The 144179-nt window shown below is 44.3% G+C and overlaps 1 long non-coding RNA gene across 1 annotated transcript; it reads left to right on the top strand.

Moving 5' to 3' along the window:
* The first annotated feature begins 38775 nt into the window (after positions 1-38775).
* On the top strand, positions 38776-134707 carry LOC132534590 (uncharacterized). The gene is made up of 5 exons (XR_009546295.1): positions 38776-38936; positions 46777-46998; positions 103175-103295; positions 121585-121738; positions 134592-134707. It is a non-coding gene; the product is annotated as an uncharacterized LOC132534590 (long non-coding RNA).
* Positions 134708-144179: the final 9472 nt, after the last annotated feature.

Here is a 144179-nt window from a genome sequence, read left to right as displayed (position 1 = left end):
CCTACAGACAGCCATGTCTCTGGATTCAGTGGCAGTTGGGTCACTTGTTCAAGAGACTTCCAGCCACACCCACTTGTGTTAGAGAAATCGGAAGAGAACTGACCCCTTCCGTGCACAAGGGGCGAAAGGAAAACAGCTGTCAGCAGTGTTTTTCAGCTGCTGTTCCACAGGGAGGAGTGTCCTGTGCACGGAGAGGCGCCTCCCAGGCCCTTTGCCCTGGACTGAACTCCTGCCCGCAGCCTGTCTGCCCTGCCTGTCCTGCTTCTCTTCTCAAGTGAGTGTGAATTTAGGTTTTCTGTCATTTGGTCTGATCTCAAGCTTCTTTCTCAGTGGAGGTCTGGAAATGTTCAAAAATGTCTCCATATAATGAACGGGCATTGCTTCTTCACATTAGTTCTAAGGTTTCATGAAATACTATACTTTCCAGGGAGTGTGGGAAACCTGTATTTATTTAGAACAAAATAGAGAAAGGACTTCCCCCAAGCCACACGCCCTTACCAGTATCTTCAGCTACAGAGCCCCCTCTCTAATGTGACTGAGCAGAGGCCTGTAGAAGTTCCTTGTGGGGGGGGGGGGCACTCCTGGTTAAGTGTGCACACACTACAGTGTGCAAGGCCCGAGGTTCAAAGCCCCTGATCCCCACCTGCAGGTAAAAAGCTTCATGAATGCTGAAGCAGGGCTGCAGTTTCTCTCTGTCTCCCTCCCTTCCCAGAGATAATTAGGGCTGGGGCTTGAGCTGGCTTCTGCTCCATCCACAGTCCTGCCTGTGGGCCCCTACCCCCAACCCCCTACACACACCCACATCTATTATCATTACTCAAAAGTTGTAGCTTGCTGAGATAAATGAAAGCCCACAAGATGTGTTTGGGATGACCTACTATGCCTACTAGCCGGTAATGATCTAGGTCAGCATGTGTCTTGATTTCCCTCATTTCCTGGGAGGGACTTGCATCCTGCGATATATCTAAGTAAGTTTCTTGGTCTGAACTGCAGACCAGTCAGAGCCTGACTGGGCCTGTCAATAGCATTTCCTCTCAGGGCAGTTTTGAGCCCAGCCAAGAAAACGTGAGCCTTTACTTCTCAGAAGAGCCTGAGGGGAGGAAGGTGGTGGCATCTTCATGTCGCCTCCCATGTACTGACTGTTGGTCCTGCCAAGAAACCTTCTGTTTGCATCTGCCCCATAACCATGTCTCCACTCACTGCATGTCACCCACTGTGGTCAAACTTATAGTTCAGTGTAGGGGTTTATCTGTCCACCCATGAGATGATGGGAAGACATGCAGGTGGAAGAAGAGAATGGTGAGGAGGGATGCTGACATTTGAAAACAGACGAAAAGCCCCAAATTAGAATGTCACGCTCTCTGGATCCAATATAGATAGGAAGCCGGAAGCTGGCAGCTTCCCAGCAAGGCCAGAGCATCATGGATGCAACTGTAACCCTCCTTCCTTCTGGAAACAATAAGAATGAGCAAGACATAGTCCCTGCTTGTGTTAAATCTGGTATTCGCTTAGCATTCCGAATACAATGTTTCCTTGACACTCCAGTTAAGTTTGCAGAGTTACAGATATAATAATATGCACTTGTTTTTGTGAAAGGAGAGGAGAGAAAATAATGTCTTGGGGTTGGAAATGGGGAGTTTTTGTTTTGTTTTGTTTGTGTTTGTGAGGGGGAGGAGTAGAGAACCCTGCATTTGGTAAGCAGCAATGAAAGTCTACTTTTTTGTTTTCTGGTAAATGTCTCTCTGACTTAAAAAAAAAAAAAAAACTGCCTTCCAGGTTCACAGCGGACAAGTACCAGGTCCTCATACACAACACAAGCGTGGGGTTTACGCTGAGCCCGGCAGCAAATGCGACCACCTTAGCCGGCGACCCCCCACCCCCAGGAGAGGAGCTGAGCTCAGCACCTGCTGTGTCCCTAACCACACCGCCATCCACAGGGCCTGGGCCAGACCAAGTGGGTACACCTCTCAGGTACACTTCCCCATCCACGGGTCAGGACCACCCTCAAGAGTGCAAAGGTGCGGGTGTGTTAAAACGCGGAAATGCTATTTAGAGGAATATACAACAGATGGGGACCATGGAGCAGGGTCAGTGGAGCTGCCAGGGCTGGAGGGGGGTGGTATGGGGTCCATTCCTATGGGAGTGTGAAGCTGAGCTCCTGAAATGTTATAAAGAGAGCGACTTTTGCCCACTTTACTGGGGAGCGGGGATAATGGTTTACAGTCGACAGTTGGTACATGTGTAACATTTCTCAATTAATTTTCCATATAGCACTCTAACCCCCCACCTAGAGTCCCAGGTGGACACAGCATATAAAGCCCAGATATACCACCACCAGACTCAACTCCCTAACATGGCGGGGGGGGACCCTGAGTCCATGCAGGACACAGGCACAAATGGTGCTCACTGAGGGATCAGATCCAGCCATGCCACAGTGAGAACACCACAGCTGGCAGGACAGATGTGGTCACTTGGTAGAGCAGCATTTAGCAGTCAAGCTGCAACTTTGTGGTGACTCATTCTCACAATCACACATACACACTAAGCCTACTTTGGACATGTCCATGCCATCAATCTTTTAAATGTTTTATTTATTTATTTCTTACTGGAAGAGAGATAACAGAGGCGGAAAGACCAAGGGTTGGGTGCTGACACATAGTACTAAGCGCAAGGACCTGGGTTCAAGCTCCCACCTGCAGCAGGAATGTTTCCCAAGCAATGAAGCAGGTCTGCAGCTGTCTCTATTTCTCTCTCCCTCTTTCTCTCTCTCTACATCCCTCTCCTCAATTTCTTTCTGTCCTATCGCATAAAATGAAAAAAAATTTAAAAAGAAAAAAAAAAAAAAAGGCTGTCAGGAGCCATGGATCTGTAGTGCCAGCACTAAGCCCCAGCAATAACCATGCTAAAAGAGGGAGAGAGAGTGAGAGAGAAGGAGAGAGAGATGGAGAGAGGGGGGAGAGAGAGAGGGAGAGGGGGTAGAAAGAGAGAGAGGGAGAGAGAGGAAGAGAGGAGATGCCTGCTCAGCTCTAGATTATGGTGGTTCTGAGAATTGAACCTGGGACCTCAGATCCTCAGCTGTGAAAGCCTTTTGCAGGACATCATGCTGTCTCCTCAGCCCTGCCATCATTCCTTGATGATCTGTGATCTGGTTCTAATGGGGCCAAGAGATGTGACAGTAGCTGGGAAGTCGCTCAGTGTGTAGAGTACAGGACTTGTAAGCATGAGGTCCTGAGTTCCATCCCCAGTACTGTGTAAAATGGTGGAGCAGTGGTCTAATAACTCTCATTAAAAAGTGTTTTAAAAAAAAATAGAAAACACAGGTGGAAACTTGGACTGAGGGTGGCGTACTACATCAAAGCAAAGGACACTGGGGAAGGGAGGGAATGGAAGAGAGGGTCTAGGTGGAAAGGGGGCTTGGGGACAAGAATATATAGCAAACACCTGTTAACCGACACAGAACTGGAAAACTTTACACATGCACAGACAGATGTGCTGTGATTCACTTACCCATTAATAGTATATGTATATTACATCATTATTTGATATTAATATATTTATTTTATATCTATTATGTATTTATTTACATTATATATTTTATTCATTATTGTTTATTAATAATATTCATATATTTATTTTATATGTTATGTGTTTGTTTATATTATATATTTTATTTATTAATAATATTCATATATTTATTTTATATATTATTTATTTACATTATATATTTTATTTATTATTTATTAATAATATTCATATATTTATTTTATATGTTATGTATTTATTTACATTATATATTTTTATTTATTATTACTTATTACCTATTACATGTCATATATATATATATATATTTCAGAAAGTTACCAAAAAAAAGACACACCCACTTTGGGAAGTCCTGAGCCAATTATCAGTGAAGAGTTACACTCCCAGAGGTGAAGCTCCACTACTATGTCCAACAAATATACACTGTGTCACATCTAGTCGAATGGCCTCTGTCTGGCAATAGGAGCCATGTGATTTTGGGCTCTGCCCAGGCCTGGGGAGAGTTTCCTATTTCACTGAGACCACCCGCGTGCCTGGCCTCAGCACGTGAGATCCCCTTTGTGAACTAGAATCCTGCTTGGTGGCATTAGCGGTCAATTCTAATCAGCACTGGTTCTGTTGATTTATGTAGTCACTAAATAACCCGGCTCCCCAAAGACTAGCACTTCAGGGTGTCTGTGAGGTTGCAGGTTGCTCTCATCTGTGTCACCTCTGTTGGAGTCTCTTGAACCGTTTAAAAGGAAGAAAATGAGTTAATTAATGCTAAAGATTCCTCTCTGAAACACCTCTAGGGAAAAGGGTGTGTGTGTGTGTGTGTGTGTGTGTGTGTGTGTGTGTGTGTGTGTGTCTTTGACCTGGAGATGAGTTTTCATGCATAATATATCTTCCACTCCTCTCTGTCTCTCTCTCTCTCTCCCTCTCTCCTTTTATTTTCTTTCTCTCTCCCTCCCTCTCTCCCCCCCTCCTTTCTCTCTCCCTCCCTCTCTCTCCCCCTCTCTCTCTCTCTCTCACCCTCACCATCTGAATCATAAAAACTTCCCCAGGAGGGCAGATCACACACACACACACACACACACACATACACACACACACACACACACACACACAAACACACTTTGAATACTTCTCTTCAGAGGCTGTGGAATTTTCACAATGCTGGGCCCTCTTGCTGTAATTGGGAGCCTGAAGTCTGCGTGCTTATAAAAACTGACAAACCTAATAGATGTGAAGCAGCTCGCTGAAGTTTCATTACCTTGGTAATCTGAACCTCTGACCTGCGGGATGTAGGTAATGCAATCTGCCGTTATTCCATTCACACCTTGGACATTTTTCAGATAACTGTTTGAGAGCGCAGAGGTTAACTCTCCGAAGAGGGTCAGCCCTGAAACAGTCGCACTGTCATTTTCTCCCTTCCTGCAGTCTGCTCTCCTGAGTGAATTCCCTCTCCACTCCGCTGGGAGAAGGGGTGCTGAAGGTCCGTGATGCTCATTTTCACATCTTTTCTTGATTTGTAGAATAGTCAGCACCTGGTCTGATAGGCCCAAGGACTCAAATTTGTAGCTGGAAAGTGAAAGGAAGGAAGAACTTTGTATAAATATTGGCACATTAAAATCTGCCTTTTGAGGCGCCAGGCAGAGTAGACATTTGGTAAAGTGCACACGTTACCCTGCTCGAGGACCCAGGTTCAAACCTCTGGGCCCCACCTATAGGTAAGATACTTCATCAGCACGGCAGCAATGATAAAGGTGCCTCTCCACCCCAACAACCTGGACTTTTTTTTTTTTTTTTTTGCCTCCAGGGTTATTGCTGGGGCTCAGTGCCTGCACCATGAATCCACTGCTCCTGGAGGCCATTTTCCCCCCTTTTTGTTGCCCTTGTTGTTGTAGCCTGGTTGTGGTTATTGTTGTTGTTGATGTTGTTCTTTGTTGGATAGGACAGAGAGAAATGGAGAGAGGAGGGGAAGACAGAGAGGGGGAGAGAAAGATAGACACTTGCTGACCTGCTTCACCGCCTGTGAAGTGACTCCCCTGCAGGTGGGGAGCCGGGGACTAGAACCGGGATCCTTAGGCCGGTCCTTGCACTTTGTGCCAAATGCGCTTAACCCACTGCGCTACCACCTGACCCCCAGAACCTGGGCTTTTGAATGACCCCATGGAATACCATCTGATTCCTCTCTTTGGGAGGTTGTTATATAAAATATAAATCAATTATCTATTTTATATATCTGTTTGGGAATTTCTTGGTGACAGGATCTAGGAAAGTCAGTCTTCGTCTTCCCCTATCAGTCCCCTCAAAGAGCAGAAAATAGCCCTCCTACTTTCAGAGCCAAATATAGAACACTGAATAATTCACACTCCTCAGACATCGGATCCTTTAAATACAGTTTTTCTGGCAGATTATCAACAGAGGGTGGAAAACAAGGAGAGAGGAAGGAGGGGGCAGGTGGTGGCACACCTGGTTGAATACACACATTAAAGTGCTCAAGAACCCGGGTTCAAGCTGCCACTCCCTACCTGCACGGGAGACGCTTCACAAGTGGTGAAGCAGGGCTACAGGTGTCTCTCTCTGTCTCTCTCCCTCTCTGTCTCCCCCTCCCCTCTTAATTTCTGTCTGTCTCTGTCTAATAATGAGTGTGTGTGTGTGTGTGTGTGTGTGTATCTAAGAAACACACAGGAGAGTGCCAGGTAGCTAGGGAGTTTCTAAAAACAGTGAACTCTGTCGCTTTCCTTCTCTAACCCCCCACCTTCCTTCTCCATTCCTCTCTGTCTCTAGCCAATAATAAATAAATAAATAATAAAGGAAACTTCAAAAAGGCAGTTAGTTGGTTCTGATGCATAAACCAGAGAGAAGACAGGAGCTACTTATTGGGAAAACTAGGAGCCCAGCTGGGGTCTGACCAAGCACCTCTGAGCAGAGTCACTGTCCAGCAGAATAATGAACTTTTTCCTTGGTTACTAATAAGTTCAAAGTTTGCAAGATGTAAAAGGACCACATGTAACTGCACCATAGAACTTGGAGAGCTAAACTTTAAATTCTTTGATCAAGATCAACACATTTTTAAAAAAATCATTTATTTATTTATTTATTCATTTATTTATTTTTGCCTTCAGGGTTATCACTGGGGCTCAGTGTCTGCACTACGCATCCACTGCTCCTGGTGGCCATTTTTTTCCCTTGTTGTTGTTGCTATTGGTGTTGTTGTTGTTGGATAGGACAGACAGAAATGGAGAGAGGAGGGGAAGACAGATAGGGGGAGAGAAAAAGAGACACCTGCAGACCTGCTCCACCACTTGTGAAGCGACTCCCCTGCAGGTGGGGAGCCGGGGGTTCAAACCAGGATCCTTGAGTAGGTCCTTGCACTTCCTAAAATCAATAATATTATCACACAGGAAACTTTCCTAAAAAGACGCATGATTTTAGTTTAACAGAGAGAGACCAGAGTGCTACTCATCTCTGGCCAGTGGCAGCTCCTGAACTTGAAGTTTCTAGAATCTCAGGTAGTCAAGTCCTGTGAGCCACCACTGTGATTTTGTCATTGTTGTTGTTGTTGGTGTCATTTTTAAGAACACCACTCATGTACTGCATAAGCTCTCTATGCCACTCTCATAAGAGCAAGATATAAAAAGAAATTCTGTTCTTGGAGGTTCTGGCCAGCGGTTCCCTTATCATACACTGTGAAGAAGCCTTAGAGCTGCATTTTCTTCACTTTTAAAGAGAAACATGTAATCATTCCTAGTTTTTGTTTGTTTGTTTGGTTGTTTTTTTTTTTTTTTTTTTTTTTACCAAGGCTCACATAAAGCAGAGTGGGTTTGTCACACTGGTTGTTTCAAGTCCAGTGGCATTCCCTCTAAGAGCTCAGCAATTCTTCTCTTTGGGGTGAACTGTGGATCGGAGAGGGTGTCTTCTGTCATTGAGACGTGTCATCAAGTTAGGTAAGCCTGCTGAAGATTGGCATCCTTAACTGGGCAGGGGGCAAGGGCACACCCCCATTGAGTGCACACACAGCCACACAGAAGGACCCACGTTGGAGCCCCTGCTCCCCACCTGCTGAAGCAGGGCTGCAGGTCTCTGTCTTTCTCTCTCCATTTCTTTTTTTAAAATATTTATTTATTTATTTATTTATTTATTTTCCCTTTTGTTGTCCTTGTTGTTTTATTGTTATAGTTATTATTGTTCTCATTGTTGTTGGATAGGACAGAGAGAAATGGAGAGAGGAGGGGAAGACAGAGAGGGGGAGAGAAAGACAGACACCTGCAGACCTGCTTCACCACCTGTGAAGGGACTCCCCAGCAGGTGGGGAGCCGGGGGCTCGAACCTGGATCCTTATGCCAGTCCTTGTGCTTCCTGCCATGTGCAATTAACCTGCTACGCTACCACCCGACTCCCTCTCTCTCCATTTCTAGCTCCCTCTCCTGTCTCTGACCTGTCAAATAAAACAGAAAGGTGTGGGGGGAAATAGCCACCAGGAGTGTTAGATTCACAGTTCTGGCAGCAAACCCCAGCAATAACCACCTCTCCCCCAAAAGACAATCCTTCACTGTAGGGCAGGCAAGATGTGCACAGGACTTGCATGCTAGAAGTGCCAGGCTTTATTCCTGGCATGGTTTAATGTCAGGGCTTTACAGTACTCTGGACTCTTTCTACTTTCTCTCATAAAACCAAATGACAGTCAAGTCCTAAGAACCATACTTGAAGGAACTTCTCTCTCTTTTTGAAACTTCATTGCCTTTTTTATTTATTCACTTCTTTATTTGGATGGAGACAGAGAAAAATCAGAGAGATAGCTGCAGCATTGATTCACCACTTATGAAGCTTTCCCCATGCAGGTGGGTGCCCGGGGCTTGAACCCAGGTCCTTGTGCTCTCAACCAGGTGCACTACCACCCGGCCCCTTGCAGGAGCTTCTCTGAGAATTGCACTGAAGATGACAAGGAATGTGATCATGTGAGGTGCTTCTACTGCTATCTGTGTTTGGGACTCTGTCCTGCAGTGTTCACATGAAGAAATAGAGAAATTCAGGCAGGGCAAAGAACTCAGATGTGTGAGGTCTAGAGTTCAACTCCTGACACTCAGCAAACAAGAGAAATGTTGAAGGGAGATGCTGTTTTCTCCTTTCCTTTCCTTTCCTTTCCTTTCCTTTCCTTTCCTTTCCTTTCCTTTCCTTTCCTTTCCTGGGTTATAGCAGAGCTGTAAAGATTAGTTGAATAATTTTAAGGAACATAATTAAAATACTTTAAAAAATATTCTTATTGGGACTTCAATATTCCAAGTCAACTTTTTTTCCAGATAGAAAAAAAAAAAGAGAGAGAGATGGGTTAGGTGGTAGCACCCCAGGTTAAGTGGACATAGTACCATGTACAATGGTCCAGGTTCGAGCCCCTCCTCCCCATCTGCAAGGGGGAAGCTTCACAAGCATAATAGAAGAAACCAAAAAAAAAAAAAAAAAGAAAGAAATGACCACCAGGAACAGTGGATTCATAATGTCAGCATGAAGCAGCTCCAGCGATAACCCTGATGGAGGGGGGGGAGGGGGGGAAAGAGAGGGAGAGAGAGGTGGAGGAAGATATCACAGCACAGGAGCATGCTCCAGCATAGTTTGGGCTGGCTTCAGACCTCAGTTTTTCTTGGACATGACTGAACAGACACACTCTCCAGGGAAACCATCTCACCAACCCTTTAACAGGAAGGTGAAAGGCTATTTTCCTATCCAGAAAGAGTCTACATGATTAATTGTGGGATGGTGAGGTCAACCATTTAAAATGTAAAGCCCCAGCACCACTCCTGGGGAAGCCTCCCCAAACCTGCCTTCTTCCCCTTCATGTTCATTTTTCTTCTTGGGCCCCCATGCTGGTTGTTCACAGTTTATTAAGACCTGCAAGGGGATGTGGACCACTACACACTTTTCCGGACTTCTGCCGTCTCCAGGGACTCTCTCATGTCACTGAGCACTTACACCCCACACCGAGTACAAGATCTTCCTCTGTGCCTTCACTGGGGTTCACAGCATCTCCAGTGAAGTGCTGGGAGCCACCATGCTCAAGGGGGGTGAGTCTCAGGGTTCCAGGCTGCCCCCTTACAGATGAGCCAACCTGCTCCTGCCCCTGACTGAGCTCAGCCCTCCCTCGGTGGTGAGATTTTCAGTGGTAGCTGGGGAGGAGGGGAGAGTCTCAGATGCTCAAGTTCCTACTGACTGCTCTCAAGGGGTCTTCAGAGCCCCTGGCCAGGAATAAAGGCATCTCAGCCAGTCAGTCTCTCCCTGTAAGTCCATATCCCTGAGTGGGGGGTACTGTTTTTCTTCATTCCTGCAGCCTCACCCCAAACCAGGCAACACTGCCCAGTGAGTCCCAAATAGTAGGTGCAATTCAGCCAGCAAGAAGCATGGCCCGTGAGTTCTTTCTAAGCCAGTTAATAAAAGGAGAGAGAAAGAGAGAGAGCGGAGCCAAAGAGAGCAAGGCAAGCAACTTGTGAATCAGAAATGTGCTTGGAATGGTCTTTCTAATCTTTGTGGCTTTATAAAGTCTCATTATAAACATTATAATATCATTACCTCCGGAGCAAGAGTTCCAGGTCATTAACGGGACACTTTCTACCGGGAGCCTGTCTCCCTCCATCCTGCCAGAGGTCGACACCTTTTGTTTAGAAAATAGAATGGATCCCAAGGATGATTTTTCAACTAGTTAAGATGGGCTCTTATGATAAAAATAGGTCTGTGCATAGTTATTTCTGACATCCCTGAATAATTGTGTAATTTAACGCCAAGCAAGGGTTTTTTTTTTTTTCCCTATCGTTAGATTTCATCATTACCTATGGTAATCAAGATTCCAAATCATCTACATAATGACAATATTGCACTATTGCTTCATATCACTGGAGTTACAAGCTAGGAGCATTGAGTGATTTTTCACGTTCCACCAGATTTCCTTATTATTTTATTTTATTTTATTTATTTTATTTTTTCCTATGAGGAGGCAGCATGGAATAAAGGGGCAGAAAAAGAGAAAAATAACAGATAGGTGTCAGGGGTGGCCATGACAGTAATCCATCAGCTACCCCACTGGTCACGTAGTATTGGGGATTAGCACTACGCTGGTGGTCGAAAACTGTTTACCACTGCAGCCTCTGGCTTCTAACTGAGAATATAATAAAGCAATTTGCAGAGGGCTGCAGACTGTGAGGACTTCATCAGAGAAGAGCTCATCACAAAGTACCCTTGCTAGACCCAAACACTGATCTGCCTTGGGTTTAACAAGAGCTTTTGCACAGACAGCTGGAGTTGATTCTGTTTCTTCCTTTAATTCCAGAGCCTCGGGCCATGCTTCCTCCAGAGGTTGCCGTCATCAGCAGTACGGCTGTCATGTCATCTGGTCATCTCCTTCAAACCCAAATGGTGTTGTCATGGAATATTCCGTCCGTATAAACGATGGGCTCTACAAGACTGGAATGAATGTGCCTGGCTCTTTTCATTGAGAGACCTGTCTCCGCTCACGGTCTATGCTATTCAGGTTAGAACATGACTTTCTGGTGCTAAGCTTGTGGGTGTGTTCAGTATAATTTGCCAGGCTCTGTTTCTAAGCGGAACCTTATTGTCATGGGTGCTGAATATTTATTTGAGTCAAGGAAGTGTGTATGTGGGGGGGGGGGAGGTGGGGGGGGAATTGATCTGGGAGAAATCTGTTGCTGTGGGAAAACACAAGAGTCGAGGGAGAGAGAGAGAGAGAGAAGGCTGTGGTAAATCAGAGAAGAATGATGATGGAGATGGTCATGATGTCCTCACTGGTCGAATGGCCTCTTGGCAGGAAACCCTTGCCCAGCAGTTGGCCTTTAGTCCTGACTCTTTTCTTGACATCGAAATCAGAATGAGCCAATGAATGGGAACCATTCTCTCTGCTAATTTCTAGTGTGATCACATCAGGGATGTTACATGTCTTCACTTGGGGCAATCAGTGGCCTCTTTTGTAAGAGCAACAGCCTAGGTGACAAAACATTTCTCCACCTCCAGCCCTCTGTGTTTCTGAATGTGTGCAGAAAACATACATGGATAGATGGCATGGGGAAACACTCCAGGCTTTTATCTGGGAGTGTGAGAAACGTATCTGTGAGGGTCGGGTGGTGGCACACCAGGTTAAGTGCACACAGTGAATCACAAGGACCCACACAAGGAAGGATCCTGGTTCGAGCCCCCGGCTCCCCACCTGCGCGGAGATGGGGGTCACTTCACTAGTGGTGAAGCAGCTCTGCAGGTGTCTGTCTGTCTCTCTCTCCATCTCCCGTCCTCTCTCAATTTCTCTCTGTCCTATCCAACAAAATGAGAAGGAAAAGAGAAATGTATCTTATTTATTATTCATCAAATAGTCAATTGCCCTCACTTGGGTGTGAACTGCTGCATCAAAACTTTCCTCAGCTTTGGAATCTCTTTAGGCATCTGGAAAATTCAGTGGACACAGTCATCCTTAAAAGGCATGTATTATTATTATCTTTTTTATTGCCACCAAGGTTGTTGTTAGGGCTCAGTGTCAGCATTTTGAATCTACCACTTCCAGTGGGCATTGTTCCCTTTTTTTTCTCCTTTCTAATTTTTTTGTATGTAAGACAAAGATAAACTTAGAAAGGAAGGGGAGATAGAGATAGGGAGAGAAAAAAACCTGAAGACCTGCTTCACCACTTGCAAAGCAGACCCCCTACAGATGGGAAGCAGCAGCTTGATCTGGGTCCTTGAGCTTGGTAGTATGTGCACTCAACCAGGTTGTACGCCTTCACACTTATGGCATGTTCACATTATGTAACACAGCTATAACTCCACAGATAGGGCTCAAAGACAGAGACTTGCAATGCCACATCAGTAAGCATCATCCAAATGCTGACACATTTCTCTAACATCAAAATCAAAGCTTTCTGGAGAAGCATTTTGATGCATTCAAGTCACTCAGAAGGTAAAGATGTGATTAACGTTTAGGTGTTAAGGCAACACAGAAAATCCTAGATGAACATGGGGGGTAGATAGCCTAATGGTTGTGGAAAGAAACTCTCATGCCTCAGGCTCCAAGTCCCAGGTTCAATACCCTGTACCACCATAATCAGAGCTGAGCAGTGCTCTGGTTAAAAGTAATAAATAGAATAAGTAAGTAAGTAAATAAATAAGAAATCGATAGATAGATAGCACCATGGGAACCATGTTAAAACAGGTGTTGTGCACATGGAAAATGCTAGATTGGGGGGGGGGCAGGAGATAATACATAGGGTTAAGCACATATTGTGCGAAGAGCAAGGACCGGCACAAGGATCTCGGTTTGAGCCCCCCACCCCTTGGCTCCCCACGTGCAGGTGGTTGATTCACAAGCAGTGAAGCAGGTCTGTGGGTGTCTCATCTTCCTCTCCCCCTCTCTGTCTTCCCCTCCTCTCTCACTTTTGTCTACCCTATCCAGTAAATGGAAAAATGGCTGTCTGTAAGGAGCAGTGGATTCATAGTGCAGGCACCGAGCCCCAGAAATAACTCTGGAAGCAAAAAAGAAAAAAAGAAAAAAGAAAGAGAGAGAGAAAGGAAAGGAAAGGAAAAGAAAAAGGAAAGAAGAGAAAATAAAATCCTAGATGAAATCTCTCCACTTTTACCCAGCTGATGTTCCTGTCCCCCAGTTGCAAACTTGTGCATCTGTGAGGACTCAGTGAAGTCATCCCTGTAAACTCCCCTTGTAGGATTTCAAATGCACTGTTTACATAACAAACTCCGCTGAGCTGATTTCAAGTCAGCTCATTATACATCACGTACTCAAATATTGCCCAATATGCAGGAAGCTCTACTGGCATTAATTCCATTATAGCAAATATGGCTTAAGTTCATCTGCCTCGACATTATTTGGCCCTTAATTGGACATGCTCGGGAAGGAGGTCTGCCTGGTATTTAAATACAAAGCGTCACCTCCAATACTCTGAGGTATAAATAAATAACACAACTTAAACAGCATTATCAAAATACATCTGACTCCTATTTTGGTGAAAACTGGCCCCCAGGAATGAAATAGCTTATCTGGGAGACAGCCTGGGGACTACATTTGTTCATTCTCTAATGGCGGAGGAAATTCTGGGCCCAGCTTCATGAAGAAGAGCTCAGGACACATGTTTAAGATCCATCAGCCTCTGGTTTCCCCACTTCCCTTTATGTGTTAGAGGCCAAGAGTGTGTCAGCCTTGGGAAGCCCAGCCACTCCCCAGTCTGCTGTTTAATTGAGAGCAGCGTGATGGTACCTGCTGGATGCTTCCCGAGACATCTTTTGTCCATCCATTTGTCTGCCCTCTCTCTTGCTGGAGACAGTCCTTTCATGTCACTGATGCTTGATGAACCCCACGTCTAATCTTCAGTTATTCAACCCTCCTCCGTTTTTATTCAGATTAGGTGGCAGAATTAAAGGGGTGAATGATGGCCTCTGCTGTGATGAAAGTAAAAAATACAATTGCAGCCAGAACAAATAGATAGAAAACGGCCCGGCCATATTGGACGGTTTCGGGGGTGGGGGGTGGGGAGGTGTCTCATTTTTCTTCCAGGAGACATTAACATTTAGGCTATTTGTTGTAAAGTGTCAAGGCTTCCAGAAGATATCATCATTACACTACCTGGTTATAGATCTAGGGAGCAGAATGTAGCGATCGCCTATTATGCTTGCAAACTGTCACAAAGGCATCTCCTGGTCCCTAACAGGGCTCAGAGATGAATCTGGCTGCCTCCTCTTGCAGCCTGCTGGGAACCTGAGGCTACGCATCACCATCCACATCTCTCCATCACTGATCTGGAGCCCAGATCGGCTCTCCACTCTCTGCTGGTCTCACCGGAATCCACTGGCATCAGAAATGAGTGTGTCTCAAACCCTAGGAATTGCAACAGCTTAGAAGGGATTTGTGTGAAGTGAGGGTGAGTGGGAGTCCCTCCAGTGAGAGTCTACATTTTGAATGAGTATGGATTTTGTCTTCACCAAAACTCACATACGGGGGGGGGGGGGGGAGGTCTTCAAGCAGTGTCTGCAGGAGAAGCAATGGGGCCCGAGTCTCCACCATGGAAGACACTCCAGGGGACTTAGTGACACTCGCCATTCACAACATCACTTCAAGATACAAACTGGCTGTTTGTCTAAATCTCTTTGATGACAGGGACAGGACGGCAAGACAGCTCACCTGGTGACCTAAGTCATCGTCTGGGGGGATGGTGTCATAGTTGGCAAAAGAACCAGAAAGCTGGATCAGGGAAGAGGGTAGCTCCCAAATATGGGGAAAGTAAATAAATATTGTTAATTGTAGACCCCATCAATCTGATCTAGGGCCCGTAGTCAGCACAGGAGCCTGTGTCACCTCTGCATCCCTGTGGGTCTGAGCTCGCACTCCGTGGTCACAGCTAGGAACATTCCAGGCTGCACCAATTTCAACGTTCTCTCCGCTTCTCTGTCTTCCCCTCCTCTCCCCAGTTCTCTCTGTCCTATCCAACAACAATGACATCAGTAACCACAAGAATAACCACAAGAATAACTACAAGAATAAAACAATGGCAACGAAAGGGAATAAATAAATACATGTTAAAAAAAACAAATAAAAGGCAAAAGCAACATCAAATAATTTGAGTCTCCCAGCACACACAACCAGGGTCCAGTAGAATCACAAGAGGAAAAGTAATACAATGCGATATAGCGCGTGGTCCTAAGTTTTCAAAGGGGAACACCACCTTAAATAAATGTCCAGCAAAGCAGTGTCAAGAACAGCACCACAAAGGTGTGGAAAGAGAAAGGAGCCACAGTCCTCCCTGGATTATCAGTGAGGGCTTTGTAGGAGAGATGCCCCTAGACGTCAATCCTTTAAGATTCGTTATTAATGGCAGCACTCGCAAAAGAACAAGGCAGACAGACATCACTACAGAATCACTCTGGCTTATGCAAAGCCATGGATCTAACTCCAGACCTCATACTTGTAAGGCTGGTGTCCTCCCCCCCACACCCCCTTATGTCTCTTCTGGGACCCTAGAGATTGTTCTTAAAGATCTAGAGATGGGGGAGTCGGGTGTTAGCGCAGCGGGTTAAGCACATGTGGTACAAAGTGCTAGGACCGGCTCCCCACCTGCAGGGGAGTCGCTTCACAGGCGGTGAAGCAGGTCTGCAGCTGTCTATTTCTCTCTCCCCCCTCTGTCTTCCCCTCCTCTCTCCATTTCTCTCTGTCCTATCCAACTACAATGATATCAGTAACAACAACAATAATAATAACTACAATAATAAAAACAACAAGGGCAACAAAAGGGATAAATAAATAAATACAAAACAATTTTTTAAAAAGATCTTGAGATGGATAGCTGTAGGTGGCTTACTGGGACATGCCTTGCACTGTAAACTTCTGTGAAGCCAACAATTACTTTGTGAGCTGTGTGCGGAGGTGAACAGACAACATAATGTGTCTGTGTCCATTGAATCATTTCCCACCTTTTCTAGATGAAATTGCTATCTGGTGGTGGGGAGGGGGAAATGATTTACATGGCTCTTGTTATCACCTGTGTGCCGTTCCACCTTCCTCTTCTAAGTGTCAGCCCACCACAACGTCCACTAACTTGTCTTCTTCCTCCACCATAGGACACTGGCACCCTTCCTCCACCATAGGACACACTGGCACCCTTCCTCCACCATAGGACACTGGGACCCTTCCTACACCATAGGACACACTGGCACCCTTCCTCCACCATAGGACACACTGGGACCCTTCCTCCACCATAGGACACTGGGACCCGTCCTCCACCATAGGACACACTGGGACCCTTCCTCCACCATAGGACACTGGCACCCTTCCTCCACCATAGGACACTGGCACCCTTCCTCCACCATAGGACACTGGGACCCTTCCTCCACCATAGGACACACTGGGACCCTTCCTCCACCATAGGACACACTGGGACCCTTCCTCCACCATAGGACACTGGCACCCTTCCTCCACCATAGGACACTGGGACCCTTCCTCCACCATAGGACACACTGGGACCCTTCCTCCACCATAGGACACACTGGGACCCTTCCTCCACCATAGGACACTGGGACCCTTCCTCCACCATAGGACACTGGCACCCTTCCTCCACCATAGGACACTGGGACCCTTCCCCCACCATAGGACACTGGGACCCTTCCTCCACCATAGGACACTGGGACCCTTCCTCCACCATAGGACACAATGGCACCCTTCCTCCACCATAGGACACACTGGGACCCTTCCTCCACCATAGGACACTGGGACCCTTCCTCCACCATAGGACACAATGGCACCCTTCCTCCACCATAGGACACACTGGGACCCTTCCTCCACCATAGGACACTGGGACCCTTCCCCCACCATAGGACACACTGGCACCCTTCCTCCACCATAGGACACTGGGACCCTTCCCCCACCATAGGACACTGGGACCCTTCCTCCACCATAGGACACTGGGACCCTTCCTCCACCATAGGACACTGGGACCCTTCCTCCACCATAGGACACACTGGCACCCTTCCTCCACCATAGGACACACTGGCACCCTTCCTCCACCATAGGACACACTGGCACCCTTCCTCCACCATAGGACACTGGGACCCTTCCTCCACCATAGGACACTGGGACCCTTCCTCCACCATAGGACACACTGGCACCCTTCCTCCACCATAGGACACTGGCACCCTTCCTCCACCATAGGACACACTGGCACCCTTCCTCCACCATAGGACACACTGGGACCCTTCCTCCACCATAGGACACTGGGACCCTTCCTCCACCATAGGACACTGGGACCCTTCCTCCACCATAGGACACTGGCACCCTTCCTCCACCATAGGACACTGGGACCCTTCCTCCACCATAGGACACACTGGCACCCTTCCTCCACCATAAGACACACTGGCACCCTTCCTCCACCATAGGACACACTGGGACCCTTCCTCCACCATAGGACACTGGGACCCTTCCTCCACCATAGGACACTGGGACCCTTCCTCCACCATAGGACACACTGGGACCCTTCCTCCACCATAGGACACTGGGACCCTTCCTCCACCATAGGACACTGGGACCCTTCCTCCACCATAGGCACCCTGGGACCCTTCCTCCACCATAGGACACTGGCACCCTTCCTCCACCATAGGACACACTGGGACCCTTCCTCCACCATAGGACACTGGGACCCTTCCTCCACCATAGGACACACTGGCACCCTTCCTCCACCATAGGACACTGGGACCCTTCCTCCACCATAGGACACTGGGACCCTTCCTCCACCATAGGACACTGGCACCCTTCCTCCACCATAGGACACACTGGCACCCTTCCTCCACCATAGGACACACTGGGACCCTTCCTCCACCATAGGACACACTGGGACCCTTCCTCCACCATAGGACACACTGGGACCCTTCCTCCACCATAGGACATACTGGCACCCTTCCTCCACCATAGGACACTGGGACCCTTCCTCCACCATAGGACACACTGGCACCCTTCCTCCACCATAGGACACTGGGACCCTTCCTCCACCATAGGACACACTGGGAACCTTCCTCCACCATAGGACACACAGGCACCCTTCCTCCACCATAGGACACTGGGACCCTTCCTCCACCATAGGACACACTGGCACCCTTCCTCCACCATAGGACACTGGCACCCTTCCTCCACCATAGGCACCCTGGGACCCTTCCTCCACCATAGGACACTGGCACCCTTCCTCCACCATAGGACACTGGGACCCTTCCTCCACCATAGGACACTGGCACCCTTCCTCCACCATAGGACACACTGGCACCCTTCCTCCACCATAGGACACTGGCACCCTTCCTCCACCATAGGACACTGGGACCCTTCCTCCACCATAGGACACTGGCACCCTTCCTCCACCATAGGACACTGGCACCCTTCCTCCACCATAGGACACACTGGCACCCTTCCTCCACCATAGGACACTGGCACCCTTCCTCCACCATAGGACACACTGGCACCCTTCCTCCACCATAGGACACTGGGACCCTTCCTCCACCATAGGACACTGGGACCCTTCCTCCACCATAGGACACACTGGCACCCTTCCTCCACCATAGGACACTGGCACCCTTCCTCCACCATAGAACACACTGGCACCCTTCCTCCACCATAGGACACTGGGACCCTTCCTCCACCATAGGACACTGGCACCCTTCCTCCACCATAGGACACTGGCACCCTTCCTCCACCATAGGACACACTGGCACCCTTCCTCCACCATAGGACACTGGGACCCTTCCTCCACCATAGGACACTGGCACCCTTCCTCCACCATAGGACACTGGGACCCTTCCTCCACCATAGGACACTGGGACCCTTCCTCCACCATAGGACACACTGGCACCCTTCCTCCACCATAGGACACACTGGCACCCTTCCTCCACCATAGGACACACTGGGACCCTTCCTCCACCATAGGACACTGGCACCCTTCCTCCACCATAGGACACTGGGACCCTTCCTACACCATAGGACACACTGGGACCCTTACTCCACCATAGGACACTGGGACCCTTCCTCCACCATAGGACACTGGGACCCTTCCTCCACCATAGGACACACTGGCACCCTTCCTCCACCATAGGACACACTGGCACCCTTCCTCCACCATAGGACACTGGGACCCTTCCTCCACCATAGGACACTGGGACCCTTCCTCCACCATAGGACACACTGGGACCCTTCCTCCACCATAGGACACTGGGACCCTTCCTCCACCATAGGACACTGGGACCCTTCCTCCACCATAGGACACACTGGCACCCTTCCTCCACCATAGGACACACTGGCACCCTTCCTCCACCATAGGCACCCTGGGACCCTTCCTCCACCATAGGACACTGGGACCCTTCCTCCACCATAGGACACTGGCACCCTTCCTCCACCATAGGACACACTGGCACCCTTCCTCCACCATAGGACACTGGGACCCTTCCTCCACCATAGGACACACTGGGACCCTTCCTCCACCATAGGACACACTGGCACCCTTCCTCCACCATAGGACACAATGGCACCCTTCCTCCACCATAGGACACACTGGGACCCTTCCTCCACCATAGGACACACTGGGACCCTTCCTCCACCATAGGACACACTGGGACCCTTACTCCACCATAGGACACACAGGCACCCTTCCTCCACCATAGGACACTGGGACCCTTCCTCCACCATAGGACACTGGCACCCTTCCTCCACCATAGGACACTGGCACCCTTCCTCCACCATAGGCACCCTGGGACCCTTCCTCCACCATAGGACACTGGCACCCTTCCTCCACCATAGGACACACTGGCACCCTTCCTCCACCATAGGACACTGGCACCCTTCCTCCACCATAGGACACTGGCACCCTTCCTCCACCATAGGACACTGGGACCCTTCCTCCACCATAGGACACTGGCACCCTTCCTCCACCATAGGACACTGGGACCCTTCCTCCACCATAGGACACTGGGACCCTTCCTCCACCATAGGACACACTGGGACCCTTCCTCCACCATAGGACACTGGGACCCTTCCTCCACCATAGGACACTGGCACCCTTCCTCCACCATAGGACACTGGGACCCTTCCTCCACCATAGGACACACTGGGACCCTTACTCCACCATAGGACACTGGGACCCTTCCTCCACCATGGGACACACTGGCACCCTTCCTCCACCATAGGACACACTGGGACCCTTCCTCCACCATAGGACACACTGGGACCCTTCCTCCACCATGGGACACACTGGCACCCTTCCTCCACCATAGGACACTGGGACCCTTCCTCCACCATAGGACACTGGCACCCTTCCTCCACCATAGGACACACTGGGACCCTTCCTCCACCATAGGACACACTGGCACCCTTCCTCCACCATAGGACACACTGGCACCCTTCCTCCACCATAGGACACTGGGACCCTTCCTCCACCATAGGACACACTGGGACCCTTCCTCCACCATAGGACACACTGGCACCCTTCCTCCACCATAGGACACACTGGCACCCTTCCTCCACCATAGGACACTGGGACCCTTCCTCCACCATAGGACACTGGGACCCTTCCTCCACCATAGGACACACTGGCACCCTTCCTCCACCATAGGACACACTGGCACCCTTCCTCCACCATAGGACACTGGCACCAACCCCCCTCTGTCAGCCCCTTCCCTCTCCCCTTTGGAGTCCTGGGCCACCTGCAGCAGATGGCAGCTAATTTGAGCTTCCCTGGGACTCCTTCAGCTTCCCTTTCCTTGTTTCTTTTTCTTCCCACCAGAAATGTGCTTGCAGCAGACTTTTATTTTATTGTTGTTGTCTTCAGAGAGAGGGTAAGAGACAGACAGGGAGACAGAGAGGAGGAAGAAAGGCACTACCGAACTGAGTCCCACTCCTGAAGTTTCCTCTTTGTGTGGGACTCCCTTGTGGTAGCTGAGGGCTCATCTCCAGACTCTCATGTGCGGCAAAGTCTACTTGGCAAGCCATCTCCTGCACACACACGCCACACAACCTCCTTTTTTTTTTTTTTTTTCCTTAAGTCACATACAGGATTCATCCTTCTCCTTCCTTCTGACTTGTTTCACGTACTAAGTTTCCCTCCTTTAAAAATATTCTTGAACACAGTAAAGCATGGACAGGGTTTGGTGTGTTACACCAAAGGAAAGAACTCTGGGGGAGGCAGGGAGCTGTTGTGTGTGTGTGGGGGGGGGCGCTTTGGGATCCTGGTGCATCATGGTGGGATAGGACCCAAGTTGGGGGTAAACGTGTTTTACAGATACCTATCATGGCAAGACGAGGAGTTTCCCTGTGTATCAACAACTGCACTCTAAGCCACTGACCCCACCCCCCGCCCAATAAAACAGTTACAAAGGTCCTTATAGATGATCACAGAGGGAAATATTTTCCAGTGTTTTTATATAGCTTATCCCCAAATATGTCCAAATGACAGCAAAAATTTTGAAATGGCACTTTCTAACACAAGCTAAGAACATGACAAAGAGACCACAGAAGAGATGCCACACACACAGTTTTGGAAGCGATATTTGGCTAAGAGAAGGCCAATGACTTGGTGCCCTGGAGAAATGAACAACCAGACCGTTGGTTGGCAGAGGAGATGATGGCACAAAGCAAACTCATTTTCCCTGAAGGGCACATGAGTCTGAGCACTTACAAGCTTTAAGGATTGAGAACAAGAGGGAGTTGGGTAAAGTTCAAAGCCAAAGTCATATGATGAGTTGAAAGTCTGAGGGCAGGCAATGGTTGGGACTTGTACTGAGTCAAACAGGACCAGAAGTTGACGATCCAAGGAAGTTGGTGCTATATTTCCACCCTAGTCCAAAGGTTTGAGACTTGGGGCTGAACAGTCCTGCACATGCTTGAGTACTTGTTACCGTTTGCAAGAATGGTTTAGGCCCCCAGCCTCTGCTTGCGGGGGGGAAGCTTCAGGAATGGTGAAGCAGGCTTCTCTCTCTCTCTCTCCCCCTTCACTGTCAATTTCCTCTGTCTCTATGCAGTAACTAATCATAAGATACACTTTAAAATAAATAAATTACAGTTAGACTTGTGCACAGAGGATCCTTTTGTGAGACAATGAATAAAAAACCTCTTAGCTGAAGTTATTAAGCAGAAAGAAGTCTCCCTTCTTCTGCCTTGGTGTTCTAGGTAAGCTCTCAACAGACTGGCTTTCGCCTTCTTGTTTGTGGGATAACTATATACTTTGCCCCAGTTCTACTGGTACAGATTCTCAGCTCACTACAAACACCTTACAGCTTAGAGCCAGAAAATAGTCTAGCCATATAGCCAGTCACTTGTCACACAGTCAGAAAAAAAAGAGTCGTCATAGACTGACGTTCCCTTGCACTGCTTCTTTGCAGCCACTTATTTCCATGCCCTCCCAGGCTGAGCCAACCGTGTTCTAAGCTCTGAAATCGGGCCTCCTTGTCGCGGTCATGTACGTGGGCTGAGAATCTGTGTAGTCATTTCAGTCTGGCTTCTTTCACTTAGCTCAGCCATTCTCAGATGCTTGCCTGCTCCTGTGCTGACTGACAGTTTGTTATCCTATGTTTCTGAGGAGTGGCCCACTGTAGAAATAATCACAGTCTGCACACAAAGTAGATAGCTTCCCTGGCTTGGATCTGCTATTGGCACTCACATATAAGTTTTTATGTGCATAAAGTCTGGCATTTCTCAGGATAAATTGATTTGGGCAGTCCATTTAGAATTAAGGAGTTGGGTAGCTGAGTCATAAGTGTCTAATTTATAAGGAACTGCCAAAGCAGGGACCATAGTGATGGTGACGTAGTGTGTTTCTAATAGGTTTTTGCATGAGATTCATTTACCTTCAGCTTACCAGAACTTTGTGCTCATGAGATTCTTCTTACCTTCCTTTCTTTTTATCACTTTAGCAATTTTGTACATGATGTTTGTTTATTTATTATAGGTTAGAGACAGAGAAAAATTAAGAGGGGAGAAGGAGATAGAGAGGAAAAGAGACAGAGAGACTCCTGCAGCCCCGTTTCACCACTCATGAAGCTTTGCCCCTGCAGGTGGGGCCCAGGGGCTTGAACCTGGATCTTTGTGCACTGTCATGTGTGCACTTAACCAGATGTGCCACCACCACCTGGCTGTATTTAATCTTTATTTTAATGGCCAATGATACTGACCTCATGAACAAGATAAGGGAAAGGAGATTAAAACAAGGTTCCGGGATTCGGGCGGTAACGCAGCGGGTTAAGCGCAGGTGGCACAAAGCGTCGTAAGGATCCCGGTTCAAGCCCCCAGCTCCCCACCTACAGGAGAGTCGCTTTACAGGCGGTGAAGCAGGTCTGCAGGTGTCTGTCTTTCTCTCTCCCCCTCTGTCTTCCCCTCCTCTCTCCACTTCTCTTTGTTCTATCCAACAACGACTGCAAGAATAACTACAATAAAACAACAAGGGCAACAAAAGGGAATAAATAAATAAGTAAATATTTTTTAAAAAATAATAATAAGGTTCCAATCCCATCTGTGGGTCCTCAGAGAGCCTTTTCCTGGTTTCTCTAGCTAGAAAGATAAGGCCTGATGTCTCTAGCATCCCATCTGTGCTTCTCTTTCTCTGGAATCATCCTCATAGCAGGGGCTCAGAAGGGGGAAAAAAAGAAAATTAAGTGAGCTAAGAATTACCCCCACACTCTCTAGTTTGCAAGAATTTGTGTTCTCTGACTAGGAAGATTGGAGTGGGAGAACTACAGAGGGGAGAGAGTGGTAAACCCTTGGTCGAAGGTTGGTTCTTTGAGTCATGGATTTGCTCTTCATCTGTCTCTGTCTTGATTGTTTTTTTGTTTTTGTCTTTTTTTCCAATAACTACTTTTAGTTGTTCTCAGTGGGAGAGAAAGGTTATCACAGGTCTTCTCCACATTGACCAATACAGAAAGTACCCCTCCCCCATATATCTCTATATTTCAGTCATGTTGGCAACTTCTACTGCCTTTTAAAAAATTTTCCTTAGAGAAAACTAGTAAAAAAAACTTAATAGAAATCATTTGCAACCACATGTTGGCATGTTAATGTTCTTCTCTCTCAATATGATCCACTGTGGGCCCAGCAATGTTTTCCAAAGGCAAAACTCTTAACGAGCAGATCTCTGCTGCCAAGACGTTCATCAAAATTAGACCCACGCCAAAGCAGTTAGCCTCCTGTGTGCTTGGTATTGTCTGTGTAATCCCATTAAACTTCTGGCAATGCATGTGCTTTGGTTATATTTCTGTTTGGGTTTGAAAAAAAAAAACCCTCTCATCTACACTAGCAGCGTGCAATTTCAAATGTGAAGTCCTGCCAGCTAGCTAGAGCCGTGATACATAGGTACATGTCACGAGCATTCCAAGTACTTGGTTTCCTTGCCTGGGAAACTATTTGCAGGGCAGTTGTTGACAAACATTGCTTAAATTCCTTGGCTTTGCTTTTTTTTTTTTTATCATAAAAGGTAATTCTCTGACTTGATAAAAGACAGAACTTTATTAAAGGCACTTTGTTGATTAAGATTCAACTTTAATATCACAGAGTAATAATACACACACACACACACACACACACCCCACTGGTCTGTTTGATTATATCAAGATCAAGTCAGGGTGGTGGGAGATAACAGAATGGTTATGCAAACAGACTCTCTTGCCTGAGGCTCTGAAGTCCCAGGTTCAATCCTCGCACCACCATAAACCAGAGCTGAGCAGTGCTCTGGTAAAAAAAACAAAGGGGGGGGGGGTGTGCCTGGTGGAGCACACATGTTACAATGCACAAGGACCTGGGTTTGAGCCTCAGTCCCCACCTGCAGGGGGAAAGCTTTGCAAGTGGTGAAGCAATGTTGTAGGTGTCTCTCTGTCTCCCTCTCTATCTTCCCTTTCCTCCTGATTCCTGCTAGTCTCTATCTAATAAATGAAAATAACCCCCCCCCCAAAAAAAAATCAGTCAGTTTGGCCTGAACTTGTGCCTGGTTTTGGACTCCATCACTTGTAGTTCAGACACTTTCAAAGGAATGTTTTATTCTCTGATTTCTGAACCAAAAATATCCTAGTCCACAGGGAGGAAGCCCAGGTGAGTGCCTCCCGCTTTATAAGCTGAGCTTCCAGAAGCAAACCTGTCCCCCCTTCCCAGTTCCCATACTTGTCACAGGCTCACGCTGCTCCTAGATCCCCAAAGAATACTAACTACTGATCGATAGCCCGAGCATGTCTGGCCATGGCCTACACGTGCCCTGGGTAGTTCATTTATTTGCCTTGCTGGATTTGCTAGAATGGGGTTTAATCAATAGCTAATTCATTAATTCTGGCCCTCAAGAATGGTGAGGGAGCTAGCTGGCAGCTTCTGACTTTCCCTGAAATATGACACAAGTGGTGGCTGACATCTTCACCGGGTACCGGGGCTGCCGGGAAGTTTGCTCATTTATTCTCCAGAAGTGGAGAAGCCAGGAAAAGAACACACACAGGAAAAAGACTTGATATTACTGCTCTCATTCCCCCAAATGCCTAGTTTCCAGGCATGAGACTCCAAAGATGGGTGAGGAGAGGAGAGAGGAGTGAGGAGATGGGAAGGGAAAACACAATCCCTGTCACTCTTTGCCTCATTTGGAACCAGGATCATCTCTTCAGTTCTAACCCAGTCTGGGCTGTAATATGAAGGAGAAAAAATATGAGGTTAAAAAGTCTTTGTGGGGGAGTCGGGCAGTAGCACAGCCGGTTAAGCACACATGGCGCAAAGCAAGGACAGGCAGAAGGATCCTGGTTCGAGCCCCCAGCTCTTCACCTGCAGGGGAGTCGCTTCACAGGCGGTGAAGCAGGTCTGCAGGTGTCTGTCTTTTTCTCCCCCCCTCTGTCTTCCCCGCCTCTCTCCATTTCTCTCTGTCCTATCCAACAACAACGACATCAATAACAACGACAATAAAACAACAAGGGCAACAAAAGGGAATAAATAAATATTTAAAAGAATCTTTAAAAAGTCTTTGTGACATTTGCAAATAATTGTTTTGAAATTTGCCTCAAACGGCTGAATGATAGCAATGTTTCTGGACACCAGCTTTTCTGAACCCTTGGGATAGCAGCACATAGATGTGTCCATGTAGGATAAATCACTAATATCAGTTATAAACTCCCTCTGGGTCAAATGATGTAGCCTGGAGTTTTAAGTTTGGCCTGAGAGGGGGTGGCTGTGGAGAAAAATTTCCCTCCATTGCCTCACCAGATTTCAAGAGAAACTAAGACGTCTCTCTTGGTGAGCTATGGTACTGGCTACCTTCCTGTCTTAATTTTCCCTTCTGTTAGAAAGAAGTCCACACCTTGAATACTGAAATAATTTCATTTTTATTGATGCTTTATGATGCTGCGGGGGGGGGACAGTATTTTAAGCCATGCATTACTTTGTGTTTTTATTTTATTTTAAAAAATATTTATTTTTTAATATTTATTATTTATTCCCTTTGCCCTTATTGTTTTATTGTTGTAGTTATGATTGGTGCCATTGTTGTTGGATAGGACAGAGAAATGGAGAGAGGAAGGGAAGACAGAGAGGGAGAGAGAAAGACAGACACCTGCAGACCTGCTTCACTGCTTGTGAAGTGATTCCCCTGCAGGTGGGGAGCTGGGGGCTCGAACCGGGATCCTTAATGCCGGTCCTTGCGCTTTGCGCCACCTGCGCTTAATACCGCCCTACTGCCTACTTTGTGTTTTTATTAAGAGGAATTCTGGGCTGCACTTGTAGATGGTTAAGTCCCTCTCCTTCACACATTCCCTGAATTCCTTCCCTGGTCAGGATGAACAGTGGCAGGCAGCTTTGAACTTGAACTGGAATTTTATGTTTGCATCTTTAAAGGACTTTAGGGGATTTATTCATGAAGGGGATCATTTGGATGGATGTCTAGTATGGTGGGACAGATCCAAAGTCTTACAGTAGCTGATTGAGAAGAGTTTGATAAAATGCTCATTAAGGCTTCTACAAGTGTGGATTCTACAAGTCATAATAATTCTGCCTGAACTTTGTCAACTCAATAGCCAAATGTGTAAATGTAGGTGACAGAAAAATGACTGTGGGACCAGATAAGTGGTGGCACACCCAGTACAGTGCACATGTCTCCATGCCTGAGGACTTAGGTTCAGGCCCCGAGTTCCACTCCCACCTGAAGGAGGAAGATTTAGGAGCTGGGATGTAGTGCTGCTGGTGTCTCTCTTCCCCCTCTCTGTCCTCATCACTGTGTCTCACCCTTTATCCCAAAAAGATGGTCATCAGAAGTGGTGGAGTTGGGCAGACACCAAGTCACAACAATAACCCTGGTGGAAAGTAAAAATTAAAAGGAGAAGAAAGTAAATGACTGCCCCACACTTTCTATTTTCAGTATTGTTTTGGAGCTTCTGGATGTACCAAATAGAAAGTGATGATTCCTCTGGTGTGGTCACAAAGTCCTTATTTGTAATAAGGTTGAAGAGCCAATCTAAAATGGTATACAGAGTTAGAGAGAAGTAGGTGAGCACTCATGAATTTGTGTGCTAAGTGTACGTAAAAAGGGTGATTTTTATCAGAAACTTTAAAGGGTTTCTAATTTTTTTTAAAAATTTTAATATTTTATTTATTTATTCCCTTTTGTTGCCCTTGTTGTTTTTTTTTATTGTTGTAGTTATTATTGTTGTTGTCGTCGCTGTTGGATAGGACAGAGAGAAATGGAGAGAGGAGGGGAAGACAGAGAGGAGGAGAGAAAGACAGACACCTGCAGACCTGCTTCACCGCCTGTGAAGCGACTCCCCTGCAGATGGGGAACCGGGGGCTCGAACCGGGATCCTTATGCCGGTCCTTGTGCTTTGTGCCACCTGCGCTTAACCCGCTGCGCTACCGCCCGACTCCCAACTTTAAAGGGTTTCTTTGAGTTCATCTCTTACTACTCTAGAAGCTAAGTAAATTCCAGTTGTTAATGAATAAACCCATCTACCTATTAGTAGTCCATTCAAGAATTCAAATTCTCTTCATATTTCTGCAGACATATACACGTATCACCTATCCAAGGTAAACTTCAACTGGTTTCCCCATTATTTGATATTAACTCCAGTGGCTCCAAGAGGTTTCTGTATTCCTTCTGTTTTATTCCTAAGAATCAAAGCAAGATAAAGGTGTGTGGTCCTCAGAAATATCTTTTGCTGCAAATCGTAATATTTCTTTTCTTTTAATATTTTATTTATTTATTTATTCCCTTTTTTGCCCTTGTTTTTTGTATTGTTGTAGTTATTATTGTTGTTGTTGGATAGGACAGAGAGAAATGAAGGAGGGGAAGTCAGAGAAGGGGAAAGAAAGACAGACACCTGCAGACCTGCTGGGGGCTGGAACTGGGATCCTTGCGCTGGTCACTGCGCTTTGTGCCATGTGTGCTTAACCTGTTGTGCTACCGCCCGACTCCCAAATCGTAAAATTTCTAGGCATCACTGTCCTTGGTTCTAATGAGAAACGTGTAGGTGTTAAGCCTGCTGTTCTTTGATTCTTTATCTTTGTGTACTTGACTCAGAGGTACAAAACAAGTTTATCTTTTCCCTGAAAACATAGCTGGCCTCACTTCACATTGACACAGTGTAAGAAAGGAAAGTCACATTGGCAAAAGCTTACAGTTTTCATGACTAAGTCAGGTCTTTAAATGTCGCTTAACTGCAGCCTTTTCTGTAGTTGATATGCAGTGAATATAAAAGAGGCATCTGCAAACGTGGAATTAATTTTGAGAGTTGGATAAAGACTCTCGAAGAATAATACTGACTACTCAAGTCACCTGTGCTACTCTTCTCTTGTAGGTGACATTAATTTCCTATCCACAGTGTCTTTCTAGTGAATGTAGTTATGTTTGTATGCCAAGAAAATGAAATTAGGTTTTTCTTCTTCCTTTTTTTTTTTTTAGCAGTCTATTAAAATGTCAAGGTTTACCTTGACTGCTGCTTTTTCATGTAAATGTTTGGGCTTAATTGAATTCCTAATATGCCACTTGGAATTCTGATAGGGCCCAATAATTTGGCTTGTAAAGATAGAATTCTCCTTAAAAACGTAAGATGTGTTAGAGGCATTATTATACACAGTGACGGAAAAGTAACCAACATAAGTTGCTGTGTATTTTTACTATCAGGTCTCTAACATTTAGAGACTAAACTCACATAGAGCCATTTTCCCACAAAATACCTACTAGAATGTGACTGTTATGTGTGGTTCTTACTAGATTCTAGAGTAGTAAAGTTGACTTTATCTTGCATGTCAGAAAGTCACCTCTCTTTCTCCAAAAACAGTGATTATTTTTCCCATAGTCACCTCCTGTTTGCAAGTAGACTCTGACATACTATATAACAAGAATGTTCTGTGTCTGAAACTCTGTTGCTTTATTAAAAACTAACTCTTCTATGTGTCGAGAGCTTATCTAAAAGAACACTAGAGGCTGTCTCATTCTGGCAAGTAGACCTAAGAGCAGAATTAAAGTTTTGCAACATTGGTCTGACAATAAATCACATTACTCAGGGTAATGAGTCCTCTGCTAAATCTTTATGTTACAGGCAGGGGTAGATAGCATAATGGTTATGCAAAGAGACTCTCATGCCTGAGACTCCAAAGTCCTAGGTTCAATCCTCTGCACCACCATAAGCCAGAGCTGAACAGTGCTCTGGTTAAATAAAAAAAATAAGTAAATAAATTGAAAAAAAAGAAAATCTTTGTTACGATCTCCTCTATAGCAAATGAAATATTAGCGGAGGTTTTAAGTAAGGAGTCCTAGAGGTAGATTACTTATGCCTTAAATTCCACTATGCCAAGTATCAGCATTACCTCTGCTTCATTCTTTCAATCTTTGTTTTTCTTACTATTGTTTATTAGTGATTTAATAATGATCAACAAGATTGTGGGATAAGGGGGGTACAACTCCACATAATTCCCACCACCAGATTTACCCTCCCTTGGAAGCTTCCCTATTTTTTTTATTTTTTTTTATTTAAGAAAGGATTAATTAACAAAACCATAGGGTAGGAGGGGTACAACTCCACACAATTCCCACCACCCAATCTCCATATCCCACCCCCTCCCCTGATAGCTTTCCCATTCTCCATCCCTCTGGGAGCATGGACCCAGGGTCATTGTGGGTTGCAGAAGGTAGAAGGTCTGGCTTCTGTAATTGCTTCCCTGCTGAATATGGGCGTTGACTGGTGGGTCCATACTCCCAGTCTGCCTCTCTCTTTCCCTAGTAGGGTGGGTCTCTGGGGAAGCAGAGCTCCAGGACACATTGGTGGGGTCTTCAATCCAGGGAAGCCTGGCCAGCATCCTGACGACATCTGGAACCTGGTGACTGAAAAGAGAGTTAACATACGAAGCCAAACAATTTGTTGAGCAATCATGGATCCCAAGCTTGGAATAGTGGAGAGGAAGTGTTAGGGGGGTACTCACTGCAAACTCTAGTGTACTTCTGCTTTCAGGTATGTATTTTGCAGTAATTTATAGATACGTGTGCACATAAGCTCTCTCTCACAGAAACTGGTGTATATCTAGGTTTTGGGACTTTGTTAGAAAGTGAACCACCTGAGATGGAATTAGAGTAAACTATGAAAGGAAAGGTCTCACCCGAGTAATGAAGCTGAAGGGTTGTCATTCCACATGTGAAGTCTCTGGACACAGTGAAGTGAAGCATGTTGAGGTGGCAATCGTTGCGTTGATTAGGTTGTGATTGGCGGATGCAATATTATTTGATATGGATTGGGAGAGGCATATGGGAAAGTGGGCCCTATCCAAGGGTTCCAGGACTGGGGGAAGTAGGGGCTCTATAGTGGAGATGTGAGGTTCCTGCTGTCTTAGGGTTCAAAAAGACAATCGATAGTTAATGTTAGATTCCCTATTTTTTATCCTTCTGGGAGGATGGACCAAAATTCTTTATGGGGAGCAGAAGGTGGAAGGTCTGGCTTCTGTAACTGCTTCTCCACTGGACATGGGCGTTGGCAGGTGGATCCTCACCCCCAGCCTGTTGCTTTCTTTCCCTAGTGGGCCAGGGCTCTGGGGAGGTGGGTTTCCAGGACACACGGGTGATTTTGTCTGCCCAGGGAGGTCAGGTTGACATTATAATAGCATCTGCAACTTGGTGGCTAGAAAGCATTGAGATGCAAAGCAGAACAAATGGTTTAATTGTTGGGAAGCTAAAGGTAAAAATGAAGCAGGTGGAATTTGGGGTCTTCACGTTGGAAGAAGCTAGGAAGTCCATTTGAAGTATATTCCAAGGGGCCCTTGACCTTACTAATTTTTGCTTCAATCTTTCTTAAATGTCTGTGGCTGATTACTTAAGTCACAGTCATCACATTTAGCAGAAGGAGAGACATAGGAAAACACAGCAACTGAAGCAAGACAGTGAAATGTTCAGGATCCTTTAAGAACGCTAGCCCATCACTAGTCCCAGCTGAAGGGGAGAAGGGAAAAGAGAGTGGTCACCTTCTAAGTCACATTACTGGGGTCTTATCTTTACTTATCAAACTCAAGTGTTCTATTGACGTCTCCTAATTAGCCACTTGCAAGGACGCTCTCTCCCGGTGACTAAAACAGGCGAAATGGAAGATCGTGGACTGATGTCATGTGTTGCTCTCTTGAAAGCTAAAAGGATTTTTGATTGATTTTCAAAACATACGATACGATAGTAATATATATTCACAGGAATGTGTATTCATAAATACATCCTTTCCCTGTAGATTTTTAATTAGGAAATTGATGAAACAGACACTTTGACAAATCTCAAAGATTAACTGCAAGATAGATGAGGCCAGTAGAAGTAATATAAAATGTGGTCTTTGGGGAAGTATTGATTCCTCTATCCCTTGCAGATCCCTTCAAATTGATTGGCAGTCTCCAGGGAAGCCAAATGGTAACATTCTGGGATGTGATCTCTTGCGGAAAACATGGTGGCATGTATGCCCTCAAAGCCCAAAGTCATAGAGGGACCATACTGGTGAGGTCTGCGAGGAGAGGCTGCAAAGTGTCACAAACCAGAAATGCTCTGTGGACACACGTGCTATTCTCCTGAAGCAAAGGTAAACCCTTTCTTTCACCCTCAGCAACCACGGGCGTCTTTCTCAATGGACAGCCTAGGTTAAATCCCTCACCCCTTAAACGGAGCTCAGCGGAAGTCCATCTCTTCCACACATCGACCAGGAAGACCCCGTAGAAAAGAGAGAACGCTTGTTAAAGCTCTCACCCTCCCAAGAATTTTCACCTTCTCATTTTTCATTCCCTTTGCAAGAAATATTCATTTATTGGATTGAGAAGGGACCTCCAGAATTTGTGTTTGATGGAGTGACTGGAATTTCCTTCACAGAAAAAAAAAAAATCCATAAAGTTCCAAGCAGGTGTTTGTTTACATGACACTGATGATGAGTATCTGGGAACAGGACCTTTCAGGGTTTGTCAGAGATATTTTGAAATTATGACCATTTGCAGATTAATGTTCATATTAGTTGCAGTTTAGGAGTTGGATCAATAATACAGCCAGACAGGGGAGTTTGGAAATGGCTTTTATTGACAAACGGTGCAGGAAATCCTTACTCGGAAGGTAGGTTTTCATCTAATGAAATTGTCTTACAATCTGTCAGCAACATCTCCTATCTGATTACAGAAGTGACTACTAAACTCGGAAGACTCACTGCAGAAAAGGCACCGTGATTAAGAAAGCGTGAGTTGTTGCAGCCACGTGGGTCAAAACACAAATAGCTGTGCTGGCACTGGTTTGGTGGGCACCATCCCCAAAGGGCACAGCACTAGCCATTACCAACCCCACATTCCTTGGACACGGACAACCTGAAATTGTCCTCACACCTAGACTTTATGCCACTTGGGGCCATTAAATGTGCGTTGTCTGATGAATATCCTTTGGTAAAATGAAATTAAATTTAAGATTTCTTTTTTCTTTTTAATTTTTTTATATTTATTTATTTTCCCTTTTGTTGCCCTTGTTTTATTGTTGTAGTTACTATTGTGGTTGGTGGTGTCATTGTTGTTGGATAGGACAGAGAGACATGGAGAGAGGAGGGGAAGACAGAGAGGGGGAGAGAAAGACAGAGAGGGGGAGAGAAAGACAGAAACCTGCAGACCTGTTTCACCGCCTGTGAAGTGACTCCACTGCAGGTGGGGAGCCGGGGGCTCGAACCAAGATCTTTACACTGGTACTTGCACTTTGCGCCACCTGCACTTAACCCACTGCACTACCACCCGACCCCCTAAATTTAGGATTTCTGAGAGAGGGGAAATGCCATAATAAATCTGTTTATACTTTCCACAGGACCAGTGATGGAGCTTGGTAGTGGGACACTTACTTAGCGTCAGACAAGGTCCTGGGTTCCATCTGCCACACCAAAAGGGTGCCCCAGAGGGATAAAAGCAAACTCTGACACATTAAACATGTCTTGGGTTTTGTTGTTGTTGTTTGTTTGTTTTGTTTTTACTGTAAGGACTACCAGACACACAGGTATTACTAGTGGAAGATAATAAAAGAAATTAAAATTCCAAGAGGAAAAAAAAATGGGAGCAGGCAGTGGCATACCTGGTTAAGCGCACACAGCACAATGTGCAAGGAGCTGGTCCCACCTGTAGGGTAAAGTTTTGTGAGTGGTGAAACTCACAAAAGGGCTGCAGGTGCCTCTCTGTTACCACTTTCCTCTCGACCGCCCCTCGATTTATTTCTGTCACTACCTATCCAGTAATAAAGAAATAAATAAGATGGAGGGGGGAAATGTAAAGTTCAGTTTGAGATTAACTGAATAGATTTGGGGATGGGGCTGGGTGGTGGTAGTCTCTCTACTGAGTTCATATGTCACAGGGCTCAAGGACCTGAGTTCAAGTACCAGGCAGGAGGACTCTTCATGAGTGGTGAGACAGGGCTGCAGATATCTCTCTTTCTCCCTCTCTATCTCCACCGTCCATGTCAGTGTATCTGTCTCTATCCATTTAAAAAATAAAAATAAATACACTTTTTAAAAACTGAATAAGTTCATGGGACAAAAGGTTAGAGAGAGAGAAGAGAGATTTTAATTCTGAGTCTAAGAGCCTCTTGGTTGTAATCATGGAATGGACCCAAAATACTTACACAGCCATGTTACTTTGAGTCACAACTATGTTCTCAGATCAGTGAGCATGAGGCCTTGGAACGCTTGTTAAGCCCCAGACTGGTAGCGCTGCCTCAGGGGCTGTGATTCCGTGGACCAGTGTTGGGCGGAGACCTAGCGTGTCTAGTATTCATCTTGGTGGGGCCCTTGCATCTGTGCTGGGGTTACACTTTGAAAATCCTTTGATTACGGAATTACTTTTAGAAACCTGAAATCGAGGCCAAAACTGCCTATTTGATAATTTTATATTTCCCGAGGCAGCCACCTTGAAGTCTGAACTAGAAGATGAAGAAATCTTCTGTTTACAGAAAGACCTCCCAAGAAAAGTAATTTCTTGAAAATGTCCCTTTCTGAATTCATCAGTGAGGAAGCCAGAGCATGTTAAAAAAAAACAACTACTTTTTCACAGCCCAGGAGGTGGTCCAGTGGACAGGGTGTTGAAACCTGGAGGTGGTCCAGTGGACAGGGTTTTGAACTCTGGCATGATAGGTTCTGAGTTTGATCCCCAGCATCACATGTTCCAGTGTTATGCTCTGGTTCTCTCTCCTTCCTTGCTCTCATTCATTAAGAACTAAAATATTAAAATGCTGTGATAAAAAATAGAGGCATGTGTTGCACATGGCTGAAGGAGTGTGAAAACAACTTTCATAGTGAAAGGATGGGAGTGAATGGTGGCTTGTCACTAAATATGTGAGTGACAACTTCAAAGACTATGATGAGTGCTGGAGAGCTTGCCTAAGGCCAAGGTCAACGATGCTTTAGTGTCCAGCAACTTGCAAGTGGACTTCATTTAAAGTGCTTAGAGACCATGCAGCCAAGGGCAAGAGCACAGGTCACTGTCTTCAAATAAGAGGCAGACAAAAATCGAGCCAAGTACCAAAAAACACACAGCCTTTTTTTTTATTATTTAATTCTTCAAATGGAAACATTATTTCAGGATTTGTTTTTTCCATAAAGAATATAGCATCATATAGAGAGAAATCATTCAGGGAATCATTGAGGTGGTTAGATTTTGAATTCTCATGGCTAACAACTATATACAGGAAAAAAACAGTCAAATAAAATAATACAGCCACGTAAATTCACTGTAGTTGGTTCAGCAAAGTTTCTGCGGACACTTTTACGTGTAAAGAGTCCAATTTTTTTTTTCTTTTGAGAATGTTTCAGAAAATGGGTGAAGAACTAAGCTCATGTTTAATGATTTGTCAATTCCCCCAGCCGACACCCTTGTGTTAAGCTTGATGCGAGTGCTGGTGATTCTAGTTGGGAAGAGCAAGAGCCAAAAAGGGAGAAAGAACCCACGGTCCCCCGAGCAGGGGTTGATTTTGCCCTGGACAGGAAGCATACCTAATCCCTGCACCTTGTGCAAAGCACAGGTTCTGAGACTACATTCGAGCAACTCTGCGGGGTTTGATTTCTTTTATATAGAGTGACAGTCTTCAGACCTCAAGTATGCATGCAAATAATTATTTGATTGTTCGAGCACATAATTTCTTCCACAGCTCCTGGAGAAAACACATTGTTAAGAGGGCTTTCAAAATTAATTTCCATATAAATTCCTTTCCTTAAGGTGGTATCACCCATCCACCCCTATATATATATATTTGTCTGTGTATACACATATATATGTAAATGAAAGAGTTGAGATTGCCTTGTCTGAAGATTGGGTTCATAAATAAATGATCACATAAATTACAAGGGAAATACAATTTATTTTTTTTATGAAAGATCAATGAAAGACAGGTTTCCATAGATGTGGTGTTTTCCAAATTAAAGTATCAATAAAAATCAAGTATCTATATGAATGAAAGTGATCATTTGCAATTCTAAATCATCTTTACATTGGGAGCATTGGCATCCAAAAATAATTCATATTTATAGAGTAGTGTAATAGAGCAAAAGTGTGGTTAAAGACTAAAGAAGCTACCTTGTATCAAATAGCACTTAGAGAATTGGAACAATGCTAGGAACATCCATGTTTGGATGGACGTTTGAATATTTATTGGGAAGATGCTACATTTGGTCTTAGGTCTTAATTATATTATATCAGGGGCTAGGTGGTTGTGTGCCTGGTTAACTGCTCACATTTCAGTGTGCAAGGACCCAGGTTCAAGCCCCTGGTCTCCACCTGCAGGGGAAGAATCTTCACAAGTGATGAAGCAGGCCTGCAGTTCTCTCTCTTTCTCTCTCTCTCTCTCTCTCTCTCTGTGTCTCCTCCTACCCTCTCAGTTTATCTATGTCTCTATCCAATAATCAATGAATAAAAAAATTAAAAAGAGTGAAGTTTAAAGGAAAAATTTAAAAAAGAAAAGAACTATATCGCGTGATATATGATGTGAGTCCCCATTCATTGAGGAAACTGACGATCCTTCCTAGCCGACTGAATCCACATGGATCCTAGTCACTTTCAAAGCCATTAACTGGCTACGGAAGAAGGGCAAACGCTAGAAGAAGAAGGGATATATATTATCTTTTCAGTTTGATTAAGAAATTTACAGGCAGCTCTAAAGAAGTGTAAGGTAGGCAGCATAATGGTTTGACTTGCATAGATTGTGAAATGATTACCACAATCAGTTCAGTTAACATCCATTCCTTTTTATTATAGATACGATAAAATAAAACATTGTGAGGCCGGGCAGTAGTGCAGCAGGTTAAGCACACATGGCGTGAAGCGCAAGGACCAGCATAAAGATCCTGGTTCGAGCACCTGCTCCCCACCTGCAGGGGAGTCACTTCACAGGCGGTGAAGCAGGTCTACAGAAGGTGTCTGTCTTTCTCTCCTCCTTTCTGTCTTCTCCACTCTCCATTTCTCTCTGTCCTATCCAACAATGATGACATCAACAACAACAATAATAACTACAACAACAATAAAATAAGGGAAACAAAAAAGAAAATAAATAATAATAATTAAAAAGACAACGTTTCTCCCTGTGGTGTGAACTCTCAGAATTACTCTCATGACAGGCATTGAGAAAACAAAAGAACCAGTAGGAAAGCAACGCTCTCAACTTTTGCCCTGTGCCCTACAGCAGAGGTAGCTGTGATTATCGCGTTTTACTTTACATCCATACATGTAACTAGAAGCTTGTAACTTTTGACCACTTTCTTCAATCCTCCCTCCCCAGCCCTCTTCCACTAGTGACCACCAGTTTAATCTCTGTATTTCTCTGCTTGTCCTCCTCCTCCTGCTCCTCCTCCTTCTCCTAGTCCTCCTCCTCCTTCCCATTCTCATTCTTCCTCATCATCCTTTTCTTTTTAGAATATACGTATTAGTGAAAATATTTATCCGTCTCACTTACTTCATTTAACATCGTGTCTTTAAGTCTATCAATGTGGTTTCTAATGGCTGAATTGGAAACTTCATAGCTAAATTATCTTCCATTGTACATGTATTTCACAGCTTCTTTATCCATCCTTCTGCTGATGGACACTTAGATTTTTTCCATAACTTTGTCATTGTAAATAATGATCTTATAAATATAGGGGGTGGGGACTGGGTGGTGGTTTGCCCAGTGAAGTAAGCATATCACCATGTACAAGGACCAGGGTTTGAATCCCCACTCCCCACCTCAAGGGGAAATGCTTCATGAGCAGTGATGCGGGTCTGCAAGTGTCTGTCTTTCTCTCTCCCTTTCTATCTCTCCCTCACCCTCAATTTCTGGCAAATAGAAATAGAAAGAAATTTTAAAAAGGGGGGGGGGAGGGATGACCGCTGGGAGAGTGGATTTGTAGCACAGGCACCAAGCTCCAGTGATATGCCTGGTGGCTAAATAAATAAAATAAATATGGAGGGGGTGCAAAGAGTTCCTCTTCTTCTTCTTCTTCTTCTCCTCCTCCTCCTCCTCCTCCTCCTCCTCCTCCTCCTCCTCCTCCTCTTACTCCTCCTCCTCCTCCTCCTTCTTAGTGTTTCCATCTCCTTTGAGTAACTATCCAGAAGCAGAATCACTGGGCGGTGATTCTGTTTTGTTAATTTTTTGAGGAGTCACCACACTGCTTTCCCAGATTTACATTTATACTTACACCGTGCCCAGCTTCCTTCTCTCCACATCCTCACCTCCACGTAGTGTTAGCGGTGGTCTTTTCAACCATGGCTGTTCTAACAAGTGTGACGTGACACCTCCTCTCCTGGTTTTCTTTCATTTACTTAGTTATTTTTGCCTCCAGGGTTATTGCTGGGACTCAGTGCCTGCACTATGAATCTACTGCTCTTGGAGGTTATATTTTCCCGTTTGTTGCCCTTGTTGTTTATCGTTGTTGTTACTGTTGTTGTTATTGAATAGGACAGAGAGAAATTGAGAGAGGAGGGGAAGACAGAGAGGGGGAGAGAGAAACATAGACACCTGTAGACCTGCTTCACCACCTGTGAAGCCACCCCCCCTGCGGGGGTGGGGGTGATCCAGGGGCTCGAACCCATATCCTTAGGCTGGTCCTTGCACTTTGTGCCATGTGCACTTAACCCGCTGTGCCACTGCACAGCCCCCTTCCTCTCCTGGTTTTCATTTGAATTCCCCTAATGACTAGTCATATGGAATACCTTCCCATGAACCCTGTGTCTTCCTTGATGCGACTTAATGCTCATGATTGAACTGATGGTCTTCAAACTCCTTTCCCAAATTTTAGGGTTGTTGTAATGGAATTCTTTACAACCTTCAGCCTGGACACCAGTGTTGTGAGGAGAAGTATATCCCTTCTGTCATGAATTCAGCTGGCATTTGTTGTGGTGGTCAAATACAAGAGTCCCCAAGTGGATCATCAGTGCCATTACGAGTACTACTCAATAGTTCTACCAGGTGAGGGTCATTTCAAGGTACACTGAGTAACTCAGGGAACCAGAGAAAGCAAACATAGGACTCAAGTACCTCCCCAATAAAAATCAAACCCCTGACATGCAGCCAGTAGCTGTCTTTTTTAAATAGCATGTCTTCTTTGAGCTCTACTGAAGTTCAAACAAGGCTAAAAATAGAGGAACAAGTACTAGAACATATGCTAACATAAACTTCCTTTATATCCAGACCTTATTTTAACAGGACTTCATGTTTTCACCATGCATTCCTAATTTCTGAGCGGTCTGCTCCATGAAGCTGCCCTCCACTCCTTTCTTATTTTTTCCCCCAACTTTGATACCATCATCCTAGACAATATTTGCAGCCCACATCCATGTTAGCTATTGGGTGCAGGCAAAAACTAGTAGTCATGGGCCCTTTGAAATATACCTAAAAATAGACTTCCTATTTATAATAGGAAAAGTAAGTCTATTTAAAATAGACTTACTCCATCATGAAGACCCCAAATCTCATCTGATATATTCTTACTTTCAGGTGCCTTATTACTAAGCAATTTGTTCTACTTTACATCTTTTTTTTCTACTGCCCCCCAATTCAATATTGTTTTATAAAATAAAAAATAAATGATAACAGGGATATAATTTCACACCTTTCCCTCCCACCACCAGAGTTCTGTATTCCCATCCCATCCATTGGTAACTGAATTAGTTCTCCCAAGAGCAAAGATATGGGGTTGACTATTATTTCCATAACTATAAATATTTATATATATCTGCCTATTTTTTTCCTATGGTCCTGCCTTCGCTTCCTTTCTTTTTTGTCAATTTATTTATTGATTTACATTCAACAGTAAATACAATAGTTTGTACATGCATCACATTTCTCAGTTTTCCACATATCAATATGGAATTGGATTCTAACCACGAGTCATGTTTATCTGAGATGTCCTCACCATTGGCGTCCACTGGTTGCTCTGACTGGGTAGGTTGTCCTGCAGCTGCGAACAGCAAAAGGGGCTTTCTCACTTTGCCTTTTTTTCCCTCCTATATGCCAGCTGACAGAACAAGCCATTTCCTGAAATTCAAGGACACCAAATGATGTCCAGTGGCTTTAAGAAAGAATAAAGATAATAATTCTCTATTCTTAAATTGATTTAATGGGAATTTTTGATTTGATGGGAAATAATTGATTTTTCTATCACAGTTATTTATTTGGTACATTGACCTGTCACCTTTTTCAATCCTAAAACAAAATGTCAGATGCAAACTAAGAGGGCAATCTGTTTTGTCTGTTTACAAACAAAGTTCAACTTTTCCTGAGGCCAGGTGATGGCATTTCTGGTTAAGTGCGTACAGTTCAGTGCTCAAGGACCCAGGTTCAAGTCCCTGGTCCCCTTCTGCAGGGGGAAAGCTTCATGAGCAGTGAAGCAGGGATTGCAGGAGTCTCTCTGTCTCTCTCCCTTTTTTATCTCCTCCTACACTCTCAATTTCTCTCTGTCTCTATCCAGTAGTAAATAAATAAATACATTAGTAAAGATATTTTCCCCTAAAAATGAAATGTTATGGAAGTAAAAATCACTTGTTCAGTCACAAAACTTGTTTTTTTTCTGTTTGGCTAACTGGGGGGATTAATAGCTTACAGTCCACAGATAGTAAATGCAATAGTACATGTGTAATATTTCTCAGTTTTCTGAATAACACTCCCGCCCCCCTGTTTGGCTGTCCTCTGCCATCATGTTCCAGGATATGCCCCAGCCCTTTCCTTTGGTGCTAGACACCAAGTCCAGTCCTAGCTCTGCTTTGTGTTTCTTGTTCCCCTTTCTTATTTCTCAAGTTCTTCCTCCCATGAGTGACATCACCCCATATCCATCCTTCTCTTCCTGGTTTATCTCACCTCACATGATTCCTTCGAGCTCCCAGAACTTTTTGATAATAGTGTCAGGGCATAAAAGAAGCCATCCTGTTCGTCTCTGGCTTCTTCAGAAACTGGACTTTTAAACAACCATGAGGCAGAGGGGCCAAGAGTAACACATCCACTTCCTGTACTCGTGGGACACACCCAGCAGTTGAGAGTCTCACATCAGTGCTCTGGCGTGTTCTTTTTAAAGAATTTAGTAAGGCAAAGGTCACAAGGAAAGAGAAATGGGAATCATCTAGGAGGAATCCCCAGAAATAGTGCAGGGAGCAAAGGCATGTAAATTTCAGATCTGCTGTCTCCATGGATTATATTTTCCCTGGAACTTTTTTCCTCAAGGGAAAGATTTTTCATATGAATATCTCTTTCCAAAAGTCACCTCTGTCCTATCTTCAGGATTCTGCCCATGAAAGAAACCAGTTTCCAAAGTTACATTTGGATTAGGAGATATTTTTGTTAACTTACAGTAGTTTTTTTTTTTTTTTAATAATTTTATTAGGGGATTTGTAGTTTATAGTAAATACAGTTATTGGTACAAGTGTAAAAGTTCACAGTTTTCTGCAAAACACTCTCACCCCCAGCCTAGGTCCTCCTGCACCATCGTGTTCGTGTGCGTGTGCATGTGCATGTGTGTGTGTGTGTTTGGCTTGATATTTATTTATAGTCATTTTGTTGGGGCTTACTGGTTCACAGTACAGTTGTTGGCGCATGGGTGCCACGTCTCATCTCCCTGTGAGAGGTGTTTGCAGAACACTCACCTCCAGCATGTCCTTCCCCACTGTCAGGCACCAGGCCCCCCAGGACAACTTATTTCCTAGTGGTCATTTAATTTTTAGCAGGTTCCCCTGGAGTTGGTGCATGATTGCTTGTTTACCAAGTGCCAAAAGATTTGATTGACGTGACCATTGGGCAGTCGTGTGGCTTTATTCCCTCCAACAACGATTTTCACCTCTCCACGGTGTCTGCTTACCTCTTTCCATGCCTTCCATTCCCTGACACTAGTATACCTTAGTATTCAAATCAAAGACTAAGTCCTTCTCCAAAGACTACTGTTACATGACGTGTAATTGACTTTAATTTATGAAGTAGAAAATTATATATATTGCCCTCTGTGGTGTCTGTTTTCCTAATGAAGGTTATCTTCAAGTATAAAGAGATCACGTACTTTTTAGCCATGCATGTGTTATCAGCGTCCAGGTTTTGGCTATTACAAGTCATGCTGCTGTAAATAAACATAGATGTACATAGATCCCTTCGGATAGGTTTTTGCTTTGGGGCGAATCTGTAGGAAAAGAACTGCTGGATCTTAGGGAGGTCTGTTTCTAGTGTGCTGGTAAGTCTCCAGGCTGCTTTTCACACCGGTTGAACCAATGTCCACTCCTACCAGCAGCGCACAAGTGCCCTCTTCTCCCACATCCTCTCCAACATCTGTTCATTTGTCTTTTCTCTCCACCTCCTACTATGTCAATTTGGATATGAGCTTGCCCACTTAGACCTCCATTTTTTAATTACAGAAGCCCTATGCAAGGTCTACTTCTGAATTCCTTTAAATCGGTTCAGGTTTAGAAAGGCTGTCATGACATCAAGAAACAAAGCTGTCAGGTCATGGGAAACGCCCAGAGTGCTTCCATCCTAGGCATTCATCTCAGAGTACCAAAGTGAAGCGATTAGAGTGATGCTACCTTAAGACAGTAGCCTTTGATGACTAGTTTAACACCATTCACATCGTAAAAGAGAGCACAGTGACCCCAAACTATCTTGTATCTACATGTCCTTAATTGCCCTGCCAGGGCAAGCCTGAGAGGGGTATGGGATTTGATATTTAATAAGACTGAAATATGAATAAATAATATTTACTTCATCTTTTTGCAGTTTTCCTCCTTACTCCCCATCATGAAAAGCTGCAAAGAAAATAATGCTTATTCCCATCCCCCCCTTTTTTATAAATATGCTAATGACCCCAAGCTAAATGTTAATGTGGGTCGTTCTTTGATAAGAATAACAATTAACTGTGAAGAAGGCATGGTAGCTTTTAAAGAGAAAACATTTTCAAGCCTGTCCTGAAATAGATTCATTTTGAGAGGTTAATGAGAAGGTGACCGATCCCTGTATCTCATGTCTAATAGTCCTTTTTTTTTTTTTTTGAGGAAAAAAACTCGTTTTTCTTCTTATTGATATAACCCACATCCCTTTTGTATGAAACCTTTCCTTCTGTCAGCAACTGAGTAAGATTCTGAGGGATTTGGGGAAATATGGGCTAAAATATTTAAAGCCATTAATTTTTTTTAATTGAGGGATTACTGTTTTACAGTCTACAGTAAATACAATCGTTTGTACATGCATAGCATTTTCCAGTTTCCCACATAACAATACAGCCCCCACTGGGTCCTCTACCATCCTGTCAAAGCCGTTAATATTCATTATACTCCGGATGGCTTTTTACAAAATTCTGGTTGTCCCAATGCAAATAACTTCTCCAAGCTGCTGTGGTTCTCAGTAATACTACAATGACGCCGCTACCCCCACCATGTCACGTTTATGTTAAAGAAAGTAACACTTGGGAGTCAGGTGGTAGCGCAGCAGGTTAAGCACAGGTGGTGCAAAGCTCAAGGACTAGAGCAAGAATCCCAGTTCAAGCCCCCGGCTCCCAACCTGCAGGGGAGTCGTTTCACAGGCGGTGAAGCAGGTCTGCAGGTGTCTGTCTTTCTCTCCCCTTCTCTGTCTTCCCCTCTTCTCTCCATTTCTCTCTGTCCTATCCAACAACCAAAACAATAATAGCTACAACAATAAAACAGCAAAGGCAACAAAAGAGAATATATAAATATTTTTTTAAAAAAAGATAACAATTAAAAAAAAAGAAAGTAACACTTTGTGACCTTTACAAAGTCTAGACTTTGTCCGTTCTGTCACATAGGCACACCCTCATAGATATCATGTATTATATATATGTGGGGTTACATATATATTAAATGTAATTGCTAATTTAATATTATGCTGTGTTATAAACTAATGTGGATATATTATATGCTGAGAGTGTTTTATATGCTAACAATTATAGAATAGTGTAAAAATGTACTTACTATTAATATATATGACTTGTGTATACATATACAGTATGTCAATGCTATATTATATGCATAAATATTAGTTTAGGTTTTTTACACAAAATCCTGCTAATAATATTACATTATATGCTAATCACAGACATGTCTAGATAGAGCATCAATCTGGTTATAGCTTATATTTGTATCGTAAGTGTACCGTCTGTGTACAGAAGCATTTGGATGTGCAAATATATATGTATAAACACATTGAGACATCATGCATATGGCATATTTAAGAGGAATTTTTAAATATATTTTAGTGTTCTTCCTATCTTCTAGAAGCTTCTTCATACCATAGATAAGTTCCCTGAATATTGTGAAGCCTTGGAGCCCAAGGCAACAGGAAAAAAGAAGCTTTTCTTCATATCCTGGTGCCCAGAACATCCTGGCAAGGGAGTGAAGCTGTGACAGTGAAGCTTACTGTCCCCACAGCCCAGCCAGCCACCAGATGCTGATTTGCTCCAGTGGCCTTAGCTCCTTCTCCGTGAGTGGACCTTTCCAGGGCAAGTATTTTATTTGGTGAAATACTTGGATAAAGACATCGCACTCATTGGTGGTGTCTTCCCTGGATTGAAGACCCCACCAATGTGTCCTGGAGCTCAGCTTCCCCAGAGACCCACCCTACTAGGGAAAGAGAGAGGCAGACTGGGAGTATGGACCGACCAGTCAACGCCCATGTTCAGCAGGGAAGCAATTACAGAAGCCAGACCTTCTACCTTCTGCAACCCTCAATGACCCTGGGTCCATGCTCCCAGAGGGATAGAGAATGGGAAAGCTATCAGGGGAGGGGGTGGGATATGGAGATTGGGTGGTGGGAATTGTGTGGAGTTGTACCCCTCCTACCTTATGGTTTTGTTAATTAATCCTTTCTTAAATAAATAAAAAAAAAAAAAGACATCGCACTCGGGGGTTGCCAGTGCGGGTAGGGAAGCAGTGTAATGGTTACGCCAAAGACTTGAACGCCGGAACTCTGAAGTCACAGGTTCAGTCTCCAGCACCACCAGAAGCCAGAGTTGTGCAGGGCTCTGGTAAATAAATAAAAATAAAGTCTTGAGAAATGGCAGCCGGGCCCAGAAGGTGGCACAGTATTTGTATACAGTCTCCCTTACAAGTGTGAGTCCCATCCCTGGCATCGCATATGCCTGAATGAGGTTCAGGACACCCCCACCCCCACTGCACATCTCCTCTCTCTCTCTCTCTCTCTCTCACACACATACACACACACACACACACACAAGTAAATGAATAAATATGGTTTAAAGGACAAAATTAGAATCATGTGCAATAGAAATTTGCTGATCTTTTTTTCATTTTGGGGGGGGGACTTTACAATATGGTTGCTGACATGCACACATCAATACATTATGACCCTTCTCACTCCTGCTCAGTCCCAGGTTCACTTAGTGTTTTTCTTTTCCGGATTATTTCTGAAGTTCTGCTTAAAAGTGAGATCATCTAGTATTTGTCCTACTCTTTTTGGCTTACCTTATTTAATATGATACCTTCAAGTTTCATCCAAGATGAAGCCAAGGAGATGATCTCATCATTTTTGATAGCTGAGTAGTATTTTGTTGTGAATATATACCACGACTTCCTTAGTCACTCATCTGTCATAGACACCTAGGTTATTTCCAAGATTAGGTTAATACATGTGCTGCTATGAACATAGGTGAGCATAGATGTCTTCAATGGGTGTGTTTTGTTCCTTGCTGGGTCATAGGTCAGTCCACTTCTGCCTTCTGAGAAGTCTCCAGACTGTTTTCCACAGGGGTTGGACCAATTTGAAATTCCCCCAGCAGTGCAGGAGGGTTCCTTTTTCTCCATATCCTCACCAACATTTGTTGTTACTGTCTTTTCTAATGTATGTCATTCTCATAGGTGTAGAGTGGTATCTCGTCTCATCCTCTTTATTTACATTTCTCTGATAATCAATGACTTGGAGCCCTATTTAGTGATTTATAAGATTACAATAGGGATATAATTTCATACCAATCCCACCACCAATGTTCTGTACCCAACCCCCTACAGCAGTAACTGCCATACTTCTCCCAGGGTCATAGATATGACTTGACTATATATCCCATTTTTGTTCACTTTTAAGACACATCTACACCAGTTACTAATTCCAAATGTCCTTCCTTTTCCCTCTTCCCTCTCATAGAAGAGAAATAGCCCCTGACTTCCACAGGTGTTCTCAGATTCTATCCTTCTCAGAGATGGTATAAAAACAAAGGTTCCTGGTCACAAACATTCTGGATCCTGGTGGAACTTGGGTTCAGAGCCCCTCTGGTCATCTTCCCCTAACATCTCCCCACTTTGGGAGCATGAACCAAAAATTTTTGGACCATTTTTTCATATGGCTGTAGTCTTCAGAATCTGTTCTTTAGTGAAGATTCTGTCTATATTCTCTCCTTGTCTTTGGATGGAGTTGCTTGGTTTTTTGTTGTTGTTGTTGTTGTTGTTGTTGTTGTTGTTGCTGAGTTTGATGATTTCTGAATCAACCCCCATTTTCTTAAAAACTTTTGCTAACCAGGTAGACAGGGCCTGATAATAAGTCTCGTTTCCTCCTGCAGCCTTGCCGGACACTCTGCCCATTTGTTGGAAGCTAGCCTCACCTGCAAGCTGGCGCGTGGGCGTGTGAACGTTCACACATGTGAAGACATCTGTGATGCTAAAGCTTTGCCATTGGCTTGAGTTTTGCAGCTCCAGTAGGAGCGTCCTCTTTCTAGTTCTGTCTACCAGCAGGAGGAAGACAGGGATGGTACACAGAGCAGTCACAGCCTGTCTGCATAGCTCACGCCCTGGTTGCTGCTGTTCTGATCTGACAGGTGAAGTCTGCTGTCCAGATGAGCCTCACCACCAGGGAACCGCCGGCCCGGGTGACACCTGCTGCCGCCGGATGCCCTGCTCCCGCCTGGGACACTGGCTCTTCTGCAGCAGGAGGCTCCAGGATGGCCAGGCCTGGCCACACTGCGGTGGGCAGATGGTGACCCAGGACGTGGAGTGCTGTGGTGGTGCGGAGGATGGCGTGCTGCACAGGCGTCTGCCAGGTATAGGCCGACCCGCTGAGGGGTTCCTGGGAGTAGCAAGGGAAAAGTTTAGCCAGAAATCACAGGGGCAGTTGCCATGGCAGCCCCCTCCGTGGTAAACCATTTCCTGAAGGTTAGTAAGAAGTCTAGGAGGCAGAGCCCCAACTCTATCACAGGGAGTGCGGGGCTCAAACTTGGAACCTCATGCAGGGAAATCCTGAGCTCCTCTGCTCAGCTAGCCCCAGGCCCTCAGATTGAATGGGTTTTTTTTGTTTGTTTGTTTGTTTAATGCAACAAGCAGATGCATAATGAATAACAAATGTAAAGCAAAAAAACACCTTCTATCCTAAATGCCATGCACTTTCTCAGGAAGACAGAGACATGACTTTTTTTTACAGATACAGACAGAAAGGCAGAGGGGGTCAGGGTGGGAAGGGAGAGAGGGAGTGGAGAGAGATGGGGGGGGGTGGAAGAAAGGGGCACAGCATCAAAGTTACCTTCATTGTGATAGTCTAGGCTGGAACCCAGGTACCAGCCAAAGCGGGCCACTATCCAAATGAGCTATTTCATGGGCCCAGCTCACCTTGCAAAGTAGCACGTTCAGAGACTTGGGAGATAGTTCGGAGGGTGGAGTGCAGGACTTGCATGTATGAAGCCCTGGGTTTGATCCTTGGCCCTATACATGCCTGAAGGCCCTTCTGCTTCTCTCTTTTCCCTGTTTCTGCCTCCTCCATCAAAATTCGGCCTTAAAAAAAAAAAAAAAAGAGTCATGTCCACCACACACAGAAACAAAGCCCAAAACACACATGACTGCAAGAGAATGTTTCTGAGCAGACGCGGTCAAAAGACAAAATCACAGACAATGGTCCTGTCACAATTCTTTTTCTGTTTCTTCTTCTGTAAGGCTCATTAATATTGATCAATTCATATCACTGATGGAATACTTGCAAGTTCACAGTATATGCCCTATATTTTGTGCATTCCTTCCCCAGTTAATCTTTATAACAATTCTACCGGGAAGTTTCTCTCATCCTTTACCTTTTAAAAATATTGTTTAAGTTTATTAATGCAAGAAAAGACCAGGATAGTAGTCATTTTTTTTTTTCCTGTGGTGGTACTAGGGATTGAACTTGGGACCTCCAAACCTCAGGCATGAAAGTCTTGTGCACAACCATTGTGCTACTTCCCTGATCCAAAAGGTACTATGATTATCCACATTTATTTTAAATAGAAAAAAGTGAAACATAGAGATAAGACTTCTGTTTGAGTTTACATAGCTAGGAAGATCTGGAATTGGGAGGGTCCTTGCATTCCAAGCAACTTGGATAACTTGCTTTAAGTAACGAAAATAAGAGAGAGGGAACATTTTTTTAAAAAGCCTGAATTTCCTTAGAAAGGTAAAATAGTAATTTTAGGTCACACTTAAAAATTATCCAATTATACTAATATCAAAATAATGTACTTGGATTCTCTAGTTTCTGCCTCATATATCTTTCCCGGCATATCGGAGTCATGTCCTTGATCACACAACCCAGGAGACAAACTAGAGTAACAACTGCAGCCGAAAGTAATCAACAGGGGCAGGGCGGTGGTGCTGCTGGCTAAGTATGCTGGCTAATAGTATGAAGCACAGGAGCCTCTGCAAGCCCCCGCTCCCCACCTGCAGGGGGGACGCTTCATGAGTGCTGAAATGCAGATCTGCAGGTGTCTCTCTTCTCTCTCCCCCTCTCTTTATCTTCCCCTTCTCTTTCAATTTCTCTCTGTCCTGTCCAATAAAGTGGAAACAAATGGCCACCAGGAGCAGTGGATTCATAGTGCTGTCACCGAGCCCCAGCGATAACCCTGGTGGAAAAAAAGAAAGAGAGAGAGAGAGAGAGAGAGAGAGAGAGAGAGAGAGGAAGGAAGGAAGGAAAGAAGGAGTAGTCAGCATTCATAGTCTCAATCTGACAAACTGAGTTCTGTCTCCCTCGACCATATCACCACATTTAATCCTTTCAATAGGTTTAATATTATCCCCATCCCTCAGATGAAACAAAAACCCTTTAAACAGAAGCTAAAAGCTTTCCCCAGATGACACAGCAAGAGACCTGTCACTGGGTAACTCTGCTGCTAGATGGTGTTATTATCTAACCCTCCCAGTGGAGCTGGGGCAGGGATATTTCTCTCTTATGCTGGCGTGTGGCTGTGTCTGCAGGGTAGCTGTCTTTGCTAGGACTAGACTGGGACAAAGCCCAACTGGGACAGTTGGGCTTTGTGGAGAGTCACCATGAGCATAAGGAAGCCTAGGGGGAGTGAAAGCAGATAAGATGATCCGGGTGTTATTCTTGACTGAAGGAAGAGCACAAGTAATGAAGAATTTACTGAAAGAGAAAAAGCAGATTGGGGGTGGGAAGGCAGGAGGAGTGTGTAAAAGGAAAGAGAAGTCAGAGCCAGGAAGGACTTGCATGCCTGAGGTTCCCAGTCCAATCCCTGGCACAAAAAGATGTTTAAAAACCATTAATAGGAAAGATCTATCCCATAGGAAATAACACTTTTATTTAAAACAGGCGAGTTGAGGGTGGAGTTAGACAGCATAATGATCATGCAAATGCCTTTTCTGCCTGAGGCTCTGAGGTCCCAGGTTCAGTTTCCCACGCCACCATAAGCTAAGCAGTGTTCCAGAAAATAAAATAAAGTAAGTCAGTTGGAATATTGCTAGCAACATGTAAAATGTACCTACCTGTTTTAAGACATGGAGTGAAGACTACTGTCTAGCAGGACATGTTGTTTTCTTTTTCTTTTTCTTTTTTTTTTTTTTATCTTTGGAGGCCATGTGCTTACTTCAGAGTCTTTTAAAGTCTGAAGCCCTCACGTGAGTGAAAGTGCACGGAATGTGCACACACATTTATTGGCAGGTTCACAGCACCTTGAAACCCACCCACAGACCCAGAGGTTGGGATCTCTTTCTTTATTTGCTTCAATGTGAGAGTCCACGGGTCAGTTTTTTTATTCTTTATTAGTCATTTAATGGGTTGCATTGGATTGACCTTCTCGTGGTGCATCCCGTGAGTACCCATTCATTGGGGAAACTGACGATCCTTCCTAGCCGACTGAATCCACATGGATCCCAGTCACTTTCAAAGCCAGCAACAAGCAGCTCCTGACAGCTTTCAGCTTGACGCTGTTGACTGGCTACGGAAGAAGGGCAAACACTAGAAGAAGAAGAAGTCATTTAATAATGATAAACAAGATCGTAAGATAACAGGGGTCCAATTCCCATCCCCTCTGTGGCATTCTTTGTCCCTCTGGGAATATGGACCTAAATTATTTGGGGGGAGCAGGAGGTGAGAGTTCTGGCTCCTGTAATTGTTTCTCCACTGGGCCTGGGCATTGACTGGTGGATCCACACCCCCAGCTTGTTTCTATCTTTCCCTAGTGGGGCAGGGCTCTGGGGAGGTGAGGTTCCAGGATATATTGGTGAGGTCATCTGCCCAGGGAAGTCAGGTTGGCATCATGGTAGGTAGCATCTGTAACTTGGTGGCTGAAAGATGATAAGATATAAAGCAGGACATGTTGTTTAATAAACAGGAACCCAAAAGTAGGATTACAGCAGTTGAAATTAGGGGTCTTCAAGTGGGAAGAAGCTAGGAAGTCTATTTTAGGTCTGTTCCAAGGGACTCATAACTTTAGTAATTTTTGCCTGAGCCTGATAGCTAACATGCAACTGGATTGAGGGTATTATCTGGGAAGATGGTGTCAGAGTTGAGAATAGAGTTAGAACGCTGGATCGGGTGGAGAGTAGCTCCCAGACATGAGGAAAGCATATAAATACTATTGACTGTTTGCCTCCTCAATCTGACCCAGGTCCCCTGTCTATTCACACACAGCACAGGAGCCTGTGTGACCTCTGAGTCCCTGTCAGTCTGAGCTCACTGTCCATGGTCATAGCTGGGAACAGTCTAGGCTGCACTTAGTTCAGGACCCGTCTTCCTTAAGTGGCAGAGTAGGCTGGCCCAGCCTCCCCTCAGAGAGTGGACAGTCCCCACCATGGCTGCTCTACAGTGAGGGCAAGGTCCTGGAAAGGCTCACAGGAGGGCTTATGATGACGTTCCTGATGGAAGTGGCCAAGCATTTTTCATGACTTATTTATTAATGAGAGGAGAGGAGAAGCAAGGGCAGACAATCAGTGCATCACTCTGGCAAATGTGACGCTAAGAATCAAAAGTGTCTCCTGGAGTCGGCTCAGACCTCTAGATGCTGTGCCGGCTGCTAGTCAAACGTCTACTAAACAAATATGACATTGCGGACACTCCTGTGTGCCAAGGTGGACCTTAGAGTTTCTCATAACTTGTTTATGATTTTGGGGGTCTTGGTGGAGTGAGGATGCTTTGTGAAAAGGAGAAGGGGTTAAAAAAAAAAAAGACAGAAAAAGAAATGAAATCCTCTCCTTTGACCTGCTTGCAAATAGACTGGTCCCCACCACGTGTCTTTCTCCCCTCTCTCTCCTGCCAAGCCCACCACAAGCCCCTGACGACTGTGAATTCAGTGACCTTCTAGAATATCCAGATGGCCCCCTTTCTGCTCAGCCCAGCGAACCCGTCTCCGCCACACCAGGGTCTGGCTCTTATAATCTCACTCCTCAGCCTGGCCTCCCTCACCCGCCCACCTGGCTTTCTCTGTGCCTGTCCGTAAAACACCGCTTTATGGACTTCATTACTTAAACTCCTTTATTTGCCTGCAGGAGCCCTTTAACCAAATCACATTGAATTGACTTTCTCACACCAAATCAAATCTCCCTGGTCCCAGTTCAGTTGTCTTTGTCAATATGTATTTTATAAATGGAGTGAATTAACAGATGCTGTCTGTCGGGAGGGAAGGAAGTGCTGGGGCAGCGTTTGTGCGCTGAGTGGGCTCTCTCCTCTCCTCTCCTCTCCTCTCCTCTCCTCTCCTCTCCTCTCCTCTCCTCTCCTCTCCTCTCCTCTCCTCTCCTCTCCGGCAGGTGCCCGGGCAGGATGGCTGCATGGGTACCTCCTCATACCACAGTCACGCACAGCATTTCCATGGTGGACCGTGCTCTGCCTCCATTTTCTCTGAATATCTCTTGTACCTTTTTATGACTCTCTCCGTTCTCTGAGTTTGCTCCTGTGGCTTTATCCCTTATGCCATTAATCTTGGGTCCGACTTGACTGTATCCGTGAGTCTTAAAAGCTGGAAAGGAAAGCCCCTCTATCAAGGAGGACAGATCTCTGCTAGCCATAGAAATTCAGTCTGACAGACCTTCCGAATGTCAGACCTTGTTTTTTATTATGACTGTGATACTTGCAGCTTTGGGGTTTGCACTGTCGAGTTACAAATAGCCCAGGCGTTCTCTCTCTCTCCCTCTCTTTTTCTCTCTCCCTCTCTCTCTCTTTCTCTCCATCTCTCTCTCCCTCTCTTTCTCTTTTTCCTCTCTCTCCCTTTCTGTCTTTCTCTCTCTCCCTCTCTTTTTCTCTCTCATTCCCTCTTTCTCTCTCCCTCTCTCTTTCTCTCCCTCTCACTTTCTCTCTCCTTTCTCTGTCTTTCCCTCTCTTTTTCTCTCTCTCCCTCTTTCTCTCCCTCTCTCTTTATCTCCCCCTCCCTCCCTCTCTTTATCTCCCTCTCTCTCTTTCTCTCTCCCCTTTCCCTCTCTCTGTCTCTCTGTTCTCTCTCCCCCTCTCCATCTCTCCATCTCTCTCTCTCTCTCTCTCTCTCTCTCTCTCTCTCTCACACACACACACACACACACGTCATGAACACTGCAGGTGTTCTGTTGCTCTGTAACACACTATTCTCACTTCTTGTTTCTTGACATATCATTGTGATTGACTCATTTATGAACTGTACTCCTTTATTTCTCTAGAATGACCCATTAGAACAACTAAGAGTAATAAAAATAAAAGTTTATCGTGCTTTTAAAAAGGAAGCCCTGGGTTGAGATTATTATAGAATAGAATGGTGGATTTGCATGTCCTAGACTCAGACCTGCTCTGCAGACTGTATTCAGTCCTGGAGTTAAAGCCCCACTGTGCCATGGGGTGGGATTTGAGAGCTTGGCCAAGAGGTGCAGAAATCCCTGAGGCATATTGGAAGAATCATTCCCAGGAAGACTTCCAAGTGACTTCATGAGTTTTTGAAAAGTGTAATATATAAATAGTATTTAAAAAATTAGTGAGACTATTAGGGGAGTATTTTTAATCTGCCCTCAACATTTGGTAGCCATAGCGCCATCTACTGGGGAAGGTGAGCCTATATTTCCTTTTCTGTGATGCATTATCATCTCTTTACCAAAAAAAAAAAAAATTAAAATTAATAGAATTGTAAGTTTTTCTCAGGAATGTCTCATCACACATAGGCTTTAAGTTTTACTGTTGTTATAACCTGGAAATATCATATTTTGGCTTAAAAGGGGGTTTCTAAGATCAGTCCCAGACATTCAGCACAGTGTGCTATATTCCAGAGTCTGTTGTTAATTCCCCTGGCTGGGATTTATGTCATAAATACCAGTTTATAATTTGTGGTCTTTTTAAAGATAAAAAATTAGAGCCTACTTGGAAATTTTAACTAAATGTATAAGTTTATCAGATAGACCTATTTTTTTCTTTTTTTCAACTCTGAACATTAAGCAAGCATTGGAGATATATCAGAGCTAGTCTTCTCAGTAAACTAAGATTTCTTCCACTGCCCTCTCCCCTGTACCAAATGACCTTGAAAGCTACCCATTAGAGGGACCAGGCAGTGGCACAACTGGCTGAATGCACAGGTTACAGTGTGCACGAACCCGGGTTCAAGCCTCTAGTCCCCACCTGCAGGGGTCAAGCTTTGCAAGTGGTAAAGCAGTGCTGCAGGTGTCTCTCTGTCTCTCTCCCTCTCTGTGTCCCCCTTCCTTCTCAGTTCCTGGATGTCTCAATCCAATAAATAAAGATAATTTGAGAGAGAGAGAGAGAGAGAGAGGAGAGAGAGAGAGAGAAAGAGAGTGAGAGAGCAAGAGAGAGAGGGAGAGCTACCCATTTGGATAGGTGTACCGTTTGGCCTCAAACAAAATCACCAGATAGTTTAATGGACACCTCACCTCCTTCATGGCATCTGCTTGTGTTCAAAGAATTTCTTTACTTTTGGGAGTTGTGCAGTAGCACAGCAGGTTAAGCGCAGGTGGCACAAAGCACAAGGACCAGCGTCAGGATCCCGGTTCGAGTCCCCAGCTCCCCACCTGCAGGGGAGTCGCTTCACAGGCGGTGAAGCAGGTCTGCAGGTGTCTGTCTTTCTCTCCCCTTCTCTGTCTTCCCCTCCTCTCTCCATTTCTCGCTGTCCTATCCAACAGCGACGACAATAATAACTAAAAAGAAGAAGAAAAAAGAATTCCTTTACTTTGTACAGAGGTAATGAAAAAGCTCTGGAAGGAGAGCTCAAACCCTCAGCAACACATGAGCTGATGTCTTGGTAGTGTTTATTATTATTATTATTATTATTGGTGTGTATTTAAAATAGTGCCTTCCAGGTGTCAGAGGGCAGAGGTCAAGTGCCAGGGTCAAAGGTTACTGCCACACTGTCACAAGAGCTGGTCTCTGAGACTACAGCTCATTCATGCTGAAGTGATGCACTCTGGGAATTACTACCAAACTCCGCGAGGTAACATCTGTTCTCCCTAAGTGAGTTAGAGCACGTCAGACATCTTTATGTCAGAATCTCGTGGTGATGGATGCAGTCTGCAGAAAATGCTGCATGAAAATCTGGTGTGCCGTTCTGGCCATTAAGTGAAATTACTATTTAAATTAATGGCACTGTCACAGTTTATCTGTGCAAAGAATGAACGCTGATTAAGGTATTAAGTAATTAGCAATTTATCACACTGGAACAAGGTTGATAATAATTAAAGAAGTAATGGTTTACCAAAGAAACTGGAAAGGGAGTCACTTCTAGTTATAGGAGTGAAACCTCAGCTGAAATTTTTAATTCCTGGAAACCAAGATGAGGCTTTTAGTGGAAAAGAGAAAAGAAAAAAAAAAGCATCTTTTTCTTCCTTCCATTCTGTTTTTTTTTTTCTTAGCGTAAAAACAAACAAACAAAAAAAAAAACAGTTCATTATCCAAATTTCAGTTGACCTGTCAAAAGTCCCTCTGAGTGATCAGATGACTGATTAGGAGTTTAGAATTAGGTCAGTGTATGCATTTTGATTTTACACTTGCAGCCTGGTGAAGCCATGGAGTAATCTGGGAGCTGGGGGGGGGAATGTATTAGACTCCCAAAGGGGCCAGTTTTCAGGTTTTGATTGCTCTTCAAAATAGAAACATGAATTATTTTAAGAAAACAGCTAGAGAAAAGAAAATGACAGTAGAGGATCCAAGGTTGTATTTAAATGTGGGATCAGAAGGCAGCAGAGAAAAAGTCCAGACAATGGGGAACTTGAGGCTGTTGATCTCTCCTTTCCGTGTGTGTCTGTTGTGTGCCTGTGTGAGTCTGTGTGTGTGTGATTTTTTTTTGCTCTTCCTTTTGTTTATATTTATTTATTCATTGTCCCTTTTTGTTGCCCTTGTTGTTTTCATTGCTGTAGTTATTGTTGTCGTTGTTGTTGGATAGAACAGAGAGAAATGGAGAGAGGAGGGGAAGACAGAGAGGGGGAGAGAAAGACAGACACCTGCAGACCTGCTTCACTGCTTGTGAAGCGACCCCCCTGCAGATGGGGAGCCGGGGGTTCAAACCGGGATCCTTATGCCGGTCCTTGTGCTTTGCACCATATGTGCTTAACCCGCGGCGCTACCGCCTAACTCGCCTTTTGCTCTTCTTAACTAAGACTCAGACTCCAGTGATAGTGTTGCTGTGTGATTTTATTTGAGAGAACTTTTCCTGCAAATGTTAAAACAACTGCAATTTATTATTAATAAAGCATGGAAGAAAGCAGCTTACCTGTAACCCAATTACTTTGAACAGCTGTCGCATCTAGCTAGATAAATGGGTTGTCAGAATTCAGTACTGTGTATGTATATTAGTAATCTTAAATTAAAATGTTTTAATATTGGCAGATTTTTTTTTAAGTCAGAAAGATCAATGGGAGTGTGCTTTGAAGTCACATGTGGATAAACATCTTTCTTAGGGCATGTGTGAAGCCAGTGTCTACTTCAACCATTTTTTTCTTTCAAAAAGCACTTACAATCTAGTCTGTTATTAGGATTGTCTTTCATAATGTCGGTGTTTGTACAGGACCAGATTAAACAATCCAGGGCCCCAGGGCACTTTGAAGTTGAGGTTCTTTATGTTATCAGTCAGGGCTAATAATAAATAAATACAATTCTAATTAAAATAAATCATTCATCATTTTAGGCTGCCGTCTCAGAGGCTATAAATTCTGATATGATAGTTCTGTGACATGGGCTGGAGGCACCTTAATTTCTAGCTTAATCTGACTCAGAGGTATTGCTTATATATTCAGGCTTTAATGTCTAAATTTCGGCTCTCTCTCTCTCTCTCTCTCTCTCTTCTATAATGAGAGCTAAGGGTTGTGAACACAAAGCCATTAACCGACTTATTTTGTGGAGAAAGGAGGCCCTTTGACGCCATCTTCAGGATGTCTGTCTTTCACCTCGAGGGAGATGATGACACTTTCTGAGTCTCTCTACTGCTTCCCCAGACTCACTCACGTCTAGCCCCAAGGCTCTTCTGGTATTGACACATAGGCCAGTGCCACCCTGTGATCAAAGAACCTCTGTCCTCGCAGGCCCACCTGCCCCTAAACAAAGACAAAAGGACCGCCAAGACCCCCGCCCCTGCATCTATCTCCATCTCAAGGGTGACCTTGCCTCTCCCCACTTCACTTCGGGCCTCCTCTCCAGGGGTCACTGATTGGCTGACCTTTTTCTCTCTTGTGAATTTCGGCGGAATCCTTCTGACTTTCTCTAGCTTAACTCCTCATTCTCCTCAAGGAGATAGAACCAAATGTGGCCCAAACCCACTTTTTTTTTTTTGGTCATGGTGCTTGGGGGGCCCTGCCAAAGGGGTTCTGGAATGGTGTTCCTGGTGGATGCTCTTTACCTCATTAGTGTCCAGGTGTCCTGCTAAGAAGGATCCCCCAGGTGCACTTTTAAATCACCTTGGTAGGATGAACTCCCTTTAGATATCATACCATTTCACAACCTGCCTGCGCCTGACATTTTTATGCCAAACTTTATAGCAACCTGAGTTTCCCTTCCCTTCTATATTTGATTTCATATTCATCTATAACATTTTATTGTTGCAGGGATGTTCTGTTGTGGGCAGGATTATGGGAATGTGTCAGATACCATATGCTGCTTGGTCTCCAGTGGAGACTCTAAAGCACATGACCCAAAGCCAGTAAAATGCTGGGAGACTGAACTCATTCCAAAGAGCCGGCAATGTTGGGTAGGATCCTTTGAAATATGTTTGCGCTGATAAGATTTCGACTGGAATGATGATGAAGGTAATTGATAGAAAAAGAAAAAGCCTCTCTGAAGCGCCAATCTGACAATGGAAGGAGAAATACATTGTTCATAACTATTTTTCGAAACTAGGAATATAAAAACTCCTGTGTGCATTATTCATTTCCACATTCCACCCGTATTAATACCAAATGAGTTTTGCCATGATTGATGTTATTGCAATGAATTCTAAAGGAATTAATAATGATTAGCTGTTCTCAGCACTAGAGAGAAAAGTAAGACTGAAGGCCTGAGTGGCCAGAGACCCAGCCGGTCAGCCTGGGCTTCTTCAAAGACTGTGTCTCCCCATAGACCCTTCGGACAAAGATGGAAAAATCCCAGCTGTTTCCTTCTCATCCCCCAACTATGCGACCCACTGTTTGCTCTGTGAACACAAAGCCTGGGTCCAGCGCACTCACTTAATTGTCTTATAGCCCTTGACTGAGACGGAGTAGTCAGCGGGCTCTGTCGATGCCACAGGGAAGAAGCCTATAGGTGTCTCACTGAGATAAGTGTTGAGGTGCTTCATAAACAGCATGGTGGGAGTCAGGTGGTAGTACAGTGTGTTTGTTAAGTGCAGGTGGTGCAAAGTGCAAGGCCCAGCTCCCCACCTGCAGGGGAGTCACTTCACAGGTGGTGAAGCAAGTCTGCAGGTGTCTGTCTTTCTCTCCTCCTCTCTGTCTTCCCCTCCTCTCTCCATTTCTCTCTGTCCTAGCCAACAACGATGACATCAGTAACAACAACAATAAATAACTACAACAATAAGACAACAGGGGCAACAAAAGAGAATCAAATAAATCTTAAATAAATAAACAGCATGGCACCTTTGTTGGCCTTGAGCCTAGCCCAGTACTCCAGAGAGCTGCTGTTTTAAGGAAACGATTGTGGACCTTTTAAAAATCAAACATTCTAGGGAATCGGGCGGTGGCACAGCAGGTTAAGTGCAGGTGGTGCAAAGCGCAAGGACAGGTGGAAGGAGCTGGGTTCGAACCCCCAGCTCCCCACCTGCAGGGGAGTCGCTTCACAAGCGGTGAAGCAGGTCTGCTGGCGTCTTTCTCTCCCCCTTTCTGTCTTCCCCTCCCCTCTCCATTTCTCTCTGTCTTATCCAACAACAGTGACATTAATAACAACAACAACAATTACTACAACAATAAAGAAACAAGGGCAACAGAAGGGAATAAATAACTAAATCTTTTTAAAAAAAAATCAAACATCCTGCAGTGCCCCATAGAACTTTGTCATTGGGGGAAATTAATAAACAGGGCTTTGGGTCACAGACACTGAAAATGCTCTGGCTAGTTGAGGCAGTAAATAATGGTCCTGTGAACATGATCTACTTTGGGAGATAAAATTCCTGAGATTGTCAGAACAACAGCAAGCACTCTGCGGCAGTGAGTCATTAAGTTGCCATCAGGTTCATCCGTCATCATCATAAGACAATAGGTAACTTAGGGGCCAGGTGGTGGCGCACCTGGTTGAGAGCACACACTGCAGTGTGCAAGGATCTGAGTTCAAGCCCCCAGTCACCATCTGTGGGGGGGGGGGGCCTTGTGAGTGGTGAAGCAGGGCTGCAGGTGTCTCTGTCCCTCTCCATCTCACCTTTCCCTTTCAGTTTCTTTCTGTCTCTATCCAATAATAAATAAAGTTTTAAAGAGAGAATAGGTAATTCATGGAATAAATATACATGAAAGATCCCTCAAAAGGATCCCATTTATAAATGCCAACAATTATACTGTTTCTCAGGACTATTTTCATTAAGTCAATTCTACGAAAGAAATGCAATCAACACTGAATTCCCAACGTTTAAGCTCAGTCTGCATTCATGTTCTCACAAGTCTGGGCCAGGATAAAATTTGTAATTAAGAGATTTTTCTTCAGTCCATAGCTGTGTTTTTTCTTAGAAAGCTGACTTTGTTGGACCAAGAAGATAGTACCAGTGGTAGAGAAACAAACTTGGATGTCTGAGGCCTTAGAGGTCCTAGGTTTAATCCCCTGAACCACTGTAAACCAGAACTGGGCAGTGCTCTGGGGGAAAAAAAAGTAGAGGGACAGATAGTGATGTCCTGGTTAAGTTCACATGTTATGACACACAAGGGCCCAGGTTCAAGCTGCTGGTCCCCACCTGCAGAAGGAAAGCTTTGCAAGTGGTTGAATAGTGCTGCAGGTGTCTCTCCTTCACTCTCCCTCTCTCTCCCCCTTCCCATCTATTTCTGGCTGTCTATAGCCAATAGATAAAGATAATTAAAAAAGGAAAGTGGTTACAAGGTTATATATTTTTAGAATATCTAGTAGGAAACATCCAAATAGAAAGCCAAAACACACATACACACACACACACAAAAAGTGTGGGCCAGGAAGTGGTGCACCTGGTTCAGCGCACACATTACAGTGCCCAAGGACCCAAGTTCAATCCCCAGTTCCCCACCTGCAGGGGGAAAGCTTCACAAGTATTGAAGCAGTGCTGTGGGTGTCTCTCTGTCTCTTTTCCTCTCTATCTCCTCCCCCTCAATTTCTCTCTGTCTCTACCCAATAATGTGTGTGTGTGCGCGTGTGACAAGAGTTTTTAAAAAACATACTTATGTTTGTTTTTTTTCCAGTGATCCTTGTTTATTGAAATGGGAGAAGGGGTGGGGGTGTGACAGGCAGTAACACACCTGGGTAAGTGCACATAGCACTAGGCACAAGGATCTGCATTCAAGCCCCCAGCTCCCCACCTGCAGGGGGGTCTCTTCACAAGTGGCAAAGCAAGTCTGCAGGTAGACATCTTTCTCCCTCTCTGCCTTCCCCTCCTCTCTCCATTTCTCTGTGTCCTGTCCAATAAAATGGGAAAAAGTTACTGCCAGGAGCAGTGGATTGCCAGTTCCAGCACTGAACCCTAGCAATAACCCTGGAGGCAGAGAGAGAGAGAGAGAGAGAGAGAGAGAGAGAGAGAGAGAGAGCAGGCCCCCAGCCCTAGCATTTCCCATGTGGTGCTGGGACTCAAGCTTAAGCTGTACTCCTGACAAGAGATAACGCCAATGAGTTATCCACCCAGCCTGCGACACTCACACTTAAAAACCCAAGTAGAAAGCCTGTTGTGATCAGCGGTGACGCTGCTGTTCCCAGTGTTCCTGATGTCTCCTGCCAGGCATTAGGTTTTGGTTTTCAGAAAGGGTGCCATTCCCATGACTGAAGGAAGGTATTCAGGTACGTCCATGGTCTTTTGAATTGGCTTGATAAAGCCCAGTTAATGGTTATATATATATATATATATATATATATATATATATATATATATATATATATTATTATTATTATTTAACTTCTCCCTCCCCCAAATGACTTCATTGAGCTGACAGAGTTAGTGAGTTCCAGTGCAGTTATGGATAGGATTTCTCACGGCCCCATGATAATGTTTCTGCAGAACACAAGTGGAGCCCTTCCCCATGGTGATGCTAGAAGTGGTCAGGTCGTAACTGTAAGGAGAGGAGAGCGGGAAGATCTGTAACACTGGTGTTAATCATTTACTTTCTGTTGCCTGATGAGTTTAAAGCAATCGATCGCCCAAGTTATTGAAGAATCTACAGAATTCCGCAGATAAGGAATGTTCCTGCCATTCAGGTACTTGCTCAAATTCACAGTGCTTCTAGTAGATAAGATACCAAGACGTGAAACCATTAGAAAAATCATTATTATGGAATACATAGTCCTAATGAACAACAGTTGTTAATCTTGTTAGGGATTTTCTGGTGTAGTTGAGACTTAAGCCTAATGATCATATTTTTTAAATTTTTATTATGATCTTTATTTATTGGATAGAGACTGTCAGAAATGGAGAGGGAAGGGGGTAATAGAGAGGGAGAGAGACAGAGAGACACCTGCAGCCCGCTTCAACACTTGTGAAACTTTCCTCCTACAAGTAGGGACCAGGGGCTTGAACCTGGGTCCTTGCACACTGTAATGTGTGCTCAACCAGGTGCTCCACCACCTGGCCCTAATGATCATATCTTTAAATCTTTTTATTTATGTATTTGTTATTGGATAGAGACAGAGATAAATTGAGAAAGGAGAGAGGATAAAGATAGAGGGAGAGAGAAAGAGAGACACCTACAGATAACCCTGCTTCACCACTTAGGAAGATATTCCCCCTGCAGGTGCAGACAAGGGGCTTGAACCTGGGTCCTTGCACAAGCGTAATGTGTGCACTTAGCCAGGTGCACCACGCTTGGCCCCAGTGATCATATTTTGAAAACTACACATAATCATTTGCCTTAGGAGGATATCAGTGAATATTATCAAGCAGCGTAGGCACGGTTTCATCTCCTCGTTCAGGAATACTCTTCTCTGAGAAGTTGCCTGCTTCCTTCCTCTGGAATGATTCTCCATGGGGCGCAGCTCTCTTGCAGACTGACCTTGAAATGTTATGGCATTTCCGTATTCCCATAGGAAATTGTGCGGGAATTTCTTTCTCCTCTCCTGTGCTGGCCTCCCTGAGGTGTGAACCCTGACTTTCTCTGTTTCTTGCCTTGTACCCAACTTTCAGGGTATTATTTTCTTGACACAGGTCCACGTGTTGAGAGTTTGATGTCTGAAATTGCCATCCTACCATCTCTCCCAATGTATAATGTGGGCTGAGAACACAACTGAAAAGTTATTTCTAGCACTTTTCTATTTTATTTTTCTCAGTTTTAATTATTCATTGTTCTTGTAGGTAACGATTGTGTTTTTCCTGTGAAAGTTTTTCGAGATGTCATTATGTCTTCACTTCAAACATTTCACGACAGTGTGTCTCTTTGTGGACACTATTTTTACTGTCATTGCTATTACTCATAATTGGTGTATTTATTTTGGATACTTTAAAAATATATTGGGGGAATCGATGGTTTACAGTCAACAGTAAGTAGAGTCATTGGTACATGTGTAAAATTTCTCAGTTTTGTGCAAAATACTTTCATCCCTGCCTTGGGTCTTCCTAGACCATCATGCATCATGACCTGAAAGCCACCCACCCCCTAGAGTCCTTGACTTTGGTGCAATACAGCAAACCCAGTCCAAGTTCTGCTTAGTGTTTCCCCTTCGGTTCTTATTTCTCCACTTCTGTCCATGCGTGAGATCATCCCACACTCATCCTTCTCCTTCTGGCTGACCTTACCTAACATTGGATACATTTTTTTTCCAGAACACTGCTCATCCCTGACTTAAGGTGGTTAAGGTGTTGCTGGGGATTATACCTGCGTCTTTAGGCATTAGATTTTTTTTAATGACTCTGTCTCCCTAGCCCTCTTGTAAATATTGTTGGTATCAAGTTCCATAACTTTACTTCTGGAGGAATGTCATTGTGTTATTTTACTCTTTTTCTGATACTATTTTTTTTTCTGATACTATTTTAAAAAAAAAAAAAATCTGTTATCTATTAGTTGGGAAAACAGAACTTTTTTTTTTCCCTTGCTTCTTACTTGTTGATGATCTCCTCCCCTTTTTCAGTGTGTTGAGAGTCTAACCTTCTCTTGCAATCTTCCTATTGACTTCACTTTCTATACTTCTGTTTTTGCTTTAGGGTTCATGTTTGTCCAGGGTGTTTATTCCTGACATCCCACTCTTTCTACATACTTTACATTCTTGAAATATCTTTTTTGTTTGTTTGTTTGTTTGTTTTGACATTATCACTATACATTTATTTAAAAAGAAAAAAAATCAGTGACCTCCTATGAAAAGGACAATTTGGGAGCTCTCTCTTTTGTTTTGCGTTTTGTCTAATTTGACACCAACAGCACACTATCTTTGTTATTATAACAAATCTTAAGAGCTCATAGTATCAGGCACTTTCTTAAAGAAATGTATTCATTCATTATTAGATAGAGACAGAGAGACATTAAGAAGGAAGGGGGAGGTAGAGAAGGAAATTGACAGAGAGATACCTGCAGCCCTGCTTCCCCACTTGTGAAGCTTTCCCCCTGCAAGTAGAGAGCTGGAGCTTGAACCTGGGTCCTTGGGCACTGTGATGTGTGCACTTAACCAGGTGTCCCACCACCTGGCCCCCTAGGCTTCTTCTTTAATCTCCAGAAAGTATTGGGTGCAAGTGTCTTCTACTTGTTTGCTTTATTCCTGGGACAGCACGTTCGTTTTGCTGTCGTATTTGATTTTCCTTTCCCTGTACATTCAGCGTCGCTTCACCAAGAAGCCCGCAGACTCCAAGGTCTCTTCAACCCTGTGATACTTTGCACATCTGAGGGCCTGGGGAGGCCCATGCCTTTGTCTCTCACCTGCAGGCAGAAAATAGCCTTTCTGTGTGTGAGTCACATGGGCTCCACATAGGTAAAACTCAAGTGTCCAGGAAAACAAGGATGAGACGGAGAGATTTTTGTTTTTGTTTGTTTGTTTTGCCTCCTGGGTTATCACTGGGGCTCAGTGCCAACACTATGAATCCACTGCTCCTGGAGGCCATTTTTTACATTTTATTGGACAGGACAGAGAGAAGTTGAGAGAGGAGGGGAAGATAGAAAGAGAAAGAGAGACGACCATAGATCTGCTTCACCTCTTGTAAAGCATTCTCCCTGCAGGTGGGGAGTGGGGAGCTTGAACCCGGATCCTTACACAGGTCCTTGTGCTTAGAGCCGTATGCGCTTAACCAGGTGCACCACCCACCTGGCCCGAGAGATGGACAGTTTTGAGCACAGAACATTTTCTCTGCCACACCCCTTCTCTTCCCAGCTCCTGACTCTGTCTGTGCTGTCCTGTTTGTGGCAATTCGCTTCTGCTTCCTCCAGTGTTCCATTGCTGCCACTGCCTGCAATTTAAGAAGCAGTGGGCAGAGGGGCCTAAATGTTGGGTGGGTTCCACAGAGCAGTGTCTACAAATGCTGGGTTTTACAGCTGTGCACCTGACTAAACTTAGAGAGTGGCATAAGGAAATGTGACACAGAGAAACGGCTTAACGTCCATACTCCCAGAGGGATAAAGAATAGGAAAGCTATCAAGGGAGGGGATGGGATACGGAGTTCTGGTGGTGGGAATTGTGTGGAGTTGTACCCCTCTTATCCTATGGTTTTGTCAGTGTTTCCTTTTTATAAATAAAATTAAAAAAGAAAGAAAGAAAGCAATGTGTTGAGATAACAACTAAGAGGGAATGGAGAAAGATGCAGCTGTTCCATTCACCACAGATAAATAGAAGTCCTATAATACTTTTCCTTCCTTCGAGCACCTTGATTTTGACTACCTTTGAGAGAATAATTTAGCATATTTTATGTAAAGACGTGGCTGTCTGCAGGTCAATTTTGAACAGCAAACAAAACTTCTAAGTGCATTCAGTTCTCTGTGTAAAGGAGACATTAAGTAGAATTCTGCATTAAGGAAATATTGTTTTAGGGGTACCCAGATGAGCATATACATTGTCATGTGCAAGGATCCAGGTTCAAGCCCCCAACCCCCACCTGTAGGGGTGGGAGAGCTTCACAAGCACTGGGGCAGTGCTGCAGGTATCTCCCTTTCTAGGTCTCTCTTCTTTCCTCCCCCTTCAATTTTTTTCTATGTCCTACCAAAGTTATATAGAAAGGAAGGAAGGAAGGAAGGAAGGAAGGAAGGAAGGAAGGAAGGAAGGAAGAGGGGAGGAGAGGGGAGGGAAGGGAAACGAAGGGAAGGAAAGAGAAGAGAAGAGAAGAGAAGGAAAAACACAAGGGAGGAAGGAAAAATAGCTCCAGTAATTTGGGACAATGATATATTTCATTATCTGAGATTAAAGCACACTTATATTTATCAATAGCTATAGAAAATCTCAAGATCTGGAGGCAGGGCTACAGAGCAGCAGCAGCAGTGTTTCTCTCCTCTCCTTTCCCAACTCAACTAGGAATATCAAGGGAGAGCAACTGGGATCGCAACAAGACAGGACTGGAATGACCTCAGGAACCCACCAAACCACCGGTGAGTGTGAACACGTGTGGCTTGTGGACAGAGAGGAGCCTAGGGAGAGATTAAGTGGCTGGTAACCATCCGGCAGTTTACCAGTTGAGACACCACCTCCAGTCTGTTTCACCAACAAAAAGATGGCTGAAGGGAGGAGAGGACTCCCCTGAGACTCACCACATGCAACTGTGAGTCTTCATTGCTGCTGTCCTCAGAACCTGGAGCAGTGGCAGGGAGGCCCTGTGCTGACACCAGCGGACAGAGAACTAACCAGGAAAATCAGGAGAAGATCTCTACCTCGGTGGCATAGCAATGAGGCTGTGAGAGTCTCTTTTCATAACCACTGGATTATCTCTGCCCCACCCTGCTTTCTCTCTTGGTCTGGAGTGAGAGATTAAGCTAAGAAGCCTACTTATATTTTAAAAGCCCTCAGGCTCCCATAGTAGCTTTTAAGCCACTGAGCTCCAACTCAGGGATTAAAATACTATTGAAACAACTGTCAACTTCCACAACTGTGAATCCTTTAATTACCTTACTTAGACAAAAGTCAATCTAGGCAAGAGTGATCAGTAATTTGAAAAGTACTGACAGAGGGACCTCATAACATACTATATAAAATGGTTAAACCAACAAGAAGAAATATTGGAGAAATGAACCAGGACAAGAGTCCAGTTAAAAGCCCCCCAAAGGGTGAAGCACAAAATAACGAGTTCAACATCCAAACACTAGCTAAGGAAATAATCACAGGAGTGAGTAAAGAATTTGAAAGAATTGTAATCAGAAATACAGGAACAACAAATGAGACTCTGGAAGAGAACACTAATTATCTCCAGGTTATTAGAGAGCTGAAAGTTGAAATAGCTGAGCTAAGAACACAACTAGCTGAACAAGTTAAAACAGTATCAGAACAGAGTAAAAAACTAGATGAACTCCAGAAAACAGTAGAGGGCAGAGAGAATAGAATCAATGAGGCTGAAGACAGAATTAGCAAGATTGAGGACAAATTAAAGACAACTAAAAAAGGAGTAAGAGATCGCAAAAACAGAGACCTATGGGATGACTTTAAAAGAAATAATATACGCATTATTGGCTTACCAGAGGAAGAAAGAGAGGGAGGGGAAGAAAGCATTCTTCAGGCCATAGTAGCTGAGAACTTCTCTAGTCTAGACAACATCAAAGTCATAAAGGTTCAAGAAGCCCAAATGGTCCCAAACAAAATTAACCCAGACATAAAGACACCAAGACACATCATATTGAGAATGTAAAGGAATAAAGATAAAGAAAGTATCCTGAAGGCTGCAAGAGAAAAACAAAGAGTCACCTACAGAGGAAAACCCATAAGATTAGCAGCAGACTTCTCCACACAAACACTACAGGCCAGAAGAGAATGGCAAGATATATATCTAGTGCTCAATGAGAAAGGCTTTCAGCCAAGACTACTGTATCCTGCTAGACTGTCATTCAGACTAGATGGAGGCATCAAAACCTTCTCAGACAAGCAACAGTTGAAGGAATCAACCATCACCAAGCCCTCCCTGAAAGAAGTTCTGAAAGGTCTCCTATAAACAGTCAGACCACCATAAATCTGCCATATATGAACACTCTAAAAATCTAGAAGAATGGCATTAAAATATCTTCAATCTTTGATATCAATAAATGTCAATCAATAAATGTCAATTCACCTATTAAAAGGCACAGAGTAGGAAGATGGATCAGAAAACACAACCCAGCAATATGCTGTCTACAGGGAACCCACCTAAATCAACAAGACAAACACAGAGTCAAAGTGAAAGCACGGAAAAATATCATGTAATCCAGTGGCCCACAAAAAAGTTCAGGCACAACTATTCTCATATCTGACATGATAGACTTTAAAATAAATAAAATTTAAAAAGATAGGGATGGACACTACTTAATGTTTAGTGGATCAGTCAATCAAGAGGACTTTACAATTATTAACATCTATGCACCCAATGAGAAGCCATCTAAATACATCAAACATCTACTGAAAGAGCTACAACAATATATTAACAGCAACACAGCCATAGTAGAGGACTTCAACACCCCACTCTCTCAACTTGACAGATCATCCAGGCAGAAAATCAATAAAGACATGAGGGAGCTAAATGAGGAGATAGATAAACTAGAATTATTGGACATTTTCAGAGTCATTCATCCCAAGAAACTGGAATACACATTCTACTCAAGTCCACATGGGTCATTCTCAAGAGACCATACATTAGGCCACAAAGACAGTATCAACAAATTCAAGATCATTGAAATCATCCCAAGCATCTTCTCAGACCACAGTGGAATTAAATTAATACTTAACAATCAACAAAAGATTAGTAAGAGTTCCAATCTGTGGAAGCTCAACAGTGCACTACTTAGCAACTACTGGGTCAAAGAGGAAATAAAGGAAGAAATCAAAATGTTTTGAGAGTTCAATGAAAATGAAGACACAAGCTATCAGAATATTTGAGACACAGCTAAGGCAATACTGAGAGGGAAGTTCATAGCCATACAAGCACACATTAGGAAATAAGAAAAAACACAAATAAACAACCTGATTGCACATCTTAAAGACCTAGAAGAAGAAGAAGAACAGAGGAACCCTAAAGCAACCAGAAGGACAGAAATCACTAAAGTTAGGGAAGAAATAAATAACACTGAAAATTTAAAAACATACAGAAAAATCAACAAAAGTAAATGCTGGTTCTTCAAAAGAGTGAACAAAATTGACAAACCTTTAGCCAGACTCACAAAACAAAAACGGGAGAAGACCCAAATAAATTGGATCATAAATGAAGAGGAGATATCACAACAGACACCACAGAAATTCAGCATATCATGAGAGACTTCTATGAACAATTATATGCCACCAAACTAGAGAACCTGGAAGAAATGGATGATTTCCTAGATACCTACGAACCTCCAAAATTAGGTAAAGAGGAACTAGATAACATGAACAGGCCCATCACAGCTAATGAAATTGAAACAGTTTTTTAAAACCTTCCCAAGAATAAAAGTCCTGGACCAAATGGTTTTACAAATGAATTCTACAAAACCTTCAAAGAAGAACTAATACCTCTACTTTTAAAAGTCTTCCAGAAGATTGAAGACACTGGAGTACTCCCTGCCAGCTTCTATGAAGCCAACATCACAATGATACCAAAAGCAGACAGGGACACAACTAAAAAAGAAAACTACAGAGCAATATCTCTAATGAACATACTAAAATGTTGAATAAAATTCTAGCCAATTGGATACAGCAGTATATTAAAAAGATTGTTCATCATGATCAAGTGGGGTTTATCCCAGGGATGCAAGGTTGGTTTAATATATGTAAACCAATCAATGTGATCCACCACATCAATAAAAGCACGCCATAGCAGTCAGGCAGAAGCAAGTAATTAAAGGCTTACAGATTGAAAGAGAAGAAGTCAAACTCTCCCTATTTGCAGATGACATGATAGTACACATAGAAAAACCTAAGGAATCCAGCAAGAAGCTTTGGGAAATCATCAGGCAATACAGTAAGGTGTCAGGCTACAAAATTAACATTCAAAAGTCAGTAGCATTCCTCTATGCAAACACTAAGTTAGAAGAAGTTGAAATGGGAATGGGTAGTGGCACACCTGGTTGACAGCACATGTTACAATGTTCAAGGACGCAGGTTTGAGCCCCCAGTCCCCACCTGCAGGGGGAAACTTTGCAAGTGATGAAGCAGAGCTGCAGGTGTCTCTCTGTTTCTCTCCCTCTGTACCTTCCCTTCCTCTTGATTTCTGGCTGTCTCTATCAAATAAATAAATATAATAAAGTTTTAAAAAAAAGAAGTTGAAATCCAGAAATCAATTCAATTTACTATAGCAAAAAAATAAATAAATAAAATATCTAGGAATAAACGTAACCAAATAATAGAAAGACTTGTATACTGAAAATTATGAGTCACTACTCAAGGAAATTGAAAAAGACACAAAGAAGTGGAAAGATATTCCATGTTCGTGGGTTGGAAGAATTAACATCATCAAAATGAATATACTACCCAGAGCCATATACAGATTTAATGCTATCCCCATCAAGATTCCAACCACATTTTTAGGAGAATAAACAAATGCTATATATATATATTTATCTGGAACCAGAAAAGACATAGAATTGCCAAAACAATCTTGAGAAGAAAGAACACAACTGGAGGCATCACACTCCCAGATCTCAAATTGTATTATAGGGCCATTGCCATCAAAACTGCTTGGTACTGGATCATGAATAGATACACTGACCAGTGGAATAGAACTGAGAGCCCATAAGTGCGCCCCCACACCTATGGACATCTAATCTTTTACAAAGGTGCCCAGACTATTAAATGGGGAAAGATGAGTCTCTTTATAACAAATGGTGTTGGAAAAAATGGGTTGAAACATGCAGAAGAATTAAACTGAACTACTGTATTTCGCCAAATACAAAAGTAAATTCCAATTGGATCAAGGACTTGGATGTTAGACCACAAACTATCAGATACTTAGAGGAAAATATTGGCAGAACTCTTTGCGTAAATTTTAAAGACATCTTCAATGAAACAAATCTAATTACAAAGAAGACTAAGGCAAGTATAAACCTATGGGACTACATCAAATTAAAAAGCTTCTTCACAGCAAAAGAAACCACTTCTCAAACCAAGAGACCCCTCACAGAATGGGAGAAGATCTTTACATGCCATACATCAGACAAGAGGCTAATAACCAAAATATTTAAAGAGCTTGCCAAACTCAACAACAAGAAAACAAATAACCCCATCCAAAAATGGGGAGGGGACATGGACTGAAGAGGTCCAAAAGTCAGAGAAACACATGAAAAAATGCTCCAGGTCTTTGATTGTCAGAGAAATGCAAATAAAGACAACAATGAGATACCACTTCACTCCTGTTAGAATGTCATACATCAGAAAAACAAGAACAGAAAACTCAAGTAGAACCTGAACTGGAATTGGCGTATTGCACCAAAGTAAAAGACTCTAGGGTGGAGGGGGGGGAGAATACAGGTCCAAAAAGGATGACAGAGGACTTAGTGGGGGTTGTATTGTTATATGGAAAACTGAGAGATGTTATGTGTGTGCAAACTATTGTATTTACTGTCGAATGTAAAACATTATTCCCCAATAAAGAAATTAAAAAAAAAAATCCCACGATCATGGATGGTTAAATGATTAGTAGTAATATAATAATGTTTAGCATTATAATTATTTATTAACTAATGAGTATAATATTTCTCATGAATATTTCAGTACATGTCAACTACATGAATAATAAAATATTAATAATTAGAAGTATAGAATTTTGTTACAGTATACACAGAGTATATTAAATACACATAATTTATTATTAGCATGTCCTAATTGTTAACAAAATCATTATTATTATATTCAGATCATAAGCTGTTTCAATCTGATAAAACTTGGATGAGTGCTATTCCAAATTTCCCAACAGAAATAGCAACAGAAGCGTGGTTTTCAAATGTCACATTCCATATTTTTTTCTCAAGTTCTGCTAGGTATGTGTCAGGGTAAGAATACAATAATAACTGCTGATATTATTGAGAGCTCCTGTATCTATTCTGTGTGAGGCATTTATAGCTATCTTCAGACAGCAAGCCTACGTGGTAAATTCAATTTCCATCTTGTACCTGAAGAAACTCGGACTTTTGAGAATACAACTAGCTCAAGGTCACAGAACTAGGAAGTTGCAAAGCTAGAGTTTTGTTTTGGTTTGGTTTGTGGATTTTGAGTTGACCATGGCTGGAAGCTAAGCTTTGGAGCCCCTGAATCCTAGGAGTGAGAGATTATCTAATCCAGTTTGACCAGTCCGATAAGCTCAGCAGGTTGGATGAGCTGTTGCCATGAGGTTGGTGGGAGAGGAGAGACACGAGACATTCTCTTTTACTCACTTGCTTTGTGCTCTGATCAGTCAGCGTCGAGGTCCCCTAACGATGGCATTCATCTAATAACCTAGCGTAGTAATAGTAACAGTACCGCAATTGACAAAACTGGAATATAGTGCTGGCTGAGCTGCCCCCAGCAGAAACACATGAATTCGTGACTCCTGGGCGTCTCGTGCCCTTGGGCTAGTGCTAGTTCTTTCTGGAACATAGCCATATTTCAACCCTCAAAAAGAGAGAAATTCTGTTCGGCACCGTTCCATTCTCTTGACATCTAAAATATGATTTTTGGTGATTATTTTTTAAATTATTTTTATGTATTCATTGGAGAGAGACAACCAGAAATCAAGAGGGAAGGGGAAGATAGAAAGGGAGAGAGACACAGAGATAACTGCAACACTGCTTCACCACCCGCAAAGCTTTCCCCCTGAAGGGGGGAACAGGGGGCTTGAACCTGGGTCCTTGCACATTGTAACATGTGCGTTCAACCAGCTGCACCACCACCTGGCCCCCTTTTTGATGATTTGTAAAATAGTCCTATTTAAGTGTCTCTCTGTCTCTATCTCTCTCTTTATATATAATATAGACATATATATTATTGGATAAAGACAGAAATTGAGACGGGAAGGGGAGATACTGAGTGTGAGAAACAGAGAGACACCTGCAGCCCTGCTTCACCATTTGTGAAGCTTCCTCCCTGCAGAAGGGGACCAGGGGATTGAACCTGGATCCTTGCACACTGTAATGTGTGCACTTAACCAGGTGCACCACTACCGGGCCCCTTTCTCTCCTCTTATCTCCCTCTCCTCTCTCAATTTTTCTCTATCTTATCCAATAAAAAATGGGAAAAAAAAAATTCCACTAGGAGCAGAGGATTCATAGTTCAGGCACTGATCCCCTGCAATAACCATGGAGGCAATAATAATAATTGTAAAGAATTCTCACATGCTGGGGGTATGGATAGGCCGGACCATGTCTAGCGGAGAACAAACTATGGAAGCCAGAATTCACACCTTCTACACCTCATAAAGAATTTTGGCCCATACTCTCAGAGGAGGAGAAATGTTAGGGGGAGATGAGCAAAGGGCTCTGAACTCCAACTCCATCAGGACCCAGAGAGAGAGGAGGAGAAAGGGAAGGATGTTTGGGAAGTAGTAATAAATATAGGTGTGACTGATAAAGGTACAGAAGGCAGGAGCATGAAAAAAAAAAAGGGTAATCCTACAAATATAGACAGATAGTTGTAGAAATAATAATTAACCCATATCTGCCACCTTGGGGAACTGCTGTAGCTTCCAACAGAGGGACTGGGATTCAGTGGTCTGGTGGGTGGATACGGTGCAGAATGACACCCCTGTTATCTTATAATTTTGCTAATCAATATTAAATCACTGATAAAATAAAGAAAGAAAGATTTTTAAAAAATAAAGCGGGGACCAGATGGTGACACACCTGGCTGAGTGCGTGTGTTACAGTGCACAAGGACCCAGGTTCAAGGCCTCAGCCCTCACCTGCAGGGGAAAGCTTCAAAAGTGATAAAGCAAGTCTCTCTGTCTCTCTCCCTCTCTGTCTTCCCCTCCCTCTCAATTTCTGGATGTCTCTATCAAATAAAGATAATAAAGCTTTTTTTTTTAAGATAATAGAAAAATTAGACAAAAAGAATTCTGTAGAAGAGTGAGTGAGAGATGACTAAAGCAACATAAAAACAAACCAAGTCAGCAATGCTCTGTTTTTCCACTGCTTGAGAATGCTGAGTCCTGGCAGCTGCTCGCCAGGCTGTGGGAGGATGAAGGCACTCAACAGAGGCCTTTTCTCTGCCGCCTGAAGGCCCCATCACTCACTACATTCTCCCAGAGACAGAGTTGAATGCTTCCGGGACACGTCACTGAGCTTCTCTGACACAAAAGGAATTCAGTCCTTTCAGGACTGTCCCCGCCAGCTGACAATGCCCAGGTGAAGCGGATTGGCCTCACCTCTGGAGACAAGTTTCCAGTGTGAGAATGACTCAGTTCGGGCTCGAGGGAAGCTTCCAAGGATGGACAGCTATGATCCTCTCTGCAAAGGGTGTGAGGCGGGTAATTCACACATCATTTCAACTAAGTGCCAATACATAAAAGGAGACATTATGGGAAGCAGGTTAAAATTTTTTTGAAAAAGGAGGAGGATATGGGTGGTGCTTCCCTTCCTTTCACCCTGTTTGTTCCACCAACTCTTTTCAGATGGTCTTTTACAAATCCACAATAATCCCTCAACTATCCTTCACTTTTTTTTTTCTTTTTCTTTTTCTGCCTTCAGTTTTATCACTGAGACTCAGTACCAGCACTAGGAAGCCACTGTTCCCAGCAGCCTTTTTTTTTTTTTTCCTCTTTCTTATTTTTTTTCCGTTTTATTGGACAGAACAGAGAGGAATTGAGAGGGGAGGGAGAAAGAGGAGGAGGAGAGAAAGAAATACACTTGTAGGCCTGCTTCACTGCTCATGAGGGGTCCCCACTGCAGGTGGGGAGTGCAGGGCTAGAACCCTGGTCCTTGTGCATACTACTACATGTGCTTAACTGGGTGTGCCACCACCTGGGCCCCTTAACCTTCACTTGGAAAAATCTTCTACGTCTTTTTTTAAATTACCACCAGGGTGATCGCAGGTCTGGGTGCCTGCACGACAAATCCAGTGGGGCATTTTTTCCTTTTTTAAAAACTGCTTTCATTTGATAGGACAGAGAGAAAAATTGAAAGTGGACGGGAGATAAAGAGGGAGAGAGACATCTGCTCCATTTCTCATTAAGCGTCCCCTCTGCAGGTGGGTCCCAGGGGCTTCGAACCTGAATCGTTGTGCTGGGTAATGTGTGTGTTCAACCAGGTGTGCCACCTCCCCTTGAGAGAGTTTCTGTTAGGATACCATTTCAACACAGATTTCCTGCTCTTCAAAAAACAGAGAAAAGTGCAGATGAGTCTGGATGGCGTATAAAATGGTACTAAAATGGTACAGCCCTGGTGAGAAGAAATGGAGCCCCGAAGTCAGGTCAGGTGATGGGGCTCAGAATGGAGACAAGAGAGGCAGGGCAGAGTGAGAACACTATCCACAGAGCCCGCTGGTCAAATGTCTGTGGGGCAGTAGCAAGAGAGAGAACGGGAAATGTGGTGATGTCTGTGAGAGCAGCTTGTAGATAGATCATGCAGAAATGAAGGGAAACAGGGCCCAGCAGTGACACATCTGGTGGAGCACACACACAGTTCCAGGAACTAGGAATCAAGCCTAAGTCCCTGTGTGCAGGTGTCTCTCTGTCTCTCTTTCCTCCCCTACCTCCCCATTCCCCTCTCCATTTCTGGCTGTCTCTATCCAATAAATAAATAAAATAATAATTTAAATAAAGAAGTGATTGGAGAGTGGGGAGGTTGTACATTGATAACACACAGGATTCATGGGCAAGAGGTCTCCCCACCCCGACACTACCAATAGCTGGGGCTGAGCAGGGCTCTGACCAGAGAGACGAGACGTCTAGAGCTTGTTAGAATGACTTCTGAGGGGAGTCGGGTGGTAGCACAGTGGGTTAAGTGCAGGTGGCGCAAAGTGCAAGGACCCGCGGCATAAGGATCCGGGTTCGAGCCCCCGGCTCCCCGCCTGCAGGGGAGGCACTTCACAGGCGGTGAAGCAGGTCTGCAGGTGTCTGTCTTTCTCTCCCCCTCTCTGTCTTCCCCTCTTCTCTCCATTTCTCTCTGTCCTATCCAACAACGACATCAATAACAACAACAATAATAACTACAACAATAAAACAACAAGGGCAACAAAAGGGAAAATAAGTAAGTAAATAAATAAATAAATAAAACTTTTTTTTAAAGACTTCTGAGGGGGATTACAGAGCATGAATGCCATCCTCTCCTGAGAATAGAGAGGGAGGCAAAAGCTGGAGACCATAGATGGTGTGCTAACTGCTACAAAAGGAGCCCCAGGAAGGAAGCGAGGGGGAAACCATTTCTGGGAAGCCTGCGATAGCACACTCACCCACAGCACTGGTTCTTGGTGGGGGGCGTGTTTTGTCAGTTTTGTTTTTATCACCTCACTTGTGCAGTTGCATTTACAGAAGTGTCACTGCATTGCAGCTTTAAGCGGCAGCGGTCCATAGCTGGAATTCAGCATCTGTGTAGGTAACACTCCGGGGGCCGGCAGTGGCGCCCCAGGTTAAGTGTACACATCACGATGTATAAGGACCTGAGTTTCAGCCCCCAGTCCCCACCTGCAGAGAGAAAGCTTCACAGTGAAGCAGGGCTGCAGGTGTCTCTCTGCCTCTCTCCCTCTCTCTCTCTGCCCCTTCCCTGTCCATTTCTCTCTGTCCAATCAAATAAGATCAATAAAATTTTTAAAAAAGAAGAGTTGGTAACATTCAGTTCCCCAGTGAACGTTCAGTTCTATCCTTCACCAGACAACTGAACCCTCTGTCCTGATCCATTTGTCTTTCTCTTTCCTTTCTGGTGACCACAAGCTGTTCTTAGAATCCAGCCGTGTGTGCCATTCTATTTGGTCTCTCTATATACCATGTGTGACTGAGATCAAGCAGTGCTTGTCTTCTTCCACCTGACTTACTCCTTAGTTTAGGTCTTTCCACACTGCTAACACATGGCAGGGGTTCACTTTTGATGGCTGAATAGTATTCCTCTCTCCATGCTCAAGCTTCTTTGCCCTTTGACCAGATTCTCAGACAGGCTCCAGCTTGTGGCTGTCATAACTAGCACTGCAATAAACATAGACGTCATATCTCCCTTCAAATTCTTATTGTTTAACAATTTGCCTTTCCTGGTTTATTGTTTAGTTTATATTATTTGTTTATTTTGAATATAGACAGAGAAATTGAGTGGGAATGGGGAAATAAGGAAAGAGAGTGTGAAAGAAAGAGATCTCAACACTGTTTCACTACTTGTGAAACTTCTCACCTGCAGGTGGGGACTGAGGGCTCGACCCCAGGTCCTTACACACTGTCATATGTGCACTCTGAAAGGTGCACCACCGCCCAGCCCCCTCCATTCAAATCATTGATTTTGTATTTTGGGAGATTATTGCTCCGGAGCGAGATAACTGGATCATCAGAATTCTCTCTATATTTTTGGAGAAATCTTCACACAGTTTTTCACAGTAGTTGCACCAATGAACTTTCTCACCAGCAGCGTCCCAGGGGTCTCACATCCTTCTGCGCACTGGCTGTTTCTTTCCATCTGCTTCATACCTTAGAGAGCAGCATCTTCACACACCGCTCAAGAACCATCCAGACCAGTACCCGCGGTCGGGGGAGTCAGAGAAGCAGGCACAGCTACCTTGTTCAGATGTAGCTGCAGAGACCCAGAAGCATCTTCGGGCCCCGTGTGTTTTTTTTTTTTTTAATTTTTTTTATTTAAGAAAGGGTTAATTAACAAAACTATAGGGTAGGAGGGGTACAACTCCACACAATTCCCACCACCCAATCTCCATATCCCACCCCCTCCCCTGATAGCTTTCCCATTCTCTATCCCTCTGGGAGCATGGACCCAGGGTCATTGTGGGTTGCAGAAGGTGGAAGGTCTGGCTTCTGTAATTGCTTCCCCGCTGAACATGGGCGTTGACTGGTCGGTCCATACTCCCAGTCTGCCTCTCTCTTTCCCTAGTAGGGTGCCTCCAGGACGCATTGGTGGGGTCTTCAATCCAGGGAAGCTTGGCCGGCATCCTGATGGCATCTGGAACCTGGTGACTGAAAAGAGAGTTAACATATGAAGCCAAACAAATTGTTGAGCAATCATGGACCCAAACCTTGGAATAGTGGAGAGGAGGTGTTAGGGGGGTACTCACTGCAAACTCTAGTGTACTTCTGCTTTCAGGTATATATTTTGCAGTAGTTTAGACAGAGGGCAGCTGGACCGAGCAGCTCAGTCAGTGGTTGGGTCCAGGTGGTCATGCAAGAAGCATCCCGTGCTTTCTACAGAGACACACTTAGGCCTCGCAGATGCTAAAGTCATTGACTAAAAAGCAAAATACAAATCAGTTTCATTAAAAATAATAATAATAAGCAGCCAGGAGGGAGATAACATAATGGTTATGCAAAGAGATTCTCTTGCCTGATGCTCCAAAATCCCAGGTTCAATCCCAAAACTACCAGTGCTCTGGCAAACAAACAGAAGAATCAACCACTTCTCACCCAAAGATTTCTATTTTGACACTGAGGAAGGAACAACTGGTTGACTCATCCAGCTTTCATTCCTCAGTGGCTTTGTCTCGAGCTCCGCTGCAGACCCGGGGAAGTCAGTCACCAGGGTGGCTTGGGGACAGTGTGGCACCACTGGGCTTTGTACACAGCACAAAGCAGATTCTGGGCATGCAAGTTGAGATGTGGCCTTTTGCTCCATATTTACTGCTGCTTAAAATGAACCAAATCAGGTTGTTAAAATGCAAAGACACTGATGGGCCATATGGAAGAGAGTTATCAAGAGTTCTCTGGGAGACAGGCTGCCGGCCAGACTTCACTTGTTTAAGCTGAGGGCCCCACTCTGCCGTCGGCATTGTTGTTGAGCCTGTCGTGATGAATGGTCTTGGGAGACTTCTCTAATATATTCAAGGTCAGACTCTATTGTTGGAACAGGATGGCAGAGAAACAATTGGAGGAAGGAAGGAAGGGAGGGAGGGAGGGAGGGAGGGAGGGAGGGAGGGAGGGAGGGAGGAAAGAAAGGAAGGAAAGGGGGAGAGGAAGGAAGGGAGAGGCCGTTTCTCCCAGCCCCCACTTCTGCTCTGCCAAGTCAGAGAAAGACACTGGAAAACAAAACTAAAACTCCCACTCACAGGACTGCCCAGTGGACTGTTGCCGGGGCGAGTCAGGAGTCAGGTATTACCCTGCGGCTGTGTTTTCAGGTAGCCTCGGCCACCACTCGAGGAGTCCTGCAGCCCCCAGCCCAGAGGCTCTGCAGCTGAGCTGCGTGTCCCTCAGAGACCCAATGGCATCCTGAAGGACTACCAACGCCAGCAGTCCAGGAACAGTCTCATCTACTGGGGCGAGAGGCAGCAGACACTCTCCCAGGTGAGAACGACAAACAGGAAACCCTTTCGGCAGAGTGAGTCTGTCTGTGGCGAGAGGGGCAGAGCTTCCCAGGGGCGTGTGATAGATGAGGTCACTGGCAAAGGACGCCTTCTCTTGACATATGGTCAGGTCCTACTTATCCAGGCTAATAGAAGAGCCCACACTGGCAGCAATACGCCACAACAGCGATAACTTCAGAAATAATTTATACTTGGCTTTGATATGCATTGTGTGTAAGGGGTCTGCATGAGGATTCACTTTTCTCCTCCCAGACAAACAGCAAGATACATTTCCATTCCCCAAGGAGATCCTCAGAGATAATGGGGGAGGACAGCCAAGAACATTCTGGAAGGTAGGAGGAATTCACCCAGAGGCTAACATTTATCTACTAAGTGGATACTTTATACATAGACTAGTTGAGAGTTGCCTGCTCGTGACAATTTGTTGCTGTTATTACTCCATGGACTATTAACCTTGTATCATAATGCGTTTATTATCACATTATTAATATTGTTCCTTTTTTAATTACCTTTATGATTGGATAGAGATGGAAATTGAGAGGGAAGGGGATAATAGAAAGGGAGAGAGACAGAGACACCTGCAACACTGCTTCACCATTCATAAAGCTTCTCCCCTGCGGGTGGGGATGAGGGGCTTGAACCCGGTCCTTGTGCGTTGTAACATGTCCTCTCAATCTTGTGCGCCACCACCCAGTCCCTCGGTAATCAGATTTCTAATGTTGCAATTAGAAAAAAAAAATGTCTCAGGATGAAGTGTTTTTAAGGCCAGTCTTTAAGACTAAATAAAATTAGAACTGCTCTTTTTTCTTTATTTCTTCTTTTTAGTTATTTAATAATGATGAATAAGATTATGAGATAAGAGAAGTTCACTTCCACACAGTTCCTACCACCAGAGTTCCATGTCCCATACCCCCCCCTCCCCCGCCATTGGAAGCTCCCATATTGTTTAATCCCTCTGGGAGTGTGGACCAAAATTCTTTATGGGCTGTAGAAGGTAGGAGGTCTGGTTTCTGTAATTGCTTCTCTGATGGACATGGGAGTTGGCGGGTGGATCCACACTCCCAGCCTGTTTCTATCTTTCCCTAGTGGAGCCGGGCTCTGGGGAGGTGGGGTTCCAGGGCACATTGGTGAGGTCGTCTTCCTGGGGAATTCAGGTTGGCATCATGGTAGCATTTGCAATTTGGTGACTGAAAATCATTAAGATATAAAGCAGGACAAATTGTTTAATAGTCAGGAACCTAAAGATAAGAACAGAGCAGATGAGATGTGGGGTCTTTGCATTGTGTGAAGCAGCAGAGAGAATTCTGAGCCCATGTGATCACACACTCTCTCTTTTGAGAGATTAAGTTGTTGAGTTCATTCCTAGGACCAGCTGGGTCTTCCCATGATGGTGGCGGGGCTTCAGAATGTGCCAGCCTGTTCAGGTGATGTTCCTAAGTCCTATTTCTCTTAAGAGGAAAACCATCACAATGCCTGAAGTCACATTGTTTGGCATAATAAAACCTCATGTAAACAGTGTGTCACAAGTGTGAAGGGGGGCAGGGGTGGGTGGTGGCATACATGGTCGGCACTCATGTCACAACCCACAAGGACTTCGAGCCCTCAGTCCCCACCTGCAGGGGGGAAGCTTTGTGAGTGACGCAGCAGAGCTGCAGGTATCTCTCTTCTCTTTCCCTCTTTCCAGCTGTCTCTATCAAAATATATAAAGATAATTTTAATTTTGTTTATAAATTCTATTTGTATTTTGACTCACTGGATTCAGATCACATCCCTGTAGTACAGGGAAGGCATGCATCTAACACCCAGATTTCAAATGTGAAAATTCAGACAGACACTTGGCGGGTCCAAAGTGGCCACTGCTTCCATTTGTCAGGAGGTCAGCGGATGAATGAAATGAGTTTTTCTCTTGATTTAATTGTATACACTAGCTTTTACATAGTAAGTGCTTACTCATTTCTGCCCTAGGATTTTTGAAAACACTTTTTTCCCCCCAAAATAGATGTTCCTGCTTGTTGCGTTCCTTTTTTTTGTTTGTTTTTTGGGTTTTTTTTTCCCTCCAGGGTTATTGCTGGGCTCGGTGTCTGCACCATGAATCCACCGCTCCTGGAGGACACTTTTTCCCCCTTTCGTTGCCCTTGTTGTGTAGTCTCCTTGTGGTTATTATTATTGCCATTGTTGATGTTGTTCATTGTTGACAGAGAGAAATGGAGAGAGGAGGGGAAGACAGAGAGGGGGAGAGAAAGACAGACACCTGCAGACCTGCTTCACCGCCTGTGAAGCGACTCCCCTGCAGGTGGGGAGCCAGGGGCTCGAACCAGTATCCTTATGCCGGTCCCTGTACTTTGCGCCACATGTGCTTAACCCACTGCACCACCGCCAGACCCCCTGTTGCGTTCTTCTTATTGAGCTTGTTGAGATGGTACACTGACTGCCCAAGAAAAAAAAAAAAAACAAGATTGAAGGGGCCAGGTGGTGGCATACCCGGTTGATTGCATATGTTACAAAGCACAAGGACCTGGTTCAAGCCCCTGGTCCCCACCCGCAGGGGAAAAGCTTTGTCAGTGGTGAAGCAGGGCTGTGGGTGTCTCTCTGTCTCTTTCCCTCTCCAACACCCCCTTCCCTCTCAATTTTTGGCTCTCTCTAGCCAATAAACAAATAAAGATTTAAAAAAATTAAAAATGAGATTAGATTGCAGTCCCTAAGAGGCTCCCAGAGAGGAAGACACTGACAAGCTAAGGAGTGACTCCAAGCAGCTTCACCAGTGCTGGTTGGGGACCCGACCACTGTCCGTCCACAGGGTGCAGTGGCAGACATCAAAGACTTGGGTGGACCAGGGACTGTGAATGACAGACTTCTGAAAAGCAAGTTCAGCCGCATTAAGACTTCACACCAGAAAAAAGTTCCACAGTCAGCTGGGATTCAAGGACAAAGACTTTATATCTTCTGAACAAAAATCTATCTACTTAACCTGCATTGACTTTGAACCCTTGCCAACTACCCTGGTAGGCATATTTTTAGAAACCAGCACTGATAGGCTGGCAGACCGCACTCAGCTACTATGCCCAAACCCACAGAAGCAACATCCTCATTCATCCTCATTCATCCCAACAAAACTGAAAAGGGCACCGGCCGGTGGCACACTTAGTTGAGCGCACGTGTTATAATGCAAGAGAAACTGGGTTCGAGCCCCCGGGCCCCACCGGCAGGTAGGGAAAGCTTTTGCGAGTGGTGAAGCAGTGTTGCAGGTGTCTCTCTGTCTCTCCCCCTCTTGTGAGAAAGGGTCTCATCTCTGCAACTTGTTAGAAGAATACATTTGTTAGAATAAACATGCGAGCATTTTTAGTGTAACTTTGCTTTGAGCAAATTCCTGAAATACAACAAGCCCTTAGAGTTCAATGGGGCTGACCCTCCCTCTGTGCTATTTAAGGTGGCTTTATGGAGAATTCTCCTTGGACTGTGCCCACTCCTTTGCTGCACAAGAAGATAGATCCTCCTTCGGCTAAACCTCGTCAAGCACAGAGCCTGCAGCTGCAGCTTCTTTCCAAGGGACAGGGATGGGAGTAGGCAGAAGCTCCTCCTTGCACAGCCTGGACTCTCCACCTACAATACTCACACCTTCTCCCTGCTGCGGGGAGACGGAGAGGACAGTTCCGTGCTTAGGAGACAGAACAAATTTCGTGCGTAAGTGTTTTATGCTGTGCTAATCTGCTTTGTTGAGTTCAGGGGATGAGCTACTACTCAATAAAATAATCAGATTTACTTCCCCTTCCCACGCCGATATTTTGGACCAAAAACTGCACGAGCCTCCTAGGATAAACGTCTTGATTTCGCTCCTCGTTCCCCAAACCTTGGCATTGCCTAGGCAACAGCAGGGCCTGCTGAAGCCATGTCCCTAGCCCCTGAAGCCATGTCCCTAGCCATCCTGGAGCCTGGAAATTGGCTCCTTGGAAATGACAGGAGGGCGAAGCCAGTCCCTTGCGTGCCTCCACCCCAGCGTCTCCATGCTTATTTTTAATCACCTCCAAGATTTAGAAACATGATCCTGTAAATGCTTTGTGGGAATCGTGGGCCCAGGCACGCATCATGCGAAATCCATAAATTGCTTATAATCCTCTCAAGATGTTAAAAAAAAAGAAAAAGGAAAAGCATTAAGTCATTAAAGACAGGAAGTCCTGAGTTAATTATTTAGAGGTGTTATCAATGCTTTAAGTAAACCGAAGCGTTTTCTGCTATCTCACTGAGCTAAATGCCTTGGGGACTTGGGCCGAGAACCATCATCTTCTCATATTCGCTAATGCAAACAGGGTCTGGCAGCTTGTCAATAATAAGACCCTTTCGGAGCATTCATGACTCAACACCCCCACCGACCTGCACAGAGTGGTCTCTGTGTCAGTGATGGCATTGTTTCCCTGTGGGTTATCGCTGCCTTGGACATGAGCCTCCTCTTCCTCATTTTCGTGCTTGTGTGGCCATGGGGTTAGAAAATGTGTTTGGGGGGGGGGGGAAGGATTAAGTAAGTCATTAGGACCACCGAGAACAAAATGAATGAATTAATCATGCCCTTGACCACAGCAGATGTGATAAGGGCTCACTTGTCTGTTAACACAGGAGGGGTGTGTGTGGCGGGGGGACGGGGGGGATGTTTGCAAAATAATTCATTAGAAGAAAGTTGCTCACCATCGGCGTTTATTTTATAAAGAGGGGGAAGGGGCTGGGATTAAGTTAGTGTGGAGAGTGATTCTCCTGCCTTCTCTATCCTTCTAGAAGTGTGTGCCACACATACCCCCTGTGCTAAGATGGAACAAACCTGGGCATTGCTGGTAGTGTGAGAATAGGTACTCTTGAGTGCAGAAATAGACATCCTTTTGAAGAAAAAAAATAGCATAACACATCACTCAATGTAACTTTTTTTTTGCCTCCAGGGTTACTGCTGCACCTTGGTGCCAGCACTAGGATTCCACTACTCCTGGTGACCTTTTTTTTTTCCATTTTATTGGATAGGACAGTTAGAAGTTGAGAGAGGACAAGAGGGGGAGATACAGAGGGAGAGAAAAAGAGAGACACCTGCAGACCTGCTTCACCACTCATGAAGCTTCCCCCCCCTGCAGGTGGGGACCAGGGGCTTGAACTCGGATCCCTGTGCAGTCCCTTGTACTTTGTACTCTTTGTACACTTTGTGCCTACCCGAGTTGTTGTTGTCACTGGGGTCTCACTACTCCAAGATGACTCTTGGAGATAGAAGGACAGAGAGGGGAGGGAAGAAACCACAGTGAGATGAGGACAGAGCTTGGGCTTGGGTTGGGAGCCTGGCAAAGTAGGTGCCCCCATCCATGCCAGCCTGTGGCAGTCACATTTTGTTTCCTAGAGAACAGAATGCCATCTGAAAACGTGGGACACACGTCCTTTGTCAAGTCCACCACCAGACTCCAGAGAAGAAAAATATGGACTAAGATCTCATCACACACACACACACACAAAGAATGAAATGACATGAAATGAGATGAAAAACAGGAGCCCTCCCTTGGACTATCTTGATCAAACCTGGCAGGAGAACCCTTCGCCAAAGAAGCCGCTCACCTAGGATGTGATGAAAGTGGTCTCGAGAAGGGGCGCTAAGCAGAGGCCTAGAATCCATAAGACGTGCAGAATCAAGCATCCAGATGGGCCTGCAGAAGAGCTGAGTCAGGAAGGACCTCAGAGCCATTTGCAAGGCAAGAGCTTTGATGTCCCTCCGTTGATGTCCAGTTGATAAGAGATTCCACCTGACCTCAGGCTGGAAAGCATTGAGACAAAATCAGGGCTCATAACTGGATGAGACACTTGCTCAGTGAGATAGAGAGCTACAAAACAACCATAAATGCCCCCTTTAGATGTCCTGAAAGCAACTGACAGAGTTCTGATACAGAAGTTTTGAACATCAAGTTTCAAGGTAGAATAAGGTAGAATCTGATTCGTCAAGACTAGGCTCCTGTGGCAGCCCTGCCAGAAGATGCTGGAACCTCTAGGAGCTGAGATGTGTTAGGGGGATTCCCCTCATGAGGTGCCAGGCAGGTGAGGGGGAGAGGTAGCGCTTCACAGGATAAGTCAGATGTGTGGTCCTGGTGGGCTAGGACAGCCAACAGTGAGTGGATTCGTGCCAAGCAAGGGAACTTGACCATCAGTGTACAATGCTTCTTAGAGCATTTCTTAGAGGTGGTTTAATAATGAGCAACGAGACTGTCAGATCACAGGGGTACAAGTCTATATAGTCCCCGCTACCAGACTTCCCTGTCCCATCTCCCCTCCATTGGAAGCTTCCCTATTCTTTATCCCTCTGGGAGTATGGACCAAAATTCTTTATGGGGAGCAGAAGGTGGAAGGTCTGGCTTCTGTAATTATGTCTCTGTTGGACATGGATGTTGGCAGATGGATCCATACACCCAGCCTATTTCTTTCTTCCCCTGGTATGGCAGGGCTCTGGGGAGGTGAGCTTCCATGGATGAGGTCGTCTTCCCAGGGAACTCAGGTTGGCGTCATGGTAGCATCTGCAACTTGGTGGCTGAAAAGATATAAATGCAAACCCAACAGTAGGAATAGAGCAAATGAAACTAGGTGTCTTTCTGTGGGAAGAAGCTAGGAAGACTATTTTAGGTACATTCCAAGGAGCCCCTGACTTTAGTCATTTTGGTCTGAGCCCGATAGCTAATGTTCAGGCGGACTAAAAGTGCTGTCTGGGAAGATGGTGTTAGAGTTGATAATAGGACTAGAGAGCTGGATTAGGGCAGAGAGCAGCTTCCAAACATAAGGAAAGTATATAAATACCATTATGTGTTTTTAAATGAGTCATTCTTCCATTTCTTTAATACGTGAGTTAGAGAGGCCAGAATGTTATTCTAGCTAGGAAGTGCCAGGGACCCAACTCAGGGAACCTCTCTCTCTCTCTCTCTCTCTCTGTCTCACACACACACACACACACACACATGTCCTTCATCTCTGCTGCAAAATCATGTGTTCTTGAGGAGGATTTGTTTGATGATTCTTTGGGGGAAAATGCAGCTGACGCTATGGAGTGATGGGATGGAGGCTTTAAAATAGCACTCACTATCTGCAGTTATAAAGGACAAAATGCCTCTTCCTGATCATCTATCTAGAAATTAAAAATATGGAACAAGCTGTTCTCTCTCTCTCTCTCTCTCTCTCTCTCTCTCTCCTTTTCAGAGTACATCAAATGTAATGTGCATAGATGTGGATTTTGTTTTCTAAATCATGTTTTTATGATCCATGGGCAGAGTGTTTCACAGTCCCGCTTTTAGCATACATTCACTCTTGAAAGTAATGCTACTTGAAAGTGTGATTGTAACGAGTTTGGTGATGGTCTGTCTCTTTCCTTTAAAGGAGAACATGATTCCCTATAGGGAAATTCAGGTACTCTTCAGCCACAGACCTCCCCACTCCGCTGACATGCTAAATACTCAGCTTTTCTCCATGCATTTGCTTCCCCCCATCGACAAGGGCTATTTCCTCCTCTTTTAGTTCAATGTGGAGTACTTGGGTGTTTTCTTTTCTCTTTCTAGTCTTCGACTTCAGGATTAAGTTACAGTCAGAAGGGTCCCTTGGAGATTTCTCTTTGTTCCACTCTTCTCACTCTGATCAATTCATGAGTGGTTTTCAATCACTTGGGTCTTTTTATTGCCTGTTGCTAATATTTCACATATCTATAGGGATCCCAATAGAGACTTACTTAAAAATGACATCAGAATCCACTTGCAATGTGCTGGATTTATTGAGTTCCAGAGGCATGTGTCTGAAAGTCACTTGATGCATAGAGGCCATCTTTCCCCCAATGTCACCCAGGTTTTCCTTCCAGGGCATTTGGGAGGAGACTGTCCATAGCCCTGGTCTCTAACAGTATGAAAAACCCAAGAACTAAGAAAGAGCTTGGGGAAAATTATGAAGTCAGACATTCTCTTCGCTCAGCTAATCTGTCTGCATTGCATAGTTTGCAGCCATGGAAACTGAGGCACCTAGAGGTCCAGATACTTGTGATGGCCTCATGGGCTAACAGAAAGAACCAGACCCCCTCCACATACACACACACACACACACACACACACACACACACACACACACACATACACATACACATACACATACACTCACTCACTCACTCACAATCTTGCAGGGCTGCCTCAGTGACTGCGTGTCTAGAATGGAAATCTATAAATTTGTATTCTGACTTACATTTCTTTGTTTTGCATGGCCAAAGACCTTAGCTGGATTTTGAACTATCTGTAGCATCACTGTTTGTTCATATAAGGTCAAGAAATCCAACTCAGCGGTTCTGAGCCACACAGGATCTGCCCAGATTTCTCTCTTGCCTTTTCCCCCACCCCTTCTTATCTGTTGTAGAGAGTTCCCCTGTCTGGCTGGGCCTCAGCTGCCTTGTGCTTCAAATGAGCAGATAAAAAATCCCACTCAGGGGGTTACTCTGGTTATTGTACTAATGCCTGAGAAGGACTCAAAAGAAGTTCTCCAAGTGGCCAAGTGTTCACTAGATATTAGCTGGTATGTCATGTCCTGGCAACCCAGGTCCTCCTAAAAAGAATCACCTTTCTCAGGGGCTGGGCAGTAGCACACTCAGTTAAGTGCACATATTATCATGTGTAAGGACCAGCACAAGGATCCAGGTTCGAGATTCCATTCCCCACCTACAGCAAGGATGTTTCACAAGCGACGAAGCAGGGCTGCAGGTATCTATCTTTCTCTCTCTTCCCCCTCTCACCTGAATTTTTCTCTGTCCTAACAAATAAAATGGAAAAAATAGAGGAGAAAAATGTCACTGGGAGAGGTGAATTCATAGTGCAGTCACCAAGTCCTAGCTAACCCTGGAGGCAAAACACACACACACACACACACACACACACCCCTACCTAATGCATGGAGCCCCAAGGAAAGAGTAAAATGGGACAGACAAGGAAAGGCCTGATTTTTCCTTGCCTCAATTTATAGTTTGCATTCATAATGTAAGAACTAAATCCTTTCAGCATATCCTTCATTTGAAAAAAAAAAAAAAGCAACATGTGTGATGGTGTCATCTGTCTTTCTGACTTTGGAGGTTGTATATTCTTCAGAGGGTAGTTCGTGTGTTTGGCTGTAACTCTTGAGGGGTGGGCGGGGTACAGGACTTGCTGCCCACCACGTGGGATTTTTCCGTAGCCCAATCCCCCAGCTCAAACACCGTGAGAATACTTGCTTCTATGAGCCCTGGTTCATGGACTTCCAAGAGGGAAAAATGGTCCCTATTCTGGTGGTAATCTAGTGAACCCTCTTTACCTCCCTCGAAGGGTTTCACACTGTTGCTATTTCTTGCTCCCAGAATTATGTCACTCTTTCTAGTTTGTTAAAGGCTCTCACTGAGAACAGGGCAGTGACAACTGCAGAAGGTGCCCAAGTGTAACCGAAGGTCTCTGAGCCTGTGTGGAGTCCGGGGTGACCATTAGCAATGACAAGGATCCATTGATCATGTCACAGACAACTCTTGCTGCCGGGTCACAGGAAACTCTGTGCACACAGACTAAACAAGTGAGCATTTTATGACTCGTTTGCCTTCTTTTTACTTGACTGTCACTTTGAATTATAGTGCTGGGTCAACTTTTTCTCTTTTTTTTTTCTCTCTCTCTTTTTTTTTTATTTGATAAGACAGAGAGATATTGAGAGAAGATGAGGAGGAGGGAGGGAGGGAGAGAGAGAGATAGGGGGAAACCGCAGGCTTGCTTCACTGCATGAAAAGTCTTCCCTTCTGCAGGTGGAGAACAAGGGCTTGAACCCAGGTCCTTTTGTAACTTCTCCAGTTACTAGGGCTTGGTGTTGGCACTATGAATCCACTACTCCTGGTGGCCATTATTTCCTTGTTGTTGTTGTTGTTGTTTTCATTTTATCCAATAGGACAGAGAGAAGGGATATATATATATATATATATATATATATATATATATATATAGAGAGAGAGAGAGAGAGAGAGAGAGAGAGAGAGGGAGAGAGAGAAGGACACCAGCAGGCCTGTCTCACTACTGTGAAGCATCCACCCTACAGGTGGGGATTGGGGGTATTCAAACCCAGGTCCTTGAGTTTGGTAACAACTATGTTCAAGAAGGTTCACTACCACCGGGTCCCTTCTAGGTCAGCTTTTTAAAAATTTATTTTATTATTGATTTAATAATTATTGATAAGGTTGTGGGATAAGAGGGGTATAATTCCGTACAATTCCCACCACCGGAGTTCCGTGTCCCATCCCCTCCATTGGAAGCTTCCCTATTCTTTACCCCTCTGGGAGTGTGGACCACAGATCTTTATGGGGAGCAGAAGGTGGAAGTTCTGGCATCTGCAATTGCTTCTCTGTTGAATATAGGCATTTCCAGGTGGATCCATCCCCCCAGCCTGTTTCTGTCTTTCCCTAGTGGAGCAGGGCTCTGGGGAGATAGGGCTCCAGGCCACACTGGTGAGGTCGTCTGCCCAGGGAATACAGATTGGTGTCATGACAGCATCTGCAACTTGGTGGCTGAAAAGCATGAAGATAGAAAGCAAAAAAAAAAAAAAAAGTTTAATAATCAGGAACCTAAAGGTAAGAGTACAGCAAGTGAGATTTGGGGTGTTCCTGTTGGAAGAAGCTAGGAAGTCTATTTTAGCTATAGTCTGATAGGCCCATGACTTTACTAATTTTTGCCTGGGCTTGACAACTAACATGCAGTTGGGCTTAAAGTCAGCTTCCGCAAAGAGAAAGAGAGAGTGAGAGAAACCATAGCACTAAAGCTTCCCTCAGTCCCGCAATATCCCCCCACAAGGTGAGCTGGGGACTAGAACCAGCATCATGTACATGGAAAAGCAGGAACCCTGTCAGCTGAGCTATCCCATGGGTCTCTGGTTGAGCCCTGAAGTAGACTTCCCACTGGGCTCACTGAGGACAGCTCACTGGCACCATGCCCAGCTTCTGCCCACCTCTGAGCTCTGTGGTGGAGACAGAACTGCCAGCAGGAAAGAACCTTTTGGCTGTAAAAGTAGAAGAAGTGGGGAGCAGGCGGTAGCACGTTGGGTTAATCTCAAGGACCAGCACAAGGATCCCAATTTGAGCTCCCAGCTCCCCACCTGCAGGGGAGTGGCTTCACAAGCGGTGAAGCAGGTCTGCAGGTGTCTGTCTTTCTCTCCCCCTGTCTGTCTTCCCCTCCTCTCTCCATTTCTCTCTGTCCTATCCAATAACAACAACAACAGCAGCAATGGTAGCAATAACAATAACAACAACATCAAGGGCAACAAAATGGGGGAAATGGCCTCCAGGAGCAGTGGATTTGTAGTGTAGGCTCTGAGCCCCAGCAATAACCCTGGAGGCAAAGAAAAAAAAAGGGGAAAAAAACGTAGAACTAGGCCCAAATCAGAGTTGTTCAGGTCAAGACTCCCACGTAGACATAATTGTTTTTGTTTGTTTGTTTTGTTTGTTTTCATTTTATTCAATAGGACAGTAGCTAGTGAGGGGGAAAGAGTAACAGAGACACTTGCAGACCTGGTCACCATTTGTGAAGCCTTGGGGAGTGAGACTCGAACCCAGGTACTTATACTTCGTAACATGAAGCACCTACAATAGGTACTACTGAGACCAGACAACCTCTACGTCTGTCTAAAATGCCATCCTTACTTGCAAAGGGCTTCTGTTCTCAGTGAGAGGGTAAGATAGTCAGATGAAATGGTGCCACAGAGGGTTGGAAGAGGGAAGCCTTTGTCAGACAAAACCAGCCTGCAGTCTCTGACGTCTTGGATGTTTTCTTCCGGATTCTGCTGCCATATTCCCTAGTCTTCAGTGTTTTCTCCGTAGGCTCTTAGGGAACACAGGTGACTGGGGTCTGGCTGAGGACTTGCATCCGGCTTCTCATGTGTTGATCAGGTAGAGGTTACAATTATGTCAATCTTCCACACAGCTCCCAAAGGGAAGATGGTAATCAGTCCTATCCAGAGGTTGATAAGGAATCCGCAGGGGCTGTACAGCTGCGTGAGAGCCCCCTGGTGGCCGCTCCAGGCCTCAGCAGAGCAGGTGAGTCCATTCTCCACTCGTTGAACAAGCGCCTGCACGGTGCCTCTCACTGTGTGGATTATCCAGCAGCAGACAAAGCAAAGTCCTTGCTCTTTTGGATGGCAGGTCATCAAGGAAGAGACAGGGAACAGAGAAGCAGGTAGAAAATGAAATGCCAAACACTTGGAGAGCCTGAGAGAATAAAGTGACTCAGAAGAAGTGTCGGCAGAGCACTTAGTTGGCAGAGCACAGGACTTGCATGCCCAAGGCTTCCGATTCAATCCCCAATACCCCAGAGCCAGAGTAGGGCTCTGGATTCTCTCTCTGATTTGAAACTCTGTGTCTTGAATGAGATTGATTAAGTGACTAAGAAAAGTCTTGGCAATTTGCAATAGCCAAAACCTGGAAGCAACCCAGGTGTCCAGCAACGATGAGTGTCTGAGTAAGTTGTGGTCTAGATACACAATGGAATACTACTCAGCTATTAAAAATGGTGAATTCACCTTCTTCACCTCATCTTCAATGGGGCTTGAAGGAATCATGTGAAGTGAGGTCAGCCAGAAAGAGAAGGGTGAAGATGGGATGGTGTCACACATAGAAGTTGAAAAAATAAGAGCAGAAGGGAAAACACAAAGCAGAACTTGGACTAAGATTGGTGTGTTGCACCAAAAGAAAGGACTCTGGGGGAGGGGGGCAGTTTCAGCTCCTGGAACACGATGGCAGAAGAGGACCTTGGGGGGGGGGGTTAGAGTGTTATGTGGAAAACTGAGAAATATGACACATGGACCAGCTACTGTGTTTTACTGTCAACCATTAATCCTGCCAGTAAATGGGAGGGGGTGTTGACCATAGTGTGGAGACAAAGTGTGGGCAAAATCATTCACAAGCGCTGAGGAGAAATCAGCATAAAACAACAGAGGAGCTCATGACTGTCCAGGGAAGGGGGAATAGAGAGAGAAGCTCATACTAGCCGTGATTTATTGCAGCGGAGACGATGATTCTGAAGAGGGCAGAAAGGAGAGAATGAAGAGACCCAGGAGCAGACACCTACCTACACGGGAAGAAACGAAACTGTCTCTGAAGTAAGAGGTGCAAAAACAAAAGAGAAAAGTGTGTGCAGGTGTAGTTTAAAACTCCTGAAAAATAAGAGTGTACTAATCACTGGACCTAGACTTCCACGTAGCCCAATGACTTGACATACAGAATATATCCCTTTCTTTGCCTCCAGGGTTGTCACTGGGGCCCGGTGCCTGCTATGAATCCTGTTATCATTGTTGTTGTTATTGTTATTGTCATTGTTGGATAGGACAGAGAGAAATTGAGAAAAGAGGGGAAGACAGAGAGGGGAAGAGAAAGATACTTGCAGACCTGCCTGTGAAGCTACCCTCTTGCTGGTGGGGAGCCAAGGGCTCAAACCAGGATCCTTACACCAGTCCTTGTGCTTTGCACAGTGTGCGCTTAGCCCACGATTTCATACCACCCTCCCCTCCCCTTTTCTTTTATTAATTAAGCTTTGTCGTTGTTTGACAAGGACTATTAGCCTCAATATCTTCTTCATTCTAACCTGATGAGACTGAAGGTCGCTTCTGCTACAGTAAATAATTACACATTTCATCTTCTCACCAGCCCAAGAAATTGCACTCCCACTCCCCACCCTATATCCTCAGAACTACCAAAGTGACTGTGTGGTGTACACTATGGGGAAATATACCAGTGGTGTGCGTATGAGAGAGAGAGAGAGAGAGAGAGAGAGAGAGAGAGAGAGAGAGAGAGAGAGAGAGGGAGAGAGAGAGGAGGGATGGAAAGTGCTGTGGTTGGTGTTGATAAGAGCTGAGTATGGCTGGGGGCTGAGACATGTTGAGTGTAACCTCCTTTTTCTTTCCCTCCACTTCTATTCCCGCAAGAAGCAATCACAGAAACAGGGTTAGTTAGCCTGGAGAAGAAAAGACTCAAGGGGGATGTGATAGCTGTCAACAAATATTTGAGGAACTGTCATGTGGAAAAGAAATTAGATTTGTTCTATCTGTCCCTGGGGGTGGGAGTCATAGGAAGAGTTCACCACAATAATGGGAAGGACTTTCAAATACAATAAGGGGAAGGCCTGAGCTCTGTAAAGACGGATGGGGCTCTTGGGAAGCAGGAGTTCTCCCTGTGGTCCAGGAAGGACATTCTAGTCAGTGATAATCCGGTACAGGAAAGCTAAGAGGAAGATGGGGAGAGGAATGCCATGAATGTTAAGGTCTCCTCTCGAGCCGAGAGCCTGCTGTTTTATCAGTGGCATATCCATGGCATCTCCGAGAGTATTGGATTCCATATGAAGCTTTTATTTTCGTGAAAGGGATTTTTCCTCTGCTCTTAATAAATGTTACATATCGTAGCCATGGCTCTGCGTGGTGCTCCTGGTGCTTGCCTGATAATAAATAGCCCTCTCAAGGTGCACTTATTTCTGGTCTGCTCTTCCTAGGTCTCCAGCCCTACACCAGCTCCAACTCCACTCTTACAGCGTGTACATCTGTTGGGTGCACTGCCAGTGAGCCTTTTCTAGGTCAGAGCCTGCAGGCGGCCCCTGAAGGTAATTAAAAATACCCAGGCTTTGGGAGAAGTTTTCAAGTGGCATTTTAAAGTGAACTCTCTAAACTTCCAGAGGAAAACAAGGAAGAAAGACGATCGGTACAAATGAGAATAACTTACCATTCTTCCAGGTGTGGTGAGACTACAAAGCTCGTGGTAAAGCTGGCGTCAATTCTAGTTGTTTTTTGTCTGTCTGTCTGTCGGTTTTGTTTTGTTTTGTTTTCCTCAGCGGAGCCTCATGCGTATGCAATGTCTCTGCTCCTGGGCCATTCTTGTGTCATTCTTTTCATCTTTGGTGGGGAGAGAGAGAGAGAGAGAGAAGGGATCTTTTTAGTCCGCTGTACCTCTAAGTTCTCTGATGTATTTCCAAAGCTATCTCCCTGTCCCTGCGGTCAGTTTATTAACTATTTCAAAGCTGACTTAGTCTTGGCTTGTAATACTACCCACTCCAGTAACATTGCTGTAGGACTAACCACGCCCACCACCAAGATTCCAGCCCGATCACACTGGCAAAGACCTCTCTCAGCTCATTATCCCACGCCCCTCTGGCAACCACCCTCGTCTTCAGCGAGGCTCTCAGAGTCCATTTCGTTGGGAGTTTTTTTGTTGTTGTTGAGGATTCATTGCTTTTAGTTGTTTCTGTTGCATCCCCATCCCCGAGTGAAACTATCTGGTGAGGATTCATTGCTTTTAGTTGTTTCTATTGCATCCCCATCCCCGAGTGAAACTATCTGGTAGCGGCCTTTCACTTTCTTAGCTCACTTGGCATCACCACCTCTATCTACTTCAGTCCGCTTTGCACCAGAAGGTACACTGGCCTTTGTCAAAATGTACACATAGTGCTGCAGTGAGTATCTTCCCTACCACTTCTTTCTCCAGTCATCTGTCTATGGGCCTTCAGATTCCACATCTGGGTTGCTGTGAACGATGCCACAATACCCTTTCCAGTGAGTGTTTTCTGGTCCTCTGGAGGTGTCCTAAGACTAGTATGGCAGGATGATAATGTCTCTTTGTTCTTTTGCTTGTTTGTTTATTTTTTTATTAAATAAAGGTTCTTTAGATTTAGCCTTCAGTGAATCAACGTTATCATGTAATTGGATATGAAATTTCTCAAAAAAGGTTAGATTTTAGGATCCAGAAGGTGGTGTCCCTGGTTAAGCACACACATTGCGGTGTGCAAGGACCCAGATTCAAGCCCCCGGTCCTCACCAGCCGAAGGGGAAGCTTCCTAAGTGGTGAAGCAGTGCTGTATATCTCTCTCTATATATTTCTTTTTATTTATTTATTTATTATTGGAAAGAAACAGAGAGAAATTCAGAGGGGAGGGGGAGATAGAGAGGAAGAGAGACAGAGAGATACCTGCTTCACCATTCGCAAAGCTTTCCCCCTGCAGGTGGGGACCAGGGACTTGAACCTGGGTCCTTGTGCACTGTGATATGTGCACTTAACCAGGTGTGCTACCGCTTGGCCCCTTCTATCTCTATTTCTGTATCTATCTCCACTTGTCTGTGCTTATGCCTTTATCTTCATGAGTGATGAAGCAGGGCTGCAGCAGGTGTCTCTCTATCTCTTTATCTCCCTCTCTCCTCTTAATTTCTCTGTCTCTATTCATATATATATATATATATATATATGGAGAGAGGGGGCCTTATATGCAGTAAACACTGTGAAGTTGACCAAAACACTTGTGTCCCTCAAGACCTTAGATGCATGTAGAAGTGAACGGACAAGGACCACCCACTGCACAGAGAGACGCTAAAAGGTGATGTTAAGAAAAGATGAGCAGTTTTATGTGAGGAGGGAAAGACCGCCACCTAGCAGGGGTAGTCAGAGAGGTCCAATGGAGCTGAGGACTTGTGCAGCAGATACACAGAACCAGGATTTTGACAGGTGAACAGTGAGATGATGCACAGCCAGTCACAGCTTAGGGGAATGTCAGAGTCAGCCCACCACCTTGGGTGGCAAATTGACAGTGGCCACCACATTTAAAATATTAAATCCCTGTGATAGACATACACATACACACATACATACATACACACACACACACACACACACACACACACACACACACATACACACTTTTATTCATAGATAAAATCTTCTCTATTCTGCCAGGGAATGTTTCCAAAGCTGCCCAAGGAAACAGACTCTAGTTGTTTCCCAGAGCACCTTCTGTGTGTTTGTAGAGGGAAAAATAGTGTAGCGATCTAAATACCCAGAAATTGCGGAATTGCTCAATGAAGTCAAGTTTATTCACCATGGGATCCCATGCTGCCATCTTAAAAAAAAAAAAAAAAATGAGCCCCCGGCTCCCCACTTGCAGGGGAGTCGCTTCACAAGCGGTGAAACACGACTGCAGGTGTCTATCTTTCTCTCCCCTTTTTTGTCTTCCCCTCCTCTCTCCATTTCTCTCTGTCCTATGCAACAACGAAGACATCAACAACAACTACAACAATAAAACAACAAGGGCAACAAAAGGGAATTAAAAAAATGAGATGATCTACATATACAGAGAAAATTACAGAACTGTCCTACTGGGTGGCTTCTTTTATGGATAAACCCACACACAGAAAAAAAAAATCTTGCATTCTTGTCTATAGATAAATAAATGCATAGAAAACCATTTGGTTTTCTAAAACCACACCCGGCTGAATACAATGATTCCTTATAAATTGGAGGATCCGATAGGTGGCTTCCTTTGTTTTTAGGTGAACAGAATCTGCTTGCAAGTTTGGGTCCCTGGTCAATAAAGGAATTGGTTTATTCTCATTATCTGCCTATTTTCTGTATGAGAAAACAGGCAAAAAGATGTTTCTAGGGAGTTGGGTAGTAGAGCAGCGGGTTAAGCGCACGTGGTGCAAAGCACAGGAATCAGCTTAAAGATCCTGGTTCGAGCCCCCAGCTCCCCACCTGCAGAGGAGTCTCTTCACAGGCGGTGAAGCAGGTCTGCAGGTGTCTGTCTTTCTCTCCCCCTCTCTGTCTTCCCCTCCTCTCTCCATTTCTCTCTGTCCTATCCAACAACGATGGCATCAATAACAACAACAATAATAACTACAACAATAAAACAACAAGGGCAACAAAAGGGAATAAATAAACAAATAGAAGCTTCTAAACTGAAACCTTAATGGTAACCACCATCATCTCCATCCAGACAAGGTGTCCATTACTCTTCTCACGGAGGGGGATGTTGTACTTTAGGATATTAGGCCTGAACTTCCTACCAGGAGATGGGGAATCAGATGGAATTCTCCACATAGCGTGCATATGGCTCCTCCCCAGGACCTCAGTAATGAGGTTTTCTATATAAAGAATGTTGCATGTCAAAGAGCTTAGTGTTCCTCCGAAAGGAAGGAGCTAGCAGTGGATGTTTTGGAAAGGTGAACTATCAAGTGGATACTTTGACGATAACAGATAATTTCTGAAGGTTCTATCAACCAGCTTTGGCTGAAACTCCAGGATGATAACAAACCAAGGTCTCTTCCTGCTCCTGTTGACTCCTCAAACCCGCAGTTTTAAATCCATAGAAAAACAGACATTTATTTCCTTCCATTCTTTTCAAAACAAGAAAATCTTGAAAAGGTTTCCTTTTTATGGTCTAGAAATTATAGCTTTCAACAGGGCAGGGGAGTGTGAGATAGGAAGTGTTAACTTTTTTTTTTTAACTTTGTGTAGCTTTTCTTTAACACAAGTAACTGTGCAAAGGAATAGGAAATTACATGGGATTTTTCCCTGAAAAGGACACATGGGCTTAGAATCCATTTTCTGGATTATACGTATACGTGTACGTGTGTGCACCAGCTGAATGTGAAATCGATGTGGTGTGAGCACATACCTTGAGGGCTGAAGGGAACGGCTCAGCAGTGACACTTCCTTCTGTTTCTCTGTGAAGTGCAAACACACACATCATACAATCTGAAATTAATACCCCAAGTATAGTTAAGTTTAAAATGCCCACTGGAGGGGACCAGTCATGGTGTGAAGGCCTATCTTTTGGAGATCGTCTGCAGATCAAGAGAGAATTAAAAAGAAACAAAGAAAGAAAGAAAGAGAAAAAGAAAGAAAGAAGGAAAAAGGAAGGAAGGAAGGAAGGAAGGAAGGAAAGAAGAAAAAGAAAACCATAAGCATCCTCAGTTCTTCTTACTTCTGTCTCATTTCTAATCTAAAAAAGAAAGTCACATTATGAATTCATTGACAAGTTGTAAAAGGCAGTAGCCTTGAAATTCCCTTTTTATGCAGTTGTTTGTTAAGTGCTTTTAGTATGAGTTGCTTGTAGTATGAGGTGGAAAATTCCTTGCCCCTTCCCCCTTGAATAAGCAGGACCTCATCAGTGAAGGCCACCCATTGTTCGAAGGACCCTGCCTGGGGACAAGCCTTATCAGGACCTCATCAGTGAAGGCCACCCATTGTTCGAAGGACCCTACATGGGGACAAGCCTTATCAGGACCTTTGAACAGACTTTGTGGTGTGCTGCCTACCGGATGGGTGGTCATAGCCGATGGCAGGAGGATGTGGCGACCCTGCCTGGTTGAATTCTATTGGTTGTGTGATCTTACTATATTTGAAACTAGCCCGCGCTTTGCTTTGAATGGATCATGCTTTTGCTAAGTTTGAAATGATTGGATCTTGTGTTTGCTATAGCCTGTTATTGGATGTAGGTTGATAAGGTGATGTGCTCCCCCTCCCTGAGTGTAGTCTGAATTCCTATAAATTGTATGGTTTGAGCCCTGTTCGGGGTCGAGCTTGGTAGACTAACACCAGTCACCATCTCGGCCCGGATTGCAATTCGTCAATAAACATCTTTGCTTCCTTACAGTGGATGGTGGTTTGATTTATGCTCGCTAACACAAGTCAGACAGAATCTCTACAATTTTTTTATTTGGGGGGGGGGAGCCAGGTGGTGGTGTACCTGGTTGAGTGCACGTTACAGTGTGCAAGGACCTGGGTTCAAGTCCCAGCCCCCACCTGCAGGGGAGAAAGCTTTGCAAGTGGTGAAGCAGGGCTGCCGTTGTCTCTCTTTCTCCCTATCTCTCCCCTTCCCTCTTGATTTCTGGCTGTCTCTATCCAATAAATAAAGATAATTAAAATTGAATTTTAATCTTTTATTTATTTATTAGGTAGACAGAAAGAAATTGAGATAGGAGGGGGAGATAGAGAAGGAGAGAGAGAGGAGAGAGAGAGAGAGACCCACAGCTCTGCTTCACCACTCGTGAAATTTTTCCCCTGCAGGTGGGGATGAGGGGCTTGAACCCAGGTCCTTGAGCACTGTGGAGTGTGTGCTTAACCAGGTAGGCCACCGCCTGGCCCCTCAATTTCTTTTTCTATTAGAATAGTGCATAGCTTCGGTCAGAGGGTGGGAAGAGCTTGAGCTGGGTGCTTGCTCGCCCTTTGTTGAGCTGCTGTTGTGCCAGGAGGCACCAGTTCACTAGAATTGAGTCTGACCTGGTTGCAGGCATGCTTTCCTTGGGCATGGAGACCCTGCAAAGGCCAGTCCTTCTCAGGTTCCCTCCAGGGTCCTTTTCTTTTCCTCCACCCTGAACCAGTGATGCCCTTGAAGTCTTTGACTCCTCTTTGCCCAGAGACTCTTCCTTGGAATTCTCAAGCCCTGGCCTGAGGGCCTTTTTACTAAAGTCAAACAGCTCTCTGGGCTTTGTTCTTCCTCTCTTTCCCATGCCCAGAGGGATGCTTTTTTTTTTTCCCTGCCTATTCACCTCTTCCATAGAACTCCTTCCAGAATATAGAGTAAGTTTTCTTTCCTTTCTTTTGAGTGATTTAATAATGATGAACAAGACTGTAAGATAGCAGGGGTACAATTCTACACAGTTCCCACCACCAGAGTTCCCTGTCCCATCCCTCTATTGGGAGCTTCCCTAGTATTTATCCCTCTGGGAGTATGGACCCAGGATCATCATGGGGAGCAGAAGGTGGGAGGTCTGGCTTCTGCAAGTGCTTCTCCACTGGACATGGGTGTTGGCAGGTGGATCCACACCCTCAGCCTGTTTCTATCTGGGGAGGGGAGGTTCCAGGACACGATGGTGAGGGCATTTGCCCAGGGAAGTCAGGATGGAATCACGGTAGAATGTGCAACTTGGTGTCACCACTCCATTTCCTTTGAACTTTTTAGCACCCTTTTGCCAATTTATAGATGGGTTATAATATCCACCATGGTTCCTCTTTGCCCCCTTCTCTGTAATTTCTCTCCTGCTGGACATCTTGCTCCCACTGAGAGTTGCCAGGATTTGTAGTGTTTTTGTTTGTTTGTTTGTTTGTTTTTGTTTTTTTGTGGTGAGTCAGTGTAGGTGCTGTCTTTAGGCAGACACCTTGGTTCCACCCTCGGCAGCCTGCTAGATTAGGTCTTCTGATGCTGCCTAGGGCTCAGGCTCCAGGCAGAGAGAAAAAGATTCTCCACGGAATTCAGCAGACATCTCAGCACAGTTGGCCCTTGCTCTAACAGAGATGCCTTGTAGCTACTGAGATAAGTATCTCCATGCTTTTTTTTTTTTAAGTAGGACTGAAAGAAACTAAGAAGTGAAAGGAAGATAGGAAGAGGGAAAGAGAGACACCTGCAACTCTGCTTCCCCCATTCAGGTGGGGACCGGGGGCTTGAACTTAGGTCCTTGAGCATGGTAATGTGTGTGCTCAACAGGGTACACCGCCATCCAGTCCCTCCAAATCTTTATGCAAGTTAAAGAACACAGCACTTTTAGATTTTCATAGATTTCAATTTCATTTAGTCAATCAAGCCAAGGGACATAATGTCACTATCAACACAAGCAGAGCTCTCACTAGCTTCTGGAAATAGGAAGCTCAACTTTGATAGAAAACATGAAGCAGATGCAAAAGATCACTGCATTTTAATTTATTGACCCCCTCCATATACACAGACAGTATGAACTGGCTCAAACTAGGAACTAAGTAAGCAACATTCTTCCTAACACCTTGGTAATGTGTAATACATCCCCCAAGATGAAAATGGCATGCTGACAGGACACAGGTCTCAAACACGACTTTTATGTTTCATTCCTAAAATCAACAAATGAATACCGTCTGTAAGTCAGAGCTCTAGTCAGCTGACTCGTCTCACAGCACTTGGCAGAGAAGCCAGGCATAAATGGAGATGCTGTCATTTGTGGACTTTTCCATGTTCTAATGTAAAGTGAGCTTTCAGAACAGAATGGACCTTTTTCTTCTCTGGAATAAGTCAGTCCTGAGAAAATCTGTAAGCCGGGGCCATTTTTAAACCTATCTTGTTTCTTGCAGGATGCTGCTAAGTAAATTGCATTTGAGCCCTGAACATTTTTTTTCCTTTTCTAAATGCGTTGAAATCTTACCCTTTAATGAGGGACCTACACAGTAGATAGAATCAATGGGGGATAAAAAACAACTATTGACTAGGGGGACTCAGTATTGAAATGAGATTTTTGAAGCTCAAGAATTTAATGCGTCTTCACAACTTCAAATAAATATTATTTATGGGAAATGAAATTTAGAAAAAGCCACAGAGAATTGTAGCATCTATTCAAAACATGGCCTGATGAAAACAAAAAGTGTTTTGAAGCTTTTGATATGAAAGTAGTCATTCAAGTGGAGGGCTTGAGTTGGTGGGATTTAGAGCCAGAAGTTCAGGAGAGAATTTCATTCTCCAGATTCACATCTAAACATTCAATATATTATCGATATGAAAATAACTTAGGCTAAAGAGAAGTCAGATAGGAAGTAAGTGTTAGGAAAAGGAAGAGAAGTGTGGATGGGTGTGGAATGGAGAGACCCAGGTCCCTAGACCACTAGTTATTTTGAGGTATATTTCATAGGGAAGGAGTGTGTGTGTGTGTGTGTGTGTGTGTGTGTGTGTCTATGTGTGTGTCTATGTTTATGTATATAGCCTCTGGGAGCAGTTGGAAAAGAGAAAGGAAAATCGAAGCAAGAGATGTCAGAGGCAAAAGAGAAGTTTGCATATTTTTTGAATTTGATCAGACAAGTACTAGATTGTGAATATTTCCACATATCCCAAGTAGAACAGGCATCACTGTTCAAAATACCAGAACTCAATTGCACTCAGAGTAACAGCTAAAACAGAGAAATCCCCCACCACGAGTGATCTGACATCCACATCCTAAAGGGCAGATAAATAAAGCAATAAATAAATATTAATTGTGTGTTTCGCCTCTGGAGTAAATCAAAAGCATTTTTGCTGATCCCCATGAGAGTGTTTTTAATCATCAGTTATAAAAAGAAGAAGAAGAGGAAGAGGAGGAAGAAGAAGAAGAAAAAGAAGGAGAAGAAGAAGAAGAAGAAGAAGAAGAAGAAGGAGAAGGAGAAGGAGAAGGAGGAGAAGGAGAAGAAGAAGAAGAAGAAGAAGAAGAAGAAGAAGAAGAAGAAGAAGAAGAAGAAGAAGAAGAAGAAGAAGAAGAAGAAGAAGGAGAAGAAGAAGGAGAAGAAGAAGAAGAAGGCGGCAACTTTAACATCCATGTCCAGTGGAGAAGCAATTACAGAAGCCAAACTCCCACCTTCTGTACCCCATAAAGAATTTTGGTCCATACTCTCAGAGGGATAAAGAACAAGGAAGCTTGCAATGGAGGGGATAGGATATGGAACTCTGGTGGTGGGAACTGTATGGAATTATACCCCTGTCATCTGACAATCTTGTTAATCATTATTAAATAATTATTTTTTTTTTAAAAGGCAAGTCAGGTGCCAGGTGATGGTACACCTGGTTGAGCACACATTACAATGCACAAAGGACCCAGATTCGAGCTCCTAATCCCCATCTGCAGGGAGAAAGCTTTTCAAGTGGAGCAGAAGAACTGTAGGTGTCTGTCTCTTGCTGTCCCTATCTCCCCTTTCCATCTTGATTTCTGGCTGTCTCTATCCAATAAATAAAGATTTTTTTAAATTTCTTTATTGAAGAATTAATGTTTTACACTAGACAGTAAATACAATAGTTTGTACATGCATAACATTCCTCAGTTTCCCATATAACAATACAACCCCCACTAGGTCCTCTGCCATCCTTCTTGGACCTGTATTCTCCCCACCCACCCACCCCAGAGTCTTACTTTGGTGCAATACGCCAATTCCAGTTCAGGTTCTACTTGTGTTTTCTTTTCTGATCTTGTTTTTTCAAAGATTTTTTTTTAGTCAAGTCTGTGAAGTGATGGTGTAACTCTGGAGAAAGTGTTCATCTGATTGTCACTTGAAGTCTGGTTGTGCTATTTCTGCCAGGAGTCTGGGCCACACCTCAGCACATTGTCATCAATTTCACGGTGGTGGAGCTTTATTGGAATCTGCCCGCAACATCCAAAGGTCTCATTTCTCAGTACTAACTGAGTCGTAGTGGAACCTCGCTTTTCCTGGGTAATAGAGAGGTGCAGGGTTTCATGGATAGAACCTGGAGCCCAATAGCAGGTGAGCGAACTTGGCAGGTTACGGAACTAGCTTTTTCAGGGCTGAAGATCAGTACATCTCCAGCTGAAATGATATTAAATAAACCGGTGAATCTCATTCATTAACTGGTGAGGCTGTCTTACCCATTTCAGGCACCAAAGGCCTAAGTGCCACATCATCAGATTTGTCATGAGAGTACAGGAAATTCTTAGCATGTGTGAATAGTTCGTTTTCTGGTTGGTATGGACAGGAGGGTGCTTTAAATATAGGACATGCACAGGTATCTAGCTTAAAAATTATCAGCTTGTTTTCAGACTCAAAAGTTCTCAGAGCACCAATAAAAGAGATCTTAGAAGAGTCAAGCTTGACATCGACTACCTTTTCTTCTGCTATGATATCTGCCTTGTCTGCCTCACTAAGATAAACATGAGTGGTTTTAGGAGGGAAAGTTTTTCCATATTTGCAATTCATTCCCATTTGTTTCTCAGCAGAGACGAAATATGTCTGAGATCAACAGATGTTGTGTTGCAGAGAGCACAGGTCAATTAAGTTTTACGATAGAGAATAGCAGATCAATTTAGAAACATCTTCTTCTAAATGTATTTTCCTGAACTCCAACCCTCTTAAAAAAAAAAAAGAAAGAAAGAAATTCATTAATTTGAATCCTTTCACCAGACTGGAAAAAAAAAAAAAAGCTTTGAACCAGTAAAGAGTTAAAAATAAGTTGGAGAGAGGCAGAAACTAGTGATGTCTAGCATTCTGTCTATACTGGAATGTCTACGAACTTAAGGCCAAGTCCCTGGACACAGAGCTAAGGATGCGGCACACGGTTAGGAATGAGCAGTGCATAGAAAGCCCAGTGATGGCTGCCCCTGCTCCCTTGTGCCTTGTTTCATTACCGTCATTTCTGTTTACACCGTAGATAAGCTTACAAGCGGGAAGCCACAGCTGCAGCGGCAGCGGCGCTAGTGAAGATTACCTTGCGCAGACACCACATCACGGTCATTGGACTTCATTCCATCTACATTGCTGGGCCTCCCCAGGTAGAGATAGTGTGTGTGTGTGTGTGTGTGTGTGTGCGTGTGCGTGTGCGTGTGCGTGTGCGTGTGCGTGTGCGTGTGTTAAGATGTTAGAGAAAATTCATTTGTGATAATAGTGGGGATGTACCTTTAGTAAATCAGAGAGACAGAATCTTGCTCCTGGAAAATATAAATTACTCACACCACATCCCTAACTGTTTACACGCATCTGTATATAAATACATACACATGCATAGAGCAATGGTTTGTCATGAACACAGCACAGGTTCAAGCCCCATCCCCACTGCTCACAGCACTGTATCTCTCTTTCTTTTTTTAAAAAAAAAATTTTTATTTATAAAAAGGAAACACTAACAAAACCATAGGATAAGAGGGGTACAACTCCACACAATCCCCACCACCAGAACTCTGTATCCCCTCCCTTCCCCCAATAGCTTTTCCATTCTTTATCCCTCTGGGAGTATGGATCCAGGGTCATTGTGGGAGGTCTGGCTTCTGTAATTGCTTCCCCACTGAATGTGGATGTTGGTAGGTCGATCCAAACTCCCAGCCTGTCTCTCTCTCTTTTCCCTTCTGGGGCAGGGCTCTGGAGAAGCGGGCTCCAGGACACACTGGTGGGGTAGTTTGCCCAGAGAAGTCCAGTTGGCATCATGGTAGCATGTGGAACCTGGTGGCCGAGTAATGAGGCTGAAGGGTTGACATTCCATGCCTGACGTCTCTGGACACACTCCAAAGTGAAACATGCTGAGGTGGTACTCATTGCATTGAATAGCTTGGGATCAGCGGATGCAATGTCATTTGGTATGAATTGATAGAAGCATGCAGGAAAGTAAGTCCCACCCTAGAGTTTCCAGGACTGGGGAAAATAAAGGCTCTATAGAGGAAATGGGAGGTTCCTGCTGTCTCAGAGTTCAAGAAGGCAATAGATAGTTATTGCTATAATCAAATTATTTGGTAACTGGGTTAACTGAAAATCTCATTGTTAGGATTTGCTGTATCATACATGACATCACCATAATTTATGTCCTTTGACATTATTTATAGACACATCTTTCTATTTCTATCATTGTCTGTCTGTTTTTCTCTGTCTCTTTCATTTCAAAATAGTTGTCCTGGAGTGGTGAAACCCTAGCAGCAACAAAAATGTAAAATCAAATATGTATGTGTAGGTAGAATTGTTGTAGTGTAATGATACATTTGTTTCCACTAGGGAAAGGCAACCACATCTGTGGCCTTAGGAGAACCACTGCAGTTACCATTGGAGGGGATGGGGACACAGAACTCTGGTGGTAGGAACAGTGTAGAGTTGTACCCCTGTAATCTTATAATTTTGTAAATCCATATTAAATTAAAAAATTAAATTAAAAGATAAGTAGGCATATACTTAGGAGCTTACCTGCCAGATAAGTAGGCATATACTTAGGAGCTTACCTGCTTCTTTTCAAGTGTCAGAGTTAAGCCATGTTCATAAATACGTCTTCTCCATAATTAAAACCCTGGCTAAGTCATAAGGGTCTGAATTAAGCTAAGCATTCATTTCCTTGGAACTCCCTGGATGGGACCATTGGTTCATACCATTTCTTCTGTACCATACTGTTGGATGAGGGAAGCAGAAGGATGCTGTCCTGTCTGCCATGGACATTGGGATGACCAGTTCTGGTGGCTGGGTTTTGCTTGTCTAAGGTCTCCAGTCTCCAAGGGTTCGTTAGTCACCAGTGGGCTTCACTTCTGGTTTACCTATTAGATTGTGATGTGAACTTCGCTTCTGGTTAAATACTGATCATATGAACAAGGAGAAAAGAGAATTATAGTGAAATCTGCTTGCTCTGTCTTTTATAGTAAGGGACAGATGGAGGTATGGTTTCATTAAAATTTAAAACTGATTAAGGCGTCAAAAGCTTTTCAAAATATATGATTTTATTTTTAATATCTAGTTACACAATGAAATTGAGTCAGAGCCCTGCTGTCCCAGTGAGAATAAGATTCACCTCTGTTCAACAGGGAACTGGAAATATTTGGTTAACAACCATCTGGACCACCTTCAGATCTTGTCCATACACTGGTTAGCAGAGACCTATTTTTTTTTTTGAATTGAACAATTATTCCCTCAAAACAGTCACCAAGTAAAAGCCTAGTGTATAAAACCTAAGTTCTTCTAAGCCAACAGCCTTCTGATATCACAATTGAAGTCTAAGGGCAAAAGGGTTTTTATTTGGACTCATTCTCAGGATCTCTCTCTCTCTCTCTCTCTCTCTCTCTGGCTTTAGAAGGAATGAAAAATGCTAGTTTCTCTAAGCACTTAAATATACATGATTCCCTTTGCCTTGTTTTAAAATAAATGGACAATGTGTTAAATTAAGCCAAACATAGAGAATTGATGGAGAGTGTTAGCACTGTCACAAAGTATTCCTGGGCTTTCTGCCTTCCAGGAGCATAGATATCTTTGACCTGTCTTCTTCATTCCAGTGGAGGAGACAGGGATGAATCTTTAAGCAAAATGCAGACCTTGCCTACCTCTCCGTAGAACCGCTGTCTACAGTCATGGGCTAGCATGGCGCCTCCAGTCCATTTCTCCTTGGCATACTTTTTCAGGGCTGTGGAGTTTGGGTTCCAGCAAACAAAATAAAAGAAAACAGGAACAGTTTTAGTCTACTGACGAGAGATTTCTCAGACACAGGTCAGCATCTTTAAAAACCCACATTGCGTCACCAGCCTGGCTAACTCAGCTGGTAGAGCGTAAGTCTCTTAAAAACCCACATTATTTTTTATTACATTGTTTATTTATTTATTATTGAATAAAGACTGAGAGAAATTGAGAGGGGAGAAGGAGATAGAGAGGGAGAGAGATAGAGAGACACCCGCAGCCCTGCTTCACCATTCTTGAAGATCCACCCCCAAGTGGAGACTGGGGGCTTGAACCCTTGCACACTGTAATGTCTGTGCTTAACCAGGTGTGCCACCCCTCTGGCCCCCAACAACCCACATTCTTATAGAGTCATGAGGCAAAATTCAGGGTGATGGGGAAAGCTGGTTCCTGGCTGTGGGGCATAGAGGTCACACCAATACTTAGACCTCTTTCTACTTTCAACAGTCAGCATTGCACTTAATGAAGACCTAAAACGCCTTCTAGAGACCATTGAAGGAAGATAAACAAAGAAACTGGGATTCATAGCCCTGCAGTCACACACATCAGCTAACCTTTAACAGCACAGGCTTTGTGTCTTGGTTTTCTCCCTTGTTGTTGTGCGCGGGCCGCGGAGAAGAGAGAGAGGGGGTCTGGAGCAAAGAGGGAACACAAATCTTTATTTGCGCTGGCACCTCAGAGTTGGGTGAGAGAGAAATAGGTTGAGCCACATGGAGGTAGCGAAAATGGCCGCCTCACGCAGTAACCTTTCCTGCATCTGAACACCGGAGTGAAGCGCTGGCAGGAGAGCGAGGTGCAGAAGAAGAAGGGCTTTTATAGGAGCAGCTTTCGCGAGAATGGGAAGGGGGAGGAGTAACCAAAGCACTCCAGGATAGGATATTAACTCTCGTGAGAATGGGAGGGGGGAGGAGTAACCAAAGCACTCCAAATATCGCAGGGATATAGACAATGCCCTGAGGGCACAACATGGCTGAACAGGCACTCCGAGAATGTCCCAACTCTCACTCGGGAACTAGCAGTAGCCTGAGGGGACAACATGGCAGATGTGACTGCATCGGCACAATTTCCCAGCACTCCTTCACCTGTAAAATGGAGACCATGAGAACCCTGTATGGAAGGTTCTGGTAAAGATTAAATTAGGGGGACTCTGTTATTGGCACACATGGTTAAGTGTATGTATTACCTTGCACAAGGACCCAGGTTCAAGCCCCTGGCACCCACCTGCAGGGGAAAAGCTTCACAAGTGATGAAGCAGTGCTGAAGGTGTCTCTCTCTCCCTTTCTATCTCCCTCTCCCCTGTTAATTTCTCTCTGTTCTATCAAATAAAATAGTTTAAATTTTAAAAAAAATATTAGGAAAAAGATTAAATTAGATAATTTAATGTAGCTGGCCTGTGTTATCTGGTCCTATGTAATGTTCTAGGGAAAGGGAGAGGTTAATTGGGGGGGCAGTGACACACCTGTTTAAGGGCACATACCACAAGGACCCATGTTTGAGTCCCCACTCCCTACCTGCAGAGAGAAAGCTTTACAAGCAGTGAAGCAGGTCTGAGGTGTCTATTTTCTGTCTCCTTCCCTGTCTCTCCCTCTCCTCTCAATTTCTCTCTGTCCTGTCCAATAAAATGGAAGCAAAAATGGCCACCAAGAGCAGTGGATTGGTAGTACAGACACCAAGTCCCAGAAATAGCTTTGGAGAAAAGAAAAAAAAAAAAAGAAGGAAGGAAGGAAGGAAGGAAGGAAGGAAGGAAGGAAGGAAGGAAGGAGGGCTATTTGGAGTAATTAATGTTACCTTTCTTGATTTTGTATTGAAATATCTTTGCTCCAACACCTGCTATGTCCCAAGTCTCTTGTTTTTAAAAATGATAAGATTCCATACTGTGGCATCGGACTAGTAAATTTCAAAAACTCCTTTCAAAGTGTCCAACGTTATTTCTTTGCATTCAGCATCCTATTTTTACATTAAAATATACCATGTTCCCATTCAGGGAAGGATCATGCTGGAATAAAATGCAACGTTGGCTTTTACATGTTCCTTTCATGTATGTCTCCCTCAGACATAGCAGACTGTGCATTCTAGCGCAGCCTAGGGCAGAAATGTAGACACAGTCTACACGCTAAGCCTGACCAGGCACCCAGCCAATGGTTAATAAATCTATAATATCCAGACCTGTCAATCCTTAGGTTTCAGATGCATAGAACCCATTACAGGACCCTGTAGTAGAGGGAAAGATTAAAATCTGAAATTGAACTTTTTTCCCCTTGGTGCCTAGAAAGATTTTTAACTCAGTAAACAGACGGGATGATTTTGAGGTGTGTATAATCTACAGTTGATTTCATTGGGAAGCACTTCATGCTGTGTTTTGATTTGGATAATAAAAACATCTCCCTGTTCCCGAAGATCCACAAATATATATTTTAAGCAGAAAGAAAACAAACTCGTTGTCACGAGAGGCTGTTTATCTGCTCACAATCAAGAGGATTCTCTGTGCTGGGCAGAAGTGAGACTGGGCAGAGGAGGCCAGGGCAGCAGCTCCCCAACCCCGATTTTCACTCAGAAAACTTACGAACAAGCGGATCCCCCAACCCCGATTTGCACAATAGACATCTCCAGAGAGGAAGTGGGGAAAGGTCCAGGTCTTTCCAGATCCTCAAGGACTCGGAAGTGTGTCATCACCGTGGATCACACCCAGCACAAGTGGCTGATTTCAGCAAGTCTCTGAAAGTGTGAATCAATCTGTTCATTACTCCTGAGTGGCCATCGCCAAAGTGGCGGTACAATAAACTGATGTCTTCTTCTTCTTCTTCTTCTTCTTCTTCTTCTTCTTCTTCTTCTTCTTCTTCTTCTTCTTCTTCTTCTTCTTCTTCTTCTTCTTCACACACACTTTGTTTTGTGGTCAATGTGGACTGAATGACCTGTCCCAGTTAAATTTCTGGGACAGAAAAAAAATCTGCCTGGCTATTTGGCAGCAAGAAAATACCTCAGGGTGTGGTAGGCAATGCAGCAGCCTACGAGAGCACAAATTTACACGCCTGAGTCCCCCGGGTCTGCAGACTTAATACCAGAAGAAACACCTCATGCCAGAGCTGAACAATACTTTGGTGTCCTCTCTCTCTCTCTCTCTCTCTCTCTCTCTCTGTTTGTGTGCGTCTCTCTCTCTCCTGTACTCCCCACTTATTCTCTCTCACACACATGCAAATAATAAATAAAATAAATCAAGAACCACCTAGGCAACTAAAAAGTTGTTTCAATGTCATCCATAAATTAAATCTTGCCAGATATCTGTAAAAAAAAATCTGGAGGCAAAGGGATGAGGACTAGGAAATAGATGAGACTACCCAGAAGAAGAGTGCTTGCACGAGTGACGGCAAAGATTCTGTAGAGACAACGAATGTCGCCAGTTTGTGTTTATTTGCCAGGGGTTTGTTTTTGTTTTGTTTTGTTTTGTTTATTTGTCTGTCTGTTTTTCTGGAGGGGAGGTGGGGATTGTCTCCAGGGTTATTGCTAGAGCTCAGTGCCAGCGCCATGAATCCAAGGCTCCTGGTAGCCATTTATTTTTCCATTTTATTGGACTGGACAGAGAAATTGAGAGAGGAGTGGGGAGAAAAAGAAAGAAAGAAAGAAAGAAAGAAAGAAAGAAAGAAAGAAAGAAAGAAAGGGAAGAAAGACACGTGCGGACCTGTTTCTCTGCTTGTGAAACTTCCCCTCTGCAGGTGAGGAGCAGAGGCTCAAACCCTGATCCTTATGTGGGTCCTTGCTCTTTTTTTATTATTATTTTAAAAGGGAGACATTAACAAAACCATAGGATAAGAGGGGTATAATCCCACACAATTCCCACCACCAGAACTGTGTATCCCATCCCCTCCCCTGATAGCTTTCCTATTCTTTACCCCTCTGGGAGTATGGACCCAGGGTCATTGTGGGTTGCAGAAGGTGGAAGGTCTGGCTTCTGTAATTGCTTCCCCACTGAACATGGGTGTTGACAGGTGGATCCACACCCCCAGCCTGTCTCTCTCTTTCCCTTGTTGGGCAGGGCTCTGTGGAAGCAGGGCTCCAGGACACATTGGTGGGGTTGTCTGTCCAGGGAAGTCTAGTCAGCATCATGCATCTGGAACCTGGTGGCTGAGAAGAGACTTAGCATACAAAGCCAAACAAATTGTTGAATAATCATGGACCTAAAGGCTGGAATAATGCAGAGGAAGAGTTGGGGGGGGGGGTCCTCCATTTTGTAGATAGCTAGTAGGCATATTTTAGTTATATTCCAAAGGGCCTGTAGCTATACTAGTTTTTTTTTTTCTTTTCCCTGAGCCTGAAATCTGATATGGAGGTGGATCCAAGTTATTGTCTGGGGAGGTGATGTCATGGCTGGAAAAGGAACAGAAATATGGATCAGGGTCCTTACTCTTTTATACTATGTGCACTTAACCAAGTACCAGGCCATTTATTGCCATTTATTAAACTCCTATTATGCACCCACAACTCTGATAAGCACTTTCACATCTTACTGCAGTTGATTCTCATGCACATCTTAGGAGACAGGTCCTATCAGTATCCCCAAGTTAAGAGAAGACACTCACATCTCAAAGAAGTAACAGAATTTCCTGCAGGTCACATAGCAAAAGAGGAATTCAAGACCAGATCTTCTGTCTACTGCCTGCCTTCCCAGAGCAGTCCCTTCCCATCTCTGGCTTCCCTCTTTGCCCCAAATTGGACTCTACATGGATTGTCCAAAGTCTTTCAAATGTGTGATAGAGCAGTGGTGCCTTCCTAAAACAATAGCCCAGAGGGCCAACAAGCAGAGCTAAGTATCAGGAAAACACGATGATTGTGGGAAAAACATGTTATTTGCTGGACGTGTCAAGACCAGAAGAATGAATTGTGGAAGACAGAGTCCCTGGAGGGAAAATGCCCACCTGGCAATGGTTATCTCCTGTGACATGAAGCAACTAGCAACCAGAAGCTTCTACCTCCTGATCCAAAAGTCCAGAAGGAATCAACGTGCATTAGCGGAAACCAGATTCCAGGTGCAGGAAGATTGGGTGTAATTAGGTGGAAGAAAGAAAGCATCTTCTCTCAAAATTCTGCAAAGGGGATAGTCAAAAGAAAGTCTAAATCCTTGCTAGACATTCTCTTAGCTCCTAGGTAAATCCTGGTTCACTTCATCTCATTCCTGCTGGGTAGATACAAACCGGTAGTAAGACTATAACAACACTCCAGAAAATCAAGATTACAATCAATACTTTTGTATATTATTAGGACCTTCACACCAGGTAGCACCTGAATGATGTATTCTTTTTTTTTAATATTTATTTATTTCTTCCCTTTTGTTGCCCTTGTTTTATTGTTATAGTCGTTATTGTTATTGTTGTTGTTAGATAGGACAGAGAGAAATGGAGAGAGGAAGGGAAGACAGAGAGGGGGAGAGAAACACAGACACCTGCAGACCTGCTTCACCACCTGTGAAGCGACTCCCCTGCAGGTAGGGAGCCAGGGGCTCGAACCAGGATCCTTCCGCCAGTCCTTGCGCTTTGTGCCACGTGTGCTTAACCCACTGTGCTACCGACTGACTCCCTGGATGATGTATTTTTTTTTTCCTCCTCCAGGGTTATTGCTGGGCTCGGTGCCTGCACCATGAATCCACCGCTCCTGGAGGCCATTTTTTCCCCCTTTTGTTGCCCTTGTTGTAGCTTCATTGTGGTTATTATTATTGCCCTTGTTGACGCAATTCGTTGTTGGATAGGACAGAGAGAAATGGAGAGAGGAGGGGAAGACAGAGAGGGGGAGAGAAAGATAGATACCTGCAGACCTGCTTCACCGCCTGTGAAGCGACTCCCCTGCAGGTGGGGAGCCGGGGGCTCGAACTGGGATCCTTACGCCGGTCCCTGCGCTTTGCGCCACATGCGCTTAACCCACTGCACCACCGCCCGACCCCGGGATGATGTATTCTTATAAAAGGTTGCTTAGTTGATGGAAGGATGATACGTTAATTAAATTTCTAAAGTTGATCTCTCAGACAACAATAAAAATATCTTTGATTCGCTACTTTTTGAAAATTGCAGAAGAACTGATTTCCTCTGGGAATCCTCACACATTAACTCAACACACATACACACTCGCACACACACTTGTTTTCAAGGCTAAAACAGGACACTTATATTTTCCTTATACTATATGTATCCTCATATATATTTTTGTACTATTTCAGATTTTTTTTCACCTGTGTTTTATAGGAGTTACTGGTCTCTGTATGAAGTAACTCTGTAACATTGAACAATTTGCACTATGTCTCTAAACTTCAGCTTTATATCTGTGAAGGGGCAATTAACCGTCCACCCTTACACTGCTGTTCTGGGAGGCTGTGAGAACATTGTCAACGCCAGGTCCTGGGTGAATTCTGGGTGGGTTAGACCTAGTCAGTTTATTCCTATTACTTCTCTTCACCTTATACTAGCTCCATAGCTGAGGTGAGGATGTCCACATTCATATTAGAGAGTTCAAAGGCAGTAAGTCACCTGAATTAGTGGGAAAGGATAAAAAAAAAAAAAATGATGGTTAAGCGCACACAATACAGAGTGCAAGAACCCAGGTTCAAGTCCCTGGCCCCCACCTGCAGGTGGAAAGCTTCACGAGTGGTGAAGCAGGGCTGCAGGTGTTTCTGTGTCTCTTTCCCTCTCTCTGCCTTCCTCTCCCCTCTCAATTTCTGTCTGCCTTTATCTGATAATAAATAAAAATATTTTTTTAAAGAATACAAACAGTTCATTTCTTTGCTCAGAATATGAGTGGAGACAACTATCCCTGATGTTTGAGACTCTGAACATTCACAATTACTTAAATTCTCCAGGTAATAATGAGCCTTTCTAATTTATCGAGGTGATGACTGCATTCTGAACTCTCTTAGCCCTTAATCATGTTCTAATTAGCATCGGCATTGTGTTCAACACGCACCGCTTCTCACTAAGGATGGTGAATTGTTTAGGCTTTGTGCCTCATACTGAATTCCTGGTGTTTTTCTTTCACTAGATCTTCTAACTTATGACAGAAAAAAGTTGGCAACTATTCTATTATAGGGAAAACCATTTAATTGTTATTGCTCTGCAATAATCAGGATCTAATCAAGGGTGACCAGCCTGTTGTCTGACTCCAGACTCCAGACACCTCAGATTTAGCTAGCCCCTTAGCTGCGATGTGTTCGCCCAGAGAAGCTCTATGTCAAACCAAGACTGGCATTCATCCTTGAAAGGAATTCCCACTGCACCAACCGAGACCCCTCAGCATCATCGGCAGTTGTTTCCATTTTCTTAGTTTCTTTTTTTAAATATTTATTTAGTTCCTTTTGTTGCCCTTGTTGTTTTATTGTTGTAGTTATTGTTGTTGTTATTGATGTCATTGTTGTTGGATAGGACAGAGAGAAATGGAGAGAGGAGGGGAAGACAGGGGGAGAGAAAGACAGACACCTGCAGATCTGCTTCACCGCCTGTGAAGTGACTCCCCTGCAGGTGGGGAGCCGGGGGCTTGAACCGCGATCCTTACACCGGTCCTTGCGCTTGGCGCCACGTGCGCTTAGCCCACTGCGTTATCACCCTACTCCCCCATTTTCTTAGTTTCTAAGAGCCGTTAGTGACTGCTGCAATGAGTTACAGAAGAAAACAGATGATTTGTGTTTTCTTTCACCCATTCATTCATCTGTTATGGACTTTATGGAAGCATAATTGACAAATGAAATGGTATTATAGCTAAAGTGAACACAATGATGGTTCGAGATGCACCTACTCTGTGAAAGGATTCCACCATGGCGTTCATTAACAAATGCCTCCTTGTCTCACATTGTCCCTCTGCTTTGTTCTTGCAAGAACATGGAATTCTGGTCACTAAGCAAAATTCTACTTTACAGTGCAGACGACCTGCTATAGTCATCATGTTCGATAGGAAATATTCTGGGGCATCTTGGATGCAGCTTGAAGGAATCATGTGAAGTGAGATAAGTCAGAAAAAGAAGGCTGAAGATGGGATGATCTCACTCGTAAACAGAAGTTGAAAAACAAGATCAGAAGGGAAAACACTAAGCAGAACCTGGACTGGAGTTGGTGTATGGCACCAAAGTAAAGGGAGGGGGGGGTTCAGGTCCTTGAACATGATGGCAGAGGAGGACCTAGTGGGGGCTGAATGATTATGTGGAAAACTGGGAAATATGACGCATGTACAAACTACTGTATTTTACTATAGACTGTAAACCGCTAATCCTCCAGTAAATAAATTATAAAAACAAAACCCAACCAAGAGCAGAATATTATCCACATTTTATTTCAAGCTGTATAAAAATGATTCTTAGTGCTTTTACAACTTTCTTCCTATAGACACTTTATTAAATGTACAGGATACTAGAAAAAAAAGGAAGGAAGGAAGGAAAGGAGAAAGAAAGCAATGAAGTAAGGAAGGAAGAAAGAAAAAAGAAAGACTCAGATGCCAGGCTGTGGAGCACCCAGTTAAGTGCACATGCACAAGTTCAAGGATCCAGGTTCGAGCCCCGGCTCCCCACCTGCAGGGGAGACATTTCATAAGCCGTGAAGCAGGTCTGCAGGTGCCTATCTTTCTCTCTCCCTCTCTATCTCCTCCTTCCCTCTCAATTTCTCTCTGTCCTACCAATAAGAGTGAAAAAGTTGCCGCCAGGAGCAGTGGATTTATAATGTTGGCACCAAGCACCAATGATAACCCTGGAGGCAAAAAAAGAAAGAAAAAGAAAAACTCAGACTACAGTCACTTGGGAAGTTATAATAGCTTCTTCCTGTTTCCTCCCAGCCCTGAGACCACATTCTGCCCTGTCTCTAGGATTAGTACTGTTTTTTTAAAATTCCATATGTAAGTGGCACCATCAGTATTTGTATTTAACTATTTCACTGAGAATAATGTCCTTTGGTTTCATACTTGTTGTGACAAGATGGTGGAATTTCTTTCTTTTTTTAAGTGGTGTGTGTGTGTGTGTGTGTGTGTGTGTGTGTGTGTGTGTGTGTGTGTGTATGTGTGTTCTTAACCTATCCGTTCATTCACACTTAGGTAGTTTATGCCTTGACAATTATGACTAATGCTGAAATGAACGTGAAAGGTCAGATGTTTCTTTATGATGGAGAGCACACTTCTTCTGGCTGTCAGATGTGGGGTTGCTGGATCCGTCCATTTTTAGTGTATTAAGTACCTAACCTACTGTTTTTCCTAATGATTGTACCAGATGGCTTTTTGCTAGTGGGCATGTTCCTTACCTTGTGTATTTTTCTGATAGTAAACATCCTAACAGGATTGAGGTGGTAGTTCTTTCCAATTTTGATTTGAATTTTCATGAGGATGAATGATATGTTTCGTTGGCCATTTGAATACTGTTTAAATGGCTATTTAAATTACTTGTCTATATCCTCAGTAGGTGTTTTTATTACTTTCTATGAGTTCACTATACATTTTGGACACTATCCATATATATATATGTATATATATATATATATATGGCTTACTGATATTTTCTTTGTTTTTTTAATTTTATTTATCAGACAGTGGTTTACAGTCAACAGGAAAATACAGTCGTTGATACATGTGTAACATTTCTCAGTTGTCTATATAACAATTCAAACCCTCCACTAAGTTCTCCTCCACCATCATGTTCCAGGACCTAGACCACACACACACACACACACACACACACACACACACACACACACGCCCCAGAGTCTTTTACTTTGATGATGGCAGAGGAGGACCTAGTGGGGGTTGAAGTGGTATGTGGAAAACTGAGAGATGTTATGCACGTGCAAACTACTGTGTTTTACTGTTGACTGTAAACCATTCCACCCAATAGAGAAAAAAACAAATTAAAAAAAAATGAAGGGGAAGTTGGGCGGTAGCACTGCGGGTTAAGCACACGTGGCACAAAGCGCAAGGACCTAAGGATCCCGGTTCGAGCCCCCGGCTCCCCACCTGCAGGGGAGTCGCTTCACAAGCGGTGAAGCAGGTCTGCAGGTGTCTGTCTTTCTCTCCCCCTCTCTGTCTTCCCCTCCTCTCTCCATTTCTCTCTTCCCTAACAATGACGACATCAATAACAACAATAATAACGAAAACAACAATAAAAAACAAGGTAAAAAAAAAAGGGAAAAATAAATAAAATATATTTTTTAAAATGAAGGATTGATTCTGGGAAAGGACAGATTCTGGATGAAACTCAGTGGACCATCCCAGCAAACCTGGGAGACCTATGTAGAGAAGGAGGTGTTACTGGGGCTTTGGAGGTCCAGGTCCCTAGGACAAAAGCAGATGGAACTTTGGTGGGGGCGGCTAAGATATACTAATACCAACTCCTTGGGGAGGCGTGGAGTTGTACCTCTATGACAGCACCATCCCAATAAGACCAATATCCCCTCCGAAGTGATGCTGACACAGAAAAAACATAAAATCCTGACTCTTATGTGAATTGTAAGATTTCCACACAATGGGGGGTGTGTGTGTGTGTGTGTGTGTGTGTGTGTGTGTGTTCAGGAGTATCCTGTGTCATTAAGCCCCCCATAAGGAAAGAGAGAGAGAGAAAGAAAGAATGAAAGAATGAAAGAAAGAAAGAAAGAAAGAAAGAAAGAAAGAAAGAAAGAAAGAAAGAAAGGGACAGAACCAAGGTGTCTCCACCTCCACAAAGGACAGCTCAGTCTGGCTTTGTTAAAAGCTTCACGTCAGGCGTTAACCGGCGTTTTGAAGCAAGCGTGTGGCTCTCAAACCAAATCAGTAGTTTTCCTCTTGGAATTGTTTCTGCTCCAGCTCTTAAAAAAAGATTTTTTCCAAGGGATGATTTGATTGACTTGTCCCATTGTGAAGTGTACACCTGCTGTGAAACGAAGCCATGGAGCGGGGGGAAGAAAAGTTGAATAATTTAACTTTTTTTATTTGTAAAGATAATCAGGGTTTTTCTGATTACATCTTAACTTCATAAATGTTAAATAACCTATCAGCATCTAGTTGTTGTAAATTATGAAAAGGCGCATTGCAAGGAATATTAACCGACGAAATTCTTGTTCTTTAGTGAGTAAGAAAATGGGTTATGGCAGGCCTGTCATTGTGCGACTGGTAACTTTGACACCAAATAACAAAAGTGCCATTTGCACTTAGGGTAAATTGGTTCACTGGAACCTCCCCTGCTCCTTGGGCTCTGACATAAATTTATGAACTCAGGAACTTACCCCGCTGTGTGGCTTCCCAGATGACTTCAACAAATATGCCCATTTCGTTTCATTTAGTCCTCAGAATACCAGGGGGGCTTTGGCTGTCTCGGACTCGCCGCAGATGGGGTAGGACTTGTGGGAACACGGGGGCTTTTCATGCTCTGGCCCTGGAAGTGGTGACAGTGGAGGGGAACGGCTTTCCTGCCTGCCTGTCAGTGTCTGACACCTTCACAGCTTCCCAGAGCACTTTTTGTTTGGGTGCATGGAAAGGACACTTATTTCCGTTTAGCCGAGATATGGAAGAGACACTTTGCAGGCTCACGCTTGGACTGCCCGTGTTTAGATCTAGATCAACGTTGTGTCTGTGTTTGAAATGTCACAAGAGCACATTCTGCACCCTCGCCCCACGACAGACCCCCTAGGAGTCTTGTCCTTGTAAGCAGAGAAGTTTCTCCAAGAAACAGAGAAGTTTCTCCAAGAAGTGCCTCCTGAGATCAACTAAAAGAAGACTAAATTCTCTCCCCCCCTTTTTTTTTTGATTCTTTCTTTCTTTTTTATTAGTGACTTGCAAAATTACAGGATAACAGAGGTGTAATTGCACACCATTCCCACCACCAGGCTTCTGTGTTCCCCTTTCTGTCTATTGGAAACTGCAGGAGTTCTCCCAAGGTCACAGACAGGGGTCAACTTTATATCTGTACATCTGTCTACATCTGCATCTGTATATACATCCACACTTTGCCCATTTTTTCAGGCTTTATTTATTTTTAAATCTTTATAAGAGATTTAATATTGATTGGCAATGTTATAAGATAACACGGGCACAACTCCACACTGTCCCGTCCCCACCACCAGAGTTCTGACTCCCCAACCCCTCCTTAGTAAGCTATAGCAGTTCTCTTAAGGTTGCAGATAAGGCTTAATTATAATTTCTCCAACTATATTTGTGTATACTTGCCCTTTTTTCCCCTCTGATCCTGTCTTCTCTTCCATTCCAAGTCACACCTATGCCTGTTACTACGTCCAGATGTCCCTCCCTTCTTCTCTCTCCGGGTTCTGATGGAGTTGGAGTTCAGAGCCCTCTGGTCGTCTTCTCCCCATCATTTCTCCCGCACTGGAAGTATGGGTCAAATTCTTCTTGGGGTCCAGAAGGTGGGAGTTCTGACTTCTGGCAAAGCACCTGGTTGAGCATACATGTTCTCATTTTTTAAATATTTATTTATTCATAATTTATTGTTGCCTTTGGTGTTTTACTGTTGTAGTTATTATTGCTGTGATTGTTGTTGGATAGGACAGAGAGAAATAGAGAGAGGAGGGGAAGACAGAGAGAGGGGAGAGAAAGACAGACACCTGCAGACCTGCTTCACTGCCTGTGAAGCGACTCCCCTGCAGGTGGGGAGCTGGGGGCTCGAACCGGGATCCTTCAGCTGGTCCCTGCCCATTTTTTTTCCTCCAGGGTTATTGCTGGGCTCAGTGCCTGCATCATGAATCCACCGCTCCTGGAGGCCATTTTTTCCCCCTTTTGTTGCAGCCTCATTGTGGTTATTATTGTTGCCATTGTTGATGCTGTTCATTGTTGGATAGGACAGAGAGAAATGGAGAGAGGAGGGGAAGACAGAGAGGGGGAGAGAAAGACAGACACCCGCAGACCTGCTTCACCGCCTGTGAAGCGACTCCCCTGCAGGTGGGGAGCTGGGGGCTCGAACCGGGATCCTTCCGCCGGTCCTTGCGCTTTGCGCCACCTGCGCTCAACCCGCTGTGCCACCGCCTGACCCCCCCCCCTTTTTTTTTATGGTGCTGCCTTTACTTCCTTTCTAAGTGACACCTATCCATATTATTACTTCCAGATGTCCTTCCTTTTACGTCTTCTCTCTCAGACAAGCAAAATAGCACCTGACTTCCTCTGTGTGTTCCAGTTTCGCTAAGAAAAACTACTTTCCATTATTGCTGAGGATAGATGGTACACTTCCTTCAAGGAACTAAGATTTGATCCTATCTGAGTAGACACTATCAAAAAACTATATGACAAAACGTTGCTACAAGGATATTGGTTTGAATGTTTGCAGCACTAGTTTGTTATTGAAACAACTGTTTTATTTAATCTTTATTTATTTGATGACAGACCAGTTGAAAGCAAGGGGAAAGAGAGACACTGACAGCACTGCTCTACCACTTGTGACGTTTCCCCCTCTCTGAAGGCAGGGACCAGGGCTTGAACCTGGGTCCTTGTGGATGGTAATATGTAAAATCAACCACTAAGCCCCAGAAGTTTTATTTTTTTAATAAGCTTATAAGTGTTTGAGTATGCATCACACAGTATCTTAGTACTGTGGGTGTAGTCTATTTTGTTGTGTTTCATTTTGCTTTGTAAAGATGTCTGTCACCTACTCCACATGTTTGATGTGGCAGGAACATTCTCCCAGCCTGTCTCTCTCTTTCACTAGTGGAGCAGGGCTCTGGGGAGATGGGGTTCCAGGATACATGGTGGGGTCTTCTGCCCAGAGGAGTCCGGTTGGCATCATGGTAGCATCTGGAACATGGTGGCTGAAAAGAGTTAACATACAGAGCAGAACAAATTGTTGACTAATCATGAACCTAAAGGCTGGAATATTGCAGATGAAAATTTGAGGTTTCTGTTTTGGAAAAAGTCAGCAGGTCTATTTTAGGTATATTCCAAGGGGTCCATGACTTTACTAGTTTTTGCCTGAGGCTGACACCTGATATGCAGGTGGATCCAAGTTAATGTCTGGTGAGATGATGTCAGGGCTGGAAAAAGGGCCAGAAAGCTGGATCAGGGAAGAGAGTAGCTCCCCAATATGGGAAAAGTATATAAATATGGTTGACTGTAAACCCCATCGATTTGATCTAATTATTTCTTATATAGTCTCTGTGGTACTGGGCTATGTGCTCTCGTCTCAATGCATAGATTTCATTGTTTCTGTGGCCAAGACACTTCTTCACTTACTACACAGTTAAGGAACAGGACCAGACAGCGGCACACCTGGTTAAGGGCACACATTACAGTATATAAGGTCCCGAGTTCAAGTCCCCACCTGCAGAAGGAAAGCTTCAGGAGTGGTAAAGCAGGTCTGCAGGTGTCTCTCTGTCTGCTTCCCTCTCTCTACCTCCCCTTCCCTCTCACTTTATCTCTGTCTCTCTACAATAACAAGTGAATTAAGCAAATATATATTTTAGAAAGATTTTGTTTAAAGTGAAGGAGCTAATCGCAGCATCTCTATAATCAATCAGATCAGTAAGAAGATTTTATAGGATCCCCACTGAAACCTTATCAAAGGCTTGATTCCTCTACTTTACCTGCAAAGCGTAAGGACCCGTCCAAGGATCCCGGCTCCCCATCTGCAAGGGGGGGGGGAGTCACCTCACAAGCAATGAAGCAGGTCTGCAGGTGTCTGTCTTTCTGTCTCTGTCCCCCACTCCCTCTCAAACACTGAAAACAATACCTGAGGTGATATTTTCTGTTTATTTTATTCTTTAAAAAATTTTTATATTTATTTCCCATTTTGTTGCCCTCATTTTATTGTTATTATAGTTATTATTGTTGTTGTTGTTGATGTCGTCATTGTTAGATAGGACAGAGAGAAATGGAGAGAGGAAGGGAAGACAGAGAGGGGGAGAGAAAGACAGACACCTGCAGACCTGCTTCACCGCCTGTGAAGCAACTCCCCTGCAGGTGGGGAGCCGGGGACTCGAACCGGGATCCTTAGACCGGTCCTTGCACTTCGTGCCACATGCGCTACCGCCCGACTCCCCTTCTGTTTATTTTCATGAACTCTACTTGTTCATGACCAAAGAAGACTCACAGGCATTTATTATAAGAGTAGGTTTAAGGAGACTAAAGTGACAAGGTCTTCTTTCAGGAAGTTCTGTGCAAAGTGATGGATTGAAACTGACTGTCATGTGTATGTATATCCAGGGGTCTCACTGTCCTGAGACCCTACCCCTTGGCCACTCATGCACTTAGACTGTGCTAAGGAGACCAGGATTTTGGATACTTTTGGGCTCGTATGTCAAGGAACTGTGTCAGACTGGAGACCTACACAATACTAGAGAATTATGGTCACAGAAAAACTGGTGTGATTTTATGTACTTTAAGAGTAAGTGAGCCTAAGAAAAAATATATGACACCATTTCTAATTGCCTTCTATTTTTTAAGCAGTGAAAGGCTCCTTCATTTTTATTTGCCCACAGAGTATAGATCTCTGTAGGAACTATTAAACTTCATTTGTTTTTAAGGAGCACAGATGAGAGTTCCTCTCCTCTGGAACATGCATTCTCATATTTTTCACCTAAATTCCATGCAGCTTCTAATTGCTATATTAAGTACTCATCTATCTTTAAAGGATAAAAAAAATTTTAAATGCTCATTTACTTCGGAGGCAAGAGTGTGGACCTTTTCTTATGGTACACATATGTCTCTCTCTCTCTCCCCCTCTCTCCCTTAAAGGAACCTGTGTCACTGACGTGCCCGTGGAGTAGACTGTCCTGCTGAAGCCTGGCAGTGTGACCCCTCTGTCCTTTCCCGTGGGGGCATCAGTCCTCCCGTCTGGAAGATTTGGCTCTGTTCACAGAGGATGAGATAAGGATTCAAGCTTGTAAGGGTAAGCATCTTTCAGACACCTACCCTGGACTTTTATGAAAAGTATTTTATTAAAATTTTCATTAAGAAGGGACTAGACTCTAAAATACAAAGACTAGCATTTCATTTCTTATTTGTACTGGACTGTTTACCTAGAAAAATCAGAGCTCGGCACTGCAGGAAGCATCATGCATTTCTTCCCATTAAATCATGAATATTTAAATATACTAAAACAGCATTTTTGCAAAGTCTTGTTTTATAAGGCTCTTTAAGAGAAAGACACTTAGATCACCTAGAGGGAATCACTGGCTTAAAAAGAAAAAAAGTCATTTCAAAGATAGACTAGAAACTACCCTCCCCCGGTGCTATTTGAGTTTTGATCGAGAGAAGAGGCAAAGGAAGAAGTGATTTAGAAGCCGAGTCCTACTCAGATGAATCTTCTGTTGTTTCCTGTGTTCCCTGTCACAAGTACACTAACTCGACTTTCTTGGCTGGGACGAGAGGTCAGTAAAGTCAGAACCTCTTACACTCCCCTCCGTACCAACTGTCTTTCAATACCTGACACCCAAGTGCCAAGAGAATAAAAGCTACAACTCTCATCCATGGCCAAAGCCAGTTGCCGGGCCTCAGATGAATGGCGTCTGCCTGTGCTATTTCCCACGTACCCCTGTGCCCCTCTGTGGCACATCCTTCAAAACCCCCCCCCCCAGTGAGTAACTGGCCCCCTAAAGTCAGCTAGCATGTGGAGTCTTCAGTGTTGTAAAGTGATGTCTCCTCTCCTGTGACTCAGTTTCTCCACTCTCTCTACAAACCAGACCTTCCATTTTGGGGTGAAGAGGATTACTTTCCTTGATCTAGTCCTCAGGGGAGCAGCATGGAGATCACTTTGAATGATATTTTTTATATATGATGTAAAATCAACCTCTCCACATCCCTAAGATGATGCAATGGATGTCCAGTAGTCTGCAGAATGCTTCTCTGGTTCCTATGCACTGAGAAAAATGATCATAACTTTTGAATGACTGCAAAGCTAAGGTATTATCAAGAGCACTCAAGATGGCAGGACATGCACACACATATTTGGAGTGCAGGTACATTAAAACTTTCTGGCCAAGTGGTGGTGCAAGGATATATGCAAGGACTCAAGTTCGAACCCCCGCTCCCCACCTGCAGTGGGACACCTCATGAGTGGTGAAGCAGGTCTGCAGGTGTCTGTCTTTCTCTCCATCTCTCTATCCATCTCCCCCTCCCCTTTCCATTTCTCTCTGTCCTGTTGAATTAAAGGGGAAAAAAGCCACCAGAAGTGGCGGGTGTGGAGCCCCAGTGACTGGAGGCAAAAACACCAAAAAAAAAAAAAAAAAAAAAAAAAAAAAAACCTTCCTGGCTGGAGTAATTGCAACAGCTAGTGAAAGCTCAGTTCAGACAAGACTAAATCGCTAAATCATACAGTTTTTGTATGCATCAGTATGTGCTTAATGAGGGGATTCTTCCAAAAGTGATTTTCTATTTAAAGTAGAAACACCCTACAGAATGGTTTCACTCATATATGAAATACAGAGAATTGAGTATGCGAATGTGACAAAGCAAAATGTCAACCACTGTCTAACACTGTGGGAACTAGAGTGGTTATCTAAGGGGCTGAGGATGGGGACACAGACCTTTGGTGATGGGAGTAGTGAAAAAAAAATATTTTAAAAAGACCTTATAGAGATGTCTAGTATGAGTCTGAAACACGTATAGAAGAGTGTGCGCAAAAGTTCAGACAAAATTATTTTCATCATGTTCTACCCTTCCGTATGCATGATCTATGTCTTTTCCCAATGGGGCCTATTACTAAAGGTCTTGGTTGCTTTTCAAGGAGGTTGTGAACTTAGCAGTAAAGTGCTCACCACGACATCTGACACAGCCCCAGTGGATCTTGATGTTCCCATTTTGAAGGCACTGGGGCCAGTCTAAATAGAGGTCAAGTTGAGGTCACCTCAGAAGGCCAATGGAGTCACCACCAACTACTTAATTCACAGGTAAAAGGGCTTCTGTCACTGTTATGAATTATCTAAGACCAACACTCTTCCAGGACGATAAGATCAAGCACATACTCTGTGTCCACAGTGGGATAGATGAGAATTGATGACTTTTGGATTGACTACTGGCAATTAGGATTGATACTTGGAAATTGTTTTTAATTTACTGTTTATTATATATAGACAAAAAGAAATAGAAAAGGAAGAGATAAAAAGAGAGGGAGAGAGACAGAGTGACACATGCTACACTGCTTCACCACTTGTGAAACAGGTGGGGACCAGGGACTTGAACCCAAGTCCTTGCACATTGGAAGGTGTGCTCAGCCAGGTGTGTCACCCACCACCCAGCCCTAGTGCTGCGAAATTTTACACATTTTCCAGGGAAGAGTCAAGGCTGCCTGTGAATAGTTATGTTTGAGTGCTGGGTGGGGCAGGAGACTTCAGAGCTTGAATTCATATAAACCTTCTGTCTGGTGACGCATTAGAGGTCATGGCCCTGAGAACATAGTGGCTCTAGATCAGAGCAGATCTGGGATGAGAACTCCATCGTTTCCGTCACCTATTCTGTAGGGATTGGAAAGGCTATTCCTCATCCTCAAGAGACAGTGATGCCTTTAATCTGTGAGAGACATGACTCTGCAGTTAGTTCCCCTTCTGGCTCACTCCGTGAGCTTCTCTGGGCTGGATAGACAGTGGGGATGCAACATCTTTTCGCTGATGATGTGTGGGATTTTGTCGGTATGTTTCTAGTTCTGCTTCTGGGAGCCCTTCTGTTACATTGCTTGACATTGTGGTCTATTTACATGGTCATTCTGTTACATTGGTTTGATCTCACTCCCCCTGCCTCCAGGAGATTTTGGTTTAGTCCTTGCCTTTTTGTGCTTCTTCCTTCTCCCCGCCCCCTATCATATATACTTCCTTGGTTCCTGACTCTTCCGCCGGAGTAGAGAAAGGCAAGACAGAATTGGGTTGTGATTAGATTAGATTAGTTTTTTGAACCGTTCGCTCGTGAATAAAGAAATATTTCTTCTCTGCTCAGCCATGTGTCCCTGGTCATCTGTCTCCCGCCGCGAAGCTATCCCATTATACTGGCACCCTGAACTATGACTGACAGGATTTATTTAGCATTTCCAACTGCAACAAGGAAAGCAGAGAAGAAACAGTGAATGTGAGAAGAAAGAGTGTGTGAGATTATGAGACTGAAAACCAGATATGTCATGGGCCTCTGGGGTTCCAGGGTGCTCTGTTCTCAGCTCCTGTCTTCACTTGACCAACATGGACAAACTCTTTTATAATTATTTATTTAATATCGATTTACAAAGTTATAACATAAACAGGGATATAATACCATACCATTTCCACCACCAGAGTTCTGGATCCTCTATCCCTCCACTGGAAGCTACAGCCATTCTCTTAAGGTTGTAGATATTAGTTAACTGTTATTCCTACAATTATTTGTCTATATTTGTATATATTTGCCCTTTTTTTCCCCTATAGTCCCATCTTCTCTTCTTTCCCAAGTCACACATACACCATTACTACATCTAAATGTCCCACCCTTTCCCCTCTTCTCTCTCAGGATCCTGATGTAAGTGGAGTTCAGAGCCCTCTGGTCATCTTTCCCTAATATTTACCCCTCTGGGAGTATGGGCCAAAATTGCTTCTGGGGTGCAGAAGGTGGAAGGTCTGGCTCCTGTAATTACTTCTCTGCTGGAAATGGACATTGGCAGGTGGATCCATACCCCCCAACCTCGTTCTGTCTTTCCATAGTGGGGTAGAGATCTGAAGAGTTGAGGTTCCAGGGCACATTGGTGAGGACAATAATTCTTTAAATAACGAGTATACAGAGAGATAATGTATCAGACATAAATGTCTGAGCCACAGGGGACCCAGGTTTAATCTCCAGCACTACCATATACCACTTCCATGCTCAATGTTCTCTTTCCTCTCTTCTCCCTCCCTCCCTCCCTCCCTCCCTCCCTCCCTCCCTCTCTCCCTCGCTCTCCTTCTCTCTCTCTCTCTCTCCTTTCTCTTTCTCTCTCATGCAGGCAATAATAAATATAACTTTAATGATAAAATGGTGGGGGAAATAGTATAATGGTTATACAGAAAGATTTTTATACCTTAGGCTCTAAAGTCCCAGGTTCCATTCCTTACACCATCACAAGAGCTGGGCAGTGCTCTGGTAAGATAAATCAATATAAAATCAGAAGTCTGAGAGGAAACACAGTAGGTAAAATGTTGAATTCTCAAGCACGAAGTTCCAAATTCCATCTTGGCATCACATCTCTCTCTTTCAGAAACAAATAAGTCTTCTGGAAGACAGAATTCTTCAATTAGATTAAATAAACATAAATACATAATGACAAAGTGGAGAAAAGGGAGGGAGGCTGGGACAGTGAGTGAGAGGGAAGAGTGGATAGAGAGACAGTAGGCAAGTGGGGAGGAAGAGGGGAGAAGGGAAGAGAAAGTAAAGCAAAATGAGCTTCAAAAGGCCAGAGCTTCTGCCATCTGAGAAGCAGCTCCGTGTCTTAGACCATGTGAGCTGCTAAAACAAAATGCCAATCACTGGTGGCATATCAACAGTAAACACATAGTTCTCACAGCTCTGGAAGCCAGGAAGCCCACGGTCAGAGCACTGGCTGAGTGCATATCTGGTGACTCATCGGCAATAGTCAGTTCCTTCTGTCCTGGCTTGGTCCTAGCAGCATAGAGGCTCTGTGGTGTCCCCCGGTGGTGGAAGCGTGACTCTCACCCATGAGACCCCACCCTCATGGCCTCTTCACTCCTCCCCAGTCCCTCACAGTCCTTCCTTGTACAGCATTCCCTTTGCAACATAGGGTTTCCACAAGTGCCTTTAAGGGGTGGGGGCAAATACCTGACCCAGGGCACTAGAGGGGCAGCCAGCCGAGTAGAAGCCACACTTGGCCGTGCCTCAGCGCCTGGTTTCAAACCCCCTGCATGGCACCAGTGGCGGCACTAGGAATGGAGGAGTAAGTGGAAGGGGGTTGTTCTTCTGCCATGAGTTAGGGCTTTCTGGAAAAATGGTGAAAGGAGAGGGTATTCTTGATTTCTTTATTTTATTTATTTTTATTTATTTTTACCAGAGCACTGCTCAGCTCTGGCTTATGGTGGTGCGGGGGGATTGAACCTGGGACTTCGGAGCCTCAGGTATGAGAGTCTCTTTGTGTAACCTTTATGCTATCTACCCCCGCCCACATTTCTGATTTATGCAAAGGACATTAACAAAACAAAACAAAAAAGGAAATGAAGAACAAAAGAGAGAGATAGAAGGAGGAAGGAAGGAAGGAAGGAAGGAAGGAAGGAAGGAAGGATGGAGCTAGCCAAATTTCTCTTCAGCAAATATTAATTGGAAGAATACTACTTCTGATTTGAAGGAGCATGGCCGTGTAAAGGCACTAATGGGAATTCACACTTTGTGCTAAGCACATTAGTACAGGCTGGAAACGGCTCATCCTCTTGGAATCATTTCCTTGCATCGACTTAACGCTAATTGCATGAGAAAAGCACATCAAATTCCTATTTGGAATAAAGGGAAATAAAGTATCTGTTAGAAAGCGGAACGTGGATCCACTCTGTTGGTTTTGTAAATAAAGCTCGTGATTACAGTGTCTCTTCCATGGCAGCTCTGGAGAAGGGAAGCACGAGAGAGCGCCGGCTTCAACGAGAAATACTGTAAATTGAATTTGACAGCATTTGATGGCATTTGATTATTCTAGTCACAGCCAAACAATGATATAAAGAGTAATATGAAACAGAATGCGCTACTGCCTAGCAGACTCGGAAGCAATAAAGCTCCCTCCAATGTGACACAATCACTTCACAATCATAATTGTCGCCTGTTTGATACTTCTGAGCACAGCGGAAGGGCACTGAGTGACACAGATACATTTTGCTTTTTATTTAAAGTGAAATGAAAATGGTGCGCTGGGGCTCTGATACCATCATCATATTCACCTACATAGGCATGAATCACTTGGTAGTTATTCCAGCTGAAGTTTAAATGTGCTCAGACAACAACAATATCAAATTTTTCTGTGATAGTGGCACCCTCAAAAAAAATAAGTAAATACATAAATAAATAAGAAAAGAAAGAAACTCAGGAATTTGTAAGGGCAGAAATGGAACATAGACACGCAGCTTTTTCTTCTTATTCTAAGACTTCAGAAAATCCTTTCTACGGGGATGGCCACCAGCCCGCAGTATTTCCTGCGAGGGGACGAGTCATCCACCTTCACCCAAGGGAATCCAACCATGGAGCTCAAACCAGAGAGGAGGCTTTGGCCTCTGCGGATCTTTTCACTCAACTGCTGAAAGCCCACTTGCCAAGCCTGTGGCTTTTTGTTGTTGTCGTTGTTGTTTTGTTGGATTTCTTATGGGAGGATTTTGTTTCTAATGCTTGCCACTCTGTTCCAAATCTTCAAGTCATTTCTGCTCAGTAATTCCCTTCTGTTGTCTACCTGTCGCCTCAAGATATCATCCTATTGAAAAGGTGTTTATGACTTTAAAAAGCACAAGCCCGTAAAGACAGAGCCTGTCGGTGGATTGCTTCTGCCGATGGTTCCGGTGTGTTTGGGATGGCATCCAGAGTGCCTGTGAGCCTGAGAGGGAAGACCTGCCCCCAAAGGGACAGCATTGGCTTCAGTGTCTGCCTCCCGTTTGCTGGCAGGGTTTGGGCCAGGCCATCCTCTGCATTCTCTTTCTGCAGTTGACTTAGTTCCTAGAATAAAGACTCTTCAGTCGCCCCCTCTCCTCTCACTCCTGTGACCTTGCAAATGGCAAATGCGGCTACAAGACGCGACTCCCATCAATCACGTAGCAGAGTAACTTGCCAGGTAGGAGCCTCTGTTTTAATAGAGACAGGGATGCATGGAGCCTTATTCCTGTCAGGTGCCTCTTCAGACAAAGATGAAAGCAAATTTGTAGATTATGAAAGCAAAACGGTGGTTAGCAGAGAGAAAAGAGTAGTTACAGGTGGATGGGGAAAAGAGTCAGTTGCACAGAGGTGGGCAGAAAGGAATTAGACTTTTGGTGAATATCATGATGTAATACAAAATAGATACTGAATTATGATTTTGCATACTTGAAATCTGCCTCATGGTTTAGATCAATTTTCAATAATTCTTTCCAAATGACCAGGGATATATCTGAACAGCAGAGCACAGACTTTGCATGCAAGGAATTCCATCCCTGTAATCTCTTGTCCCAGACCTGAGCAGCACTCTGGTCATCTCTATCTATCTATCTATCTATCTATCTATCTATCTATCTATCTATCTATCTATCTTCCCCTCTCCCTCTCTCTCTATCTCCCCCTCTCCCTCTCTCTCTACCCCCTCCCTCTCCCTCTCCCTCTGTCTCCCTTTCTTGAAGATTTTTTAAAATATTTTTTATTTATTAATGAGAGGGATAGGAGGAGAAAGACAGAGAGAGAGAGAGAACCAGGCATCACTCTGGTACATGTGCTACCAGGTACTGAACTCACGACCTCGTGTTTATGCTTGAGAGTCCAATGCTTTATCCACTGTGCCACCTCCTGGAGCACCTAGAATGATTTATAAACTTATTTTATAAGAGATAAATCAAGAGGGAAAGGAGTGTGAAAGGTAACACCTGAAGTCCTGCTTCACCTCTCAAGAAGCTCCCCCTACCCCAGTAGGTGCGGACTAGGGCCTTGAACCCAGGTCCTTACACATGGTAATGTGTGAGTTTAACTGGGCTACCCACTGCCTGGCTTCCTAAATAGTTTTTTTTTTTTAATATTTATTCACAGGGTAGAGACAGAGAGAAACTGAGAGGGAAATAAGGACAGACAGGGAGAGAGACAGAGAGCCATCTGTAGCGCTGCTTCACCACTCAGGAAGCTTCACCCTTGCAGGTGGGGATATTTAAAAAGGCATTGCTCTCAGGAGCTTGTAATATGGTAGAAGGAGTAGGAAAAGAAACTATTTGCCCTATCACAATATTGTGTAAAGAGTGAATAATATGAAAAGGACAGCACATAGAAGAATTGAATGAGTGGGTGATTTTTTTAAATCATTTATGGAAGGGGGGTTAGTGGCTTATAGTACATGCATTGACACATGGGTCAAAATTCTCATCTCACCAAGACACTCTCATCTGAAACCCTGGGCTTTTCCCGCCATCCCACACTAGGACCCTAAAGCACCCCCCCACCCCCTTCCTATCCTCCTTCCTCAGAGTCCTTTGCTTTGGTGCAATACACCAAACCAAGTTTCTCTTTGTGTTTCTGCCCTTGTTTCTTAAATTCCACCAGGAGTGAGCTCACCCCATCTTCATCCTTCTCCTTCTGGCTGATCTCAATTTACATGATTCCTTCAAGCTCCATCCAAGATGAGGTGAAGACGATGACTTCTTCATTCTTAACAGCTGAGTAATATTCCGTTGTGTATCTAGACCACAACTTTCTTTTTGTTTGTAAAGGAAGAAATCCAATAGGGTGTAGACTGTTTTATTTATTTTCTTTTTTTATCAATGATTTGTTTAACTTTATTTAATTTTGATAGAACGAAGAGCAATTGAGAGAGAAGGGAGGAAGAGAGGGAGAAGGAGACAGAAAAACACCTGCAGCCCTGCTTCACCACTTGTGAAGCTTTCCGCCCACAGGTGGGGACTGGGGGCTTGAACCCAGGTTCTTGTGCATGATAATATGTGCACTCAATCAGGTGAGCTACTTCCCAGGCCCTTATACCACAGATTTCTCAGCCACTCATCTGTTGTTGGACAACTGGGTTGCTTCCAGGTTTTGGCTATTACAAATTGTGCTGCTAAGAACATAGATGTACACAAATCTTTTTGGATGGGTGTGTTGGGTTCCTTAGGATCTATCCCCAGGAGAGGAATTGCAGGGTCACAGGATAGATCCACTTTTAGCTTTCTGAGAGTTCTCCAGACTGCTCTCCACAGGGGTTGGACCCATTGACATTCCCACCGGCAGTGCAGGAGGGTCCCTTTGTCCCCACAGCCTCTCCAGCATTTGCTGCTGTTACCTTTTCTGATGTGTGACATTCTCACAGGAGTGAAGTGATATCTCGTTGTTCTCTTTATTTGCATTTCTCTGACAGTCAGTGACTTGGAGCATTTTTTTCATATGTCTGTTGGCCTTTTGGATCTCTTCTGTGGTGAATATTCTGTTCATATCCTCTCCCCATTTTTGAGTGGGGTCATTTGTTTGCTTTATACTGAGTTTGGTGAGCTCTTTATATGTTTTGATTATTAACCTTTTGTCTGATGTATGGAATAAAACTAGAGTTTATTTATTTTTTCCTTCTTTTATTATTTTTTTAAATTTTATTAGGGATTTTCCCTGTCTGGCTTATTTTCCTTAATATGATGGCTCCTAGGTTCATCTACGTTGTTGTAAATGGCATGGATGTATCTTTCTTTATAGGTTAACAGTACTCCATTATATATAGAGACCATGTTTTAAATATATGTGTATATATATATATATATATATATATATATATATATATTAGTGATTTACACCACTAGAGTTCTGTGTCACCTGTTTCTGTCCCTATTAGGGTAGGAGGGAAGACAGGTGAGGTTCTAAGACACATTGGCCAAGTTCTCTGCCCACAAAACAGACCATGTTCTCTTTATCCACTTGTCAGTAATCACTTCTGTTGTCCCCAACTCTTGCCTATTGGAAATAATTCCACAATAAACATGAAGGTACAGATATCTCATCTAACTAGTCTGTGTAGTTTTTAGGTAAATCCCCAGGAATGGGCTAACTGAATCATGTGGGATTTCTGGTTTTGATTTTTGGAGGAGGGATTACAGTCTTTGGCACCATCTCTATGATAGCTTCCTTCATAGCATTTTTAAATGCTCTAGCCAGTGGTTTTTCACATGCATTGTTGGATTTGATTATGAGAAGAACTCTGGAAGATTGGGCATCCAAGGTTACGAACTCCAGTTCACAAGCTGGAGTGGGAACTAGAGGGCAGAGCTGAGTGTGTCCTGGGTCACTGGCGCGGGTGACATGCCAGGTGCAGGGCAGGGTCTGTCTGCTCCAGCTGCAGGTGTTTCTGGCTATTAATTTAAATTTGGAATATTGTCAGCTAGTGAGTTAAATTGGTGTTTTCATAATCTTAAACTGTTTGGGGGAAGTGCATTGAGTCACAGGGTTTTGTTTTCATTTCTTTTGAAGCTGAGTAGTTGACACTCTCTGGTCCAGGATGAGCAGGGAGCTCTTTAAAAGTTTATATTATAGGGGGTCAGGCAGTAGCGCAGCGAGTTAAGCTCACGTGGCGTGAAGCGCCAGGACTGACGTAAAGATCTTGGTTCAAGCCTCTGGCTTCACAGGCGGTGAAGCAGGTTTGCAGGTGTCTGTCTTTCTCTCTCCCTGTCTGTCTTCCCCTCCTCTCTCCATTTCTCTCTGTTCTATCCAACAGTGACATCAATAACAACAATGATAATAACCACAACAATGATAAAAAATAAACAAGGGCAACAGAAAAAAAGGGGTGAATAGCCTCCAAGAGCAGTGGATTTGTGGTGCAGGCACCAAGCCCCATCAATAACCCTGGAGGCAAAAAAAAAAAGTTTATATTACAGGGGTTCATGTGGTAGCACACTGGGTTAAGTGTACATATTGCAAAGCACAAGGACCCACACAAGGATCCCCACCTGCAGGAGGTCATTTCACAAGCTGTGAAGCAGGTCTGCAGGTGTCTGTCTTTTTCTCCCCCTCTCTGTCTTCCCCTCCTCTCTTAATTTCTCTCTGTCCTATCCAACAATAACAACAGCAGCAACAACAACAATGGAAAAAATGGCCTCCAGGAGCAGTGGATTTGTAGTGCAGGCAAAAAGAAAAAGTTTATATTACATCAAGACAAAAAAAGGGATGAATGTTTTTATACATCCCCTGACTTTAATAATAAGTTCTGTGTTCTTTTCTTAATAGTTTATGTTTTTATTTGATAGCAACTGAGAGAGACTGATGGGAAAGGGGTGATAGTGAGGGAGGGAGAAAGAGAGACAACTACAGCCCTGTTTCATCACCCATGAAGATTTCTTTCTGCAGGCGGGGACTTGGGACTTGAACATCATATAATAGGTGCGTTACTCCAGGTGCCCCGCTGCCTGGCCCCCCTTCTGTTTTCTTTTTAATGAAGAAAGAAACAATATTCCATGAACGCTAGATGGAAACAAGCTACTGAAGTAGTTTCCAAATTATTTTACTTATTTTTTATTTTAATTTATTTTTTTATTAGGTTATGAGATTGTAGGATTCCAGGGTAAAGTCTCACACCACACCCACCATCAAACTTCTCTATCTCCCACCCTCCCACCTCCCAGAGATAACTACCATCGTTCCCACACGTCTCAGAAACAGTTTGCTTGCTTTGGGTTTTTTGCAAAATCATGTGTATCAGTTCTCTAGCCTCCACACGTGAGCGAAACCATCTGGTACTTATTCTTCATTACTTTGTCTAAATGAGTGCAGACACAGGACCACCATTCGGTTATTCGTTCGGAGATATTTGGAAATATGAGTTCTTGAAAGGTAGACGGTTTCAGAAGTACTTCCAGTTAAGTGAACTGCTGGAGTCTAGGTCCTAAAGAGTCAGGAGTAACTATGGTCTCTTCAGTCTCCTCTGTCCCAAGTCTGTTCAGACTTAGACCTCCTGTTTTTTCACACCACAGATGGAGTGCTCACTTCCCCCCACTAGACCAATTCATTAAGTACTCAGTCATGAGGAGAAATACATCACCAGGCTGTATCTTTTAATTGTCCTGGTGGGTAAACCAGAGGCTAACATAATACTTCATTCCTTCCAGAGTGTACGTTTCTAATATTCACACATTTGGGGGCGGTTTTTCTAAGAATGTCAACATTCTGACAACCAGGACTGCACCACAATGAGAGGATTCATGCAAGCCCTCATAAAAACTAATTGTGTTGTTGGGGGAAAGGTTGAAGCTAGGTGAAGGAGGACATTTTATTTCCCCGTAGAAGTTGAGGGGGTTGTGGGTTGTGTTTCATTCCCAGCAAACCTCACAGAGAGGCGTCCTTGGCCAGAAGCCCGCGGTCCTCATTAGAGAGGACCCCTCCCCATGCCACACCTGGCACCTGGTGTCTGTGGCAGGTGCAAAGGCCAAAGCCCACCAAGCCTACCTGAGCACAGAGCTGGCCTGTGTACGGATCCGAGGACGGATGAGGTGGGCCGAGGATGGAACTGCAGGTCACTGAGAGGTTTCCAGGAAGCCTGTCCAGCTTCCTGCTGAAGGCTTGTCCCTGCTAGTCCCTAGGTCACAGTAATCACCCAACCTGAGGACAGTCAAACTCCAAAGCCACAGATGTCACACACTTCCCTTTGGTGAGAGAGACTGTCCTTTCCTTTGTTTTAATAACCCTCTCCTCTCATCTGAGAGGATGGCATCTGACTGTCCCAGCAGCTGAAGAGTGTGCTAATTAATTTCTCCTAACAGGTTGGGTAATCCTGGCAGATTGGCCTGCCTCCTCTCAACTCTAGAGTAAGCAAAAGAGCGGAGGGAAAGGTGGATCAGCTCCCCAATAAAATCCAGCTCTTAATGGGGGTTGGGGGGGAGAGAAACAGGTAATAAAGAGGAGGCAAAAAAATAAAACAAAGCAGAGAAGCCATGGAATCATATGCTATGTAGCTATTCATGTGAGGGTTGTTTCTGTTTGAAGTATTGGCCTTACTGGGCTCAGATGCCAGTGGTAGGAAAACAAGCAAGTCTGGTGTGCTCTCACTGGGCACAGCTCTGACAAAGAAGCCTTGTCCTCTGTCTACAAAGCCTGCTCTCAAGTGTCCTTGTCACCTGGTTCCCTTTCAGACGTCCTGCTGGCCTGGAGGAGGCCTTCCTGCTGTCGGTCTGGTCAGAAGGATCCCTGGAGCTCAGGGACAAGTTTCTATGGCCCTTCTTGCTCGGTGAGTGCCGGCTCAGAGCTCAGATCTCCCAGGGCTCCGAGGAAAGACCCTGGGCCTTGATCCACATGCTGGAAGGCCGCCCTCAAGCTCCACCAGCATTCATGGCTTGGGCCACCGGTGCCCACCCGGCAATGTATAAATTGAGGATTAAGAACCATTACTAAAGAAACTTTCGGAGTTGGGTGGTAGTACAGCGGGTTAAGTATACATGGCATGACGCTCAAGGGGGGTTGGGGCTTTCAAGAGTGGTAAAGTAGTAATGCAAGTGTCTCTCTTTTAAAAAAAAAAGTGTTATTAGTGATTTAATAATGATTAGCATGATTATAAGATAACAGGGTGCAATTCTATGCAGGTCCCACCACCAGAGTTCTGCATCCATTGGAAGTTTTCCTGTTCTTTGTCCCTCTGGGAATATGGATCAAAATTCTTTATGGGGAGCAGAAAGTGGGACTTCTGTAATTGCTTCTCCACTGGACATGGGCATTGGCAATTGGATCCATCCCCCCAGCCTGTTTCTATCTTCCCTAGTGGGGAAGGGCTCTGGGGAGGGGAGGTTCCAGGACACATTGTTGAGGTTGCCCAGGGAAGTCAAGATGGTGTCATGGTAGCATCTACAATTTGGTGTCTGAAAAAGCATTAAGATATAAAACAGGGCAAAGTGTTTAATGAACAGGAATCCAAAGGTAGGACTAGAGCAGATAAAATAACCTCACTTCTATCTCCCCTTTCCCTCTCAATTTCCCTGTCTCTATCCAAAAATAAAGTCACAATTAAAGCTTCCACCCTGTAAGTAAAATATTAGAAAACAAAATGAAAATATAGACTGGGCCTTGAGAAGGGCATTCTGAATGAGACAGCCTAATTGAAATATATTTTATCTAAATGCCGACATTGCCACGTTGAACAACATTGGATATCTTCAAATATGGCTTTCAGGGGGAATGAACCTAAGCATTCAATCTCCCTAAACAGTTCTCTCGAAATTCCCTTGTAGAATGTCCTTCACTACTAGTTTCATTTTATAGCACAAGCCTTCAAGTACCCAGTGAACCCTGTCCTTTATCTAATCTGCAAGGTTCTATTTTTATCACACCAAAAAGCTCCTAAGAAAAGAGAAAAACTGTAGGTCCAAGCTTTAAGCTTCACGATGCCATTTTTAATGAGTCCTTCCCACAGTTTCTCTTCTGGTACCCGGCATTGCTTCATTCTTCCATTTTCTTAAAGAGCAGTCCTTGAGATGTTCCAGTAAACAGGCAGACTGGTCAAGAAACAATGATGTTTCTACATTTTAATTTTGAACATGTGTATGTGTGTGTGTGAATGTGTGTGAGTGAGTGTGTGTCTGAATGTATGTGTATGTCTGATTGTCTTGAGTGTGTGTATGAGAGAGAGAGAGAGAGAAAGACTTGAGTGTGTGTGTGTGTGTGTGTGTGTGTGTGTGTGTTTCAATGTGCCCTGTCCAGTTTGAGACTTAGATCCTGAGAATCCCAAGAGAAGACTCACTAGGTTCACTGGAAAAGGGTGTGTTTGAGTCTTGGGGGCTACCAAGGGCATAGCAAGTTAGACTAGCATTCAGTCATGCTGTCACATAGCCAAGGTCCCCAGGCAGCAGGGCTCTGTGACTCTGTAAAGTGACACCTTTGTAAGAAGTTAAAACCTGGAGCTTCATCAAATCTTACAAGCCCAAGAAAATGAATACAAGCTTGAAAGAAAAAGTTATATAAGGAAAGCATTTCTAACAGTTAATGGCAGTTTCTGACGGTCACAAAAGAACCTCTTTCTTCTCCGGGTCAAAGACTTCCTCTTGTCCTTTAAGTCCATCTCGTCCTGCTTGGAACAGCTTGACTTCTTTCTACCAGTGCACCAGGTTGCAGGGTTAAGAGCAGATCATTGATAATTCAATCTAACGTGTCAAATAGGCATTGGGCTGCAAAGTCTATATGTCAATACCCAGTACCACACCCACTATCTGTGGTCTATGGGCTGAGTGGGGAGCAGAGACTGGGGACGGGAAGCCGCCCTTATATCTGAGACACAGAGCATCCCAAATGCTGACCTTTTAAGGTTTCCAAGTCCCTCAGGGTCCTAAGTGACCACCATAAAGAAGATACCCCTTAGGAAGCCCTTTCGGGGTGTCTCTCTCCTTCTCTGGCAGGGTGTCCTCCAGGGGAAAGGTAACGGGCTGGTTCTTTCTCGCTCACGACAGGGGTGACACGAAGTAAAAGACACCAGGGGACTCTTAGCGTGAATCTAGAATCTGAGTCCTTAGAGTCCCAGAATCCTAGAGTCCGTTTATTAGCAAAGTGGACATGAGTTAAATAGAAAAGCAATGAAGTTAATTATTGTTGAAATATGACAGAAATTACAGGTTTCTTAACAGTCAGCATGCCCCTAAGGTAGGAGGTTGGTATGACAGGAATTGATGAGATACAAGACAGTTATTTTCCATAACACAAGCAACGTAATTATCCAAAGGTATTCGAGAGAAGCATAGGGGTTAAACCCGTAGGGTGAGACAGAGAGAAGATGGATATCAAAAGGCCATATAGTTTGGAATTTCTCTTGTCTGGGGTCTGAGGTGTGTGATGAAGTGTGTGATAAGGTGTGTTCTTCTGTGATCAGAAGGTGACTTTGAATGAGTGAATCTGCGGCCATGTGGCCTGCAGTTAATGGAGGGAAGTACTGGGGTATCTGTGTGCCTGAGAGTCAAGAAGGAAAGAACCAAGTCTGAGTTTCCCCCCTTATGCTCACCTCGGTTGAGAGAGACTTACAAAGAGGTTATCTTCTCAGACCTCCATCCAAGGATGGGGTGGTTCTCCCTAAGCTCTGTCAGGCTCACACATGTTTCCAACAAGGCCCTTTTAGCCCTCCCTCCTGACTGCCTTCCCTGTTCCAGTTCCCATTTCGCGATCCTTCTACCTGTTGGCCATCTCCCCGGCTCCTTTCCTTTCCTGCCCTTAAGTTTGGGTTTCACTAACAGCATGGACTGAAATTCTCCAAAGCAGAGGAATGAGGTTTTTCTTTTTAAAATTTTTACTATATTTATTTATTCCCTTTTGTTGCCCTTGTTGTTTTATTGTTGTAGTTATTGTTGTTGTTGATGTTGTTGTTGTTGGATAGGACAGAGAGAAATGGAGAGAGGAAGGGAAGACAGAGAGGGGGAGAGAAAGACAGACACCTGCAGACCTGCTTCACCGCCTGTGAAGCAACTCCCCTGCAGGTGGGGAGTCGGGGGCTCGAACCGGGATCCTTCCGCCGGTCCTTGCACTTTGCACCACGTGTACTTAACCCACTGCGCTACCGCCTGACTCCCTGGAATGAGATTTTTCAATGAGAGGGACAGAGAAGCCTTTCCCACCCTTTCAGGATGGCTGCTCACCCCACTCACCTGAGAGAGGTGCCATCTCCCAGGAAAAAGGCCCTTACTACACCCCTCGTCCCCCGTCTCTGTGTGAGGACCACCAGCCTGTTACCCAAAGGGAATATCATCAGGAGAGGTTGTCCTGTACCCCCTCCAGCACCACCACCACCCCTAGAACTGTTAGAGACAGGTGGCTGTTGGTGGGAGAGCCAGGGAAGGCAGGTGATGGTGGCTGCCCTCCTGCCGGTGGTGGCAGTGGATGGAGCATCAGCGGCAGGGGCCTCCATGGGGTGGCGAGCATATGTGTTGGCAGGAGTCTCAGCCACAGCAGCAGAACAGGCAGCAGGGGAGAGATGGAAAGAGTGTGGTTTCAACAACCCCAGCTCTCCCACCGCAACCTCAGAAGAGTTCCGCCTCTCTTCAGATCGATTTGGCCCTTTGAAGATGAATGAGCTAGAGTCTTGAGATGTCTGGAAAGCGAGCTTTAGGAGGAAGGCCTGCAGCTCAGTGATAGATAAGATAGATGACACCTTGGCAGAGGAGCAGTGCTTAGCCTGGCTTGGCACAGGAGGTGGCCCTGGTGGCGCTCACAGGGCACTCTCCTGGCGAGGTTGGTGAGCTCGTTGCCACCCTGTGGGTTTGCCTGCCTTCCCTCTCTGGCAGCCGTCATCCCAGCAACAGAAAGAACCTGGGACTGAGACGCAAAGGAGGTTTACCAGTCGTCTGTGCTCAGAATCTATCCCTGTTCCCCTGTGGAGTTATCTGGCATCGAGTCCAGCTCTCATGTCTGCCCAGGACCCCGAGAGAAAGATGGGGCCTCACTCTGCATGGAGAACCAAGCATACAAGCTTACGGAGCTGTGGGGTGTGCAGATTACGGGGGTCATTGAGAGCTGGCTTCCCACATGGAACTAAAATCCAGAATTGCAAAGATTAGTTTCGGAATGTTGTTGTCAAAGTCCCTTGCACAATGTCAAAGAGGGGATATTCTGAATGTCCGCCTGTGGTTGGCTCAGAGCTCTTCACTGTGAAGTAGATGCCTGGCAAAAACAAACAAAGGAGAAAAAGACAGAGAGATGCTACCTAGTGGCCGTCCTGTGTGAGGAAACTGATGAATTCTTTTTAAATCTCATTTGAGAATGATGTCAGATATTTTTTTATTTTATTTAAGAAAGGATAAATTAACAAAACCATAGGGTAGGAGGGGTACAACTCCACACAATTCCCACCACCCAATCTCCATATCCCACCCCCTCCCCTGACAGCTTTCCCATTCTCTATCCCTCTGGGAGCATGGACCCAGGGTCATTGTGGGATGCAGAAGGTGGAAGGTCTGGCTTCTGTCATTGTTTCCCCGCTGAACATGGGCGTTGACTGGTCGGTCCATACTCCCAGTCTGCCTCTCTCTTTCCCTAGTAGGGTGTGTCTCTGTGGAAGCTGAGCTCCAGGACACATTGGTGGGGTCTTCAGTCCAGGGAAGCCTGGCCGGCATCCTGATGACAGCTGGAACCTGGTGACTGAAAAGAGAGTTAACATACAAAGCCAAACAAATTGTTGAGCAATCATGGACCCAAGGCTTGGAATAGTGGATATTAATGCCCCTTTTCTATGACCTCCAATCACCTGTATCTCTTCCAGTTGGATAGTTCTTAGCCTTTTTTTTTTTTTCCTTTTTGCCTCTGGAACATTTGGAAGACAAGAGGAATTTGTAGGGGATATCAAGAGCTCTCTTTAGAAAATGGAGACAGGTCAGTAAGAGAGCTCTCTCGGATAGTGGATATGCTTTGTCACGCATACGACCCGGGTTTTAACCTCATCCCAGGATACTGTGGTGTCTTCCTATCCTTCTCTCTGTTGGCCTGAGGACATGAAACCTCAGTGATGATCAAAAAAGAAAAGAAAATGAAGACAAAATTGATAACAACAATAATTGCCATAGGGGCCTGGTGATGGTGCATCAGGTTAAGCGCACATACATATTATGAAGTACAAGGATCCCCAGTTCAAGCCCTCAGCTTCCCATCTGCAGGGAGGTCACTTCACAAGTGGTGAAGCAGGTCTGCAGGTGTCTGTCTTTTGTCTGTCTTTCTCTCTCCCTCTCTGTCTCCCCCCCCCCTTCAGTTTCTCTCTGTCCTATCAAACAACAAATGCCAACAACAAAAATGGAAAAAATGGTCTCCAAGAGCAGTGGATTCATAGTGCTGGCACCAAGCCCTAGCAGTAACCCTGGAGATTAAAAAATAATAAGAAGAATAAGAATAATAATTGCCAGGCTTTCTCTCTCAGTCGTATATGCTGAAAGTGTCATGTCACTGTATTTATTTTTCTGCCAGGTTGTTGCTAAACCATGACTCCATCACCCCCAGAGATCCCTCCCTGTTTCTCTGTGTCTCTTGCTCTCTGATAGAGGGTGAGAGTCTGAGACTGAACAGAGGAGAGACAGAGAGGAGAGACACTGCTCCAATCTTGTGATGCAGAGACACTGCATCACAAGATTGGAGCAGTGTCTCTCCCATGCAGACTTCCCCCATGCAGACTTCCCCCTCCCCCAGGTTACCAGGGAATCATTCCTGGGTCTCAGCACACTTCTCAGTCCCTGAACACTTCTCAGTTTATAAAATGAGATAACTTCCATGTGTCCTGTGTCATAAACTTGGAATACTTGGGACTTTATTTTTTTCTCTGATGACCTATGTGCTTTGACATTAACTTCTGACTTATGGGCTCTACATCCTCTTTAACCCTCTTTAATAATCATCGTTAATAATAGTTACCAATCACTGCTATAGAAGAGAAGCATTTTGGCTCATTAGTATTGGAGGTGAAGGCCATACGTCTTCTTGAATGTTCCATGCCTTGTTCATTGAACTAGCTTTAACTTCCTCCAACTTCATTGCTCGAATTCTCATCAAGACTCTTACTCACCCATCAGTAGCCTCAAGAGCAGCAGCCAGGACTTTCCAGTCACTGTCAGTGACAAGGACCAGTGGTTTTGCTAATCAGAACTTATTTCAGGTACTTTTTAACGGTTTTCTGAAGTCCAGTCTAAAGCCTGGCTTATGTTAAGGGATCTACAAATGGTTGAGAAGCCACACTCTCTTTCCACTTTTTATTCCATCCTTCCTTCACCTTTTCTTCTTCCTTGGGATCATGGTAGAATTAGATAGAATAGAGAATTAGAATAGAGAATTAGACTAAAAGAAGCACTGCTGTCATGAATATCATTCTAATCCATCTGTGCTGCACACACCTGGGATTTTCTTTTTATTGTTGTTATTTTTTAAGATTTGCTTATATTCAGAGAGAGAGAGACAGACGCTAGAGGACTAGAACATTTCTTAGCTCTGGCATATGATAGTACGCTAGACTGAACCTGGGGCCTTCATGACGACTTTAAGCATTCCTCTTCTTATAACCAAATTCTGAGCATGCTTATAGGTCTCCTGATGCCACTTCACTTTCCAGGGAGTTCCTCAAGTGGTGTTTCTTTTAAGTCACCAGGAGCATGAAAAGTAGATCACCTGGTAGGGCCTCTACCTGGCCATGTGCACAGCACAGGGGAGTCTTGAGGTGCTGGAGCAAGTTTGTGATGCTGTGGTATCTTTCCCTGTCTGTGTCTCTCTGTCTGAAAAAAAAGTTGGCCCAGTGGAGTTGTGCATGTGTGAGACCCTAGTGATACCAAAAAAGAGGAGAAGGAGGAGGAGGAGGAGACGGAGGAGGAGGAGGAGGATAAGGGGAAGGAGAAGAACATGAAGAAGAAGTGGTCCGGGAGGGGACGCAGTGAATAAAGCACTGGACTCTCAAGCATGAGGTCCTGAGTTCAATCTCCGGCAGGACATGTACCAGAGTGGTGACTGGTTCTTTCTCTTTATCCTCCTCCTCTCTCATTAATAAATATATAACATCTTTTAAAAAAGAAAGAGAAAGTGAGGGGAAGGAAGAGGAGGGAAAAGAGGTGGAAGAAGAAGGAGAAGGAGCATCATCACCTGCAGCAAGAATGTACTTTGATTGCTGTAGCCTCGTGTCTTCTTCCACCACAGCCCCTGAGACTCGCCACACCAAGAAGCCTCCTGGGGCTACCTGCAGCCACACCCACGTTCCCTAGATCTGGATCAAAGCAGCAAAATATGAGCTCTTGCGGCCGCCCACACATACACGTCCCAGATCCCATTCATTCTGCCAAGCTGTCATCTCCGCTCTCCTGGTATGGGCCAGCCGGTGGATTCTCGGACTGTGGGGACAGTTCACGGAGAGACTGTTTGCCCTTGAACTCAGGCAGGTCATTATTGTCTGGCTTCTCCCCGAAGGACAAAGACACCTGAGAATCCCACAGAGCCACCGTAAAGGTAAAGTCAGTCCACAGCCCCATGGGCCCAGGCCACATATTCAGAAGCCGTGCCTTTTAGCAGAGACAGCAGCTGTGAATGGCAGTGAAGGGCAGATGTCAAGGGAACCAGTGTCCCTGTGACCAGTGCAAAGCAGCCGCTGCTGGAGACAAGATGGCTACCCCCAAGTCCCTTCTGCAGCCAAGAGAGCGTCTCCTTAGCTCCGCAAGGGCTTGTGGGTGAGGGGGAAATCATACACAGATGACCAATTTCTCTATGGTTCACAGACGATCAAAGTGAAATTCAGCAGCTGTTCAGGACAAGTGACCACTGTAACGGCTGTAATATCAGCTACTAAATAGAGAGGGAATTGCATTAGAGCAAGAGGTTAGCCGTGATTATCGGCAGGTGAGTGCTTTATTGAAGTTGAAAGACCATTAACATTGATAGAGTAATTATTTCAACTTGAAAGTAATTACCTTGATGGGTGATAACTTCTCTAGTGTTCCCGGGTTTGATTGGGCCAAACAACTGTGAGTTCCAGGGGCCTAGAAAAATATTACAACAATACTGTGATCTTTAAATTACTGAAACTGCTGTCGGAATATTTTAATTATGCCGAACGGTGAAAAGGAGTGTGCCTTACACCAACCAGTGACCTCTCATGTAGAGAAAGACATTTGCTTTTTAATCCAAATGCAATGACCCACACCCACCACCTGTGAATACATATGTGATAGGCTTGCAAATGAATCTTTCTGGTGTGTAAGGTGAATCCTTCTGTTAGGAGTGTCGCTGTGTGCTGCTGAACTGGAATGGCTATGGTGTGGTTCCTCCCCACTATCTAGAGCAGGGATGGGGAACCTTTTGGCTGCCGTTTTGGCTGGACATTTATACCATCATTTCTAGGCCATCCAGAATTATCAGCTTAGAAACTATCTCTTCGTGATGCTATCTATAAAAGCTACATTGCCTGAGTTGTGAGTCCCACCAGTGATTCACAGTCCATGGTGTTCCCCCTCCCATGATCTAGGAGGTCCTAAAAGAGTAAGCACCATTGGGCTTAGTGACAGAGGATTTGAATTTGTCCAGACACTACCACTAGTTTCAAGCTAGTGAAAAATTCTAGAGGACATATATCATGAGCCTCAAGTTTCAGATTCTATTGAGTTGGAGTAGACACACCAAGAAGAGTGAAGGAAGAGGCCGGGTGGTGATGTGTCTAATTGAGTGCACATATTACAGTACACAGGATCCAGGTTCAAGTCTCTAGTTCCCCCACCTGCAGGGGGAAATTTTTGCCAGTGGTAAGGCAGTGCTGCAGGTATGACTCTCTTTTTCTATCTCCCTTTTCCCTCTCAGTTTGTGTCTCTATTCTCTATCCAATAAAAAAATAGATAACAAAAAGATATATTAAAAAATAAGTGGGGGTGGGCGGTAGTGCAGCAAGCTAAGCGCACGTGGAGCAAAGCACAAGGACCGGCATAAGGATCCCGGTTCGAGCCCCCGGCTCCCCACCTGTAGGGGAGTCGCTTCACAAGCAGTGAGTCAGGTCTGCAGGTGTCTGTCTTTCTCTCCCCCTCTCTGTCTTCCCCTCCTCCCTTGATTTCTTTCTGTTCTATCCAACAACGAAACAACAGTTATAGCAAGGGCAACAAAAATGGGGAGAAAATGGCTTCCAGGAGCAGTGGATTTGTAGTACGGGCATCGAGCCCCGGCAATAACCCTGGAGACAAATAAATAAATAGATGAATGGATGGATGGATGGATGGATGGATGGACAGATGGACAGAAAAAGCAAAGCCTGT

Source organism: Erinaceus europaeus, chromosome 19 (assembly GCF_950295315.1).
Source record: "Erinaceus europaeus chromosome 19, mEriEur2.1, whole genome shotgun sequence".
NCBI classification, from domain to species: domain Eukaryota; kingdom Metazoa; phylum Chordata; class Mammalia; order Eulipotyphla; family Erinaceidae; genus Erinaceus; species Erinaceus europaeus.
The sequence above is the reverse complement of the archived record's forward strand: the minus strand, read 5'-3'. Positions and strand labels throughout refer to the sequence as shown.